The sequence below is a fragment of the Myotis daubentonii genome, chromosome 16 (genome assembly GCF_963259705.1).
Source record: "Myotis daubentonii chromosome 16, mMyoDau2.1, whole genome shotgun sequence".
Classification (NCBI taxonomy): Eukaryota; Metazoa; Chordata; class Mammalia; order Chiroptera; family Vespertilionidae; genus Myotis; species Myotis daubentonii.
Window position 1 is genome coordinate 56,728,899 of NC_081855.1, and position 131,048 is coordinate 56,859,946.

At 68.7% G+C, this 131,048-nt stretch overlaps 7 protein-coding genes across 28 annotated transcripts; 3 read left to right on the forward strand and 4 right to left on the reverse strand.

Annotated features, from left to right (window-relative positions):
* Window positions 1-538: 538 nt before the first annotated feature.
* BAIAP2 (BAR/IMD domain containing adaptor protein 2) lies at window positions 539-41,935 on the forward strand. 10 transcript variants are annotated; one of them, XR_009449407.1, is made up of 15 exons: window positions 539-702; window positions 9,102-9,177; window positions 10,120-10,206; window positions 21,462-21,523; window positions 21,799-21,870; window positions 22,190-22,327; window positions 31,319-31,471; window positions 32,910-33,134; window positions 33,256-33,457; window positions 33,888-34,089; window positions 34,305-34,373; window positions 35,036-35,198; window positions 35,751-35,785; window positions 36,245-36,356; window positions 37,821-37,839. XR_009449407.1 is itself a non-coding variant. In XM_059671483.1 (15 exons), the coding sequence occupies exons 1-14, from the start codon at window positions 649-651 to the stop codon at window positions 37,846-37,848; spliced, it is 1,566 nt and encodes a 521-aa protein (XP_059527466.1). In that variant the 5' UTR covers window positions 539-648; the 3' UTR covers window positions 37,849-37,865; window positions 41,555-41,696. The 10 variants fall into 10 exon arrangements, 8 of the variants coding, with proteins under 8 accessions (XP_059527466.1, XP_059527463.1, XP_059527465.1 ...); XR_009449406.1 differs by lacking the exon at window positions 37,821-37,839 and adding an exon at window positions 37,235-37,666; XM_059671483.1 differs by lacking the exon at window positions 36,245-36,356 and adding an exon at window positions 41,555-41,696 and having other exon boundaries at window positions 37,821-37,865.
* A 1,037-nt stretch (window positions 41,936-42,972) lies between these two features.
* AATK (apoptosis associated tyrosine kinase) lies at window positions 42,973-63,191 on the reverse strand. Of its 5 annotated transcripts, none has more exons than XM_059671488.1 (14): window positions 63,066-63,191; window positions 56,666-56,799; window positions 54,468-54,612; window positions 52,639-52,718; window positions 52,116-52,234; window positions 51,815-51,902; window positions 51,094-51,227; window positions 49,634-49,718; window positions 48,983-49,104; window positions 48,175-48,324; window positions 45,322-47,863; window positions 45,101-45,236; window positions 44,635-44,817; window positions 42,973-43,828 (listed from the first exon to the last, which is right to left on the reverse strand). In XM_059671488.1, the coding sequence occupies exons 1-14, from the start codon at window positions 63,115-63,117 to the stop codon at window positions 43,788-43,790; spliced, it is 4,011 nt and encodes a 1,336-aa protein (XP_059527471.1). In that variant the 5' UTR covers window positions 63,118-63,191; the 3' UTR covers window positions 42,973-43,787. The 5 variants fall into 5 exon arrangements, with proteins under 5 accessions (XP_059527471.1, XP_059527470.1, XP_059527472.1 ...); XM_059671487.1 differs by having other exon boundaries at window positions 52,044-52,234; XM_059671489.1 differs by lacking the exons at window positions 56,666-56,799; window positions 63,066-63,191 and adding an exon at window positions 55,467-55,898 and having other exon boundaries at window positions 52,044-52,234.
* Window positions 63,076-70,838, forward strand: PVALEF (parvalbumin like EF-hand containing). The gene is made up of 5 exons (XM_059671492.1): window positions 63,076-63,202; window positions 69,197-69,309; window positions 69,399-69,534; window positions 69,787-69,902; window positions 70,762-70,838. The coding sequence occupies exons 2-5, from the start codon at window positions 69,204-69,206 to the stop codon at window positions 70,806-70,808; spliced, it is 405 nt and encodes a 134-aa protein (XP_059527475.1). The 5' UTR covers window positions 63,076-63,202; window positions 69,197-69,203; the 3' UTR covers window positions 70,809-70,838.
* Window positions 70,839-72,124: 1,286 nt separating this feature from the next.
* Window positions 72,125-85,970, reverse strand: CEP131 (centrosomal protein 131). 3 transcript variants are annotated; one of them, XM_059671494.1, is made up of 28 exons: window positions 85,743-85,970; window positions 84,660-84,861; window positions 84,062-84,171; window positions 83,549-83,663; window positions 83,186-83,313; window positions 82,737-82,844; window positions 82,172-82,327; window positions 81,147-81,264; window positions 80,651-80,758; window positions 80,351-80,480; window positions 80,043-80,137; window positions 79,615-79,794; window positions 79,110-79,286; window positions 78,932-78,949; window positions 78,843-78,896; window positions 78,466-78,591; window positions 78,113-78,238; window positions 75,839-75,955; window positions 75,569-75,671; window positions 75,092-75,293; window positions 74,710-74,817; window positions 74,505-74,622; window positions 74,311-74,385; window positions 73,566-73,708; window positions 73,309-73,486; window positions 73,008-73,204; window positions 72,460-72,520; window positions 72,125-72,362 (listed from the first exon to the last, which is right to left on the reverse strand). In XM_059671494.1, exons 1-28 carry the CDS (start codon window positions 85,865-85,867, stop codon window positions 72,288-72,290), a joined length of 3,453 nt encoding a protein of 1,150 aa, XP_059527477.1. In that variant the 5' UTR covers window positions 85,868-85,970; the 3' UTR covers window positions 72,125-72,287. The 3 variants fall into 3 exon arrangements, with proteins under 3 accessions (XP_059527477.1, XP_059527476.1, XP_059527478.1); XM_059671493.1 differs by having other exon boundaries at window positions 80,651-80,767; window positions 85,743-85,966; XM_059671495.1 differs by lacking the exons at window positions 78,843-78,896; window positions 78,932-78,949 and having other exon boundaries at window positions 80,651-80,767; window positions 85,743-85,958.
* Window positions 85,971-88,236: 2,266 nt separating this feature from the next.
* TEPSIN (TEPSIN adaptor related protein complex 4 accessory protein) lies at window positions 88,237-95,519 on the reverse strand. Of its 4 annotated transcripts, none has more exons than XM_059671499.1 (13): window positions 95,316-95,519; window positions 94,473-94,545; window positions 94,181-94,272; window positions 93,962-94,055; window positions 93,471-93,538; window positions 93,286-93,348; window positions 93,104-93,197; window positions 92,645-92,848; window positions 91,797-91,971; window positions 91,577-91,690; window positions 91,384-91,462; window positions 91,095-91,229; window positions 88,237-90,220 (listed from the first exon to the last, which is right to left on the reverse strand). In XM_059671499.1, exons 1-13 carry the CDS (start codon window positions 95,361-95,363, stop codon window positions 89,672-89,674), a joined length of 1,788 nt encoding a protein of 595 aa, XP_059527482.1. In that variant the 5' UTR covers window positions 95,364-95,519; the 3' UTR covers window positions 88,237-89,671. The 4 variants fall into 4 exon arrangements, with proteins under 4 accessions (XP_059527482.1, XP_059527484.1, XP_059527485.1 ...); XM_059671501.1 differs by having other exon boundaries at window positions 93,104-93,175; window positions 93,270-93,348; XM_059671502.1 differs by lacking the exon at window positions 93,104-93,197 and having other exon boundaries at window positions 93,270-93,348.
* Window positions 95,520-95,555: 36 nt separating this feature from the next.
* On the forward strand, window positions 95,556-97,814 carry NDUFAF8 (NADH:ubiquinone oxidoreductase complex assembly factor 8). Of its 2 annotated transcripts, none has more exons than XM_059671504.1 (3): window positions 95,556-95,795; window positions 95,909-96,019; window positions 97,489-97,814. In XM_059671504.1, the coding sequence occupies exons 1-3, from the start codon at window positions 95,712-95,714 to the stop codon at window positions 97,561-97,563; spliced, it is 270 nt and encodes an 89-aa protein (XP_059527487.1). In that variant the 5' UTR covers window positions 95,556-95,711; the 3' UTR covers window positions 97,564-97,814. The 2 variants fall into 2 exon arrangements, with proteins under 2 accessions (XP_059527487.1, XP_059527488.1); XM_059671505.1 differs by lacking the exon at window positions 97,489-97,814 and adding an exon at window positions 96,666-96,908.
* Window positions 97,815-98,460: 646 nt separating this feature from the next.
* Window positions 98,461-119,767, reverse strand: SLC38A10 (solute carrier family 38 member 10). Of its 3 annotated transcripts, XM_059671496.1 has the most exons (17): window positions 119,359-119,766; window positions 116,397-116,514; window positions 114,547-114,592; window positions 113,797-113,890; window positions 113,516-113,659; window positions 112,791-112,915; window positions 110,931-111,033; window positions 110,049-110,231; window positions 109,161-109,272; window positions 108,552-108,658; window positions 106,514-106,676; window positions 103,676-103,843; window positions 102,880-103,299; window positions 102,301-102,423; window positions 101,760-101,783; window positions 100,169-100,330; window positions 98,461-99,997 (listed from the first exon to the last, which is right to left on the reverse strand). In XM_059671496.1, the coding sequence occupies exons 1-17, from the start codon at window positions 119,455-119,457 to the stop codon at window positions 98,982-98,984; spliced, it is 3,207 nt and encodes a 1,068-aa protein (XP_059527479.1). In that variant the 5' UTR covers window positions 119,458-119,766; the 3' UTR covers window positions 98,461-98,981. The 3 variants fall into 3 exon arrangements, with proteins under 3 accessions (XP_059527479.1, XP_059527480.1, XP_059527481.1); XM_059671497.1 differs by lacking the exon at window positions 101,760-101,783; XM_059671498.1 differs by lacking the exons at window positions 101,760-101,783; window positions 102,301-102,423 and having other exon boundaries at window positions 119,359-119,767.
* Between the last annotated feature and the right edge of the window lie 11,281 nt (window positions 119,768-131,048).

A 131,048-nucleotide genomic window follows, 5' to 3' on the forward strand; every position in this document is an offset into this window, starting at 1 on the left:
CGCGCCCGGCCCTCCCGTCCTTCACCTGCCGCACGGCGGCGTCCCAGCGGCCCGGGACCGTGCCTGCCGGCCGCCCGACTCGCCACTGCGCGAAGCACCGCCCCCCGCTGCTCGGCGCGGCGCCCCCGCACCCCCACCTTCTGCTCCCCTTCCTGCGCCGCCCCGCCCTCGCCTCCCCCGCCCCCAGCCCGGCTGTTGCCCGGCCCCCCCAAGGCTGTTCCCCGGGCCGCAGCCCGCGCCGCGCCTCCGCCTCCTCCCCCGCGATCGACAGCGCCTCCGGCCAATCGCTGCCCGGCACCGGCCCCTCATGCCCCGCCCCCTCCTCCCGCCCCCTTCCCCGGCTCCGGAGCCCACCAATGGGAAGGGTGCGCGGGGGCGGGGCCTGCCGGTTGCCTAGCAGCGGCGGGCTGGGCGGGGGCGGACGGCCGGGGGTGGTGTTCTGGGTGCGGCGGGGGCGGGCGCTAGGGGGCGGCCGGGGGGGCGGGGCCTGCGCGCCTATAAAAGCGGCGGTCGGCGGCTCGCCGCGCTCCCGCTCAGGATTCGCGCGCTGTCCGTCTCTCCTGGTCCCGCCCGGATCGCCGCCCCCGCCGCCCCCGCCGCCGTCCCCTGCGCCTCCGCTCCGGTCCGTGGTGCCGCCGGACCAGCACCATGTCGCTGTCGCGCTCGGAGGAGATGCACCGGCTGACGGAAAACGTCTACAAGGTGAGACCCCCGCCGCTCGCGCGCTTGGGCCCGACCCAGCGGCCCCGGGCCATCGGGGTCTTCCCGGCGCAGCCGCAGGGACCCGGCGCCGGCCGGTCACAGGTGTGCGCCCCCTCGCTAGCCGCGCTGCCCCGCGCGCCCGGGACGGAGTGGAGAGGGGCGCGGGCCGGGGCTGCGGCAGCCGGGGGCGGCCAGGTTCCGGGAGCTGCGGTGCCCGCGGCCGCGCTGCTCGGCGCCCTGCCCGGCCGGCGCGGTGGCTCTCCGGGCGCGGTGGTCCTCCGGGCGCGGTTCCGCAAGCCTTGGGCACTTTTCCTCAACAGGCTGTCCCCACAACTCCGTCCCGGCCCCGGCGGCCGTGTCCCGGGTGGGGGTCGCAGGGCAGGTTGGAGGGCGGACAGATCGCCCATCGTCTTATGTAACCGCGGAGAGGAGACTAGTCGTGTGGGAGGCTGGTGCGCCCGCCTCTGCTCGGTGTGTGTGGAGTCCATTCGGACCCGCTTCCTCCTCGGGAAGCCGCCGGAACCCGGGCCCCCTTCCCGCCCGTTGTGCCCCAGGGCTTCTGCCCCTCCGGCGCCCTCTTCCTCGGCTCAGACCCCCGCCCCCACCAGACAGACCTGCCGGGGGGCGCAGACCGGCGGGGCGGGGGCCAGGTGGCCGCAGTCCGGCCGCCTCCCGCAGGAGAGGGTGCCCTGGGCGGTGCGCGGCCCTGACAAAGCTGCGCTTTATTTCGAAACTGTGCGAAGGTGAGGTGTGGGTCGGAGTCGGCGGCTGGTATGTGCACGGCAGTTGCTGGCTCACGGTCACGGTCACGGCGCCGGCCGAGCAACAGTTTTTGATTGAATCCGACAGCCAGCGGGCCCAGCGCTCGGACAGCGCCCGGGAGGGTCCAGCCTGCAGGGAGGCCGCGGGACTGACCAGGAGCGGCCTGGGGCGCAGTGTCCGCTCTGCAGATCCGTGCGCGGAGGTGGATTCGGTTGTTGCTGTCAGTTCCCTGCCGGGGTGGAGGGAAGTGGGCAGTTCCCCACCCCCACAGGCTCCCGGCTTCTGCAGGGAAACCGGAAAGTGGGAACTTTCTGGTGCGGTGACGAGGGCAGTGGCGGGGCTTTGCCCTGGGCAGTCCCCGCGGCGGTCCTGGAGGACGGGTGCCTGGGCGGGTGGTGGGCAGGCAGGCAGCCGGGCTCAGCAGCTGCCCACGCGCTGAGATTTGTCTGGAGTCTGAAGTGAAATCGGCAGAAAACCATCAGGACAGAGCGTTAGGGACCGGGAGCCCCTCGGGGAGGGGACACGGGGGCTGCCCCGTTCGGTCGCTGGCCTCGGAGCCCCGTGGGCAGGCTGGGCCGTGTGGTGTCTCCGTGCCGGTGCCTCTGCTTCGTCGCTGGGGAATGCCAGGTCCCGGCAGAACCGGTACAGGTTGGGCAGCTTTGGTAGAAACCAGCCCACACGGAGGCACAGCCGGGACACAGCCAGAGCCACGTGCGTGCGGCCGGGGCGGGTGGGGCGGGTCCTCCGCGCTGCCCGCCGATGGCCTGCGGACGAGGGCGGGCTGTGGCCCCGCTCGGTTCACCTCGAGCTGCTGCCCCGCCGTCTGCTTTGGCCTCGGCTTCCCCTCGCCTGCAGCCCGAGTGGCATTTGCCTTGGCAAGGAGGGCAGGGCCTCACCCTTGGCCTCGCTGATTAAAACCCGAGAGTGAAGGGTCCGGTGTGTTCCTCCTCGGAGGAGTCTAATGCCGCCGAGGCTGCCTGGTTCCTGTGGCCCAGCTCCCGCGGGCCGTGTCCTGGGGGTTTCATGGAAGGCGAAGGCGAGGGAGCAGGCTGCCTTCCCAGTTTCCCTGAGAACTGGCCTCAGCCCCTCCAGGGGACGGGCACAGGCAGCCGCACACCTGGTCTCAGCTCGGGGGCATTGCCTGGGCCTGGGAGGGGGTGGGGGGGGTGGAGGGGGTGGGGGGGGGTGGGGGTGGGGGGGAGTTGGGGGGGAGTTGGGGGGTGTCTACTGCTCACAATGAGGCCCAGTCCCACACGAGGGAGGGGCCTGGGGCAGCTGATCTCGGCTCCTGGTGGCCTGGGGAGTGCCCGGCAGGGTGAGTGCCCTTCTCAGGGTCCCTGTCCCAGGAGAAGCCCTGGCTCCCAGCCCCCTGGTGACCCTGAGGGGGCCGCTCTGGCCTGTCCTCTATGCTGGGAGGGAGCTGGGGCAGCTGGAGGAGGAGGGGAGTCGCTAGGGAAGCCTCGGGGTGGCCGCCCAGGTGTCCTGCCCTGGGCTGGTCATCCCGGCGGGCTGCTCACCAGAGGCTGTCCTCCCACTGCGGCCCCTTGGGCAGGTGGCGGTGCCAGCGCGTTTCTGCGGCCGGAAGTCGGGCTTGCCCACCCCCCTCCCTGGGTGCAGCTGGGAAGGGCTGGTGCACGGTGGTGTGGGGCGCTGACAGGAGCGAGCCCACCGTTGGCTCCCTGATCAAGGCCCGCTGCCCAGCCCTGCCCGCTCCCCCGCCACGCCCCACCCACTCCTCCAGGTGGGTGCTTGGGGGAGTGACGGGGAACATGGGGCCTCCAGGTCCTCTGCGGCTGACCTCTAACTCCTCGCCCTCCCCACACTCAGGCAGTCACTTCAGACTCTTGGTGGCCGTCAGAAACCTGGCGTCGGGCGGACAGGGTTGGAGTGGTGAACTGACTCTGATAGGCACTTCCTTGGCAACGGAAATGCCTGCTGGGCGGAGCCGCCGGTGCCTGCTAAGCTGAGGAGGCGAGAAGTCGCAGCGCTGCGCCCCCTCTGAGTGCACATGAGTGCGTGCGTGTGCATGAGCGTGTGCACGAGTATGCGTCAGCTGCTCCTGTACATGTGTGTGCATGTGAGCATGCGTGCATTTGTGTGAGTGTGTGGGTGGTGCTTTGCTTTTTAAAAAATATATTCTTATTGATTTCAGGGAGAGGAAGGGAGAGAGAGAAACATCAGTGATGAGAGGGAATCCTGGATCAGCTGCCTCCTGCACGCCCCACACTGGGGATGGAGCCCGCAAGCCGGGCCTGTGCCCTGACCGGGAATCGAACCGGGACCTCCTGGCTCATAGTTCGATGCTCAGCCCCGAGCCGCGCCGGCCGGGCACTCTGTTTGCTTTGCTGCACAGGTATTTCCCGGGTGCCCCCCCACTGGGGACCGTCTTCCCGTGAGACGTGGGGCCTGCTGTCCCTGCGTCCCTCTTTCGAGCGGCTGCGTGGCGGCCCTCCCCACCGCAGAGTTCCGGCATCTGTGCCGCTCCCCTCCTCGCGGAGCAGCCGGGCCGTTTCCCGCCGCACTGAGGTCCGAGCTGCCGGTTTCAGCGGCTCCTGCCCAGCCGCTTCCCCGAGAGCGTGGGCTCCCCGTGGTGGCAGGTGCAGTGTCTGCTGCTGAAGGGAGGCGGCGTGGCTGTGCAGGGCGCTGGGTCTGGAGGCCTGGCCTCACCCGTCCCGGTGGGTCCCGCCTGGAGCGCGTGCCCAGAGCTGGGGCTTCCGTCGGCTCCTGTGACTGACCCCGTCACTGAGGCTTAAGGAGCGGTGCCCGCGCCGGCCCAGGGCGGGTGGGCGTGCCCGTGGGGAGGGCGGGCAGTCGCTGCCACCTTGTTCACACTGAAGCCCCTGAGGACCGCACGGTCCCCCCTTACGCCACCCGGCGTTGACTGTGCCGGGGGGCTGCCCAGGACGGGGGAGAACCGCTGCAGGCCGGGGGGCCCGCCCCGCCCCAACAGAGCAAGGCAGGACGGCAGGGAGCCCAAGGCCCGGCTGACACCCCCAGTTTGCGGGTCTGGGTCCTGCACTGGGAGCCCGGGAACGTCTCCGCGGGACCAGGCAGGGGGCAGGCGAGGCTGACCTTGCCACTCACCGTCCCCACCCTGTGAGGAGAGTGGCTGTGGTGGGGAGGCAGGGTCTGATGGGAGACTGAGTCCTGTTCCCGAAAGGTGACGGGCGCGAGGGGCAGCGGGCAGGGTGCCCAGTGGACAGCGTGCGGCCTTGGGCCTCAACTTGGCCCCTGCCATACCCCTGCCCTTGGTTCCTCCTCTTTGTACTCCGGAGCTGCCTGGTGCGGCCAGTCCCATGGCCTGGGCTGGGAGACAGCACCCGCGGCCCTGCCACCCCCTTGGGGGCTGCGAGTGTGAGCTGCTGGGATGGGTGCCGTGACCCCATGTCCCCTGAGACGCCAGGACACAGGGACCCCGGGAGGAGACGCGCTGCTCCGGGCTCAGTACCTGCCGCCGAGCAGCTCTGTGGTCTCCCTCAGCAGGGGTGTCATCACGTGTCAGATACGCGGGAACCAGTGGGCAAGGTTTCCCAAAACTTGTCTGCACTCCGAGCCTGGCTCTCTGAGCTCCGCCCGGCTCCCGGCTGCCAGTGCAGGTGGGCCGCCCGGCCAGGTGCCAGGGGGCAGCTCCCTGAGGTGGCCCGGGGGTCGCGTTCAAGCTCCTGGGCGCCTGTCCTGCCCTTTCTGTCGCTGGCGCCTCTTGTTTCTTGATGGGAGAAGGTTTTCCGACAACAGCCAGGACCCCGGTCCCCCGAGCTGCTGAGGGGTCTGTGGGCGTGACGTGCAGGCTTTCCCTGCCGCCGCGCGGGGGGCAGTCACCAGGGGGCTGCGCGGTGCGGTCACACGTCGTGGTCGCAGCCCCCCCGGGGGTTTCCTGGCGCCGACGCTGTGGCTGGAATCCGATCTTGGCGTTGGGACGGGGGTGCAGCCATGGAGCCACAGCTCCGTCCAGCGGGCTGTTTGCCTCCCCCGGAGCCAAGTGAGGCCTGGTCTGACCCGCTAGGCAGGGGCCTTGCTGCTCCCGCGGGGCCTGCTGGGTGGAGACGGACGTGCCTCTGCCCGGGTGACGTGCCCTGGGGCCCCTCCAGCCGGCTCCCCGCAGCCTCTGCGGCAGGAGGCCTTGTCTGCCCCTCGTCTGTGCCCCCCCCCCACCCCTCCCAGGAGGCAGGCCCTTGGCGGTCCAGGGACCCATGGCGCTCAGGCCGTGGCCTGTCCTGCCCCTGGGCGTCCGGGCCTTGCTGGCTGTAAGCTGAGGTGCCCGGGACAGGCCTTCCTATCGGGGCTGTGGTCAGCCAGCAGGAGGAGTCCTGGCCTGCAGACCTTCCGCGAGGCCCCACCTGAGGGGGGGGGGGGGTTGCCGGGAGGAGCCCGCAACCCAAGTACGTGCCCTTGACCCGAATCAAACCCGGGACCCTTTGGTCCGCCGGCCGATGCTCCACCTGCTGCTCTACCCACTGAGACACACCGGCCAGGCCCGGCAAGTGCCTTAGCTGCGGTGCGGCGGGTTTCTCTGAGGTTGAATGGGAGGATGGGAGGGGGAGTGCTCCTGGGGCGAGGGTGGCTGTGGGAGTGGAAAGCTCTTTGGGACGGAGGGCGGGGCTGACGGTGGGGAGGCCCAGGCTGAGGTCCGCGTAGACGGGTGCCCGTGGCCTGCGTTCCCGCCTATGGCCGCCTGCCCAGCAGGGAGGGTGTGGAGGAGGGAGGCCCAAGGCGGCGGGCCCAGCTTGCTCACCGGGCGTTGCTCGCCCAGCGGGAGCCCAGCCCATGAAACTCAGGCCGGAGCCGCCGGGGGACGGGTCAGTGGCCGTGGAATGTCCTGCCCCGTTGGTCAGGCGGGATCCGGGCTGGTTTGTTGTCGTGGTTTGTTGTCATGGTGAGGGCAGGGCCAGGGATCAGGCCTCCGCACTCCAGGAGGGACGGCCGGGGTCCGCTCGTGTCCCCGGCAGGCCTGGTGGGGATGCGTGGCCCAGGAAGGCGGCTGCGGTCCCTCAGGGGCTGCCCCAAAGCTCAGGATGCGCAGGCCCGGCCTCCGGACGGGAAGGAAGTGGCGGCTGGCGTGTTTGGGCCCTGCCGCTCCTGGCTTCTGGTCCGACGGGGTTTGTCCGGTTCCTGTGGGAGTGGCTCCCGGTGGGGCAGGCCCCACCCAGCGCTCTCTGGCCCCAGACCCCAGCGGGAGCCGGCTTGGGGCTTCCCTACCCCAAACCGCTTTCAGGGGGACCAGACGTGGGGGCCTGAGAGAAAGCCGGGGTGGGGGGCGACGGTCCAGGGCCCAAGGTTGGGGATGGTTCATGGGCCTCACCCCACTTTGTCTTTTGTTCTGATGTGCACCCCGCCCCCCTCAGGCCCTTCTCCCGGGCCCTGGCGCCGGCCAGCACGGTAACTGGAGGGGGTGCCCCCATCGCTCCTCCCTGTGGCACTCGGCACCGGACACCGTGGCAGAGCCATGAGCTTCCACAGCTGAGGCGGAGACCCCGTTCGGCTGGGGCTGGAAGGTGGCTCCTCAGGAGCCCAGGGCCGGTGAGCTGCCCGGCGGCCCCTGGCCCTGTGCTGCCAGCCCCGTGCCCGGTGGCGCTGGGGAGCCACGTGGTGAAGGATGGGCCGCCGTGCGCCAGCCCAGGGGAGGCAGGAACCAGCGGGCAGGCCCTGAGCCGCCCTCTGTCCATCGCCCTCTGTCCATCGCCCTCCGTCCTGGGCCGAGACGCAGGCTGAGAGCGTGGAGCCGGCGGGTGTGGAGGGCCCTCCCGCGGCCGGGGCTGAGGGAGGCAGAGGGCGGCCCTCCCTTCCTGCTGCGGCAGGCACCTTTGTTCTTTGTTTGCGGCCGGAAGTGGCTGGAGAGGGGCCCTCGCTGGAACCCAGCTGAGGAGTAAACAGGCGAGCAGCCAGGCCGGGGAGAGGCGAGGCCCGGAGCTGCCCTCTGCCCTTGCTGTCCAGGCGGACCGTGGCTCCCAGCGAGCAGCCGGAGCCGGCCAGGCCTGTGGCCCGGGAGAGCGCTGGCCCCGGGTGCGGCCTGGCCTTCCCGTTGGCACGGGGCCGGGCACGGCTGTGGCTCACGCAGGACCCGGTCCCGCCGTGGGCTAGTCCAGAGCGGGGTCCCCGGTGGTTCTCCATGGCCCCGAGTTTCATGACGGGCAAGAGGCCGGCACCTCGAGGCCCTGGGCGCCCACAGCCCGCGGACGGTGCCCGGCGTGTGGTCTGTGAGGTCCTGCCCGGCCGGCTGCACACGGGCTCCTCCTGGCCGTGTCCCCGGGCGCCCCTGGCCCTGCTTTTATTTGCGTCCGCCCTTCAGTGTCCGTAAGGAGAGGCACTCCTTTCCCTTCGCAGTGAACGGCGGCCGTGTGCGGGGGCGGGGGGGGGGGGGGTTGCACACCTGGATCTTGGCTCCCTCCAAGCAGGTCTCCGAAAAGATGCTTCGAGAATGCAGTGTGGTGACGGCTGGGGCCCCTCTGTGTGACGGCGGGGGAGCTGGCTCCTGCCCTCGCTGGGTGGCTGCGGGGCTCGGTGCCGGGAGGGGCGGTGGGTCAGGGGCGGCAGGCACCCCCTTGCAGCTTCTGAGGGGGTTTGGGCCCAGCTTGAGTGCAAATGCGTCTGTGTGAACCTCCAAATAGAGAGCACCCCCTCACTGGAGGGCTCAGCCTTCCTGGCCACCAGGTTCCCCCCAACCAAGTAGCCATGGTCCCAGGAAACCCACAGACGGAGTGGCCACCCACTGCCCCGCCCGCCCTCGGGCCTGGGCTGGAAGGTCGATGGCCATTGCCTGGGAGGAGGTTCTCCCTCAGGCATCAGCCTCAGGAGACGGAGGCACCTGTGTGAGGCCGCCCCCCCGCCCGGGGTCCGGGGCCCCCTTCTCAGCGGAGTGGGGCCCTGCCCTGCCCTGCCCAGGTGGCCTGGCTGGCACCCCAGTGCCCGTCCTGCCCACCCGCGCCCGCGTTCATTGTGCGTGAGCTCAGCGCTGAGCTGAGGAAGTGAAACCGGGCTCTGTCCCCAGGTGCCAGGGGAGCGAGGGGCGGGCCGCGGTCACCTCCTGGGCCGGTGCCTGCCTCCCCTCCCCTGTGGACACGCGCCGCCTGGCGGCTTCTGGGGAGGTTCCTCCCGCCGCCGGGGGGCTGTCGGCGGGACTCCCCGGAGAACCCGCTCGGCTGTGTGTGCTCGCCTGTTGTTATGCCTCGTAATTAAAACATGGATTGGCCTTCGAGGGGGAATCTCATTCCTTCAGTCTAAGAACCGCGGGTATTGGCACCGAGATGCCAGTGTGCGGGCGCAGACCGGAGCGGCTGCTCCTGGGGGCGCTGTGAGTCAGGCTGGGTAATTGAGGGGTGAGTGAAGCCCGCGGTGGGTGTGGGCCCAGGCGCTGAATCTGCGTGCAGCCCAGAGGCCTCGCTCGCTCGCTGACTCAGCCCTGCCAGACGGCCTCTCGCAGCGGCGTCTGAGCGTGTCCGCTTGCCACAGGGCCGTAGCGGCTGTCCCTGTCCTGTCCCCATTGTATGGATGCGGAAAGGCTGTTTGCCCAAGGGCGTTCAAGGGCACTGGGGGGGGGGCGCCTGGACACGGGAAGCCTGGCGGTGGCCCTGGGAGGTGAGGCAGCCCCGCATTTCGCCCCCATGGCGGTCCCGGCCCTGACGCGCTCTCTCTCCCCTCAGACCATCATGGAGCAGTTCAACCCCAGCCTGCGCAACTTCATCGCCATGGGCAAGAACTACGAGAAGGCGCTGGCAGGTAAGGCGGGCGGGCGGGCGGTGCCCGTGGCTGTGACGAGGACGCGTTTCCTGGTCCTGACTGGGTCCGTGGCGCTAGGACAGGCCCGTGAGGTCTGTCTGGGAGCCAGAGGATGGGGCTCAGATGAGGGGGTGCGCCCCCGCCCCCCCAGGCCTGCTTCCGGCCCTTTGATGTGAGACGGGTTCTCCCTCCGGGCCTTCCCCCGGCCTGTGCCCTGGGCTGTCCCCAGCAGAGCTCTGCCGGCCGGGCCCTAGCACCTCGGCCGCCCGCCGCCTGCCCATGCCAGCCTGTGCCCAGCTTGGCCTGTTTTCATCGGTGCTGAGGAGCCCCACCTCCCGCGGCGGCAGACCCGCGGCGGCTGGCACAGCGCCCGGCTGAAAGCACCTGAGTGGTTTGATGAGAGCCGGGTGGAAGCCCGAGTGGGTTCCGTAGGAAATGGGTTGGAAATGGGATTGTGCCGCTGGGGCCTGGGCCTGGGCCTGGGCCGGCGTCTCCGCTGGGGGCACCCCGGCCTCCAAGCGGCCGGACAGCAGGTGCTGGGCGTGGACTCGGCGCCCCAGCTTCTGGGCCTCGAAGTCAGGTCCACGGTGAACCCCTCCCGCGGGCAGGTGACCCCGTAGCTTTGAGAGCCTGAGGCACCTCAGCCACAAGTCTGGCCCCAGACGGGGGCTGGACGGGCAGGGCCTGGAGCTGCGGCTTCCTGGCTGTGCGCTCCCCGAGTCTGTCTCCCGAGGAGCCCCCGCCCCCAGGTTCCCGGTCTGGAGTGTTCCCAGCGCTAGGACTCCAGGCTCTGCACCTGGATGCACCTGTGTTCCAGGGGACCCCTCAAGTGGGTGGCGACCGTCACTCAGAAGGCGGGGTCCAGCCTGGACTAAAGCGTATCGGGAGGGCTGGCCGCGGGTCTGCTTGTCCCAGAGGGAACTTACCGCCCTCCCCCCGCAGGTGTGACCTACGCCGCCAAGGGCTATTTCGACGCCCTCGTGAAGATGGGCGAGCTCGCCAGCGAGAGCCAGGGCTCCAAGGAACTCGGTAAGTCCCACACTGCAGGCAGTGTGCCCCACAATGCAGGCGTGCGCCACACACTGCAGACGTGCGCCCCACAATGCAGGCGTGCGCCACACACTGCAGACGTGCGCCCCACAATACAGGCGTGCGCCCCACACCACAGCGCCGGCGCGCGGGCCGGGGCCTGGCTTTCTGTGAGGTGGGATCAGCTTCTTCCTGTTGAACGAAGGGAGATTTTCTGCAAGGAAAGGACCCTCGGAGCTGGTGGGCTGTGAGCTGCATGCCTGCTGGAGGGGGTCACCGGGGGCAGTGGGCACACACAGGGGCTCCGTCCCAACAAAGCTGGGCCCAGGGGGAGGGCTTGCTGGGGCAGGGCCCAGGGTGAGGACTGGGGTAGGGGTTGGACGGGGCGGGGGCCCATGGCGGGGGCTGGACGGAGCAGGGGCCAGGGCAGGGGCTGGACGGGTGGGGGCGGCGAATCCAGGAGCAGGTGCGCAGGCAGAAGGGAGGCGCCTCGTGGACTCAGTTGCGCCCTTCGTGTCTGGAGCCCTTTCTGGTATGAAAGTGAGTGACGGGTGCGCCCCATGGGCAGGCGGGCCGGTCTGAGTGGTTCGCTGTGGTGAGCGTGTCTGGAGATGCGTCCGGAGATGCTACGTGGCGGAGGCCGCGGACGGGAACGGGCTCCCGGACGGGCTCTCTCCGCTCCTGCGCCGTGTTTGGCAGGTTCTCTGCGAAGAGCCTCGCGCGCTTTATGGTCGGGTGCACAGGGTGAGACGGAGCCCTGGGCCTGCTGAGTCACGGGTGGGGGCACCTCGCTGTCCCTCCCAGTGGCTTCAGGCGGGGAGCCCTCAGGTGGGGACGAAGGGGAAGGTCATTCAGGGCTCAGCTCCCATCTGCGCCCACTTCCCACCCTGTCCTGCCCAGAGGTGGGTCTGCCTGGGGTTGGCAGGGGCCTCGGCCACCCCCTTGTTTGGGGGGCACGGAGGCCAGTGCCGCTCCGCAGGCTGCCAGGGGTGCCGTGTCCTGTGGTTGTCGCCTGGCCAAGCCGCGGGGGTGCCCAGATCCCATGACACCAGTGTGAGAGCACAGCTGCGTGTTGACAGACACGGTGGGACCTGCCCGAGGGCCCGGCAGCGTGATGCCAGGGCAGGCTCCTCACGCAGCCACCAGCCCTGCTCGCGGGGAGGGTGGGCCGTGCTCCGGGCTTGAGGGTGGGTGCTGGGGTCCCTGTTCGGGCGCCAGATGCTGGGGTCCATCCCCAGCAGGTCCAGGGGTCCCCAAAGGTGTGGACGGAGTTGGCGAAGAAGGAATGACACGGAGACAGCGTTCAGTTGATCAGCAGCCTAGCCGGGTTCTAGCCAGGATCTCCAGCCAAGTTCTGGTCTGGATCTCCAGCGAAGTTCTGGTTAGGATCTCCAGCCAGGTTCTGTGTCCATGTTCTCTTGCTAGGTTCTGTCTCTAGGTTCTGTCCAGGTTCTCCAACCAGGTTCAGTCACCAGGTTCTAGTCAGGTTCTCTTGCCATGTTCTATCCAGGTTCTGTAGCCAGGTTCTGTCTTTAGGTTCTTCAGCCAGGTTCTCTCGCTAGGTTCTGTCTCTAGGTTCTGAGGCCAGTTTCTGTCCAGGATCTTTTGCCATGTTCTCTCCAGCGAAGTTCTTCTGTCTCTAGGTTCTGTGTCTAGGTTCTGTCTCCTGTTGTCTTGTTACATCTGTATTTATACCAGTTGATTCCAATCCTATCACTCTCTATTCCAAAGGTTAGGGCGTTTCTTATCTCCATTCCAGGGAGTAAAGATTATGTAGCTTAAGCATGATTGTTCATAAAGTGATTAACTACCCGCCTGGCACTTAGTTAAGGGGTTTTATTCCCTCCCTAACTTCAGGGGAAAATCCCTCCCTGGGGAAACAACCTTTCTCAGAGGTGACCTTGGTTAAAACACATAGCGCCAAGAAGGTGAGCAAACATATTAAGAACCGTATGCCATATATGCCAGGTCCCTTGAAACAGCAAGGATGGACCGGCTCCCGGCAGGTGGGTGCGGCTCTGGCCTCCGTGGGCGCAGCCCTGCCCTGCCCTGAGCCCCGGGAGGACATGGAGGGGCCGAGGGTGGGTCAGGCCTGCGGGCCCAGCCGAGTGGGTGCGGGTCTGGGCTCCTCGGGCTGTGGAGCAGCTGCTCCAGATGCAGAAGCCACAGCGGTCCCGACCGGGGCTCCTGCCGCCAGGGCCTGGCCCCGCCCCCCGGGGAGTCAGTGTGGGGGAGTCCCTGTGTGTCGCACTCGGCCCCGTGTGTCTGCGAAGGGGGCACCTGTCGGGGTTCATCCCACGCTAGCCAAGGGACGTGGGCAGCCCCAGGCATGTCCTCCCGTGGCCACCGCACACGGAGGGGCCCCGTTCGCAGGCGCGTCTGGCAGGCAGTGAGGTCCCAGAACTTCCTGGCGGTCTCCTGGGGGCTGTCGCCACGACAGGCCTGGTGGCCAGGCTCTCAGCCTGAAATCCCTCCTGGCTCGTGGGGGGCCATCACCCACAGGAGCCCCGCTGCTGTGTGTCCGAGAGGTGGCCCGGCGAGGAGGCCCGTGGCCCCTCCTCAGCGCTGACACCAAGGGGGCTCCCCGGCTCGCTCAGGCCGGCCCAGGCCTGCACACCTGCCCCCTGCAGCAGCCGTGGCGAGTGTGGGCCCCACTCCTGGCTGTGCTGTGGGCTGTAGGCCGGGGCCCCACCTCTGCTTCCTCCAGGTGACAATTTGCCTGAACGGCTCAGAGCAGCGAGGGGCGCTGACCTGGGTTTTCCCGTCAGTTTTAAAGGCTGCAGTGACGGACACGAGCCGGGGGGGGCGGGGGTCCCAAGCACAGGACCTCTCCCCCCTTCCCCGCCCCGCCCCCCCCCCCCCCCCCCGTGAGCCCCTGGTGGGCAGGTCAGACCTGGACCCTTTGCTGTCGGCCAGAGTTCAGGTTGGAGCCTCAGGGGGCACTGTGGCCGCTGTCCCTGTGGAAGTGTCACTGGGTTTAGGCGTCGGGGGCAGCGCGTACGAAGCACTTTCTGGGTCCTTTCCTGGGCCCGTGGCCTCTGCTGCTGCCGCGGCTCTGCCTGAGCCCCGTCGCCACCCAGGGCCGTGCTGGGCTGGTGTCTGCAGGCGCCTGTCACCTCTGAGAAGGCGGGCTTCCTGCTGTGCTCACGTCTGCGCTGGCGTCTCCTCACTGGGAGTGGGGGGCTCCTCTTCCTCCCGTGGTCCTGCTTCCCAGGGCCTTTGCTCCCCATGTTTGCTGGCCGAGTGGTGGGGCACGTGAACTCCACGCCGTGCGCAGGTGGCGCTGGCCCCGTCGTGCGGTGACCTCCGCCCCTGTGGCATCCTCGTCCGATTTGTCCCGTCCCCTCCTGCCTGTGGCCCTGGGAGCGGCTCCTTCCTGCTCACTTTCTCCCCCGCAGACCTTCCCCGGGACCGGAGCGAGGGCACGTCCCTGCTGTCGGTGACCAGGGCCTCAGGAGTGGCCGGGCGGCAGCACCAGGGCCGTCCCCCTGACACTGACCGTTCCCAGGCCCTTCTGACCAGAGATGGTTTTCACACTCAGTCTGATGTCCGGCCAGCGACCCCTCGGCCCTCGCCCGCCTGGCCCTGGGCTGTGGCCTCTCGGGCTGTGGGTCAGGCTGCATTTTTCCTCGTTGCTGTGCTGATCCCTCCCCTTCCCGTTCCTTCCTCCTTCTGGCCTGTTCTTCCTGTTCAGGGTGGAAGCTCCCTTAGCGGCGGCTCCTGCCCACGCCCTGGTCTCAGCCCTCGTCCGGCCGCCAGGACACGCGCCTGCCCGCGGGTGCTCCGGGCCCACGCCGCAGAGTGAGAGTCCGTGTGCAGTTCCCCGTGGAGCGCAGAGCCGCCGCCCTCCCGTGGAGCAGCGAGTGGCCGCTGCCTTTGGTCTCACAGGGCCTCCTCCCGCCTCCTCCCGGCCTCTGTTCCCTGCGGTGCGTGGGCCACACTGGGTCGGCCTGCGCGGCTCAGCCTCACTTTGATGTGCAGGTGGCTTAGTTAGGAGCACAAACTGCCTGAGTTCCCAGCTCTGGAACCTTTCGCAGCCCTGCTGACCCCGCCAGCAGCTGCCGGCCCCTGAGTTGAGTCTCAGATGCGTCCTGCGATCTGTGATCTGCGTGGAGGCGCTTGTGGCCGCGCCCCTGCTGCCTCCACTGCCTGCGCGGCTCTGCCAGCCCCATCCTTGCCGTCCTCGCTCGGGCGGTCAGCGCGGTCCAGGCTCCAGGCCAGTCCCCCCCCCTGCCCCGGGCGCAGAGCAGGACGGACAAGCCCGCGGCGGGTCTGCGCAGGTCCAGGCGCCTGCGGGGCTGTGTCCCCTGAGGGACCCGGGGCGGCCTCTGGGCTGGGCAGGCGGCAAGGCCGGGCCTGGAGGCTGCAGGGCGGAGGGCAGAGGGCGGTGCCCTCACCCCAGTCCTCCTGACCCCAGGTTGTCAGAAACGCCATCGGCCTGGCGGGAGCATGGCATGGAGCGAGGGTGTTCTGGAATGTTCCAAGGTGGGGGGGGGGGGCGCTGTTGGGTGTGGGCCCCTCTCTCTGCCCTGAGGAGCAGAGTCCTGGCGGCAGAGGCTGCCCTGCACGGGGGAGGGGTTCGTGTCCGTCTCCCCCGGGGTGCTCTGCAGTGGCCATGCCCCCCAGGCTCTCCTGCTCCTGTTGCTTTCGTTTCATTTTGTGTAACATTTTTATTGATTTCAGAGAGGCAGGGACAGAGAGAGAAACATCCATGATGAGAGAGAATCATGGGTTGGCTGCCTCCTGCACGCCTCTCACTGGGGATGGAGCCCACAACCCGGGCCTGTGCCCTGGCCAGGACCAGACCTCCTGGTTCCTAGGTGGACACAACCGCGGAGCCACGCCGGCCGGGCTGAGCTTTAAGTTTTTGGGCGTTTGATTCAGGCAGAAACAGAGAACAGTGTGCCCGTCACCAAGGGGAACCAGAGCAGGCCCGTGTCCTCCCGCCTGCGCCCGTCACTGTCGCCCAGGCGTCCCGGCGTGCGGCTCCCGCCCTGTCCCACCTTGGTCAGCAGGCCCAGCGCACGGGGCGGGGGGGGGGCGGGGGGGGTGCGTGCTGTGGGCTGAAAGCACACATGTGCCCATCCCAGTCCACATCCGTGTGCCTCTGGGTTTCTCCCAACGTTAGCTCCTGGGGGGCCCCTCTGTGGGTACTCCCTCCAGGGTGCCATCCGTGGACACCATTGGCACAGGGGAGGACCCTGTCCCGGCATCTGTGATGCCCCCAGGCTGCACCTTGAGCCCGTCCCACCTGCAGCCAGGCCCGGGCTCCTCCCAGTGACGGCAGAGCCAGCGAGGCCGGGAGGGCGAGGGGGAGGGGCAGAGGCCCTTGCCTGCTGTGCACATGTGGGCAGGGGACTCGGCTCTGCAGGCGTCAACGCGTCACGTGCAGGAGGAGGGTCCGTGCCCGTGGCTGACCCTGGCTTTGCAGGGAGGCCACAGTTACACAGCTTTCTGGAATGTTGTGGACTTTGCAGGAAGGCGGCGCGGTCGTGGCAGTAGCGGGGCACAGCTTTCTCCGGACCGTCTGCCTCATCCACGCGTGGCCGATGGTCCCGTCGGGAGCCTCAGTGGGGTTTCGCCCGGGGGTCTGGCCCGTCGGGGCGGCTGCGGGGGCTGTGTGTCGCCCTCCCGGCTCCCACGCCCTGCTGCGCGCTCGGCCTTTGAAGAGGCCGCTGTTTGTGACCCGGGCGTGTGTGGGCTCGCAGGCCTGGCACCCGCATGGGTGAGAGCAGAGCGGGAGCTCCCTGCTGGGCCCGGCCTCCGGGCCCGGCCTGCGCTGGCGGGAGGGCTCCCGGAGCCTGAAACCGGGCTGGGCTTAGTCATGAGTCACTGGATGAAGGTGTGGTCCCAACACCCCTGGCGTTTGGCTGCCCTCCACCTGGTCCCCGAGCGAGGGACAGGCCAGCGTCCCTAGGAGACGCCCGTGGGGCCCGGTGCCTCCTCCCGTCCCAGCGGCCGCGATGGGCCCCCAGAGGCGCTACCCTGCCAGTCCCGGTGGTGTTGCTGGAATGCAGGCTGACGGACGGGGGCGCCCTTGCCGCCTGACCCTGGGCCTCTGAGATGACGCCACGGGCTGCTCACGGGCCGCCGTCAGCCAGAGCCCGGCCTCCCCTGGGCCCCCGGGGCAGCGAGCTGAGGTGTGCAGTCAGACCGCACAGGGGGAGCATGCCGAGGTCCCATAATGGGGGCCTGGGTGGCAGATGGCGCCTGTGTCCCGGGGACCAGTCGGCGCCCTAACTGGGTCCACGTGTTCTTGCGGCGGCTCCATGGCATCAGGAGCCGCGGCTCAGCGAGTCCGCAGGTCCCAGGCGTCTGGGGGCTGCTGGGGAGGGGTGTTGGTGGGGGACAGCGAGGTGTGGCTGGAGCCTGTCCCGGACACAGGCCGGTGCCCGCAGGCCGCTGCCCGGTGACGGGCTTCCTGCCTGTGGTGAGGCGAGGAGGAGCCGGCAGCCTGGGCTCCACGCTGAGCCCCTTCCTGCCGGTGACGCGGGGCCGGGGGCTCTCCCCTGTGCTGGGCGGAGCAGGTGAGGAGGCCACTCACGTATTTAACCTTCACCCGAGACCACTTTCCCGTGGGTGCTGAGAGAGGAGGGGAGGGGGAAGAGAAATGCCGATGTCAGAGAGCCATCGATCGGTTGCCTCCTGCGTGAGCCCTGACGGGGCCAGGGATCAAACCTGCAACCAGGGGCGCAGCCTCGATGGGAAATGGAACTGGACCCTTTGGTGCACAGGGCAGTGCGCTCACCACTGCTCAGCACTGGCCCTGGCACGGGGAGGCCTCTACCCCCCCTCTGGCAGGAGCCCCGACCAGCCCCGCAGGTTCACCGGGAAGAGGAGGGCGCACGTGGGGGCGGCCCCTTCGCGCTCGTCCACGCTGTTCGTCGCCCACGGGGTGTGCCGCTCGGCTCTGGGCCCCGTCCCGGGAGCGTCGCCGACCCCTCAGGCCCGGGCTCGCTGGCAGGAACCTGTTCTGTTTAAAGCCCAAACGGGTCTGAACTCAGCCCCAAGAGGTGCGGTCACTGCCCCCTGGGACTCAGGGTCCATCCAGCGTGAGGGCCCTGAGTGGCCTCTGGGGCACTGCTCCACCCCCCCCCGCCTCACAGTGCAGATGGGGCTGCCGGGCTGAGCGTCCTAACCCCAGGGCCGTCCGTCCCGCCCACGTCTCCTGGTCCGAGCGCCCTTCAGCCTGTCAGGCAGAGTGCAGACGGTTAGAGCGCCGGCTCGCGCACCAAAGGGTCACGGGTTCGATTCCCGGTCAAGGACACCTACCTGGGTGCGGGTTCGCTCCCCACCCCAGGTTAGGGCACAAGCAGGAGGCAACCAATCAATGTGTCTGTCTCACATATCTCCCTCTCTATTCCCTCCCTTCCTCACCCCCTCGGTCCCTCCCTTCTCCCCCCCGTCCCTCCCCCCCCTCCCTCCCCCACTCCCACTCTCTGAAAAGCATCCCCTGGTGAGGATTAACAAAACAAAACAAGAACATGTTGTCTTTTCTGGAAAAAAGTCAGCCTGGATCTCTAGACACATCAGTGCTGTGAGCGGCACAGCTCGCGGGGACTCTCCCAAGAGGAGAGGCAGGAGGGCCGGCCTGGCTCAGGGCTGAGCGTCGCCTAGGAACCAGGAGGTCACGGGTCGATTCCCGGTCAGGCCCAGGCCCGGGTTGCAGGCACGATCCCCAGCGTGGGGAGTGCAGGAGGCAGCTGATCCATGATTCTCTCATCATGGATGTCTCCCTCTCCCTTCCTCTCTGAAACCAATAAAAATACATTTTAAAAAATAAGTAGCCCTAACCGGTGTGGCTCAGTGGATAGAGCGTCAGTCTGCGGACTCAAGGGTCCCAGGTTCGATTCCGGTCAAGGGCGTGGACCTGGGTTGTGGGCACATCCCCAGTCGGGAGTGTGCAGGAGGCAGCTGATCGATGCGTCTCTCTCATCGATGTTTCTGGGTCTCTATCCCTCTCCCTTCCTCTCTGTAAAATCAATAAAATACATTTTTTAAAAATAAGTAAAAAGGCTGAAGAGCCTGCTCCCAAAGGTGGGTTCCCTGTCTCCGGTGCTGACGAAGCAGCGTTCAGCCAACAGCGTGCAGGGGCGTCAGGGCCGAGAGAGAGGCGGGCGGTGGGCGCGTGGGGCGGGCTGGGCCGGGCTGGGTGGCAGGAGGCACGCGGCCGGGACCTGGCGAGGCTGAGGGGTAAGGGCTCAGGCCGGGGGTGCTGTGCGGAGGAGGCACGGGGTCCCTGCACTCAGATGGGTTAACAGGAAAGTGTGCATGTGCGTCTCAGGCGGGCGCTGGGCCTGGGCTGGGGGGGGGGGGGGGGGCGGTCCGCAGGCTCGGGAGGCCGAGCTGGGAGGAGGCCGTTCTGTCCCTTTAAGCCCAGAGCAGGGCCTTGGTGACTCAGCCTCTGATCCCCCCGGCCTTTGAGGGAACCGGGTGTGGCTGGGACGGCCTCACCCCCACCCCGAGCCTCTGCCTGCACCGGGAAGGGGGCGGGCTCAGGTCGGGGGGCGGCTCCCTGGGGCCTGTTGAGCTCGGGTGGGAGGGGGGTCAGCACCCGGCTGGTCCGAGGCTCAGAGGAGCAACAGAAGGGCCCCTGCCTCCTCTCCCGCCGCGCCCGCCCCCATGCCCCGCTTCCTGGCCCCCGGGCCTCGGCCGGGCCCACGCCTGTTTTGTGTGTTCTCTGGCATGCCCACCCTAGGTCTGTTCCACACGATTCTTGACTCTACACAGCAAAGTACAAACACATTATCCAAAACGCTGCAAAGTTCCACGCAGCCTCCAAGCAGAAATGTCATAGTACCGGCTGCACCCAACGCCAAAACAGTGTGTGCGCGTTGCCAAGGGAACCGAGGGGGGGTCTGTGATGCCCTGCAGAGCCCGCTCTCCGCTTGCTCACCGCTTCCGAGAAAGATGTGGGCGGTGGGGGGGCGGGGGTGTGTGGAACAGAACCACCCACAGCCACTAACACGGGGGCTTGACCTGGAGGCCAGGATCCGGCAGGGAGTGGGCTGGGCAGAGGAAAGGTGCCCGGGGCGGGCGGCTGCCCGGCCCCCTCTGCCCGCTGGCGGCGCCGCTGTGGCTCTTGGGGACTGGAAACCTGGGTGCTTCCTGCCAGGAAACGGAGGCCCCTCAGAGGCTCAGCCCGGACCCCCGGCTCCCTCCGCTCTGCCTGGCTTCCCACCACCCGCCCCCCGCCCCCTGCCCCCCGTCTCCCTCCCAGGAGAGTGTAAGGTGCTGCACAGTCAGGGCCCAGGGAGCCGTGTCACCTGGCAGGGCCCGCACGGGGCATGGAGCCCGACTCGGGCGGCGGGAGGTGGCCGTGAGCCGAGGCCTGGCCACGAGCAGTCACCTCTGTCTGGACCAGCTCCCGTCGGAGCGCCAGCCTCTCGGCCTCGTCCCTGCGCCCGGCTCGCGCCTCCGGAGTCTTCCTTCTCCCAGAGCCGGGGTGGGGAGCCGGTGCATCGCTCCCCAGGCTGAGATGTCACTGCCGTGACCCTGTGTCCCCAGCAGGTGACCTCACCTGTGATGCCTGTGTTTCCAACACGGTTTGTCCCACGTGTGCTCTGGGGCCCGTGGGCACCGCCACCCCCCCCCCCCGCTGTAATGCCCTGGAGCTGCAGCCCCGAGAGCCGGGGGGCCGGGGGGTTGGAGCGGCACAGGGAGACCCGTGTCATAGGGACGGACCATCTCCAGCAGCTTCCCGATCCCGGGGCTGCGGCCATCACCCTTGGAGGTTTACTGACGCTGGGAAGCAGGCCCCGGGGCCGCCCCCTGGACTCAGGGAGCAGCAGAGCCGCCACACTGGGCTCGGGATCTGACCTGAGTGGCTGGGTGGTGTGCCGCCCACCCCACGAGCTCACAGCCACTCGGAGCAGCAGCACGTTAAGGCCGCGGGCAGTGCCCGGGGCCACGGTCCCCCAGGGGGTGCTGACGGGAGCGGTTCCCTCCCCAGCGTGCAGGGCGTGCACGGCTGGGCATGCGGGCGGCAGCCTGGCCTCCTCTCCTGGCCGTGCCCACTTCCTTTCAGCCAAGGGGGCAGCCGGCTCCTCACGCCCCCTCCCTGGCCGGTTTCCTGACACCACAACCCTCTGGGGGGGGCGGGAGGAGCGGGTGAGGTCAGCCTCCTCTCCTGCGGGCTGGTCAGCCTCAGCCCGGCCCCCTCGGTGTGGGGCTGATCACACGTGGTTACAGCCCCGTCCCGGCCCCTGGGGCCCGCCTGGACCCGTGCAGAGGCGGGCCCGGCCTGAGCTGCCTGGAGGGTCCGAGCGCCTCGCAGGCACCCTCGCCCCCTCCTCGCCTCCCTCAGCGGAAATCTGTGGGTCTGTCGGAGCCACGTTTGGGAGCGCCCAGCAGCGCCCTGGGAGGGAGAGGAACTCAGGCCCCAACAGCGGGCGGGGTCTGGATGGCTGGGGCCGATCTCGGGTGCCCAGGAGGCAGAGCTGGGGCCCCACAGGGCGGGCGCCGGTCCTGCTGCTGGGGTGTTGGCTGGGGCCAGGTGGCAGCTGGAGCTGGGTGGCAGGGGCCCGTCCACAGACACTGGTCGTGGTCGGTGCTCTGTGTGCCCGTGGCTGGCAGGGCGGCGCATCAGCAGCCAGTGGCAGGGCAGGTGACCCAGAGCAGCTGGCCTCCCCAGGAGGGCCGTGGCCGGGCGTGGGGCCATCGGGGTGGCGGTGGGTCTTGGAGGGCAGGGAGCTTCGCCTCGAGGGGCTGGAGATGGTCCCCGTGGCTGCCCCAAAGGACCCCAAGTCATGCGGCCCAGCTGCCCGGCCACGAGCAGGGAGGACATCCGGGCGCAGGCAGCACTCGGGGACGAGGTTTGCGGGGAGTGGCCTCCCTCGGGGTCGGGTGGCCGCCGGCTCCGTGTCCACAGCACGTGCAGCGCCTGCCACTGAAAAGGGTCCCGGCGAACACCTGCCAATCAAATGAACGCAGACTCGACGCGCCAGCGCCGCCCTCCGCAGCCACGGGGGGTCCTTCGTGCCCGAGCCCCCCGACATCGGGCTGGGAGGGCCTCCACGTGACCGCTGCCCCTTGTGCGGACACCCCGTGTCCACTCCTCCCTCAGCAGCGCTGAGGGGCCCAGGCCACAAAACTTCGCTGTCCTAGGGATGTTGGGGGGCCCTGGTGCACTCATCGCTGCTGCCGCCAGCCGGTGGCCCTTGGGTCTGGCGCCCCACTTGTCAGCCACGTGGGGGTGACGGGGACGTTGACTGAGAATCCTGATCCCCGTTCTCTCTCCTGCCTCCTGTGTGCAGGCGACGTCCTCTTCCAGATGGCGGAGGTCCACCGGCAGATCCAGAACCAGCTGGAAGAGACGGTGAGTCTCAGCCCCTGGCTGGCGTGGTGCCCGTGGCCTTAGACGGCCAGGGGGTCTGACACCCGGGCTGCTGTCCAGCTTCGCCCAGAGCCTCCTGGCTCCACGGGGCCTCCCTGTCCCTGCAGGGTCATCAGCTTTGGGATCCGATGGCTCCTCTTTCCCCTGGGGTTACCCTCCCGCCCGTCCCAGGAGCAGGACCCTGCCTCCTTCCCTGCCCTACTGTGTGCTCCCCGCCTGCACGTCTGAGTTGACTCTGGTGTGTGTGCTCTCTCCAGCTGAAGTCCTTTCACAACGAGCTGCTCACGCAGCTGGAGCAGAAGGTGGAGCTGGACTCCCGGTACCTGAGTGTAAGTAGCCCGCCCACACCTACCCGCTCCCTCCTGCCCTCGAGCGGTCCCTCAGAGCCCCATCCAGTAGTTCCCCCGACATTCCTGCCATGGAGACGTCATGGGACCCGAGGGTGAGCCCTGCTGCCTGGCCCCCTGTGCCCCCCTCGGGGCTGTGGGTAAAGATGCTGGTGGGAGACCGCCGCCTCCTGGAAGCCACACACGCCCCCTCGCACTCGCTGTGACCATCGAGCCCTCGAGCTCATCACCTTCCCCAGCCTGACCTTGGTCTCCGGGAGCCCCGGGCGGCGGCTCATGGCCGCCGTGTGGTCGCCCGCAGGCCGCGCTGAAGAAGTACCAGACGGAGCAGCGGAGCCGTGGCGACGCGCTGGACAAGTGCCAGGCCGAGCTGAAGAAGCTGCGCAAGAAGAGCCAGGGCAGCAAGAACCCCCAGAAGTACTCGGACAAGGAGCTGCAGGTGGGCCGGCCTGCGGGAGGGACAGCGGGCACAGGAGCGGGGGACTCGCCCTCCGCCTGGGACTGCGGGAGGGACAGCGGGCGCAGGAGCGGGGGACTCGCCCTCCGCCGCCAGGCCTGCGGGAGGGACAGCGGGCGCAGGAGCGGGGTGACTCGCCCTCCGCCCGGGACTGCGCGCCCTGCAGTGGGCAGTGAGGGTGGCTCCCCAACCGCCCGCAGCTCGCTCAGGTGCCGGGGCGGCGCATGTCCGTGTCCTGGAGCTGGTGGGTGGCCAGAGGCCCTCGTGGACTGTCGCCCTGCCCTCTGCTCGGCCCGGAGAGCGACCCCGACTGTCACTCCAATCAGTGTGCACTCGCCCGCCGGGCCGGGCCTGGGCACGCGCCGCCCTGCAGGGTGAGGCAGATGGCACTGGAGGGCGGGGCGGGGCCAGCGCGTCCTGCCACTCCGCCTCTCGCCAGGTCGCAGGCCTGTGTGCTGAGCGGGCGAGGATGTAGGGCAGCAGGACCCTGAGGGGCTTGGCCCCAGTACCCCGATTCAACCCCCCCGGCCCGGCCACTCCACACAGACAGGCCTGCCACCTGCTCTCCAAGGTCACACGTGACCCAGCTAAGGAGGGACCAGAAAACAGGACACACTTGTTTGTGAAGAAAGTGTCCAAACATGCTCCCCGCGGTCAGGAGTGGCAGCGTGGGGAGCACCTGGGCAGGCGGGGGGGTGGCACTGGGGTCCGCCCTCAGCTCAGAGCCCACCTCCTGCTATCGTCGGGCCGGCTGCACACACTCCCTACTGACTGGGCACGTGCACAGGCATGTACACGTGTGTGCCTGTGTGCGCGCACATCTGTGTGTGTGTGTGCGTATGTGCGTTGTGTAGTGCCGCTGTGCACCTGTGTGTGCCTGTGTGCGCGTGTCTGTGTGTGTGCGTGTATGTGCGTGTGTATAGTGCCGCTGTGCACCTGTGTGTGCGCGTGTCTGTGTGTGTGCGTGTGTATAGTGCCGCTGTGCACCTGTGTGTGCGCGTGTCTGTGTGTGTGCGTGTATGTGCGGTGTATAGTGCCGCTGTGCACCTGTGTGTGCGCGTGTCTGTGTGTGTGCGCGTGTATGTGCGTGTGTATAGTGCCGCTGTGCACCTGTGTGTGCGCGTGTCTGTGTGTGTGCGTGTATGTGCGGTGTATAGTGCCGCTGTGCACCTGTGTGTGCGCGTGTCTGTGTGTGTGCGTGTATGTGCGGTGTATAGTGCCGCTGTGCACCTGTGTGTGCGCATGTCTGTGTGTGTGCGTGTATGCGCGGTGTATAGTGCCGCTGTGCACCTGTGTGTGCGCGTGTCTGTGTGTGTGCGCGTGTATGTGCGTGTGTATAGTGCCGCTGTGCACCTGTGTGTGCGCGTGTCTGTGTGTGTGCGCGTGTATGTGCGTGTGTATAGTGCCGCTGTGCACCTGTGTGTGCGCATGTCTGTGTGTGTGGCAACAGCAGATGAGGATCAACCTGTGGGAAGCAGCCGAGCGCTGGTGGGGGCAGTGATTCCGTCACCAGCACCCGCCTGTTCCGCGCAGCCTGCAGCCTCTCGTGTGTCCTGTGTGTGTCTTAGAGTTGCACAGACACAGCCCTGCCCTCTGAGCACACCTTCCCGTGTTTCCCGTGTCCCTGGTCTGTGGACCATCGTGACTCGTCACACCTGAGGCGCAGCCCTGGAGTCATTCCGGCCTCGGCGCCGGCGAGCGGCCGTGAGGTGTCCCACCCGCCCTACCCGGGGTGGTTTGCCATGTTGCTTCCTGGAAGCCTTGGCCAGGGAACGGGGAAGCACTGTCCGGGCGGAAAACACGCCCTCAGCGCGGGCTGGCACTAGGGCGCCCCTGGGGCTGGCTTGGGAACAGGCCAGGGCAGGAGGCCGGCTGGTGCCCCGGTCTCCCCGCGGTGCTGCGTTTTGGGGCAGCATGGAGCCCACCCTTGTAAAGTGCGCACAGTCCGCTCAGCATGTCAGCCGGCCCCAGGCTCCTGTCTCTGTGGCTCCCCTTCTGGATGTCGCAGGTGAATGGGGCCGCACGCAGGTGGCCTCTGCTTCTACTTCTCGCAGCAGCACATGTGCTCAAGGCTCATCGGGCTGGAACACGTGGCCCCGAACCCGGAGGCTCCATCTGGAGCCCGGCCCCCTCCCTGGTCCAGCAGGCCCTGCGGTGACCGGCTGTCTGAGAGCCGTCAGGGAGGGTAGAGGCCACGGCCGGTGTCCCTGTGTGGCCACGCGCCCTGCAGGCTCCCCTTGGTGGAGGCGGTGGCGTTCCCCCATGGCGGACCACAGGCTGCTCTTCTCAGTGGCGCCACGGCAGGGCTGGGCATGGGGCTGTGGGCGTGGCTTGCTCAAGCTCAGCAGAGGTGGGTCTTCATGAGAGCCCAGTGTTGGGGTCACCTGATGTGTCTGGAGCCCTTGGCCCACCTGCCCCCCCCGACCCCCCTGAGCCTTGGCCCACCTGCACCTCCTGAGTTCTGAGGTGGCCTCACCACCCTCCCTGAGTTTCACACTCACAAAACTGGCCCACCCCACAGAGACCCCACAGTCAGGCAGCCCGGGCCCTGCCCACTCTGCCCTCCAGGCCCCTGGACTCCTGGGTACCACCCAGGCTTATCCACTGGGGCCAGAGGACAGGCCATACCCAGAGAGATGGCTGTCTGTGAGGTGGCAAAGGGGGTGGGGAAAGTGAAGTTGGTCAGACTCTGCCCCTGAGAGAGCAAGACCGAGGGTGTCCCTCTGTCCGTCTGTCCGTCAGTCCGTCAGCATGGGCTTCCTGTGAGTGGGGCTGGGTCAGAGCCAGCCACTAGCGAGAACCGCTGGTGATTGAGGCTGTGCTTTGGGACTTCCACGGGCAGAACTGGTTGCAGTTATAGGTCGGGGACAGGCACGCAGAGGCGCCTGGGCGCTAACTAGGACGCGGTTCTCTCGGGACGTGGGCGTGCTCCCCGCCGCCCGCCCAGGGCTCCCCACCCTCCGGTCATCGCGGAGGAGACCACGGGACAGTTTGTGGAGGACGTCCCATCAGTCACAAGCCCTGGCTGGCGACCCTGGTCCTGGGGTCTCAGCCGTGCGGGGGTCCCCTCTATGGCGGGGTGCTGGTGCTGCAGCCTGACTGGGGTCTCTGTGAGGGCTGCAGGCAGTCCCGCCCTTGGAGCTGCTGGTGGAGGCAGAGTCCTGCTGGGGAAAGTGGGGGGGCCACCCAGGGCTGGGGCCGGGGGGGACAGTGACATGCAGCCCGCTGGTCCTGGTTTGAGACCCTGGGGCGGGGTGCCTGCCACGTGCTGCCCAACAGGCCTGGGCAGCTTCAGCGGCCACGCGAGCCCTTGGCCTCCGCTCCCGGGCTCGTGGGCTCCGGGAGGCGCGTGCGCCCCAGCGGCCTGAGGGGAGCGGCGGCTTCTATTTCAGGGGTGTGTAATTAACAAGCAAAAACAAAATAACCGTAATTTAGATCGTCAAGGAGGATAATGGCAGAGGCTGGTCCCGTTCCCACGTGGCCTTGGACGAGGAGCTGGTGGCGGGGCCGTGCCCTGTGGTTCGCAGGCTTGGGAAGCGTCCGGTGCTGGCGGCCCTCTGCGCACGGCCGGGCAGGGCCTCGGTGGGAACGGAGCGTGAGAAGCCAGCGGCCTCGGACGGTGCAGGGCCTCTGTGTGCAGGGGGGCCTCTGCCTGTGGGGGCTCGGCTCCTTTGTGCCCCGGGACCGAGCTGCGGCCATCTCACCTCCCCCCCCCCCCCATGGGTGCAGGAGTGTGGCCGGTGCCTCCTTCCCTGGCGCTGGAGTAACGTGGAGCCTCTTCGGCCTTTAGAGCCGGGACAGGCCTCCCAGGGCGGCCGGGCGGTCACTGCCCCGACGGGGCCCCGGGAGCACGGGGAGGGCACAGGAAGCTGCTTCAGCGAAGTGGGTGGTTAGCTGCATGTTCCCGGAGTGGTTTCCAGCCCGTAACTGTGCAGCAACGTTAAGGAAACATTTTGCATCTTTTTCTACTGAGTCTTTGAGCCGGGTGTGGCTTTGGCACCTGCGGAGCCCCTTGGCCACGGGAGGCGGGGCTGCCCGGCAGGCGGGGGCCTCCTGGTCGTGTGTCCCAGCCCCTCCGCTTCCACGAGGAGCCGAGACCCTGCGGCTTCAGCACCCGCAGAGGCCGCCAGCAGAGCAGGTGTGAGCGTGACCTCCGACCTTCTCCAGGTCTCGGAGCAGACCCCAGGGCTGGACAGTGGGGATCCTCGAGGGGTGACCCGCCCCCTGGCAGCTCCCCAGGGCAGTGGCTCAGGTGCCTGTGGTCCCCAAGTCTCCTGGCTTGGGGGGGTTTGGTTAGTGGGCTCCCTCTGGGCCTCTGTATGGGCGTGGGACGCGGGCACACACCAGCCAGCATCCTGAGGGGTGTGGGCAGCTGGGTCTGATGGTCCCGGACCCCTTGCCAGCCTGTGACGGCTGAGGTCCTTTCCCAGGACACCAGAACCTGGGCTCGGGGGTCCCTGAAGCCACCAGGGAGGCCCCGCTTCTTCCAAGTGTGTCCGGCAACACGTCCTCCCTCAGCTGAGTGGCCGGCCCTGCTCAGCCCCTGCCGCCTCTGGCCCTGAGCTCTTGTGTTTAAATGAGATTTTTCAGGGGCCTCTGACCCACGGAACCATGGCCCTGGCCTGGCCGCACGCAGGGTCCTGCAGCCCGGAGCTTCACCCGCTGACCTAGGCCAGCTTCCCGGTTCGTGGTGGGAGTGCCAGAGCCGGGAGGGGCCCAGGCGTGGCCCCAGGGAAGCCACGGCTGCAGCCAGCAGGTTCCAGGGACCGGTGCGGCCTGGGGCTCCCTCGCTGTCCCTGGAGGGCCGTCCCTGCGGCAGCGGCTGGATGGCGGGCTCATGAGCTGCCGGGACTGAAGGGGCCGTGGTTTCTGAGAACCTGGGAGCGCGGCCGGCCGCCGCAGGGGCTGAGGCAGAGGGTGCATCAGGCACGTGGGCTCTGGGCGCACCTCCCCCTGAGTCACCCTGGCTTTGGAGGAAGAGCCGCGTTCTGATCACTTTTGTCTTCTCGGATTACAGGGCTGCTCAGCCCCCGGTGACTCAGTGGGAGCAGCCGTGGGTCTTAAACGCTTTCAGCTGGGTGTTTCTATAGCGCCGTCGCCATAGCACCCGCTAAGCCGGGAACAGGCACAGCCGGGAGGGGCCGGGCGTGGGGCCGGGCTGGGGACAGGCTGCGGCCAGGCCCTGTGCAGCGCCCGCTGCCAAGCCGCCAGAGGTGCAGGGCCAGGCCTCGCTCTGTCCTGTGCACTTTTCCAAAGCGCAGACGCTGCTTGCGGGGCGTCCTGCCCACAGGGGGCCACCATGGCCTGGAGCCCGTGGTGGGCACATGCCCCTCGGGTCCCTGGGGGGAGGCTCCAGGCGTGGCCTAGATCCCAGGAGCTGCCGGAAGCCGTGGTCTCCCTGCGAGCGTTGGCGTCAGGGAGGGAGGCCAGGCAGCCGCTGGTCCTCGACAGCGTGGTGGCCACGTGTCCTGTTGCTCGGTGCTCCGGCCGCCGGACACCCAGGGCCCCGGGGAAGGTGGCGGCTCCCCCGCCCTCACGCCCCAGCGGGGGGGGGGGGGCAGCATTTCTCCCGCCTGCGCCCCGGGAGGCGTGGTCCCTGGGGAGACAGACGCTCGGTGGCCCCCGGCCTCTGCCTGAGCTGCCCCCCCATCAAGCTCCTGGTTCCCACTGGAGACCAGCCTTTGAGTGACTGGGAACCTTAAAAATAAGACGCCCCCCCCCCCCGCCCGGGGGCTGCCAGCACCGCTAATGAGGCCAGCCCTGCGCCTGGTCCAGGCAGGTTCCTCTGCTCCAGGGACTGGGGAGCTGAGCGCAGCCTGGAAACCCAGAAACAGTCCCCAGCCCGCTGGCGCCCGAGGCCGGAAGGAGCTGTTCTCAGCAGCGCACTCCCAGCGATGCACCCAGGGGGCCCACGTCCCCGTTACGCTGCGTCCTGGGTGACCGCGTCCTGAGTGACCGGTCAGAGCTGCCTTTGCTGCTCCGAGCCCCATCCAGGTGGCACTGCCTTCACCCGGGCACCCTCCCTGGGCCTCTGCCCGAGCTGGGCGGTCCCCCTTCCTGCACATGCCCCTCTCTGAGCAAGCCCTTTCCCCCCAGACCCTCTGCCCAGAGTATGTCCCCAGCCCCGGGGCCCGCCCGCTGCTCTCCTGTCCTCACCAGCCCCTTGTGGGCCTTCTCGTCGGGGCTTCCGGGAGTGAACAGCCCCCTCGGCCGCGCCCTGTCCACCGCGGAGCCAGGTGCGACCTGAGGAGTCCCCCGCTGCCCCCCAGCACGCCTCGCCCATTGGGTCTGGCACAGGCCTCCAGGGCCCGAATCTGCAGGCTCCCTTCCTGCTCCCTGGAGGAGCCTGTGCAGGGGAGGTTCTGGGGGGCAGGACGGGGGGGGGGGGCACTGGGAGGAGGCCTGGGGGTGAGGGCGGGGGCACTGGGAGGAGGCCTGGGGGGCAGGGCCCGGAACACTGGGAGGCACGCATTTCCATTTCGTAACTAGAGGAAAAGTACTTTGAGCTGAGCTGTTGGGATGTGGAGGAGGAGGAGGTGGAGGAGAGGGGGGAGGGAGAAGAGGAGGAGGGGGAGGGGGGAAAGAAGAGGAGGGAGGGGGGAGGAGGGGTGCAGAGGCGGCCAGGGCGCCCCTGCTGGAGGCCTGGAGCCTGTGTGCAGATCTTTCTCCCCAGGTGCCATCCTGGGGCCCCTCGGGCACATTCGTGGGGGGGCCAGGCCTGACTCCCAGAGGCGGGGCCTTGGTCTGGGGGCGGGGTAGCTATTTTGAGGCCCATTTGAGCTGCCCTCCCCAGGGAGTTTCGTATGGAAAGCTGGGTGGTCGGCAGGGTGGGGCTCCCAAGTTCTGGTGGGGACTGGGCAGGGCCTGCCTTGGGGGGTGCGGCTCACTCGCGCTGGCGGAGGGTCGGCTGGGCCCACTCCCGGGGCTGGGCCTCGCCCCGCCCGCTGAGCGCGGCTCTGGCAGGAACAGCCCGCTCCCTGCTCCCTCTCGGTCGCCCACCTGGGCTCGGCACCGCCTACCCGCGCTGAGTCAGAGCTGGCGGGAAGGTGCTGCATCGGGCGGGGGAGGCTGCCCCCTCGCGGCCGGCTCGCACCTGCCGGAGGACGGCTGCTGGGGAGGGGCCGTTCCGCTGAAGCCGGGGCAGCTCCGTGCCCAGCCCTGCAGGTCGGCCCGCACGTGCCCCCGGGAGGGCGCGGCCTGCAGACCCCACAGGTGTGCGTGGCTGCTCTGCCTCCCAGGACCCCGCCCACGGTCGTGCCGCTCATTCCAGTTTCCAGCCTGCAAACCAGAGCGGCGGGCCGGCACCACGCGCCTCCTGTGCCGCCCCCTCGCTGGGTGCGGGTTAGTCACGCTCCCTGCAGTGCGCTGAGCTTCTGGGCGGCGGTTTCAGATGCTCGGAGTCAGGACCCGCAGGAGGTGCCAGCCCCACGCTGCCGCCCGGCTGCCAGGCTGGGGGGGGTACCCCCAGGCCACAGGGGCACGTGGCTTGGGCTGCCAGACTATAACTTCTACTCAAATCCCATTGGCCAAAGCAAGTCACATGGCCAAGGCCTGCACCAATGTGCTGGCCAGGAACCGTCTCACCTCCAGTGGGCGGGGCCAGCAGTCACGGGGGGGGGGGGGGGGGGCAGGTCTGACCTCTGCCTGCACTTTCCACCCAAAGCCCCTCCCCTTCCTCCCTGTCACTCACCGGGAAGTGCTGGTCCTCTGTCCAGGGGCCTCCGCGGCCAGGGCCTGCTTGTGCCATTTTGTGGTGACTTTACGTTTTGTGAAAAGACTCAACATGTGATTTACCATTTTCCAAACTGACGCCCTGTCCCCTCTGGACGGCAGCTCGCTGCCCCCCTCCGGTCCCTTGAGCCCCCCACTCACTGTAGCCTTGGGCCTCCGACCTGTCTGGGGCTGGTGTTTCTGGACGTTCGTAGTTGGGTCTGAGGACTCGGTCAGGGTGAGGTGTGGGGTGTGGGTCGTGCCCGTGGTGGTGAGTGGGCGTCCATCAGGCAGCCCAGAGAGCCGCCCTGACTGCATCCAGGCGGGAGTCAGAGCCGGGGGTCAGGCTGCAGAGTGGACCCGCCCCAAGATCTGGGGTGGCTTCGGGGGCCGCCGTGTTTGTCCCGGCAGCTTCGCAGCCTCGCAGGCGGCACTGGGGTTGGCACGCAGGCAGCTCCAAAGGGCCAGGCCTGTGGCGGTCACTTCCCAGCCCTCACCGTGCGGGCTCCTCAGCCCCTCCCGCCCTCCCCAGGGCTCCCTCTTCCCAGGAGTGGGAGGGGCGTGGCCCTGCTCCCACGGGAGGCCTCGTTTCACCCCCCACACCCTGACACCCCAGGCCCTCGCCTCAGCCCTCGGTCATCTGAGGCAGAGCTGCCAGCCCGGCCAGTGTGGCTCAGGGGTGGAACAGCGACCTATGAACCAGGCGGTCAAGGTTCGATTCCTGGTCAGGGCCGGGTTGTGAGTTTGATCCCCAGTAGGGGGCGTGCAGGAGACAGCCGATCAGTGTTCTCTCTCATCGTGGATGTTTCCCTCTCCCTCTCCCTTTCTCTCTATGAAATCAGTGAAAATATATTTTAAAAGAGAAGAGCTGCCAAGGGGCTTTGCCTGCCCTGAGTGCCTCCCGTTCGAGCTGAGACGGGTTCCTCAAACATCCACACGCACGGGCCCCGGGATGCCCAGCGAGCCAGGACGGAGCAGTGGCATGGACATTTGGGCCATGGCCTCAGGGAGGGGCTGGCCAGACACCAGATCTGGGCAAACGGTGCCCCCCCTCTTGGGAAGAGGCCCCAGAGATGAGCCTGACCCCTGGGGACACCTGCTCTGGGCCCCCTGCTGGAGGCGGGACCCCCGGCCACAGGGGTCAGCGTGGGCAAAGGCGCACAGGCCAGGCGGCTGCGTGGTGCCACAGGCCTGTGGGCTGCCCACAGGGGAGCAAGGGGCGTCGTCCCGCCCCGGCTCACGGGCCCGCCCTCTCCCTCCCAGTACATCGACGCCATCAGCAGCAAGCAGGGCGACCTGGAGAACTACGTGTCCGACGGCTACAAGACGGCGCTGACGGAGGAGAGGCGCCGGTTCTGCTTCCTGGTGGAGAAGCAGTGCGCCGTGGCCAAGAACTCCGCCGCCTACCACTCCAAGGTGAGCTGCGCCTTCAGGGCCACTTCCGGGGCCAGAGGGCAGGGCTGGAAGGACAGCGGCCAGGCCAGAGGCTGCTGTGCCTCTGAGGCCAGTGTCGCTGACAGGCTCGGAGGGGTCAGCTCCTGGGAGGGGCCACACTGCCAGGAGCCCCTGTGGAGGCCGCTCAGCCCCCAGGGACACAGGCTCCCCTGCAAGGGCAGCCTCAGTGGGGCCCTGTTCCCCATAGAGCACAGGCAGGAGCTGGAGCCTTCTGGAACCTTCTGGGAGCTTAGAGCTGGCCGCAGCCTGCGGGTCAGTGGGGCCCGCGCACACTCTTCACGCGTGTGCTTGATCTGAGACTCGGCTTTGGCCCCCATGGCCTGGCTCCGAGGAGACGTGCCCTCCCCAACCGAGAGGCTCCGGCTGCCGGGCCTGCCCAGGGCACCGTCCTGGGTGCGAAGCAGGGACAGTGCGGACCTGCGTCCTCTGGGAGCGGCGCGGCCTCCACCCACACACAGTGCGCTCTGCCAGCGCCTGCAGCCGGCAGCTGTGCCCTCTGGTGGCGGCCGGGCCCTGTGGTGGGTCAGGGAGAGCCGTGGTCCATGTGGGGCACCACTCTTTCCAAGAGGGGACACCTGAGGTCCCAGGCCCTGACCCGGTCCCCACTCTGGGCGGGTACGAGAGCACAGGCACTGCCCCCGGCCTGGCTCTGACCCCATAGCAACGGCTCCATCGCCCGGGGCGGCGCTGGCCACTCTGGCTGTCTCCGACTGAAGTTGATCAGGGGGTGCCCTGACCTGGGGTGTCCGTGGTGCCAGGTCCCCGCTGGCCTGTCTCCCCAGCACCCCAGACGGTCAGCCGTGTGTCTCCACCAGAGCCAGATAGAGCCAGATAGTAGTAACACTTTCCGTTCGGCCATTGCTGGTGGGAGCGGCCCCAGGTGGTGTGTAAACACACGAGCCTCTTTGCCAGCTGGGCAGCCTGGCCTGCCACCCTGGCCCCGGGTGTAATGGCCGGCTGGGGGGCCACACGGCTCCCCACCCTCCCGGCTCCCCCCCGACGGCCCCTCCCACAGCCCTGCCCCGCCCTGTGAGGCCTCCAGGCTCAGGTCATTCCACGGCCAACCCTGTGGGCCGTTGGTCACGCCGCTGGTCACACCGCCTTCCTCGGGCCCAGGCGGGCCCTGCCCGGCCAGGCCTTGCCTTGCCCTCATCCCTGGAGGTCCCTCTGACGGCTCCTGCAGCCGACCAGCCCTCCCTCAATCGGGGCAGGGACTCGGGGGGCCCTGTGGTAGAGGGGCAGGCGCAGCCCAGCCAGGTGCGCCCCCTGGGGTGGGGTGTTGGTGAGGGGCCTCCCGGGGCCCAGCGGGCGGGGCTGCATGCGAGGTGAGCGCAGGCCCTGGCAGTCTCCTGGGACGCGGGAGCCTGTGTCGCCCTGACCCGCCCAATTCCCGCTTCAGGGCAAAGAGCTGCTGGCGCAGAAGCTGCCGCTGTGGCAACAGGCCTGCGCCGACCCCAACAAGATCCCGGACCGCGCGGTGCAGCTGCTGCAGCAGCTGGCCAGCAGCAACGGCGCCATCCTGCCGGGCGCCCTGTCGGCCTCCAAGTCCAGCCTGGTCATCTCGGACCCCATCCCGGGGGCCAAGCCCCTGCCGGTGCCCCCCGAGCTGGCCCCGTTTGTGGGGGTGAGTGCCTGGTGCCCGGAAGGCTGTGGGTGTGGGGGGCGCCCCCCGCAGCGGTCAGCACCCATGCTGCCCCGCTCGGCCTGGCCCTCCTGCAACCCGCCCCTGCCGCCTCTTCCCACAGCGGCTGTCCGCCCAGGAGAACGCACCCATCATGAACGGCGTCTCGGGCCCCGACAGCGAGGACTACAGCCCCTGGGCTGACCGCAAGGGGGCCCAGGCCAAGTCCTCGTCTCCTCAGCAGCCTCAGACCAAGATGAGCGACTCCTACTCCAACACCCTGCCCGTGCGCAAGAGCGTGGCCCCCAAGAACAGCTACGCCGCCAGTAAGGGCTCCCGGCCGGCCCCGCAGCTGGGGGGGCAAGGCTCACACACGTGTGTGCATGTGTGTGCCGCACCTGGGACCCGGGGAGACTCCCTCCTGAGGGGCTTCTCAGGGCTCCCGGTTCCGTCCGGCGAGTGGTGGGCGGTGCCCGGAGCAGGGGTGCTGAGGAGGCCCCGGGGACAATGGGACAGCTCCCGCCCTGGGCGGGGCGCGGGGAGGGGGGACCCGCCTCCCGATCGGCCAGTGGGCCCAGCCCCGCGAAGGGTGGCAGCTCTGAGCCCCATCCCAGCGCCCAGGCCCTTCCAGATCCCGCGTCCGCCCAGCTCTGGAAGCCCGTCCACCGCCGGGCCCCTGGGACCGAGCCGATGGGAGGGGAGTGAGCCCCCTGCCCTCCTCCGGCTGAACGTCCCTCACGCCCCCTGTCGCCGCAGCTGAGAACAAGACGCTGCCCCGCTCCAGCTCCATGGCAGCCGGCCTGGAGCGCAACGGCCGCATGCGGGTGAAGGCCATTTTCTCACACGCGGCGGGCGACAACAGCACCCTGCTGAGCTTCAAGGAGGGCGACCTCATCACCCTGCTGGTGCCCGAGGCCCGGGACGGCTGGCACTACGGCGAGAGCGAGAAGACCAAGATGTGAGGGCGGGGCGGCGGGCGGACCCTGCCCTGGGTGGGGGGGGTGAGTCGTCCCTGACCCTGGGCCCCACCTGCCTCCCCCCAGCCCGCCTCGCCCCGGGCCCCGCCTCGCCCCCGGCCCCCCCACTCCCCCCACCCCGCCTCGCCCCCGGCCCCGCCTCTCCCCCGACCCCCCCTCCCCTGGGCCCCTCTCTGACCTGGGCCTTCGGTTGCAGGCGGGGCTGGTTTCCCTTCTCCTACACGCGGGTGCTGGACAGCGACGGGGGCGACAGGCTGCACATGAGGTGAGCTGGCCAGGCCGCGGGGACTGGGTGCTGGTGGCAGCAGCTGTCAGCGCGGCCCAGGCCCTCCCGGCACAGAGCTGGGCTGGGCTTCCCTGGGCCCAGCGTGTGCATGTCCGAGGCTCTGGGCACCTGGCGGGAGGCGCTTCGTGAGGAGGGCGGCCGCTGTGTGTGGGCGGCCTTGTGTGCTTCTTGCCCCTGTAGGACCCAGGGCACCCCTGCTGCCGTTTCCCACAGGGTCAGCCCTCTCGCCTTCTCCCTGATGACTTACCTTTCAACACGTCTCTATTGGTTTTAGAGAAAGAGGGAGGGGGAGGGATAGAAAGAAACATCAGTGATGAGAGAGCACCCCTGATCGGCTGCCTCCTGCACGCCCCCCACTGGGGATCAGCCCTCATCCCCAGCCTGTGCCCTGACCGGGATGGAATCTTCTGGTTCCTGGGTGGACACCCACCAGCCGGCCCAGCTCACCTTCTGAGCTTCTCCCTGGCACATCTTTGTGCCCAGTTCCGAGGGAGGGGTCCATGGGATCCGGGCGGCTGCCACCCAGGCCGCCGAGAGCAGCCCCTGGTCACCGCCTCTTCAAGGGCAGAGCCCGGCATGGGGAGGTGGGGCCAGGCCAGACCGAGGGCTGGCATGTCCCTGAGCACCGTCCGTGCCCACAGCCTGCAGCCGGGCAAGAGCAGCAGCACCGGCAACCTCCTGGACAAGGAGGACCTGGCCCTCCCGCCGCCCGACTACGGCCCCTCCTCCCGTGGCTTCCCCACCCAGACGGCCAGCACCTTCAAGCAGAGGCCCTACAGCATGGCCGTGCCCGCCTTCTCTCAGGTGAGTGTGAGGGCTGGGCCCGGGCTGCGGGGGACCCCTGTGGGCTGACCACAGGCCCGGGCTTGGGACTGGCAGTTGTGCTCCACGTGCAGGCGTGGCTCCTGGCTCCTGCGGCTCCTGGGCCCGGATGGGTGGGGCCTTCGGGAGAGGCTGCTGGGCTGGTGGCCTGGTGGCCTAGGAGGCTGGGCTCAGGCCTGGGACCAGGCTTGCGGGAGGCGGCCCGATCCGCTCAGCCCCTCCCTCCCCGCCTGTCGGCCTGTGTCCCCACCCACACCTCACTGGTCGGGGCGGGATCCTGGGTGGCTGCCGGTCACCCAGCCCACCTGCTCAGCTGCTCCTGCCATGGATTCGGGTGGGCGGTCAGCGGGTGGCCTGTGTGCCGTGAGTCGGCCGCCGGGGAGAGGAGGGCTGCTGGTAGGGGGGCCTTCTGTGCCCTATGCATCCTCAGCCGTAGGCAGCACCCCTCCCCCCGGGTCAGGAGGGCACTGGCCCAGCCAGGCCTGCTCGCAGCCATGCCCGGGACCCAGCCTGACTGTCTGCCTTCCTCCCCAGGGTCTGGACGACTACGGGGCGCGGGCCGTAAGCAGGTGAGGGGCTCGAGTTGTGCTGGGGAACTGGGGGCAGGGGGACCGGCCCCTCCCTGGGGCCATGGGGCCTCTTGGGTCAGGGAAGCAGGGCCCGGGGGCCCATGTTCTGTCCCCCATCAGACCCTTTGGGCAGGACGCCCTGCCCCGAGGCTTCGGCCCGCGTCCCGGCCATGGCCGCGTGGGAGGGCCTCCCAGAGCCGCCCCTGTCTCTGTGGGGCGCGGGAGCCGGCGTCTGGGCCCAGCCTGGCCCTGACCACGCAGACCGGCCCTCAGCCACACGGGCTCCTGGTCTCTCCTGCGGGCCCCGCCTTTCCTCCCTGGCCTGCCTGGTCCTCTCGGCACCGACGCTGGGGGCTGCCTCACGCCTTCTGCCCGCGTCCCAGCTCCGGGCATCCCCGGCGCCCCCTGGCAAGGCAGCGTGGGGAGGCGCGGCGGCAGCTGAGCTTGCTTTGTCCACAGCGGCAGCGGCACGCTGGTGTCCACAGTGTGAGGACCTGACCACGGGCACTGCTGCTCGGAGGACCCCCGCCCCCTCTGTCTGGTCTCCATCGTTTCCTCTCAGCTCTCGTCGGTTTGTTTTTGGGTCGTTTTTCTTCCCCACCTGCCCCTCTTGCCTTTTTGGTTGGTGACCCCAGACTCTGAGATCCCCAAAGTCCATGGTGCTGCCCCACCTCTGCTCCCCGTGGACACGCCCATGCGTGGCCCGCCCGCTGGCAGCGTGAGCGTGTCCTGGCCGCTGCCTCATCTGCCGAGGTCACAACTCACTGCTCTTTCAAAGGCTCGCTGTGAGCCAGCTCTGACGTTTGAAGAAAAAGAAAAACCTTTTAAAAAAAAAAGCAAAAAAAAAAAAAAAAAAAAAAGCCCAACAGAAAACAGGAAAAGGACTTTTTTCCCTTGAAAACAAAAACAGAAAAACAGATATGCATGGACTCCGGTGTACGTACTGTTACTTCTGCATCTGACCCCGCGCACGGGGCACCTGTCAGGACAGGGAAGGGGCGGGTTCCCGCGGCTCCGGCCCCTGGGCACCGTCCCGGGCCGCCCGCGGAGGGCCACCCGGCCTCCGGACGCCGGCGCCTGTGAGGGAGGCCGAGCCGCTCAGGCCGGGCTCCTGAGGGCTCCCTTCTTGTGGACTCTGTTGGACGGTGTGCTGAACCCAGAGCGCGGGCGTCGCTCTCAGGCGTGGCGCCCTCACCCAGCGCCCTGGCGGGAGGGGGTCGGGGGCAGGCGCCGCCTGGCCGCGCACGGACATTCCAAAGACCTCCAGGGACCACCCCACCCCCGTCCCGGAGACCGGTTCTCGGACCGCCCGGCGAGGGCGTCTGGCCACCCGGCCGCGCAGGGCAGAGGCACCTGAGGGCGCTCGCCCGCCCCCCCCCAGGGAAGCAGGCGCCCGCGCCCCGTCCTCCCTAAACGCTCTCATCTTTTTGTGTGTCTTGCTGGCTTCAGAAAGAGACACGCTGGACTCGGTGGCTACTGGTATTGCCTCCTCACACGCTGAAGCCGGGAGCACGCGAGGGGCGGCCCCGGCCCTTCCCCCCGCGGAGCCCGGGAGCCGCGGGCGCTCCCTGACGGCGTCTTGGCAAGAGCCTCCGCGGACTAGGACGCGGCCGTGGCGTTGGCGACAGAAGCCGCCCAAGGCACAGACCGTTTTATTTTTAAGGAAAATGCAAAAAAGCCAGGACGGGGCCTGTAGAGGAGCCTCCGCCGGCCGCCGCTAACGGCTCTCAGACCCAGGGCTCACGCCTGGATGAATGTAGACACAAAACCGCCAACTTGTATGAAGATGTAAAGTGCTGAAGATATTTTCCCCGTCTTTTTTTTAAAATCTGAATTGTGCCCTGTACTGCAGTGGTTTGAATAAAAGTTTTATTTATTGCATCGAGTTGGGTGTGGCACCTCCTTCCAGCCCCACAGGGATCCCAGCCGCCACCTGGGAGCCCGCGCTCCTGGCTGGCCTGTGCTGCAGCCCGGGGTGCCCCTCAGAGCCGCGGCCCCACCCCCACCCGCAACAACAGCTTGTGTTCCCTTGCAGCCCCGATGTGGAAGTGGCCAGATTTTGAGCCGCCGTCTCGAGTTAGTAAGTGTCCGCTTTCCTTGCGCTGGTCAGTCTGCGTCCGCAGTGGCCTGGCAGACCCTCCGGCCTCTGCCTGGCGGTCAGGGCGGGGCCGCGGGGTGGCCAGCCTGCTCGCTCAGGGCTCCAGGCCTTCGCTTTCCTGCGGCCGCTCCTGGGCTCGAGGATGGCCTCTGTCGGGGCTCCTCTGCCTTGGGCGCCCCCACTGCTGGGCGCGGGTGGCCTGCCCTCTCCCTGTCTGGGTTTCTCTGCCTCTGCTGGTGCTTGGGCCACAATCAGGGTTTCCCTGGTGACCAGATTGGGCATCTCTGGCTGAGGGTTCCCTCGGGGCCCTGTGGGCGGGGTCTGGGCCTTCGGGGACTCGGGTTGGTGAGTATTGCAGCTCCAAGGGGGTTGGGAGGCCAGGGTGGGACACGGGGCGGAGCTCCGGGGCATGTGCCAGGCGACTGCCCCAAGCAGGGGGAGGCAGGAGCCCCAGTCTCCCCCCTGGGGACTCTGGGTGCGGAGGTGTGGCTGCCAGCTAGCCCGCCCCATGGCCCCACCCCACCCACCTGGCCCTGCTCTGACCTGCTGTGTTGCCCCCACACCAGGCCCTAGCTGCCATGCCTGGGGCCCTGTAGGCTTCTCCAACACCTGCTGACAGTCCCTTCCCGTCCTCAGGAAGCTACCACGGCCACCACTCTGCGCCCTGGGCCTCCCCCAGGGTGGCCGCCGCCGCCCTCCTGTCCCCGCTCCCACCCCCGACACTGAGGGGGACCCTGGGCCGCACATCCTGGTCCTCCTCCAAAGATGGGGGCACCTGGCCCCATGGGCATCGCGGGGATGCCATCCCCTGTGGGCAGCCAGACCCCAAGTGGTCTGGGCTCCCTCTCTGCCGCTGCCTTTGCGTTGCTGAGCTGCAGCCCGATTTCAGGAAAGTTCTGGAGACAGATGCCCCTGGAGTTTGGGAAAAGGGTAGAAATGCCTGTGAGGCTCCGCGGCGGGCGCCCTGGGCCTGCACCTCCTCTCCTGCCTCTGCTGGGCCGTGGCCAGCCGCGGGGTGGCCTGCCTGTCGCCCGGAGCCGTGCTGCCTGGGGTCCCTCCACCCTGGCGGGGCCGAGCACCCTTGCCTCTGGGGGCCCCGGGAGGCCAGGGCTGGGGGACCCCGCCCCTTGGCGCAGGGCAGACCCCGGACCAGTGGGCACAGGGTGAAGGGGGTGCACCTGGCACGGGCCACCAGCACAGTCACCCGGCTCCTGAGTCACTGGGGTGGGTGCCTAGCGCCACTTCTGGTCGGTTGAGGAACCTCCCAGCTCTGCCGAGGTTGGGGCGGGAGGGGCCGGAAGATTCCAGAAGGCCCAGGTCCTCAGCTCTGGAGAGCACCTGGGTTTGAAGAGGAGACGGCAGGGCGGGAGGAAGTGGAGGCCTGTGCGTCGTCCCTGCGTGGCCCCGCTCCCCGCACCAGAGCACGAAGCCCCTTGGTCAGGACTGGGCTGTCCTCAGAACGGCCACTGCCGGTCCACCGTGCGTTCAGAGCACGGTTAATTCCAGGGCATCCCCAACAGCCCGCTGCGTCCAGTTCCTGAGACTGGAATTGGAGTTCGAGGCAGCAGGCGCCATGGTATGGGGGCCCCTAAGGTCCGCCCCTGGGCACTGGGGCCCTTGCGCTCTGAGCCTGCCCTGCCCTCCCCTCGCCCTCGGACCCGAGGCCTGCTCTGCGCCCGGAGCGGGAACCCTTTCTCCGTGGAAAAGCCGCACCGGCCGTGCCGTGTCCAGTTCAGGATGCCCGCTGGCGGCTCGGCGAGGGCCCTGGAGCCCCGGGTCGGCCTGGACAGTTCTCTGTGCTGGGCTGTGCCTCTGGGCCGCGTTCGGGCCAGTCCTGTGTGCAGGTCGCCGTCTGCCGGCGGTGCTGGCGCCTGCCCGGCCCGTGACCAGCCCTGCAGGACCAGAGTCCCCAGTGGCCTCGGGTCCCGATCTTGCCGTCCTGTCTTCTCAGTGCCGACCTCGGCTGCTGCCGGGTCACGGGCTCCCTCCCAGGGCAGCTCATGAGCAGGTTCTTTCACTGAAGAAAGAACGTTCCAGAAAGTGACGGGCCTGGGGGCTGTGCCCTCCGTCTGTGCTGAGAGGCGGGGTGTCGTCCACCTGGGTCTTTGGCCCGGGGCGGCGGGGCGGGGGGCGCTGTGAGGAGCTGTGGGAGGAGCTGCTCAGGGGCTGGAAGTGTTTACAGCAGCGCCCGCAGTGTGGACGGGATGTGGACAGGCATGTGGGCCACGACCACACTGTCTGGGGAGCAGGTCAGGGACGCTGGGTCAGAGGCCAGATGCCCCCTCGGTGGGGCCTTTCTGGCCCTACAGTCCCCCCCGCCCCCCCCCCGGCCACGGCCCCTGCTGACGACGCTGTTGTCACTGACCCTCGGAGAGAAGGGGTCAGGGGAGTGTGCTGTGTGCGCCCACACCCTCCTGGCCGCTGCCCACAGCTGTGGTCACACGGGACCGCCCTCCCTCCTCTGCTCGGCCGAGACTGTCGGTGGACAGACCTGCCCCGATTCCAGGGCCCCAGGACCCCACCCTGACCTTGGGGACAGCCGAAGGTGGGGAGCCCTCCTGGAGAACCCGTCTAGTGGAGGTGGCGGCCGGGCACGGCCACCTGGGCCCTGCGTCCAGAGGCAGACTGGCCTCGGGAGCCAGCACGCAGCCCCTGCCCGTGGCCAATGCCACCGGAGCTCGTGGGCACAGAGCAGAGCCGACGAGGCCCGAGTGCGGAGCGCGAGGCCCCTCGTGGGGCGCCACCCCTGCCCCGGAAATCTCCCAGCGCTAAGAGCCGTGGGCAGCTCATCCTTTAGAGCCAGTCCGAGTCTCTGGTTGTGTAGAAGACAAGTCCCCAGGGAAACAGGGCGGTGCCCTCGTGCCGGTGCCCAGGCATCCTGGATGGCGCCCGCCACGCCCACCGCCCCAGCTCCCTGGACGCCGGCCCCGCGAGCCAGAGGCCCCTCCGCCCAGGTAACGGCTGCAGGGCCGAGTGCTTCGCCGGAGTGTGGTCCCGTCCATCCAGCCTGTGTCCCACGTGCCATCGTCTGTCACCGGGCTGCCTGCCGTCCCAGCCTCCATGGACGCCACGGACAGGCGTCCTGAGGACCAGGCGGGCGCTGGCCCCTCGTGCTCATCTGTTCCATCTCAGCCTCTTGTCTGGCCCGTCCATCTGTCCGTCAGCTGTGGCCTCGGCATGCGGGGGGGGGGGGGGGGGGCGTGCCCCGGGTGACAGGTGGCTGCGCCTCTCTGGGGAGCCGTGGGCTTCCCCCTCAGGCCTGTGGCTGCTGGTGTGCCTGCGTCTTGTGTCCGTCCGCTCAGCGTGGGGTCATCCAGGCCGCCCTGGGACCCGGGGTGCATGGCCGGGCCGTGTGGGCGCCTCCCCAGACTCCGGGGTGGGCTCCCTGGGGACTGAGAGGGAACTGGGTCCCGGCCCCAGGGCAGGTGTGGAGGGCAAAGTGGCTCCCCCAACCCGCCCCGCCCTGGGGGGCTGACAGCTCCCGCGGGGGAGCCGAAAGCGGTGCCCTGGGTCAGCTGGCCTGCGGGTGGCACCCTCCCTGGCTCTGAGCACCCCTTCCCCAGTCCTCCTTTTCAGGTGGGGAAACTGAGGCCCGGGGTCCAGTCGGTGCCACTGTCCCAGGCGGCCCCGGCGAAGGGCACGCCACACTGACGCCGTCCTCTCCTCCCCAGGAACCCCTTCGCCAGTGTCCAGCTAAAGCCGACAGTGACCAGCGACAGGTCTGCCCCCCTCCTCAGCTGACACCCCTCGGCACGGCCCCGGGCCCTGCCCGCCCGCCTGTGAGCCCTTCGGACGACTTCCCCGGCCGCCTCCAGAGAGACTGCACCAAACCCTCACCTGGACCCGCTGCTCCTGTGGACGGGGCGCCGGTGACCCGGTGCTGACCGGGGGCTGAGGTGCCGACCGAGCTGAGGGGCTGGCTGAGCCGGGCCTGCTGGCGGGGCCGCGGGCCCAGAGCCCAGGGCGAGGGAAGGACTGTCACCAGCAGTGGCTGCAGGAGCCCAGCCCCACCTGCTCCTACGTGTCCCGTCAATAAACGACTGCCCAGCCTGTAGCGCTGTGATCTGTCGCCTCCTGGGGGCGGGAGGCCTGGGGGGGCGGGAGGCCTGGGGGGGCGGGGGAGGTCTGGGGAGGCGGGAGGCCTGCATCCTCTGATGGGGGACTCTCATGGGCACCAACCTTCCTGGCAGGCCCTTGGCCCCCACCCCGTCCCTCCCTGCCCAGCCCCCTTCCCACCTCGCTCCTCCCTGTCCCCGAGGGTGGGGGGGTAGGCGCTGTGGCCTGGGTCCCTGAGCTGAGTGCCATTGGGGGGTCCTGCCCCCTCCCTGCCCCCGCTACTTCCGTATTTCAGCTGAAGGACCAGGTTTTAGAAACTTTATTAGACGTTGGTGGCTGAAGCACAGCATGGTGGCCGGGGCTGTGACAGCCGTCCTGTCCTTGTCCTCCTCAGCTCTCCCAACTCTCCCGGCAGAGCCGCTCTGCCCAGCCCTGGAGGCGGGAGCCCAGCACCTGCAGCCTCCCTCGCCCAGGCCAGGGGCAGAGGGCAGGGCCCAGGCCCAGAGGCAGGGGCAGGGGCAGGGCTGGAGAGAGGTGGGGCTGCCTCCCAGCTCGCCACTGCCTTTGTGCTGAGGGACGGGCTCCCCGGGGGGTCTGTGGCTCTTCCTCATCCTCACTAGGCAGAGGCGGGGGGCGGGGGCAGGATGAGAGGGCAAAGGGGTCCGCCCCCCACCCTGCTCTGGGCAGACCCCACCAGGGCACACGGGGTCCCAGGGCACTGTCCCCCCCCCCAAAGTGTGCCCAGGGCCCTGGGGCAAGGGGCAGCCCCCGCAGCCCCCACTGGTCAGGGGGGACTGTCCTGACCGACGCCGGGGGCCCAGCCCAGCACAGCCGGGCCCCTCCCGCGAGGCTCGGTCTGCAAACCCCCAAAGAACACACGCGGCCTGCAGGCTTTTCCTGGCTCCGTTTCTCTTAGAAACAAACAGGGAACAGGACCATGGCACCAGCGCCCTCAGCCTCAAACTGATAAACACCCAAACGCGCCCCGCGGCTCCCACAGCAACAGTAAACTCGTCTCTTTGGCAACAACACCTTCAAATCCTCCATCGGTTCATTTGCTGAACAATAGCAGGTACAAAAATACCCCTGTGCTGCCCGCCCTCCCAGCTCCACCCGTCCCCTTCCCTGCCGGCAGCCCCCCCCCCACTGACCGCGGGGGAGCCTCCCATCTTTGGCAGCCAGGTGGGGCTGGGCTGTGCCCTCGGAGGGTACTGCCGACCGCAGCCAGTGGAGGGCACTCTAGCCTGGGGCCGAGGGCAGGGGTGGGGCCAAAAGTCCCCCTTCTTTCGAGCTGCCCCCTTGGCTCCAGCAGGGGGACCCCGAGGCGGGAGTCAGCCCAGACCCTGTGGGGAGGGACAGCCATGGGTCTAGCGAGTCGGTGAAAGGGAAATACAGCCACAGACTTTGAGGTAAGGATGGTGGGCCCGCGAGCCCGGGGCCTCTGCACTGAGCAAGCCCACAAGCGGGCAGAGGGGCCAAGGGGACGGAGAGGCCGTCCCGGTGCCCGTGCCGCTCCCTGGCCTGGCCTGGGGCCCAGCATCCTGCAATGCCCCGCTGGGGTGGGCGGGCAGGGCGTGGGCAGGTCCCCGGGGCGCTGAGGCCCAGCAGCCCGACAGCGGCAGCCAGGACGGGGGGCAGGGGCTGTGGGGCTTCCCCAGCGGGCAGCTGCAGACCCAGCGTCCAGAAGGAACCCTGCCCGGGCAGCACCAGCGGGCGTGCACGGCCGCCCCACCGTCCAGGTGCTGGGGGCACCGAGGTGCTGGAAGCTGCTGCCGACCATCGCTTCGGTCCATCCTCGCTGCTGCCCAGAGCGGGACCGGCAGGGGCTCCAAGGGGGCTGCCCGGGCCTCAGGCTTCCTCACAGCTGACCTCAGCACCTCCTGCAGGGCCTGGCGAACAGGGGCCCGAGGTCGGAGGGGTGCTGAGGACCCCCACTCCCCGCCTGGCCTGGGGCCACTGCCCAGCCCCCTCACTGTCTGTCCCTCAAGGTGGAGACCACACCCACTTCTCCTCCCACTGAATCACCAGCACCCAGCCCAGGCCAGGGCCTACACCCCACCCCCGGCCCCCCACCCCCCGAGTCCGCCTTTACAGGTGGGGAAGCAGGCCGGGCTGGCCAGCGTTCTGCACGGGGCTCCAGGTGACCCGCTTGTTTGTCCAGAGGCCCCCCCAGGACAGCGTGTCCAGGGACAGCGACGCACCGAGGCCCCAGGGAGCGGGCTGGGTCTCCCCCAGGGTGTGCGTGGAGGTGGTGGGCCTTCAGGGGAACGGGCAGCACGTGGCGGGGAGGCACCGGGCAGGGATGAGCCGCCAGGGCTGAGGCTGGGGCGAGCCGCACAAGGGAGGGGTGAGCTCGGCCCTGTGTGGGCCCCACCAGGCACCGAGCCGCCACCCCGGGTGCTGGGCAGCGGGTGCGGCCGGCCCGCAGGTTCTGCTGGGCGAGGCTGCCGCAGGCTGGGGGCTAAGGGCAGGCAGAGGGCAGGGCAGGGCGCTGAGTGTCCAGCCTGCGCCTTCGGAAAAGCGAGAAGACAGCGAGGCCCGAGGGCCAGGCAGACACCTGCGCGCCGACGCCTCGAGCCTCTGTCCCGCCTGAACACTGAGCTTGCGCACGAGGAGTGAGCGCAGAGCCCGGCACCCAGTAGGTGCCCTTCCTGATCGCCCACTCACGGTCCCGCCAGCCCCGCCGCAGCCTCACCTCCCGCGGAGCCGGTGTCCGAGTCGGAGACGTGCGTGATGGAGAAGCGGGAGGCGGGCGCGGGCGAGACAGTGAAGCGCGAGAAGGGGCCGGGCGCCGGCTTGGGGGGCGCGGCGGGGGCGGCCCGGACGGGCTCCCCGACTGGCGTCAGCGGGAAGCCGCTGTCCCACCCGAGCGCCCCGCCTGCAAAACGCCCGTGGTCACTGACGTCACGGGCGGGACAACCCCTACTGCCAGTGACGTCACGGGCCCCGCCCCGCCACGACGCCCCACCCACCCGTGAAGTTGCAGGACTTTGGCCCCGCCCCTGCGGCCCCCCCCCCGCACCACACACACACACACACACACACACACACACACACACGCACACACACACACACGCGCGCGCGCGCGCGCGCGCGCGCGCCACCCCTGTAGCCCCGCCCCTCAGACCACGCCCATGGCACAAGGCCCCGCCCCAGCTCACCCTCTGGGCCTGCCAAGCGGATGGGGGAGCCTTCGGGCCGCGGGGCGCTGGGGGCGCTGGGACTACCCGGCAGGAAGGCGGCGGGCGACTCCTTGGCTCCGGGGAAGGGTTCCCCGAGCTCCCGGGTGGGGCTTTCCTGCGGGGTCAGGGCAGCAGGTGACGTGCCTTCCTCCCGCCCCGGACCGCACCCCCACCCTCGTGCGGAGCCCAGCGCTGCCCACCTGGTCGAAGAGGTAGACGGTGACGTCGTCGAAGAAGGACACGGCCTTCTTCTTGCGCTCCAGGTCCTCGCGGAGGGCGGCGGGCAGCAGGCCGGGCATCTTGAGCAGGCTGCGCAGGCGGCGCGCGCTCTGGCTCTCGGCCACCACCACGGGCACGGGCGGCGCCTCCTCCTCGCTCTCCTCGCTCGGCTCCTGGACCATGTAGGAGCGGAGCTCCTCGTCCGACTCGTCGCTGTCCTCACTGTCCTCTTCCTCTTCCTCCAGCCGGCCCTCCGGGGCGGCGGGGAGTCCCGCCAGGGCCAGGCAGAGCGGGGCTCTGGGGGCGTCCCGGACCCCTGTCCTTTCGTGCAGGGCGGGCAGCAGGCCGCGGGCCTCCAGGAGCTCGGGGCGGTGGCCCTCTGAGCTCTGCGGCACCGGGGTCAGCAGGAAGACCTTGGACCGCCCAGGGCCGGGCACTGCCGGCACCTGGGCTGGGCCTTGGGGCCAGGGAGCCTCCTGCCAGGGGCCCGTGGGGCAGGCGCTGGGCCCCGGGGAAGAGTCCTCGCAAAGTGGCAGTGGCAGCGGCGACAGCTCTCTGGGGCCGGGGCTCTGCGCCTCCCCGGGCACCCAGGGCTCAGACGGCTGTGCAGGGTGCAGCCCAGGGCTCTGGGGACTCCCCAGGTCCGGCTCCGGCCCAGGGGCCGGGACACCGCCTGCCCCCTTCTCAGACCCCGAGGGGGGCTCGGGCTCCGTGTCCAGGTCCGAGAAGTAGGCCGAGTCGCGGTAGGGGTTCTTCTCGCTGAGGCCGCTCAGGGAGGCCGGGAGCTGCGTCTCCGGCCCGGGGCTCTCACCCTCGGGGGCCAGCCGCCCGCAAGCCTCGGGCTCACACGGCTCGGGGGCCTCCTTGAGCACAAACTCAGGGGACTCGTAGTTCTCTGTGTCGTAGCCGCTGTCCAGGGCCCGGGGCTGCCCTCCAGGGGTGCCCACGGCCGGCGGGCTGCAGACCTCACAGCCGCCGTCGCTGGCTGAGGACGGGATGTCCAGCGAGTCCAGGGAGTCGGGCGTGCCCACCTGCTTCTGCAGGGAGCGGATGGCCGGCGTCGAGTCCAGCTTCTGGGCCTGAAGGCCGTCGCTGGACGAGTCGGTGAAAACGCCGGATGTGGCCTCGGTCGTGTCCTCGTCCTCACTACCGGGGGCCTCCAGCCCCAGGCAGCTGCTGCCTCCGTCCCACGTGGGTGCTGGCTCCGTGGCAGCTGCCTGGCTGCTGGCAGGCGTGGGGGAAGCAGGCAGGGCCGTGTGGGCGCTGGCCTCCTCCGTGGGAAGCTGGGCTCCCTCTAGGGGTGGGGTCGGGATGGACGGAAGGGACACTTGGGGTCCAGCAGGGCCCTCGGCCTCCTCTGCACACCTGGGCTCTGTCTGGGGGCCGTGGCCCCCACTCACAGCTGCCTCTGTCCAGGGGTGTGTGACCAGGCCCCTGGCAGGTGCCAGGCCCTCAACAGGACACAGACAGGGGAGGTCCAGGCAGCGGCCTGGCTCCCGGCCAAAGCAGACCCCCTCTGGCCCATGGAGAGGCTCTCTGGGGTCTGCTGGGGCCAGGGGATGGCCCAGCTCAGGGACAGCCTGGAGGCCATCCTTCCTGCCAAGGCAGCCATCTGTGTGGCCCCCGGTGCAGCCTGGGACCCAGGACTCGGGGCCTTGCCTGCTGTTGGGCAGCCAGGGTCCTGACGTTCCAGAGGTGGATGCTCCCAGGGGGTCCCCAAAGACGGGCTGGCAGAGAGCAGCCACACCCGAGTCAGCATCCTCCACTCTGGCCTCCACCAGCATCAGGTCCCCGGGCGAGGGTGAGGGTGAGCAGGAGGGGCAGGGCGGGTCCTGAGTGGGGCTCCTGTGTGGGTGGTGGTCAGAATGGCCCCAGGGGCCATCGGTGGAAAGCGTCTGGCCCCGGGGCGGCTCCATAGCCAGCAAGGCGGCCGCGCCGTCTGAATCCTTGTGATCAGGGCCCTTGGAGCTCGGGGCGCAGCCAGCGCAGTCGGGGTCGTGGCCGGCGGTGGGCGTGGGCTCCTCCAGGCGAATGAAGTACTCGCTGCCCACGGAGGGGCTGTGTGCGCTGAGAACGGGCACCACGCCCGGGGGCGCGCCCTCGGGGGCACAGGGCTCCTGCAGGCGTGGGGGGCAGCCCAGGCTCAGCGCGCCCCCTGGCGGCGAGAAGGCGGCGGCGCCGTGGCCCGCCTCCCACTTGTACTCGAAGTTGAGGCCGCAGCTGGACTCGGTCACGGTCAGCACGTCGTCGCCGTCCGCGTGGAAGCTGTCGCCCGAGAAGTGCTCCAGCAGCGGGAAGGACGAGGCCGTGGCCAGCTCGCCCGCGCCCCCCGGCGCCAGGCCCGCAGCGCCCGGCCCGCCCGCGCCGCCCCCGCGGGGCCGCAGGGAGCGCCAGCGCTGCTCGAACTCTTCCTCCTCGGCCTCCGTGGCGCCCTTGGCGCTCAGGTAGGACAGCAGCAGGTGCACCTCCTCGGCCGTGGGCCGCTGCTCCGGCTGCAGCCAGCAGAACTGCATCACCTCGTACCTGTGGGCGGTGGCCCGGCTCAGCCCAGCCCTGCTCTCCCCCGCCCCGGCAGTGAGCCCACCTGCCCTCGGGGTCTGGGGTCCTCTCCTCACACTTGTGGGCAGTTAAAGGATCCCCCCGCACCCTCCTGCGGGCACGTAGTGCTTCGGGTAGACGGCCGCTGCCCTGCGGGTCCAGGGTGGGACGCAGAGGTCACTGCCGGCCAGAGGGGAGCCGGGAGGAGCCGGAAACCCAGTGCTCAGGAGCCACACCCCCTCTGTCTCCGACCTCCAGCCGGGGATGCCTCGTCCCAGCCGGCGTCCCGTGCTCACCAGCGGTCGGACAGCGGCAGCGGCAGCTGGGGCTTGGGCAGCTTGAGCTGCTGCTCCCGGACGGCGTAGGCCAGCACCTGCCGGTCTGAGTGCTGGGGGTAGGGCTGCGCGCCCAGCTCCAAGAGCTCCCAGATGGTCACGCCCAGGGACCTGCGGAGGGACCGCCGTCAGCGGGGGCTGCACGGGGCAGGACCTCGGAGCCTGAACCAAGGGGCGGTCCATCGCCAGGCTCTCGGGGACGCCCCTCCAGAGGGCTCTCCCTCAGCAAACGCAGGACCTGCGGGCCAGGCGCACATCGGGGCCCAGGTGCCGGCAAATGAAAGCCAGCCGCGCCTTCGCCGAGCCCAGTCCACCGTGTGTTCCTTCATCCACCCGTCCAGTCCCTTTCCGTGACCGAGACCAGACACTGTCCCCGCAGGGAGCGGTCCTGGCAGAGGCCGGAGGGAGGGACAGACTGCGCCAAGGCCGAGGGGGCGTCTCGGGACGGCTTGGCCAGCATGGGGCGTGGGGGGGGGGGGGGCTGGGGAACACGCAGGCCTGGGAGAAGCATTGCTTCCAGGGGCAAAGGCTTCACCAGCTCCTGGGACAGTCGGTGGGCTCTCCGGGGCTCCAGCCGCCCTCTGACCTCACTGGGGCCGGGCGTGCCCTTCCTCACCCACCAGCCTCTGAGCAGCCAGCCCGCGTCCCCAGCACGGGGGGGGGGGGGGGGGGGGGGGGGGGGCAGGTGGGACTCGTCCTGCATCCTCCCCAGACACCCAGGCCCCGGGCAGAGAGCCGTGAGTCTGATGGTGGGGTGGGGGACACTCACCACACGTTGCTGGCCTTGGTCTGGTCCACCACCAGCAGGTTGCCATGCACCTCGTCCACCAGCTCAGGGGCGATCCAGCGCAGTGGCACCCACAGCTGGTCCGCGGTCACAAAGTAGTCCTCCTGCAGGCGGCGGACAGTCACAGCTCGGCTGCGCTGGCCCCGCCCCTCGGCCCCTGGGCCCCGCCCCTCGGCCCCTCCAGCCCTGGGCCCCGCCCCTCGGCCCCTCCAGCCCTGGGCCCCGCCCCTCCAGCCCTGGGCCCCGCCCCTCAGCCCCTCCAGCCCTGGGCCCCGCCCCTCAGCCCCTCCAGCCCTGGGCCCCGCCCCTCCAGCCCCTGGGCCCCGCCCCTCAGCCCCTCCAGCCCTGGGCCCCGCCCCTCAGCCCCTCCAGCCCTGGGCCCCGCCCCTCGGCCCCTCCAGCCCTGGGCCCCGCCCCTCGGCCCCTCCAGCCCTGGGCCCCGCCCCTCGGCCCCTCCAGCCCTGGGCCCCGCCCCTCGGCCCCTCCAGCCCTGGGCCCCGCCCCTCGGCCCCTCCAGCCCTGGGCCCCGCCCCTCGGCCCCTCCAGCCCTGGGCCCCGCCCCTCAGCCCCTCCAGCCCTGGGCCCCGCCCCTCGGCCCCTCCAGCCCTGGGCCCCGCCTGGCCGGCCGCTCACTCTGTATTTGCCCTGGGACAGGCCGTAGTCTCCGATCTTCACTGTCAGGTCGGCCGTGAGCAGGCAGTTCCTCAGAGCCAGGTCACTGGGGGTGGAAGGCGGGGTCAGCCTGCTGTGCCCAGCGGGGGCTTCAGGCCACCGACGGGGCTGCGTCCTGGCTCTGCCCCGTGACGGGCAGGGAGGGTGTCCAAGAGGCGGCCACCTTCCCCTGCCCAGAGCCCCGCTCCTGCCCCTGCCCAGCACCGGGCACTTCGGGTCCACGGGGACCCGGCCACAAACGTTACCATGTGGACGAGGACCATGAGGCCCAGGGGGATGGAGAACAGGCCGGGCCCTCAGAGCAGCATGGCCAGCGGTCACTCCCCTTACCTCATCCTGCACCCCCACTTCTTCTGGGTCACCAGCCTGCTGACCCTTCCATCCCTCGTCTCTCGGGGCAGCCAGCTGGGACTCTGGTCTCTCCTCCCGCCCACCACGCCGTCGCCCTCAGCTCATCTCTGGGGAAGCTGCAGTCCTGAGTGTCCCGGGGCCCTGCCTGCCGCACGGGGGTGTCTGGGTGCAGGGCCATGGGGAGTTCGTGGGCGGGGCCACGGATGGGCCTGTGCTGTGGGCATGAGGGCGAGTGGGCACCCGGGCAGGTCGGAGGCTGGCAGCTGCCCTCTTCAACAAAATCACTGATGCTGGAGTTGCGAGTCATCACTCAGCACCAGGATATTGTTGGGGAGGACGGCCCGTCTCGTCCAGGCCACGTCATCGCCACTTCTTCAGGCGCGTCCCCTGCGCTGGGCACCCCCTCAGGGGCCAGGAAGCAGGACTGAGCCTCCCTCCCCAGGCCTGAGGGAGACGGGAGAGCAGGGGCCAGCGGGGGCCAGGGGGCCAGGGGACAAGCTCAGGCTGACAGCGCTTCGGCCGGCCAGGTGGGCAGGGATACGTCACCTCGCCATCCTGCAGAGCAGGGGTCTGGCCCACCTGCCCTGTGCTTTCTGTTTAATAAAACTCCTGCCCAGTGGTGCCTGAGGCCGCACGGACACAGCCCTCCCACCGGCCCCCAAGAGCTCTGGGTACTGGCCCCCCCATCTGGGCACCAGTCCCCCCAACCTGTGCACCGGCCCCCCAACCTGTGCACCGGCCCCCCCACCTGTGCACCGGCCCCCCCCACCTGTGCACCGGCCCCCCCACCTGTGCACCGGCCCCCCCACCTGTGCACCGGCCCCCCCCACCTGTGCACCGGCCCCTCACCTGTACACCGGCCCCGCACCTGTGCACCGGCCCCCGCACCTGTGCACCGGCCCCCCCACCTGTGCACCGGCCCCTCACCTGTACACCAGTCCCCTCACCTGTGTACCGGCCCCCCCACCTGTACACCGGCTCCCCCACCTGTGCACCGGCCCCCGCACCTGTACACCGGCCCCCCCCACCTGTACACCAGCCCCCCCCCATCTGGGTAGCAGCCCCCTCACCTGTGCACGTAGTTGCTGCGATGCAGGTGCAGGAGGCCGCAGGCTACCTCGCAGGCCAGGCGCTGCAGTGTCAGAGGGTCCGGTGCCAGGGGCTCCGCCACCCGGCAGCTCCGCAGGTAGCCCTTAAGGTCCCCCTGCCAAGAGGAGCCGCACCATCACCGCCGGTGGGAGTGGGTGCCTGTGCCGGCCCCGCTGCCCCCCCCTCGCAGAGCCTGCGGGTTTGCCCAGCACTTTCTCCAGACCAGGCCCCACAGCCCGTGGGCCCCCAAGGCCACTTTCTGAGTTCGGACCAGTGGACCCCTCGGGTGGGCGGCGGACGGGCCACGTGAGCAGGAGGCTGAGCCCGGACAGAACCGGGCGGGTGGCCCACGTGTCAGGGCAGCTCCGACCTGCTGACCACCAGCTCAGGAGGCCACGCTCCCCTGGGGCAGGGCTGTGGCCAGAGCCCAGAAAGCAGACGGGGGCTGCGTGCCTCGGGCCTGTGTCTGCCCAGGGCACCTCAGGGTGGCACAGAGCAGTGCCTGGGGAGGGGCCCGCGGAGGGGCCTGGGCACAGTCTGGGTCGCCTCTGGGAGGTGGGGGCAGGCCCCTGGCTGTAGGGGAGATGGGAGGCCCATGGAGTGGGGAGAGGGTGGGGAGAGGGGTCCCGGCTCAGCAGTCCTCTCTGCGGGGATACGGGCCCACCCTCCCTCCTGGAGAGAAGCTGGGGGGCGGGCACTCACCATGGGGCAGAACTCCATCACCAGCAGGTAGGGGGTCACCTCCGCGCACTGGGCCAGGCACTGGAGCAGGTTGCTGTGCTTCAGGGCCCTGTGGAGCCGACAGGCTGACGGGACTCCCACGCAGGGCAGGACAGGGCAGGGTGGGCGGGCGGGGAGGGGCTGGGAGGAAGGGCGGGGAGGGGACGGGAGGGGCGGGGAGGGGCGGGGAGGGGCACGGCACAGTGCTTGCCTTGGATGACAGGGTCCCGGTGCCCAGTGCAGCCCCCGCCTCCAGCCCCCGGCCCGGCCCGGCGCCACCCACCGGTAGGGCTGCGCCTCCTCCAGGAAGTGCATCTGCTCGCGCACGCTCGCGCTGGCCTTCAGCTCCTTCACCACCACCTGGGCGCTGCTGAGCCCCGAGTGCACCTCCCCCAGGAACACCTGTGGGCGCGCGCGTCACCACCGCCCTGGGCCGCTCCCCGCCTCGCTCACCCGTTGGAACCCGGGTCTGGCCCCCCCTCCTGGCGGCCATGCGGGGAGGAGGGGACCTGCTTGCCCCACCCAGGCTGGGGCTCAGGGAGAGGCTGGCCTCTGGGGGGGGGGGGCACCTCCCAGGGCAGCACACACCTCCCAGGCTGCAGACCCCAGCTCCCCAGGAAGGGGCCCAGCAGGGGGGACCTAGAGAGAAGGGACCCCAGGGCTGGGGCAGCTCCCAGGAAAAGCAGTCTCCACCTGCCTCCGCCCCCGCCCCCTCCCCACTCCCCCCCTCCCCCCCCCCCCCCCCCGCCTGCCCACCCCGCCCCGCCCTCGATGCCGACCCCTCCCCAGCCCAGCCAGCAGCTCACCTTCCCGAACCAGCCCTGGCCAATCTCCTCCAGGTAGAGCAGGCTGTGCCGGCCCAGGGCCCTGGACTGGAGCAGCTGCACTGTAACAGGCGGGCGAGGGCTCAGGGACCCCAGCTCCGCCTGCGCCACCGCCCGTCTCCCTCACCTGGCCTCTCGGGGGGCTGCCCTGGGGGCTGCCGTCAGGAGCCGGGCGCCAGCTGCCCAGGGGAGTCGTAGGCCTGCAGGAGGCGTCCGGGCATCTGTCCCGGTGGGTCTGGGAAGGCTGTGCCCGGGCCACAGGGACGGTTCAGGGGGCCAGCAGTGCCTGGAGCCGGCCGGGGCGTGGGCACCGCGGCCTGCAGTGCAGCTGGGGCCGAGGCCACGGGAAGGAGGACATGGACCGACCCGTCCCCTCGCCCCTGCCACAGGCTGGCATTCCAGCGCCAGGCTCGCCAAAGGCTCCTTTGTTGGGGCTGCTTGGCACGGCCAGCAGGGGACACAGGGGCTCATTCTCCTGCAGGCCAGCTGGCGAGGTCAGCGGGGGAGGGCGGGAGGGGACGGGCGGTGGGGGCCCAGGGGATTCCCCGAATTCTGCTCCCACGCCAGCTGCCCCGAGGGCCAGGGAATGCTGACCTGAGGCTGAGGGGCTCTGAGTCCCAGGGCCCCACCCCTGCACCCCAGCCCGCTGGCTCCCGCCGGCTGGTTCTCCCCCAGCAGGAGAGCGAGCCCGGCCCACAGGCCCCGGTTCAGGAGGAGCCTTGGCTGTGGGGTGACTGGCCATGTGGGCCGTGGGGTCCCCTTCACTGCCCTTTACACCCCAAGAGAAAGGGCGCCCCCCCTCCGCACGGCACGCGGCCGGGCTGGGCGGCCCCTGCCAGGCCCTCTGAGCAATAAACCTGCGTCTGTTCTCATTCCCAAAGGGCGAAGGGCGTCCTGCAACCTTGTGGCACCACAGGGCCCGGCGTCCCGGAGGGCACAGAGGGAGGTGGTCTGGGGAGCTCCCGGGCAGGTGGGGCCCCAGCCAGAGCATCACTATGACGCCGGCAGAAAACGCTGGGCCTCACAGATTCTCAGAGTCCCAGGCACACAGTCCCGGGGGTGCCAGGCCGAGGCCTGGGGGCGTGGCCCCTGGGTGGCCCCTGGCTCCCCCCAGCTCCCCGCGGCCAGCACCCTGGTGCAGGCTGGCCACCCCAGGGTCATCGGGAAGGCTGGTGCCGACCGCGGATGTGTGAGGCGGTCCTTTGCATGGACGCCCTCGTCCCTGCCTGGGGCTGTGGAGACGCTGGCCGGGAGGTTGGGGTGCAGGGGACACCTCTGGGCCCGGGCCCTGGGGCTGGCAGCTACCTCTGCTCCAGGATCAGACCAGGGCCTCAGGGCACCCAGCCCACGGTGAAGGCGGGCTCCAGGGGGCAGCGTCTGGTCAGGACCCCGCAGGGCCGGGAACAGAAGCAGGGGGGCAAGCCTGCCCCCCACCCGCGCCTGAGTGACAGGCCCATTCACGGGCCGCCCACAGAGGGAGCCCGGGAGAGCTCCTCCGCCCGGAGTGGGTGTGCCCTGTCCCCGGGCACCTCGGAGCCCATGTCCCGGTGGCCACTGGCGTGGGGGACGGGGGGGGGGTCTGGGTCAGGCACCTGGGACCCTAACCCTAAGCCCTCCTCCCGGCCCTGCCCCAGCACAGCAGCCCCAGGTGGGGATGTGATGGGCCAGGGCTGTTCCCCAGCCGGCTCTCAGCGCCCCAGGTCCCCCCAGAAGGGGGCACACACCACCCTGCCCCCCTCCCCAGGAGCACGGCTCCTGAGCCCCAAGCCTCATCCTGCGGCGCCATCTGCCCGCCCCTGGCGCTCACTCACCTGATCGCCCCGGCTGCTTGGCCATGGGCAGCGAGACCTCGGTGAGCGGCAGGACATACACGTCGGGCCCGTTCTGAGCGGCGGCCGGGGAGCCCTGTGCCGAGAAGTCGGCGGCGTACTCTTCCCCCTCGGCATTCTCAAACTCCTGGCCGACGGGGTGGGCGGGGGACATGGGGGCCACGGTGAGCTCCAGGGCAGGGGCAGGGCAGGGGCAGGGGCAGGTCCGAAAAGCCTCTCTTCCTGGCCGAGCTCCCACCTCCCCTGAGCTGGGGGTGAAGCCCCGACCCCCTCGGCTGGCACCCCTCCCCCATCTCCGGGCTCCTGGGCAGACAGACCCACAGACCCCGGGGCACCAGGAGGCTGGCATTTGTTCTGTGTTGGTCAAGGGTGGTCCTTGAGCCCCGTCGCCCACTCTGCCCCTGTGGACGAGCCACTAAGGCCCCCCCGCCCCGCCTCCCGGACAAGGAGCCTTCCTGACTGTCGGGCAGGGAGCCCACCCAGCTCCCCCAGGCCCGCGCCTGCCTCCTACCCAGCCCTCGGCCAGCGGCCGGACCTTGGCCCGCTCCCGCCTCCCTCGGAGCTGGCGCGGCGGCCCCACCCGCGTGGCTGGGGTTTGAAAGGCGCGGCCACACCTGTCTGTCTGGGAACACGCCCTCCCCGGGGCCACGGCGCGGCCTGAAGGCAAAGTCTGCAGAGGCCTGGGCCTGAAGCCGCAGCAAGGGACCTGCTGCCCCCGCCCCGCCCGCTGGGGAAACCGAGGCTGCTGGGGCCTCCGCGGGGAGGGGCACGGGAGGGGCGGCCAGGAGGCCGGGGTGGCCCTCCTCTCGGGGCCTCGACTTCCTCAGCGGCAAGAGGGAGGCAGGAGCCGGGGAGCCCCCGCAGGCCGCCCGTCTGTTCCCAGAGGACAGGCTCCGGGGCCTGTGAGCCCCGCTGCCCGCGCCTCTGAGAGGGCACAGCTGCCCACCCACGGTCGGCCCGGCCCTGGGCCCAGCCCTTTACCTGCCGGTGCCCCCGGGAGGCCCGCAGGATGGCGCCAGCACCGCGGGCGAGCAGGTAGGGCAGCGTGAGCATTGCGCCCAGCCCTTCCCAGCACAGCTCCCGGCCGGACCCGCTGTGCAGCCCGCCCCCTGGGCGCGGGCGTTGGAATGTCCTGGCGCCATGGTCCCAGGACGTGAGGGGGCGCCTGTAGGAGGGGCCGCCGCTGGCCCTTGTTTGGGGCCCGGTTCTCCCAGCGAACAAGGAGGGGTGACTTATACGATGGCCCCCGAGTCCCACCCCTGGGCCCCGCCCCACCCCTGGCCCCCAGCATCTCCTGACTCTGGCCCCAGGGTTGCCCGGCGGACGGGGCCCGGGGCTCCGAGGGGTCGGGGAGGAGGGCAGACTGCCCGCTGTCCACTGTGGGCTTTGTGACAGGCGTCCTTGTTCACTGTCCTCACCGGGTGGGCACCCCCTCCCCTGTGAGGTGACAACGGGGCGGGGGGGGCGAGAAACACAATGTTCCTCTAAAATGGCCGGGTGTGGCCACTCGGCATGGAGACCCACAGGGTGCTGTGCTGGGCACAGGACGCCCCCTCGGGACCTCGCCAGCCCAGGAATCTGACCCTCGGCCGGGGCGGGGCGGCCGTGGGCGGGCGGCTCTTTGCTGGGTCAGCAGAACCGGCCCACAGGCGGCTGGTTGGGGCTCTAGGCTCCCAGGTCAGAGCTGCTGCCGCCTGGGGCCGCGGTGGGCAGCCATGGGCTCGCCCTCGGCCACTGTTCTCAGGAGGCGCGGCCCTAGGATGCAGCCAGGGGCCGGCTGGGGACTCGCCCTGCGGGGCCCTGGCAGGGTGGGCCGTCCACGCTGGCCATGCTGCCCCCCTCGGCCCCCCACCTGGGCCCTGGTGTCAGCCGCACAGCCCTTTCCTCTCAGCCCAATGCCAGGCGCTGCAGCCGTGACGGGCCTCCTGCTCCCGCTGCCCCTCCCAGCCAGCCCAGGAGCCCCCGTGCGCCCCGGCCCGCTCCCCGTGCAGAGGGCCGCCCTATGCACAGCCCCTGAGGCGGGACCCGAGAGGGACCCAGATGAGGGAGGCGGGGTCCTGAGAGCCAGGCCTCTGGCAGCAGCCCCGGGGAGCACTGTGGTCTCCGCCCGGCTCAGAGGGTCCCCAGGCGGCCAGGAGACCCGGGATCCGGGCCACAGCCCCGGGGACCCCCGGCCTCACCTTGAACCCGATGCCGCCCTTCTTACAGCACAGGCAGGCCAGCATGAGGGCGACGACCGTGAGGAGACCCGACAGGGACACGGCCACCACGGCCAGGGAGGACGGCCAGGAGAGCTCGCCAAGCGGGGCGCCGTCTGCAAGGGAGGGAGCGTCAGGCGGCCTCTGCGGCCCGCCCCCCGGCCCCCACGCCCCCGGCCCCCACTCCCCCCAGCCCTCACTCCCTCGGCCCCCACGCCTCCCAGGTCCCCACGCCTCCCAGGTCCCCACGCCCCCCCGGCCCCCACTCCCACGGCCCCCACTCCCGCAGCCCCCACTATCCCACCCCCCAGCCCCCAATCCCCCTAGATGTGCTCAGGGGCCAGCCACGCCCCTGCCCAAGGCTCCCCAGCCCCCAACTCATGGTACAGCCTCAGCACCCCACCCCTGCTCCAGGACCCCCCACGCGGACACACCAGGCAAGCGCAGGGGCCTGAGCCTGCAGTCCCTCCGCCAGCCACTGGGGGCCACTGTGGCCTCACCCGGGCACACTTCCCCATTGAGGGGTTCGCAGACACCCCTCCATGAGGTCAGGGTCTGGGTGCTGTGGGGGACCCCTTCACGTCTCTGACTCTGGTCACCCCACCTCCCATTACCAAAGCTCTAGGGGTGTCACTGGGAAAGGCTGAGTCCCAAGGGGCGGGGGACCTGGCCCCCCTAAGTGGGGGCCACTGTAGCGCTGGCCGCTGGCCACTGGCCAGGCTCTGGGCAGCTGGGGCCAGGGCTGTGGGACACGAGGCCTGTCCGGCTCTGAGACGGGGGCCCTGCTGTCCCCGGAAGGGGGCACTGTGTGGGCCGGGCACCTCCCGTCGCCCCCTTGCTGAACCAACCACCAAGGCCCCTGCAGACGGTGGGGGCCCCTCCCGCAGCCCCTGGTCCATGGGAGCCCCCTCAGGGCTCACCCTCACTGGGTGGGGAAACCGAGGTGCCCAGGACAGCACGACAGGCCCCCCAACACAAGCTTGGCCCCCAAATTAGGGCTCCACGCTGAGCCTGGGCTTGGGGGAAGCTCGGCCCTCTGGTGCCTCCAGGACGGCCTGGTGGGGCCGGCGAGGCGTCCCCTAGACAGAGGAGGGCCAGCACCCCTAGTGCCGCCCCCCGGCCCCCAGCTCTGCCCACGAGACCCCCAACCTCTCAGCTCCCAACGCCGATCCCCCCAGGCCCTGTCTCCAGACCCAGCAACGAGGAGGGTGAATAATAGCAACGGCAAAAAATAAAATCACGGTGACGTTAAGGTGTTTCACGCTCCTGCTCGCTGGGGCCTGCGGCCTGGGCGGCGTCAGGGGAGCCGTGTGGAGGCTCCAAAGAAAACGAAAACAGCGGCGCCCTGCCCCCCAGCAAGCCCACCCCCGGGGTTCTCAGGAGGAGCCCAGCTCTGATCTGAAAGGACCTGTGCACCCCACGTCCACGGCGCGCCCTTTGCAACAGCCAAGACCTGGACGCAGCCCACACCCGCCGTGGACGAGCGGGTGAGGCAGGCCTGGCGGGCACCAGCAACACTGCGCGGCCACGAGAAAGCGGGGTGACCGCCTGCCGCGGCAGAGCGGGGCCCAGAGGGGTCGTCCTGATGGGATACGTCAGAGAAAGACAATCCCCCTCGGTCCATCACATGTGGGATCTAAAGAACCAAACCCCCCAAGACTCAGCTGAGAACAGGCCGGGCTGCCAGGGGGGAGGGGTGCGGGGCGGGTGAGAGGGGGAGGGCAGTCAGAGGCCATTGGGAGGGAGGAGGGCGGGGCACTCAGCCCCCTCCAGCCTCAACCCCCGCCATCGCCCGAGTTGGGGAGGGCGCAGAGACACAGGCTGAGAGCAGCCGGCGGGAAAGCGAGGCGCGCCCAGAACCGCAGGCGCACGGAGGCCGCAGGAGGCGCAGGGTGAGCACGAGGGCCCCCGGCTTTCTGGGGGCTGAGCATGTCCGGAGCTGGAGCGAGCCGGTGGCGGCAGGAGATGCCACCGCGCAGATCACGCTCACACCACAGACTCCGCCTGGATTTAAAAATGCTTTCAGCCGGCCGCGTGCTCAGTGGCTGAGCGTCGGCCTATGAACCAGGTCACGGTTGGATTCCGGTCGGGGCACAGGCCCGGGTTGCGGGTCCATCCCCAGTGCAGGGCGTGCAGGAGGCGGCTGGTCCATGATTCTCTCTCATCTCATCAGTGATGTTTCTCTCTCTCTCTCTTCCTCTCCCTTCCTCTCTGAAATCAATAAAGATATCTGTCTATAATAATAAAAGCGTAATATGCTAATTAGACCAGACAGCCAACAACCTTCCGGACGACCTTCCAGGAAGCCAGGGCTGTGAGGGAATTTCGTGCACCGGCCTCTAGTGTCATAAATAAGTAAATAAAACGCTGCCAGTCAGACACTCGTCAAGGCCCTTGAATTTCATGGATGCTCTTTCCTGCAGGTCAGGGCAGCCATGGGCCAGGGCCCCGTCCGCACGCAGGTCCCCCGCATCCTCCCCGCCCCCTGCCACACACACAGCCTGTGCCCACAGCCCCCAGGGCTCAGGACCCGCCCCCACACAGGGCTCAGATGCCCCCAGGGCTGGACTGCTTGGAATGCCCTCACGGGGTCCACACTGGCCCACCCAGTCTGCACACAGCTGAACCCCCAGCACCCACCCCGTGCCCCCACCTTCTGATGCACCTGGTCCCAGGCTGGTCACAGGCTCTGCGGCCCTGAAGGCTGTCACCTCCCTCCCAGCCCTGGGCGCCCCGGGGAGGTACTCACCCCAAAGCCACGGCACCGTGCCACCTTCCGGAAAGACACGGCGCCCGGCCCAGCCCCACGGCCTGCGGATCCGGCGAGAGCAGCCAGGGCAGTGTAGGGGCCCCCACCCCGGCCCAGTCAGGGAGCCCCGGCCGCCCTGCACTGGGGGCCGGCACAGCCCGCGGGGCTCAGGCTCGGGGTCACCACAAGCCTGGCTGGGCCTCGCAGGCCTCTGAGGACAGCCTGGCCCCGCCCCGGCCCCGTGCCCGGTGGCGCAAACAGGATCTGGTGCAGGAAGGAACTGTGCAACCCGCGGCGTGAGTGCCCGGGCGCCGGGAGAGCAGAGCCCAGCGTCTGTCCCTGACACCCCGTGAAGCGAGTGGCAGGATTCTGGGGGCCTGGGGAGGCAGGAGGGGTGCCCACGCCCCCACAAGCCACCCACCGGGCAGACCCAGCACGGGGGTGGGGGGGTGGGGGGGGGCCTGTGGGGCAAAGTTTCTTGGCAAAGGGTTGCCTGAGGGAGGAACAGAGTCCCCAGCAGGGCCAGGGCGCCCCCTGCCGGCGGAGACGGGGGGGGGGCGGTGGTAGTCACTGGGCGCCTCCTCAGCAGCACCAGGCTCAGCCCTTGTCCTCCCCTCTCCCTGGATGGCCCCTGGCTGTCTGTGAGCAGGCACCTGGCGGGGGCGGGAGCGTGGTCGAGGGCACGTGCCCACATGCGTGTGTTCAGACAACCCGGCCTCCCCCAGGGGCCCCCAGGACGAGGCCACATCTGTAGGACGCCCCCCACCCAGGCGCTGGACTGCGGCAGCCCCACGGCCCGCGGACCCCAGGCCTCTGGCCCTGACCTCAGCCAGAGGGGAAGCCAAGGCTCACCTCCTGCTCAGAACCCGGCTCTGGGGAGAGGTCCGGCCAGACCCCCCCCCCCCGCCCCCGCCGCGCCCAGGCGCCACCCCAGCAGGTGGGAGGGGCCTGGGGGGCACCTGTGTGGGAGACTGCGCCCCACGGCTGCCACCACAGACCCTCCAAACCTCTTCACCCCCTGCTGGGCGCTGGGGGGACGGAGGGCGCTGGGGGGACGCGGAGGCGGGGGGACGAGGGGGCGGGGGGACGAGGGGGGGAGCAGGTCTCTGCTGGAGCCCAGGTGGGGCTGGGCAGAGAGTGGGCGGCAAGGCCAGCAGGAAGGGCCGCAGGCTCAGTCCCAGGCCAGGGTTGGCTCAGCCGTGGCAGCCACGTGCCCGTCCGTGAGCCTGGTAGGCGAGGACCTGGCCCTGCCCACGGAGCCCGAGCGCCAGTCCCGGGCTGGGAGGACCGTCCATCCCGGGGCCAGGGACTGCCTGCCTCCTGCCAAAGGGTCAGGCAGCTCCCGGGAAGCAAGACGGACGCCCTCCCGGGCCACGGGGGCTCCAACCCCAGCAGCAAACGCAGGCGGGAACCTCCTTACAAAGCCCCCGCGTCCCTGCACAGGGCCCTGCCCGGTGCCCGGCGGGACAGCGGCCCCAGCAGGACCGTGGGGCCCTCGTTCATTAAGAATCCGAGTGGGTGGGAGCAGAGTGTGGGCCCTATGGGACCCTCCCAGGGGCTCCCCCACCCCGAGTGGCCTCCCCCAGGCAGGGTGTGACTGGCAGAGCCCAGGTCTGGCCCCAGGCCGCGCACGTGCACGGGCGGCCCCCTCCGGCCCGCCTGAGGCCAGCCGGTCAGGGCTGCCGGATGCCAAGTGCCCGGAGGTGGTGGGTGGGAGCTGCCCTGTCCCGGGGGCAGACAGGGCCACACCCTCACCTGGAGGAGCCAGGCCAGGCCGCCACAGCCACAGTGAGGGTCACCTGTGACAGATGACCCCGGGGCTGCCCAGAACGCCCGCTGCCCGGGCCCTGCCACAGCCCCGAGGCCGGGGGCTGGGACTGCGAGGACCCCCCCCTCTGCCGGGCCAGCCGCTCTGTGTACCCCCGACTGTGGAGCAACCACAGAAACTCAGCCACACGCCCGCCCTCTGAGGGGGGACCCCCAGCACGGTCCCCACAGACGCGGGCAGACCTCCCAAGAGCCAGCGCTTCCCGCCGTGGGGATGGGGAAGCCAGGGAGCCGCTGTGGCTTGGCCCCAAGCACCGGCCCCCTCGGTCTCTGCTCACTGAGCGTCAAGTTTTCACCAGGCGCTTCCCCGCCTGCCCAGGACCTGGGAGTCGGCACTGCCGTCCCATTTCACAGATGAGAAAACGGAGGCTCAGGAGGTAAGACTGGGCTGCGGGACTCCAGGGGGTGGTGGGCTGGGGACCCCACCCCTCCTCCTCCCCAAGGCCCTCGTGGGAGCCCCCAGGAGCCCTGTCTCCCCAACCGGTCACACAGCTCCCCACCCAGAGCGGCTCCTCCCGAAGTCACTGACCTGCAGGGGGGCGGGCCCTGGCCTCCCAGCTGTTCCCTGAAAACCATCTACATTACCCGCCATCGGCCACAGCTGTGCACCCACACGTGCAGCAGGGCTGTGGTCTCCGATGGGGGAAGGGGCTCAAGCCCCACACACCCAGTGTGGGGAGGGGAGACCACCCCCACATCCTGCGGTCAGTGCTGCCACCCCCACCGGAGGCAGGACCCTCCTGCCTGGAGCAGCCTCGCCCGTCCCTGAGGGCTCTGGGCCTGGGCGGCTCGGCGGGCCCCTCCACCCCCTGCCCTGCGGCCGGGCCAGGGCTAACGCCTGGGTCATGGGCGGGCGACACTGTGTTCTCCAAGCCTGAGTCCCCGGGGAAAGCTGAGAGCGTGACACCCACCCCAGCCCCGCAGACACCCTGCCGCCAGCTCCCTCCCCCGCTGCTGGGGCGGACGCCTCCCAGGGCCATGCCCAGGGGACCCGGGCATCACCACAGGCATGGCCCGCTCCAGGAGAGCCCGTCACATGCTGCCCAGCTTTGTTTTGGCTGAATCAGCTGGTGCCACGGCCCCAGGGCCATGTGGGTGCCTGGGCCCCAGCCTGGGGCAGGGTTTCTCTCCACCCAGGGCAGGGCTGGAGCTGGCGGGCACAGGCACAGGCCCACTCTGCCAGGAGGCCAGGCATCCCTGGGTAAACACACAGCCAGGGCCACCCGCCTGGCAGGGGAGAGGCCTGGCCCAAGGTCCCGGCAGCTAGCCGACAGCGCCCCCCCGGCCCCCCTCACTGCCCCAGAACCCGGGCACCCGCTGAGGCCCATCTCTCCTGAGCCTCGGCCGGAGGCTCTGTCCCACGGATGTGCCCACGGCTCCCACCTCCACACGCAGCTGCCGGGTGGCGGGCAGAGCTCCAGGCCGGCTCCTACCCGGCCGGGAGCCTCCAGCCAGGACCTTGGGCCAGGAGGGGGCCTGGTGGCCTCGGCCCCAGGGGCGCTCCCACACCTCCCGGGAGGCCTCAGCTGGTCCTGGCCTCCTCTCCTCGGACACCTGGGGCCAATGCAGGCCTCCTGCCCCCCTGACCTGAGCCAGAGCCGCCCACAGGGCCAGGGAGGGGGCACCTCCGCCGCCCACCCACCCCATCGCAGGCCTGCAGGGGGTCCTGCCCCAGCCAGTCCTCCCCGGCGGCGCTGGGTGGGGAAAGGGTTAATTTCCATGCAAAACAGGAACCGGCCGGGCAGCATCATGTCCGCAGCGGCCGGGCGGGCAGCTGGCCTGGCCGAGGGGGCGCCGCGCACTCACCGGGGTCGAAGTGCGAGCTGAAGGCGAAGCTGGGGTTAAAGAAGGAGGACATGGCCCGGCCCGCGGCTCCCGGCGCTGCGTTCAGAGCGCCCGCGGCCCCGGCCCGCTCCGCGCCATCGCCGGCGCCCACAGCGCAGGTGCCGCCGCCCACAGCGCAGCCGGCTCCGGGGTGCGGGGCGCCGGTGCGGGGGGGAGCCGGGTGGCCGCAGGCGCCTCCGTCCGGGCCGCCGCGCCGGGCTCGGGGCTGGTGCTGCCCGAAAACACCGGCGGGAGCGCGCGCGCTGGGGGGGGCTCCTCTCCGGCCGGGGGGGGGGGGCCACGAGCCGCGAGGAGGGGGGACCCGCAGGCGGAGGGGGCCCGGAGGTGTGGGGGAGGCAGTGCGGGGGTTCGGGTCACCGAGATGCGCGTGGGGGGACCCGCATGCTGGGGTCACTGAGGAGGGGGGTGCGGGGGGCAGAGCTGAGGATGGGAGAGCGGAGAAGGGGTGGGGCCGAGAAGGCGGGGGTCACGGAGACCTGGCTGAGCTTTGGGGACGGGGGTGGGGGGGGGAGGGCCCCTGCGCGGACACGGGGAGGGACCCCCAGGACGTGCGGCACTCGCGGGTGGGCCCGTGGCGGGAGCAAGGAGGCGGGGACGCGCCGGGCCCACGCGCGGGGTCAGCCGGCGCGGGGCCATGCTCAGCAGGTGCGGAGGCCGCGTGGGTCGGGCCGGGCCGCTTTGCACACTCCGCCCGCGCCCGTGCCCGTGCCTGCGCCGCCGCGACCCCCGGGCAGCCGCCCGCCCGCCCCGCGCGCACTGGCCCCGGCCCCGGCCCCGCCGCGCCATCTTGCCCGCCCGGAGCGGGTGGCGAGCGCACAGCGGGGCGGGCGGGCGGGCGGCCTGGGGCCGGATCCGAGGCCCCTCCCACCGCTGGAGCTGGGGGGCCGGTGCAGCGGGTGGCTGTTACGTGGGTCCCCCCTCACCCATCCCTCCATTCATTCCCGGCCAAGGAGCCAGGCGCTTGGGCAGGCCCGGGGGTGGGGGTGGGGGGCAAGGGGAGGGCTGGCCGGGCTTTGCCCAGGACAGGGATCAAGGTCATGGGCAGGGGCTGGGCAGGGGCTGGACAGGGACTGGGAAGGGATGGGGAGGCCCCTCAGGCCCTGGGAGAGGGCACCCTTCTTCCTTCAGACATTAGGGGTCCCCTGCTGTGGGTGCCCCCCAGGCCTGGGGAGGAGGGGGACCTGGGGTCCTTGCTGGTGCTGCCTGGCTGCTGCCACAGAGGGAGAGGTCGCGGGGAGGGGGGGCAGGTGCTCACACCCCAGGCTGTGGCCGGGAGCACCCCAGTGGGGCAGGCGGCACCCCCAGTGGGACGGGCTGAAAGCCGCCTCCCGCCCAGGTGAAGCCCAGCCCACACGGAGACGGAGACGCAGCCTCTGGGAAAGGGCAGAGGACTGGCCCCAGCTGTGCCGGACCCCAGGCCTCACCTGTCAGGGTGGGCAGGGAGAGCGAGGGCCTGTGAGCAGGGCGCGCAGGGGTGAGGAGGGCAGGGGGAGCGAGGGCCTGTGAGCAGGGCGCGCAGGGGTGAGGTGGGCAGGGGGAGCGAGGGCCTGTGAGCAGGGCGCGCAGGGGTGAGGTGGGCAGGGGGAGCGAGGGCCTGTGAGCAGGGCGCGCAGGGGTGAGGTGGGCAGGGGGAGCGAGGGCCTGTGAGCAGGGCGCGCAGGGGTGAGGTGGGCAGGGGGAGCGAGGGCCTGTGAGCAGGGCGTGCAGGGGTGAGGTGGGCAGGGGGAGCGAGGGCCTGTGAGCAGGGCGTGCAGGGGTGAGGTGGGCAGGGGGAGCGAGGGCCTGTGAGCAGGGCGCGCAGGGGTGAGGAGGGCAGGGGGAGCGAGGGCCTGTGAGCAGGGCATGCAGGGGTGAGGAGGGCAGGAGGGACCTGCCAGTCTGGGGGTGACCACGGGCCAGCCCACCCTGGGATCCCACTGTGCTGGCCTCTGCTGACTCCGGGATAGTGAGAGTCCCTGGTGAGGTGCCCTCCCCCTGAACAGGGGGGCAGGCGGGACACCCCAGCACCCTCCACAGGCCCCGCAGGGGCCCAGCCCAACAGTGGGGGGTCAGGGCGCCACACACCTGTCACCACGACCCTAGGGGTGCTCTCTGGAGCGGCATCTACAGGGGGGTCACCGGGCCGAGACCCAGGACAGCCGAGGCATGAGCCAGGCGAGGGGGAGGCCTCCCACGGCAGGGCGTGGGGGGGCACCCCGGACTTAGGTGACGTGAGGCACCAAACCTCAGGTGAGTGGACCCACACATGGAACATTCCCGTCCATAGAAGGACACGCTCCAGACACAAGGGTACCCACACAGGGTTCCACAGACGTGAGGGTCTGGGGCCATTTGAACCCCCACACGGAAGGGGCGTGGGGCCTCTGTGGGGTGAGGAGTCAGAGGCTGTGGTTGTAAACAAATTCTGAAAGCAGCCACTTGCCCGGCTGGAGGGCTCAGTGGTTAGAGCACGGACAGGTTGCCGATTGGTTCCTGGTCAGGGCCTGAATGGGAGGCAACGATGGGTGTTTCTCTCTCACGTCGACGTTTCTCTCTCTTCCCGCCCCCCCCCCCCCCCCCGAAGCGTGGCCTTGGGTGAAGGTTAATAAATAAAAAAGCAATTCTAACCACCACCACCGAGGGCCCCCCTAGAACGTGAGCTGCACCCCGGGAAGCTGCCACAGGCCATCTGGGGGCCAAGGCCCTTTCCATACCACGAGTTCCACTTCAGTGCAGCACCTTCGGCCCGAGTTCCTGGGGAGCAGCCTGTGTGGGAGTGGCACCCGGCTCCTGGGGGCCTCTCCGTGGGGGACCAGCCATCGGCTTTAGGGCCACTGTCACGCAATCCGGTTTGGCCTCATCTTAACTTGGTCCCGTCAGCAAAGCAAGGCCCATCCCAGGACGGCGGGAGCAGGGACACAGACATACATGACTTTTGGGGTCACCAGTCACCCCACTCCAACGGTGACGGACACAGGGGCAGGCCGTGGGGAGGGGAGCAGCACCATGTGAAACCTCCTATAACCCCAGGTCTAGCCCACACACCCACGTACCGGGCACCCCAGTGGGCGTCACGGGGCCCAGGGACACCCCTGCTGGCCAGGACTCAGCCCCCAGGTGCCCTGTGAGGCACATTGCCCCCCCATGTGTGTGGGGTGTGGGGTGCTGGAAGGGGAAGTCTGTCCCGGACCCCAACTGGCCTGAGGCAGCCCTCCCGGACAAAGCCGGCCACTGCAGCTGTGCCCCGCAGGGTGGGGGTCAGGGGGCCACCCACACTTGCCAAGGAGACCTCAGAAGGCTGGGTAGAGCCACCCCAGGAGAGGGAAGGTGTCGGGGTGCCAAGCTGACCTGACCAGGGCCCCCTATTCCCCAGGGGACACTCATGAACTGGGGGGGAGGGTGGCCTGGAAGAGCTTCGTCCTTGAGTGGAAATGGCTGTGGGAAGAGAAAAGCAAGTTTTGTCCGTGTCTGTCTCCGGCCGGGCACGACTGGGCTGCCCCTATAGGGGTGCCGGCTGAACCGGGGTGGGGGGAGGGGGCCAGGAGAGCCACCCCCTGCCGTCCGCCCAGTGCCCTACCCCGAGGGCCACACCTGAGCCTCCTGGACACAGGACAGCAGGTCCCCAGGCTCTGGGTGGTCCATGGCCCCCCCAGGCCAGCTCAGCCCAGCGCAGGGGCCAGTGGCCGGGGCCAGGGCTGCGGGCGAGGAGGGGCTGCCTGACTGTGGACAGAGATGAAACGCACGGGGCAGCCCAGGGACCGGCCATCTGTCATCTCGGGGCAGGTGCTGCTCTAGGCGCCTGCGCGCTCGCCCCTCCCCCCCGCCCTGGGCTGGAGGCCAGGACAGCCTCCCTCCCTCCCTCCCGGGCCGGGCGGGCGGGCACAGCGTCCCCCTGCAGACCCTCCGTGCCGCTGGCCTCATTATGATCGTGTTTAACTCACACTTTATTAAAAGCACCATTTCTCACTCTGCCCATTTATATTTTTGTAACGTCACGTGAGAAACCACGGTTCGCGGAGAGCCCGGTGGCATTTCACGCGTTCGGTGCAGCCGCGCGGCCGTCTCCTCCGGTGTCTCTGTCGCCCCAGATCAAGCCTGCTCCGCGCCCTCAAACCCCAGCGCCCCGTGGCCCGTTCCCGCCCGGCGGCACCAGCCGTCGCCTCTCCCGGACGCTGACGGAGGAGCGGGGCACACGGTGCGGAGGGGCCTTTGTAACTGGCGTCCTCCACGCGGCACGGGGGCGGCACGAGGGCGGCACGCACACGCCGAGAACAGCCCCCCATGGGGCACACACGTGGGCGTCCGTGCTGCCAGGACGAGGCCGCAGTGTGAGGGCTGGGGCACGGCTGGGCTGGGAGCTTTGGAGTGATCCTCCGGGAGAAGAAGGTGCAGGCACGTGGACTCTTCTGATGCTCAGCCTGGTCACCCCACTCTTGGGAGACACGGTGCCCTGGACAGAGACACCAGAACGCCCTCTGCAGTGACAGAAACACAGGACCTGCTGGGGGAGAGGCCGGCCCTGTGGGTCACACAGCCCTGCTCCCCATGCCCGCGGAGCCCTCCTGGCCTGGCCCCCCGGCCCCCCGCCCCCCCTGTGACCCTGGTGGGCCCAGCCACCACCTCGGGGACCACGAGCCCCTCACCCTGTGGGGCCACAGGCAGGTGGACCTCTTGTGACAGCAGAAACCCTGTCTGCTCTCTCCACCCCCACCCCGGGCTCCGGGAGGCCAGGCACTGCCAATGCCCAGCCTGCCCAGCCAGTTGGGTGTGCAAGTGCCAGCGAGCCCCTGGGGGCACCCAGTGCCAGGCTGGAGTGCCAGGGAGGGCTGGGGGACAGCTGCAGCCCCAAGCTGTCAACAGGCCGGGCGGCCACAGGTATAAAGGCCCCAAGCCTGACACGCCTCCCAGAGCCTCGAGGGAAGCAGGCGGAGGTGAGCCCTGCGGGAAGGGGTGGCTGGGCCCCACGCGGCTCACCCTGATCTTGGGGTGCCGTCCTCACCCACAGGACAAGGGGAGGCCCTGGGGTCTGCGGGGGCCCCAGGGAGTCCAGAGAAGGCAGGAAAAGGAGGAGGGGCAGCCCCGCGGGAACCAGCCTGGAGGCAGCTGCGGGGCCGGCCTGCGAGGCGTGGGCACGAGGCCCGTGCGGGAGGGAGCGTGGCTGAGTCGGGGTCAGAGGGGGACCCCAGGTGCTGAGTGCGGGGCGAGGACCAGCCCGGCCCAGGCCCCTCCGACCCGCAGGCCACAGGGCTGCCGTGGGGCGGGCGCCTGTTCCAGAAGGCTCCACGCCCGTGAACTTTCCAGAGGGCCAAGGAGCCTCTGAAATAGCTGCTTTCCACGAGCCCAGAACCCAACCCGCCCCCGGGGACAGCAACCCGAGAGCCCAGCAGCTCGAGGCTCCGCCATGAGGGGCACAGGACAGCCTGGTCCCGGCTGCTGGCCCTGCCTGTGCCCAGACCCCCGCCCGCCCGGCTGGGATTCCTGCCAGCCTCGGGGCCTGTCTGCCTGGGGGGGGCCTGCCTCGGTGACCCCGCATGAAGTGGGACAGGGACACGCACACCTCGCCAGAGGCTGTGGGCAGATGCACCTCAGCCGGCCCTTCTGAGGCCGGGACAGGGGGCGGGTCACCCTGCTAGATGGGGTCTCTGGGCCTCCCTCAGTCCAGCTCCAGATGGGCCCGGGCCCAGCACACCCCAGAGTCAGCATCCAGCCAGGACGACCGGGACCCCCTGGCCTGGGGTCCGGGAGCGTGAGGCCAAGCCTGGGCCTGAGGTTGGCCGGAGGAAGTGGGGCTTCAGGTCACCAGGGAGGCTTCCCGGAGGAGGCAGCTTGCTGGGCCTTGAAGGACAGCCCGGGAGCACGGAGGGAGCAGACGCTGCCACGGCCACCCCTGCTGTGCGTCACCTGCCACTGGGACCCTCGTCTCTTCTGTGACATGGGGGAGCCCCTCACCGTGGCCAGCAGGAGGCGGGACTCAGACTCGTCCTCCTCGGGGCCTGGCACAGGGGCCTCTGCAAGGCCAGGGCCCCGAGGGCAGCTGGGGGTCTGGTCAGGGGGCAGGGGCCCCGCGGAGCACCCTCCGGCTGTGCCCGCGCTGAGCTGGCTCCTCCCCGCAGGGCCAGCATGGACGACGATTTCTCCTCCCAGATGAAGAAGGTGGCCTTGGCCATGGGCACGTCCCTGTCGGACAAGGACATAGGCCTGCTCCCCACGGACGTGAGGCACCACGGTACAGCCCGCCCCCCGCCCCCCGCCCCCCGCCAGGTCTCCCTCGGGCCCGGCCAGGGTGGGGACCGCTGACCTCGCCTGCTCCCCCAGGCGCCTTCAACTACCTCAAGTTCTTCGAGCACATGCGGAAGTTCCAGGCCTCGGGGCAGCTGGAGGGCGCCATCCGCAAGGCCTTCCAGACGCTGGACAAGGACAAGAGCGGCTTCATCGAGTGGAACGAGATCAAGTAACAGCCGCGCGCGCGCGCGCGCGCGCGCGCGTGTGTGTGTGTGTGTGTGTGTGTGGGGGTGCCGTGCGCCTCCACACCCGCCCAGCAGACCCCGCACCCTCCGTGGGCCCCACTGACCTCTTGGGAGGCGGGGCCACAGGGACAGCACCAGACCCGGCCGGCTGGGCCGTTTCCCCTGTAAGACGGGCCCTTTGTACACGGTCGGGCAGGGCGGACGCCCCGGCTCTGACCGGAGCCCGCCCGGCCCAGGTACGTCCTGTCCACCGTCCCCAGCAGTGGGCCCGCCGCCCCACTGACGGACGAGGAGGCCGAGGCCATGATCCAGGCGGCCGACACCGACGGCGACGGGAGGATTGACTTCGAAGGTGGGCGGCGCGGGCGGGTCTCTCAGGTCCCTCTCGGTCCACCGTCCCCGAGGCGAGCGCAGTGGCTCCCCGCTGCCAGGCGCGGACCCGTCCCCCCAAGCGCACAGCCATCTGTGATGGGCACCCCCCCACCTGTCAGCCCGGCTGCCTCTTGCTGGTCTAAGCCCCTGAGGCCGCAGCCCCCAAGTCACAGACAGGGAAACTGAGTCTCAGATGCTGGATGTGAGGGGCCCACAGGGCTGGCTTTGGGGCAGGTCACCTGGGCAGCCTCAGGCCGAGGGCCAGGGGAGATTATGGGGGTGGGGGTGGGGGGGGACACCAGAGGTGGACGCAGGAGGGAGGTGGGCTGGGGAGGGCTGCGGCCTAGGCAGTGGGTGTGGGTGGGGGCGGCCGTGGGAGAAGTGGCATTCGTGGGGCGGCAGGCCTTCCCGGAGGCTCGGGTCACCCAGCTGCAGGCCGCGGGCCTGGAGGGCAGGCAGCCAAGTGGCCCTGGGAAGGGGGAACACAGCCCAGAGCCCAGGCACCCTGCCAGCTGTGGGCCCCCCTCACCCCCAGGCCTCCACGTCCCCAAACCCTAACCTGTGGGGTGACGGCAAGGCTCCACAGGCTGAGAGGTTTGCTCAGGACTTAGCCCCCAGCCCCTCCCTGCCTCAGTTTCCCCACTGAAGCGGAGGGAGGCTCTCAGGGAATGTGCAGGGTCCCCACAGAGACCCTCCATCGTGAGCCCCGGGCGGGCGGGCGCAGGCCCCCAGGACTGTGGGGTCCCTGCTCAGAAAGGGGGCACGCCTCCCGTTGGGCCTGCAGGGCTCTGGGGGGCACAAGGCAGGGGTCACCTATGGAAGCCTGTCTCCTGCTCCAGAATTCTCCGAGCTGGTCAAGAAGGAGAAAATCCCGAAGAAGAAGTAGCCCCATGCCCACCCAGCCAGCGAGCGCCCGCCGAGGCCGAGGGGGAATAAACCAGCATGAGATGAACGCCCGGGCGTGGCCTGTGTGTGGGGAGCTGCGTGCTGGGGGTGCTGGGGGCAGGCGGTGAGCGGGCCCAGCCCTTCGTCTGCCTCCTGGTCCCCACGTCCCTGCAGCTGCCACAGAGGGTGCCCGCCCCCCTCCCTGCCCCCGGCTCCACCCCAGCTGGGCTCTGCTCAGGATTCGTGCCAGGCCGGTCCCTGGGCCACGCTCTCCAGGCTGGACACCTGCACCTCCGCCTGCTCCCCCTTCTCCCCAAGCTCTTCCTCAGGAAGAGCCCCCGCCCCCGCCTGCCTTGGCCTCTGCCCGCCCCCACCCCTGCCTGTCAGCCGCCTCTCCTGGCCTAAGCCCCTGAGGCCGCAGCCCTCCCGGCCCCTCCTGTGCTGGGGCCCCTTCGCCCGTCTGTCTCCCTGACCCCTGAGCCCAAGGCCCAGCCCGGCCTCCCCGAGCCCCACAGCCCCGCCTGCCCATCACTGGGCCGGTCCGGCCAGGAGGACAAGCCCTCTGCGCAGAGGAAATGGAGGCCCTGAGACCCCGGGGCGGCCCCCAAGTAGCCCGCCTCTGCCCCATGTCCCGGTGTGGCAGCAGGCCTGAGGGCGACGTCTTACAACAGACGTTCTTACTGGTTTCAGAGATGAAGGGAGAGAGACAGAAACATCACGGCCCCACAGGGGACGCCCGCAATCAGGCGTGTGCCCTGACCGGGGCTGAACCGTGACCTACAGGTTCACAGTTCAATACTCAGCCACTGAGCCCGCCGGCCGGCCTGAGGGTGACTGTTACTGGGACTCACACCAGCAAGAGCGAGTCCCCAAGGCCCTGGACAGTGAGGGAGTGGCTCCCCCTCCATGGCAGCCGCAGCAACCCCACAGCAGTGGGTCCCCCACCGTGCGAACAGGAGCGAGCTCCTGGCAAGCGGCCGAGGCCCCACACCTGCGGCCAGGGCAGCGCGTCCAGACGGCCAGCAGGAGGGAAGCGGGAGCCTCCGGGAGCCCCGTCCGCTGTTCCCCCCGCCCCAGGCTCCCCCTCCTCGTGTCTGGGCACCTGGCGGGTGGGGAGGAGGCTCGGGGCTCCTTCCAGGGGGTGGGGGTGGGTGCCGGTGCCGAGCCAGGGCCAGGCTGGGACGGCGGATCTGAGCCAGGGTGGCAGGGCAGGCAGGGAACTTGGGGTACCCCTCCTCGCCAGACCGCTCTGCGGAGGGGCCTTGGGGGGCCTGCAGCCCCAGGACCCAGGAGAGAGGAGGCAGGGGACACGGAGAATTAAGAAACAGCTCTTTACTGTCACACGCGGCCACAGCGCTCTCGCCGCAGGGCCCCGGGGCAGAGGGAAGGAGGGCGGGTCCACCTCCCCGGACCCCGCCAGCTGCTGCCCGTCCTGTCCCGCCAGCTGCTGCCCGTCCTGTCCCGGCCTCGGGAGGTGGTGTCACTTGGCGCTGGGCAGTGGCCGCCTGCGCTGCTCCAGCAGCTCCTCCAGGTGGTCGGCCCGCTTCACCGCGGCCTGCGACACGCACGGGGTCAGGCCGGGCTGACCCCCGTTTCCCAGCCCCCGACCCCCGCCCGCCCCCCCCCCCCCCCCCCGCCTGCGGCGGACCCACCTGGTGCTGCTTCCGGAGGCTGCTCACGGCCTCCTCCTTCTTGGCCAGGGCCGCCTTCACCCTGTGGACGCACAGCAGGTTCTGGGGGCTGCAGCTGAGTGCAGCTGGGGGGCTGGTGGGGGCCTCCCCCCCCCCCCGACAGCAGGAGGGCAGCTGTCCTGCCCAACGCCCGCCCCCCGGGCCTGCTGACTGCGGGCACTGGCTGTCCGTAGGGGTTGGGACAGGAGTTGTGACCCCCGAGAACCAGCCCCTGCGGGTCAGAACCCACAGCAGGGGCCTGGCTGTGCCATGTCGCCTCTCAGGGCCCGTGGTGGGCAGACAGGTGGGCAGGTGAGCCAGGGGGACGCTGGGCCCGGGCGGTGGGGGCCTCCAGACCTCCCGCACAGCCCCCGCTTCACCCAGGCGGGGCCGGAGTTCCCCCTGGAGACACACGGGGGCACCTGCCCGGCCCGGCCCCCACGGGCACCTGGCTTCTTCCCGGTCTGAAGCTGCGCCCCCCCTGCCGCCCCCGCTCCCCCCCCCCCACCGCCCCTCAGGCCAGCACCCACCTGGCGTGCACGTCCTCCAGCTCCGCCTGCTTCTCCCGCCGGAGCTGCTCCAGCTCCAGCCGCTGCTGTGCCCGCAGCTCGGCCAGCTCGGCCCTGACCTGCCGGTTTTCCTCCTCGGAGGCGGCCAGCCGGTCGGCGAACTCCTGGCGGAGCACCTGGGCCAGGCCGCTCCGCTCGCCCGCCAGCTGCTCGCTCACCTGGTGGCGGGGACGGCGGGCGCGTGTGAGCCCGTGGCCGTGCCCGTGGCCGGAGCCCGAGGTGGACGGGAGTCCGCCGCCCGCCCACCCGCCCGGCCGCTCACCGCCTTCGCTTCGGCCAGGGCCCTGTCCTTCTGGCGCACCAGGCCCTGCAGGCGCACGCCCTCGCCCTCGGCCTCCGCCAGCCGCCCCCTCAGCTCGGCGCACTGGTCCTGCAGCCTCCGTCCCGCCTGCTGCAGCTCCGCCAGCTCGGCTTCGTGCTGGTCTCGGAGGCGCTTGACGCTGCAGGAGGCGTGGGTCAGTCAGGCCCCCACAGCCCCGGTGGCCGGCACGGTGCCCGTCTCCGCCGGGCCAGGCTCACCGGCTCTCGGCGGCCCGCTCGCTCTCCTCCCTGGCTTGTGTCATGTCGGCCTCCAGCCGGCGGATGACCAGCTCGATGTCCTTGTCGCGGCCTCTCCGGATCTCCTCCTTCAGCTCCCGCTCCCGGCTCAGCAGCCACGCTTCCTGGGGGCGGGGGGAGGCCCAGGGCCGGATTCGTGGGGGCAGAGGGGGCCTCACCCCAGCCCAGGCCCCGTCCGTGCACAGGGGAGGGGCCAGGTCCTGTCACTGGGATCCAATGGGGACCTAGGGGTGCGGTGGGCGCCGGCAGAGGGCCGGACACATGACAGGGCCTCATCTGGGGCGAAGGGTGGCCGCGCGCCCGACGACTGGGGTGAGGGCATCAGGGGGGCGGCCTCTCAGACGAGGGCGGGCACTGGACATCTGGGCACTCCGGCAAGTTTCACACGTGCCCTTTGACCCTGCTAGCTCACAGGCTCGAGCCCGCGGTGCGGCTGTGGGAGCAGGACCGGGCCTGGCCACACTGAGGGCGTCACCAGGGCGGTGAGCAGTTGCACCCGCAGGTGTCTGAGTGGCAGTCAACCTGGAGAGGAGGGCGAGGGGCGCTCCCCTCAGGGTCACCTGGACCTGCCCCAGCCCCGCTGGTGCCCCGGGCACTTGGCGAGAACCCAGGAGCGGGCCCAGGGGAGGCCCCAGAGGCAGACCCACCCTGACGCCGGGTGCTGGGGGGAAGGGGCCGGCCAGCCACCGCCGCCTGCAGTGCCCACCTCCTTCTTGGCACAGTTGGCCTCCCACAGCTGCCGCTCCACCTCCAGCTGGTCCTTCAGGGCCTGCAGCTCCATCTGCGGGCAGGCGACCATGAGAGCAGCCCCCGGCTGCTGCGCCCCCATGCCCTGCAGGGTCTCCCCTTCACCCCGGAGCAGGGCTCCCCCACAGGGCTGGCATGGCCGGGGCGACAGACCTGGTGCCGTTGCTCCAGCTCCTCCCGCCCCTTGTCCAGCTCAGCCCGCAGGGCCCGGGCCCTGGCCGCGCTGCTCTCCTCCAGCTGCTGCCGCAGGTCCTCCAGCTCCGCCCGCTGCCTGCAGGCCCGCGGAGGTCAGTGTGCGGGCGGGGTAGGGGGTGGCCGGGGGGCAAGGGGCAGGTGGACGGCGGGCACCCCCCAGCACCTGGCAGCCTGCTGGCCCAGCCGCTCCTTCTCCTCGGCCACCTCGCTGTAGAGCCGCCGACGCAGCTGCTGCAGGTCCCGCTGCTCCTGCTCCAGTTGCTGCTCGAAGCTGTGGAGGAGGGAACTGCTGGGCACGCGGCCGGGACAGGGGAACCCTGCCCGGCACCCACTGGTCCCGGCCACCCAGCCGCCGCCCAGGGCACGGTCCCTCGGCACCGGCGGTGTGGCTGCCGCCCTCCTGGCACGCGTGCGGGGCTGCAGCTCGGCTCTGGGTCCCCGTTTTCACTCTGGGGGTCCCAAACTCCCTCTGGGCTCCAGGCACACCCCAGCTCCGCTCGGACCGTGGCCCGTGTCCTGTGGGGCGCCGGGAGGGGGACACGCACCGCTGCTGGGTGCGCGCGCGCTCCTGCTGGGCCAGCGCCTCCTTCTCCTGCTCCAGCTGCTCCCGCAGCGCCTCCGCCTGGCGCCCGAAGCGCTGGGCCGCCCGCTCGTCTGCCTGCAGCAGCTCGGCCGCGTGCAGACTGCGCAGCTTCCTCACCTCCTGCTTGTGCTTGGCGATCAGCTTCTGGATCTCGGGCTCCAGGCCTGGGGGCAGGAGCACAGCGCTGCAGGGACCCCGTCCTCACCCTGCCAGCGGGGGGCCCTGGCAGTACCCGGCTCCTGGGAGGAGGGAGCCCAGGGGAGAGGGTGCACCGGTGCAGGAGGGCCAGGCCCCATCCGTCTGGGACCCGCTCTCTGAGGGGAGGAGCCACGGGACAGGTGGCAGGAGCCCTGACCTCACCTGAGCGCCCACAGTGCCTCCTGGGCCGGCACCGCCCGAGCCCGCGGCCCCCAGCCGTGAGCTGACCCCACGCCCTCACCTCTGACCGTGATCTCCTTGATCTTCCGGGTCTTCTCGTTCATCCACTTCTCCCTGCGCACCTTCTCCGTCGCGCTCATCAGCTCTTTGAGCTTCTTGATCTCCTACCGGCAAGAAGACGGACGTCGGCAGGAGCTGCGGGAGCGGGACAGCCGGCACCCGCCCCGCCCAGGCTGTGGCGCCGGCACTGCACCCAGCACAGCCCCGACGGGCTCTGAGGCCGGCAGAGGCTGGGCGGCCTGGTCTGCAGGCGGGCGCCGCGGCCGCTCACCAGCGCGTGCTGCTCCCGCATCTGGGCCTCCCTCTCCTGGCGCCTCTGCTCCCCCTGCTTCAGCTCGGCCACCACGGCCGCGCACTTCTCCCCCAGGCTCTTCTTGTCTTCGATCAGCTGCATCGGGCGGGAGGGGCGCCCAGGTGAGGCCCCGCCCGTGTGACCGCCGACACCTGCATGGTGCCTCCCCCCCCCCCCCGCCTGGGGGGCAGCACGTCAGCTGGGGCTGGGCCACCCCCCACCCCCCGAGCCCACGTGGACAAGGGGCCACGGCTGTCACCCCCTCCACGCCCCAGCACCACGGCCCCTGGCAGAGCTGAGTGGAGTGTCCCTCACGACCACTGAGGCCTCCCGGTCCCTCTGGGCTCCCTCCTCTCCGCACAGACCTCACATTTTGCCCAGAACAGGACCCGGCAGAGGCGGGGCTGAGCACAGGGTGAGCTGGAGCTCGCAGCCCTCACCGAGGCCTCCAGCTACCACCGGGTGCAGCCACCCAGGACTCAACGGCCAGAACGCACAGGAACAGCTCAGGGGGTGGGTCCCGGACACCTCCCACTCCTGGGTCCTGAGCCGCCAGCCAGGTGTGCCCTGCCCGCCTGACCCTGCTGCCCGCCGCCCATGCTGGGCCCGGAGGCAGGGCTATGAGCCTTGGACTAGCCCAGTGGTCGGCAAACTCATCAGTCAACAGAGCCAAATATCAACAGTACTTCAAAATAGACTCGCCCAGGCCGAAAACCGACTTCTGCACAGGGGCCACGAAGTTTCAATCGCACCGTATGCGCGCCTGCACGTGGAATTTTGTGGAAGAGTCACACTCAAGGGGCCAAAGAGCCACATGTGGCTCGCGAGCCACAGTTTGCCACCACGGGACTAGCCCATCGAGCAGGGGACACCTTCCCCCTCCGCAGGGGACACACTGCCCGCTTCCAGAGGGGGCGACACACCCACCGGAAGGCCGTGGGCCTAGAAGCTCCCCGAGGCCCTGTCTTTGACCCGGACCCTGTCCCTGACCCTGACCCTGTCCTTGTCCCTGACCCTGTCCCTGACCCTGTCCCTGTCCCTGTCCCTGACCCTGTCCCTAACCCTGTCCCTGTCCCTGACCCTGTCCCTGTCCCTGACCCTGTCCTTGACCCTGACCCTGTCCCTGACCCTGTCCCTGATCCTGACCCTGTCCCTGACCCTGACCCTGTCCTGTCCCTGTCCTTGACCCTGACCCTGACCCTGTCCCTGACCCTGACCCTGACCCTGTCCCTGTCCTTGACCCTGACCCTGTCCCTGACCCTGTCCTTGACCCTGACCCTGTCCTTGACCCTGACCCTGTCCCTGACCCTGTCCTTGACCCTGACCCTGTCCCTCACCCTGTCCCTGATCCTGACCCTGTCCCTGACCCTGTCCCTGACCCTGACCCTGTCCTTGACCCTGACCCTGTCCTTGACCCTGACCCTGTCCCTGACCCTGACCCTGTCCTTGACCCTGACCCTGTCCTTGACCCTGACCCTGTCCCTGATCCTGACCCTGTCCCTGACCCTGTCCCTGACCCTGACCCTGTCCTTGACCCTGACCCTGTCCCTGACCCTGTCCCTGACCCTGACCCTGTCCTTGACCCTGACCCTGTCCCTGATCCTGACCCTGTCCCTGACCCTGTCCTTGACCCTGACCCTGTCCCTGACCCTGTCCCTGTCCCTGACCCTGTCCCTGTCCCTGTCCCTGTCCCTGACCCTGTCCCTGTCCCTGACCCTGTCCTTGACCCTGACCCTGTCCCTCACCCTGTCCCTGATCCTGACCCTGTCCCTGACCCTGTCCTTGACCCTGACCCTGTCCCTGACCCTGTCCCTGTCCCTGACCCTGTCCCTGTCCCTGACCCTGTCCTTGACCCTGACCCTGTCCCTCACCCTGTCCCTGATCCTGACCCTGTCCCTGACCCTGTCCTTGACCCTGACCCTGTCCCTGACCCTGTCCCTGTCCCTGACCCTGTCCCTGTCCCTGACCCTGTCCTTGACCCTGACCCTGTCCCTCACCCTGTCCCTGATCCTGACCCTGTCCCTGACCCTGTCCCTGACCCTGACCCTGTCCTTGACCCTGACCCTGTCCCTCACCCTGTCCCTGATCCTGACCCTGTCCCTGACCCTGTCCTTGACCCTGACCCTGTCCCTGACCCTGACCCTGTCCTTGACCCTGACACTGTCCCTGACCCTGACCCTAACTCTGAACCTGACCCTGTCCCTGACCCCAGGGGCGCTGACCCCCCTGTGCCCGGCTCCTGGGCGGCCTCACCTGGTCGATGAAGGACAGGTGCCGCTGGATGGTGGCCTCGTAGTGCTCCCTCTGCTGCCGCAGCTGCCGGCCCAGCTCCTTCTCCGTCTCCTTGACCCGCCGGATGGTGAGGTCCCGCTGCTGCGCCTGGGGGTGTGGGGAGGGGGACGCAGAGATAAGGACCACTCAGGGCGGCACTCAGACCACACGCAGAGGGCAGCCTGGGACAGAGGCGGTGACGGCCCGTGGCAGGACGCGCCAGCGGGGACTGGGGGTGACAAGTAAGGGGCGGTGGGGGAGTGATGGCGCTGGGGGCGTGAGGGCGGTGGGGGCGTGAGGGCGCTGGGGGCGTGTGGGGGTGACGAGGTGCTCACCAGCGCCCGCTGTAGCAGTGCCATCGCCTGCTTCTTCTCCTCCACCTCCAGCTTCAGCCGCATCACAGACGCGCTCGCCTCGGATGCAGACTCCAGGCACCGCGGCCCCTCCTCCATTGCGAGCCCCTGAGGACGGCTGTGTCAGGAGGTGCGGTCCCGGGGGGAGACCTGCCGCCCCTCCTGCCTGGGGACCCAGGCGCCTGGGGGGACCTGGACACCTGGGGGGACCCGCGCACCTGGGGGGACCCGGACACCTGGGGGACCCGCGCACCTGGGGGGACCCGGACACCTGGGGGGACCCGCGCACCTGGGGGACCCGCGCACCTGGGGGGACCCGGACACCTGGGGGGACCCGCGCACCTGGGGGACCCACGCACCTGGGGGGACCCGGACGCTTGGGGGGACCCAGACGCCTGGGGGGACCCGCGCACCTGGGGGACCCATGCGCCTGGGGGGACCCGCGCACCTGGGGGGACCCGCGCACCTGGGGGACCCGCGCACCTGGGGGGACCCGGACACCTGGGGGAACCCGGACACCTGGGGGGACCCGGACTCCTGGGGGGACCCGTGCACCTGGGGGACCCGCACACCTGGGGGGACCAGCGCGCCTGGGGGGACCCGGGCGCCTGGGGGGACCTGCGCACCTCGGGGGCCGCGGCCGGCCGCTCCCGCCCCGACTGCTCCATCTCGTCCAGGAAGCACATGATGCTCTGCAGCTTGGCCTCCGACAGCAGCGTCCCGTCCTCGGGGGGCCCGGCGGGCACACTCAGCTTCCCGAACTTCTCCAGGTTGTCGGCCGTCAGGGAGCTGGCGTCGTCCTCCTGCGGAGGGACTCGGGCTGCCTTCCAGGAGCTCCTGGGGCCCAGGCAGGAGGGGGAGGCAGTGCAGGGGAGGCGGGGAGGGGGTGGGGTAAAGGAAGGGGAGAGCAGGGGGGAGGGGGCAGCTGGGCCTGGGTGGGAAGGAAGGGCCCTCGGGCGGCTCGGACCCTCGCGGGGCACGGCTGGCGGAGACAGTGCCCCCCTCCCCGGGGCCCTACGCCTCAGCTGCCCTGGGTGCCGGGGGTCACCGAGGCCCCGCCTGGTCCTCATTAGGGACCAGGGAGAGCAGGAGGGCCCAGGGGGGCGGGCGCCAGGGGAAGGGCCCGGTCACCTCGTCGCTCCAGGCGTATCTGTCCTTGTGGTAGGCCCTGGGGCGGGGCAGCGGCTCGGGCGCCTCCTCCAGCAGCCTCAGCGTGTCCAGCAGCTCGTCCAGGGTCGCCCTGCACTGGGCCCTGCTCCCAGGGCCGCCCGTCTCCAGGGCCTCACCAGCCGCGTCCTGGGCACTGGTGTCCTGAGGCAGACGGGTGGGAGGGAGAAGCTGGCACGGCCCTAAGAGGCCGACACCACCCGAGAACCGTGGGTGTGAGGCCGGGCACCCACTCAACACGAGGACCCGGCGTGCCCAGACCCACCGACAGGGAGACAGACGGGCGGCCGAGTGAGGTGTGTGGGGGCCTGGCCACCACCTGACCTCTGAGCTTCATCGGAGAGGGGCAGGAGCGGGGCAGGGCCAGCTGGTGGGAAGGGCTGTGACCACACCTGTGGCTTGTCGTCCGGGAGCTGCTGGGCCTCTGGGGAGGCGTTGGGGATAGGCTGGCAGGGGTCCTCGGGGCCCGGGGTCCGGGAGCTGGCTCCTGTGAAGCAGAACAGGGCGTCGTCACCCCGCCCGGGGGAGCCCTGGGGGGAGGCCTCGCGGAGCAGAGGGGAGGCGCAGGCCGGGTGCCGTCCAGCGAGGCCTCCTCCACGGGGGGTGGGCGCCCACAGCTCACTCCAGCGACCAGAGCCCCAGAGACAGAGCGGGAGGCGGGGGCAGGGGCAGGGGCAGGGCTGCGGGCTCTCCCGCTCACCCGCGTTGTTGGCCTTGGGGGGCTGCTGAGCGCTGTCTCCTGGCCGCAGGGGCGGCTCCTGGGCCGGCTGGGGCTTCCCCGGCTCCTGGGTCCCGTGGCCAGACTTCTGGGCTCGCTTCTGCTGCAGCTCCTGCGGGGCGGCCGTGAGCAGCCTCGCCCACAGGACAGCGGCCCTCGCCCTCCGCGGCCGGCTGCCCGAGGCGTGTCCCGGCCCCCCGCCCCCCCGGGGTGCGGCCGCTCTCTGGCCCTCGGTCCGGCCCTCGCACCGGGCTCGTGAGGCCCAGCCCCTCACCCCCGCACCTGGATGGCCGCCCGTCTGGCCTGGCGCGCCTTCTCTTCGCGGGCTTTCCTCCGGGCCGCCTCCCTCTGCCGGTGCAGGTCCAGCAGGTCGCCCTCTGCCTGCCGCTTCTGCTGGCCCTGGGAAAGGGGTGGCTGGCCTGGGTGTGGGCTCCCACGGCACCCCAGACCCCCGCAGACCCCCACCTGGACCTCTACACCCACAGAAGACAAGCTACCCTCTCGGTGGCTCTTCCGGGCGAGGGGACGGCTCTGCATCACAGAGCAGGGGCCCCAAAACCAGAAACGGATTTGGACCCCTCAGCCGGGATGGACCCGACCGGCATTTCCCGACACCCAGGCCCCGCCGACGGAGGGAGCGAGGCAGCGGCTCAGGGCAGGGAGGAGGCTGGGCCCCGGACAGGTGTGGGCCGACAGGTGGGGGCCACGGCCCGTCTAGTTCCAATCCCGCGGCCCCAGGTTCCCGCCCGCCCCCGGCGCGGCTCACACCCACACCGACCTCAAGCTTGGATGCTAGCAGGTGCCCCAGGCTGGCGGCTTGGGCTCGGCGCCGCTGGGCCTGGTACCGGTACCAGCGCTGGATGGTGATGGCGGCCTGGTTCACCTGGTGGATAAACCTGGCAGAGAGCGGACTCAGGAGTGGGGCCTGTGCACAGTGGCCGAGGGCCCCGCCCGCACAGACTCCACCAGTCGCCAGGTCTACACGGTGTAGGAATCACACTCAACGGCGCTGCTTAAACAAGAAGCCTCGGCCTCGGCCTCGGCCAGGGCGCAAACGAAGCGCCAGGATGGGATGGCCACCTGCTGGGGACATGCACACAGGGGCCCCCGCTAAGGGGCCTCACCGAGGGGCAGGCAGGTGGGGGTGCAGAGCTCCGACCTCCCCCAGAGCCTCTCCTGCCCCTGCTTCCAGGGCCCGGTCCCCAGGCTCTAAGGTGGGGGGCGGGGGGACCCTCTTTCTGCCCAGGGCCGTTTGGATGTTTCTAACACATGTCACTCGGGTAGGTTTATGCTGTGAGAACAGCTCCAGGACTGAGTTTCGACTCCCGCCTGGGGTTGCCTTGGCAGGGCCAGGCCGAGGGGACAGCAGGCGGTGACCGCCCGGCCAGGGAGGTCCTCACTGTCACTGAGCGGTTCCTCACCCAGAGGGACACACGGCCGGGCCCCAGCCCAGCACTCGCCACACGGCCCTGGGCCGCCCAAGGCTCTCTCTGGGTTTAGTTCTACGCTTTATTTCCACTCGACGTTTAAAAGTTTCCTTCACAAGCTACAAAGGCGGTGCATTCTGAGTACGTGACTCGATGGTTTTCATTAAAGTCGCAGAGCGGGCGGCGGGCGGGGGTTGCTGCTAGAATGTCTCCGCCCGCAGAGCCCCTCCGCTGCGGCCGCGGTGCCCGGGCCGTGTCCCTGCAGATCTGCCTTTTCCAGATGTTCCCGAGAACGGGACCGGACAGGGTGTGTATTGTAAACAACCGTGACATGGGAACTCCCATCACTGGAGCCTGAGGCCCCCGCCCCGGTCACCTCTCGGCCTCCTCCTCCGTCACCTCCCGCCGCCTGAGCAGGCCCCCGGCGGCCCCCGCGTTGTTCCGGGCCCCGTGGTTGCTGCTGGCCGAGTTCTTCTGTGGCTTCCCGCCGCCGCTGCCCTCGCCCTCGCGGGTGGCTGCCTTGACCAGGTTGCTGACAGGAGGCAGAGAGAGAGGCTCATGGCGCTGACCCGGCCCTCCCACCGCCGGGGCCTCTGTCCACCTCGGCCTGGGGCCTGCCAGGAGGCGCCACCGCCCAAGGGGAGCCGGCTGCTTCGTCCCACAGCCACCTGCCCTCCCGAGTGCCCGCCTGGCGGCACACAGATCAACGTGGCCGTCCCTGACGGAGCTCACGGGGCCACGCACTCCGGCCGCTCCGCCGAGACCCGCCTGGGCTCTGCTCTCGGCCAGGGTCCCGGGACACGGGGTGGCTGTGGCTTCCTCAGAGAGACCCCACCCAGAGCCGTGAGCCCACCAGTCCCAGCCCGTGTCTCCCCCCCCCCCCCCAGCGCTCTGGGGTGATGGTGGCAGCAGGGCCCACGCAGCCCGGGGCCAGGCCTCACTTGAGGGAGGGCGCCGTGCGGTTGGAGCTCTTGGGCGCCGCGTCCGCGGGGCCGTGGTTGTTGTGCACCATGGTGGTGACGAAGTTGCCCACGGCCGCCTTGTTGCTCCTGCAGGAGACAGAGGCGGGTCAGGTCCCCAAGTCCCTACGCCCGCGTGTGCCCCCTCCTTCCCTGGGCCTGGCCTCCTCAGGAGGGAAGCCCCCCAGCCGCGTGCCCGTCTGGGCTCAGGGCCAGCGCAGAGCCTGCCTGTGCGAGACTCGCCCTTGCAGCCCCTCCTGGGGGCCCTCCGGGAGAGAGCCAATCACTCCCTCACTGACTCATTCATTCATTCCCTCCCTCCCTCCCTCATTCCCTCCCTCCCTCACTCCTTCACGCGCTCCAGAGCGCTCTGGTCTGGCCGTGAACAAGACGAAGCACCTGCCCCATGCGGGCACCTGCGGAGGGCGCACCTGTTGTTGGCAGTGAAGTTGGGCGCCAGGGAGACGGTGCCCTCTCTCCTCCGTGGGCCCGCCGGCGTGTCCAGGGCACAGGGACTCCGGGCGGCGGGCGGCGAGGGGAGGGCCCTGGGCTGGTCGTCCTGGCGGTGAACGCAGACGCGCTTCAGCGGAGACGCAGCCACACACGCCGCTGACACCCAGCCCTTCCCTGCCCCCGCGGCCTCACTCACACCCGGCCAGGGTGGCCGGGAGGGAGCTCCTGCCCCTCTCCAGATGGGAAGCCGCGGTCAGGGCTGCACACCCCGCCCCCCGCAGGGGCAGCAGAACAGGCGGGAGCCGGGCGCGCTCCCGGCCCCTCAGCCGCCCCGCTCTCACCAGGACGTTCCACGTGGCCCCATTCTCGCTGGAGGCCCTGCCCACACCGGCCGGCCTCTGGTTCCCACCGGAGCTGCTCTCCAAGAGCGTCAGGAAGTCAGGGGGCTCCGCCGGCCTGGGTCAGAGGGCAGCAAGCAGGGCAGTCAGGAACTCAGGGGGACAGCCGGTCACCAGCAGGGACTTCTGTCCCCGAGCCTGGGGCTCAGGCGACATGTCTGGGTCCTGATCTGACGGCCGAGCCTGGAAGTGGCGAGGCTCTGCCCGTGGCCACGACCCCCCGGGAAAAGCGCCACCAAGAAGCGGGGCGTGGAAGACAGGGCACGGCGGCCCCGAGTCCACACTCCACACGCAGGGACGACAGGTCCGGACGCGACCTGCCTGCCCCCAGGACTGGCCCCGAGTGAAGGGCACCTCAGGCCCCACTGTCCGGCCAGTGCCCACACTGGTGAGGCCGGACAGGAGCAAGTGGGGTTACCAGAGGGGGTCAGAGGTTGCCTGAGGGTCAGAGGTTACCTGAGGGGGCCGGCCCACGCCTGCTTGGCCTGAGGCTGGTGGGCCTGCGTGGTGCTGCTGGACCTGCGAAGGTTGTTGATGGTCCTGGAGCTTCCGGGCCCCGTGGCCTCCTGCAACAAGGGGAAACCGCCCACCTCGTGGCCACGGTGTCGCCCGTTCACGCCGTGCGGGCCGTGCAGACCAGGTTTAGAGGGAGAGGTGAGGGGGGCGAGGGGGCGGCAGGAGCCGAGGGGCCTCCATCAGGCTTCCTTCTGGAAAGAAGGGGGGCCCCCCGCCACCCCCCCACCTGGCAGAGGCCCCGGAGCAGGTGCGTGAGGCCTGGAGCCTGCCCACCGGCTCCCCCGAGGCCTCCAGGAGCCTGTCCCCTGCCCCGCAGGCCAGCCCGCTGCTTGCGGATTTAAACAAACCCGTGTCGATGCAGGGAGAGAACTTGTGGCCCCGGCAGGCCTAGGGCCTGGCCTCGCCCCCTGGTCCTCCCTGCTCCCCAGGAGGCCACACGGCTGGATGGGCAACGGGCTGGGGTGTGGGGCTCACTCGGAGTCAGATGCCACCCCGACGGCCACTCCCCGGGACCCGACGCCCCAGCTCCAACACTCACCAGCGCCTTCCTCTTCGGCTCGCCGCCTGTGGCCACGGAGATGGAGCGGGCGACAGGCTTGGCGGCAGAGGCGCTGTTGGGGCGTCGGGACATGGGGGGAGGGAGCCCCGTCAGACTCAGGTCCAAGCCTTCCAGGCTGCCCTCGGGGGGTCCGGGGGGGCTGCTGGTGGCCTGGGAGCCTTTCATGGTGGACGAGAGGGCCCTGGGCGGGTGAGAAGTGCAATGAGGCCCCCCAGAACTGGTCTGTGCACGCGGCCGCTGGCCAGGCCTCGGGGGGCCCGGGGCACCAAGCTCCCTGGGAAGGCGGGGTCCCCTCCTCCCCAAAACCAGGCACAGAGCAGGACTGCGAGCGATGAGCAGCACAGACAAGGCCTCCGGGACACGGCAGCCGCTGGGTGCGGCCGGCTCTCCGAGCCCAGCCCTCCCAGGCTCACCCGGTCTGAGCCTCACTGCCTTCGTCTGTGAAATGGACATTAAGAGCCTCTTCACGGGGTCAGACAAGACAGCTGGAGACTGGCGCACGGTGTGACCCACCGGGATCGGGACCGATTCCCAGACTCATGTGGCCGCGGGACCCCTCCGTCTCCTCGGAGCTCCCAGGTCCGGCGTCCGCTCTCCCCTCCCCACGAGGCCACCCTGCGGGGTTTCCCTTCTGGCCCCCCCTTCTCTGGACCCTGAAGTCTGGGTTCCCCCCACCCCGACTCTGCCCTGGCCTCTCCTCCACCCACCCTCTCGCCTGGGAGACAGCCTCTGCCTCAAGGGCTGGCGGGTCCCACACGCCCCTCTGTCCCCAACTCCCCACGCAGACGGCCGCCCCTGCCCTGGCCCCTCAGACCCGAGGCCAAGACAGACCCTGGGTTTCCCCCTCCTGCTGCCCCTGCCCCCCCCCCGCGGGCATTTCCTGTAACTGGCTCAGGCCGTTTCCCCCCTTACCTCCCACCTGCTCCCTCTGCCACCTGGGGGCTCCCTCTCCCTGCCACCCTCCTGCCACAGTCTGAGTCCTGTGTCCTCCAACCGGACGACCGCCCCGTCCCTCCCACACAGCGGCCAGAGCTGGCCTTTCTGAACGGCGTCTCGGGTCACCCTCTGTCCCAGCTTAAACCCGCTGGGCCCGGCCGGTGTGGCTCCGTGGTTGAGCGTCGGCCTAGGAACCAGGAGGTCGCGGTTCGATTCCCGGTCGGGGCACAGGCCTGGGTTGCGGGCTCCATCCCCTGTGCGGGGCAGGCAGGAGGCAGCCGGTCCACGATTCTCTCTCATCTTTAATGTTTCTCTCTCTCGCTCCCTCTCCCTTCCTCTCTGAAATCAATAAAAAAACATTTTTTAAAAAAGCCTCTGCTGGCCCCAGGCACAGAGAACAGAGTCCAGACGCCTCCCCCCTCAGATCTGACGCCGACGCTCTGGCCCCTCATGGCCCCTCGGCCCCTTCCTCTGCTTCAGCCACCAGCCTCCCTGCCGCCGACAGGGACCCAGGGACCTCGGCCAGCAGCCCCCTGCCCGGCCCCTCCCTGGGGTGTCACAGGCCCCACTCTCCGCTCCCTCTCCTGCTCTAGCTTGCTCCGCCTGGCCACACACCTGGCCACGGCCGCCTGGTCACAGCCACAGCCACAGCCGCCTGGCCGCAGTCGCCTGGCCACCGTGGCTGGTCTGTGCGCTGTCTGAGCCCTCGGAAGAGCAGAAGCCCCGTGAGGACGGGCCTGTGGCCCCGGCTCCTGGCACGGACGGGCCCTGGGTAAGGAGCGGTGAGCTGAGCCGGGAGCGGGCAGCGCGGAGGCCGCAGGGGAGTGAGCCCAGCCGCCGGGGCCACCGAGGGCTCTGGCGGGCACACAGCCACGGTCCCCGCGGCCTCCACGGTCAGTGCGGCGCCCCGGCCGAGCTGAGCGCAGAGGCCGGCCCCGCCATCACCAGGCCCGCGGCCCCAGGCCCGCGTGTCCGGCTGTGCGGGTGAAGCACCCCCTCTCCCCGGGGCCGGACCCGCCTCGCCCGCTGGACGCGGGCTGCCCCTGCCCGGCCACGGCGGCGGCGGGCGGGCTCCGGACGGAACCGCAGCCTCCCCGCGGGGACCCCGGGCCGGACCTCACCTGCTCCCGAGGCGGCCCTCGCCTGGGCCGGGGGCCGGGGGCCGGGGTCGGGGACCCGGGCCTCCGCCTGCCGCCGGCCGAGCTGCCCGAGGGCCCCGCCAGCCTCTCACCCCGCAGCTCCCGGCTCCCGGGGTCGGGCTCCCGGGGCGGGAGCCGAGCCTGCGGACCGCGAAGCCGAGAGCGGCCCCGGGTGAGCCCCTCGCTGTGCAGGGGCCTCTCACCTGCACATTCCTCACCTGCGCGAGCCGGCCGGGCGCGGGGCCTGCGGGGCCCGAGGCGAGGGGTGCGCGGGTCCGCCTGGCTGGGACCCGGGACCCGCGCTTTGGACCGACGACCTCGACCCCCGGCCCGGCGCCGGCACCGAGGCCCGAGGTGACAATGAAGCAGCCGAGCGGCGGCAGCTAGCAACCAGCAAACAGCCCGGCTCCTCCTCCTGGGCCTCACCAAGTCCCGCCTTTCCTGCCCGCGCCGCTTCCGGATTGGCTCCCCAGTCGGCCGCTCCGGCCGTCGTGAGAGTTCATTGGGCCGCTCGGCTGTCTTTCGGGAAGTTCAAGCCTGGGAGGAGCCGCAGAGACCTGGGGGGGGGGGGGAACTCCACCGTGGCAGCGGGCTGCCGATTGGACGCGGCTGGAGTGGGTGGGCGGGGCCTCGAGGGGCGTGGGCGGGGCCTGGGCAGGAACGAGGGGCGGGCGTGGGGTCAGGTCCCGCCAGCCCGCGGGACCCACGCTGTCTCCGGGCTCCCCCGGCTCCCCCGGCATCTCTGTATTTCTAGTTTCGCGGAGTTTCTGCTCATGAATGGATGTGGATTTTGTCTCTTGCTCTCTGCGTATTTTTCATTCGTGTGTGAATATGGCGAATGACACTGATTTTCAGGTGTTAAGCCAGCCTTCCACACCCCCGATAAATCCCACTTTCCGTGATGGATTACCCACTTACACTCTTTTTACATATTGCTGCGTTCTTTTTGCTAATTTTTTTTTGCTTTTTGGTAGTATCTTGTTAAGGGTTTTTTCATCTATGTTCTAGACCAGGGGTCCTCAAACTGTTTAAACAGGGGCCAGTTCACTGTCCCTCTCAGACCGTCGGAGGGCCGGACTATAGTTTAAAAAAAAACTATGAACAAATTCCTATGCACACTGCACATATCTTATTTTGAAGTAAAAAAACAAAATGGGAACAAATACAATATTTGTATTTGCATGTGGCCGCGGGCCGTAGTTCGAGGACCCCTGTTCTAGATCAAGTGCACGTGGACCATTCCCCAACACAGACCATAGCCTGGGCCATAAAACACACTTCAGCAAAAATCTTAAATTTTTGACAATAAAATTTAAGTCATACAAAATGCTAAATTACTGTATCGATTAATAGCAGGAAAGCATACCTTTAAATAACCCTTTGGACAAAAAGGAGATCTCCAGGTGAGCTAGAAATTATTCTGAACTGAATAAAAATAAGTCAGAGCTCCTGGGATGCAGGCAAGGCAGCAGAGAAGAAAGTTACACATTAAAGTGCTCTTTATTAGGACACAAAATCATCTAAACTTCCACCTGGAGCTGGAAAAACATAAACACCACTGAGGTAGTACGAGCAGAAATCAATGAAGCAGAAACACAAAAGCTGCAGAAGAATAAAAGCCGAAGTTAGTCCCTTGAAAAGTTCAATAATAAACTTCTAATCAGACTAAGAGAGGAAAACATTGTCAATATCAGAAATGAAGGATGGAACATAAATTAAAAGGACAATTTGACAACTTTCATGAAACTGATTCCTTAAAAGACACAACTGGAATTCACAAAGAAATATATGCCCCCAATAGTCCTATACCTACTTAAGAAACTGAATTTCGAAGTTAAAAACCTTGCAATTACAAAAATTACAGGATCAGACAGTTCTGGGGAGTTCTTCAGAACATTTAAGGAAGAAATAACACCAGTCCCTAACTTGAGAAGTCCTCCGAGTGCACCCCTTAGTAAGGCTATTCCATTAGAACACACGTGTGCACAAACACGCATACACACGCATGCATGAGCGCACACATGCACACACACACACGCACACGCGTGAGCACACACGCGCAAGAAGGAAAAGCACTTGGTGAGGTGACCGGTTTATTTAGGAAGGTCCTGGAGTTGCCCCAAGAGGCCGCCCTGCAGCCTGCAGGAAGCAGCCCCTGCAGAGGGTGCCCACAGGGGTCACACAGGGAGCTGGCCCGGGCAGGGCCGGTGTGTGGCTGCCCGTGGCCTCCTGCAGAGGGAGGGCTCTGAGCCCAAATACAGAGATCCAAGCAGGTTCCAAATCCACACAACCCGTTTCCGAGAGCGAGGCAGGTGGGGTTCCCTGCGGCCACAGGAGTTCAAGGCCAGACAGCCAGCCTCTGGGAGGAGGGGGAGAACCGAGGCAGCCCAGGTCCCCCTCTCCTAGCCGGGCTGTCTGCACCTGGCCCCCTCCTGACACCTGCCCCCATGAGACAGCTCGAGGGGGTCTGGCCTCTGAGCTCAATCACCAGCGCCCCCTCCTTCCCGCCCTCCAGGGAGACTGCGGGACCCTCTGTCCCGAGGGGCCCCACGGCATCTGCAGATGGGACCGCGCGGCCGGACAGTGTGCTCAGGGCGCCAGACCAGGGGGCGCCGAGGCAGGAGGCCCAGCAGCCCAGGGCCCGCCGGCTGCCAACCTTCACCAGAGCTCAGCCCCTGGGCCTGCAGACATCGAGGGGCTCTGCGCCCGCCACCCTGCGAGTCCTGCCAGCTGCTTCCCCCGCCTCCACGCGGTTCTGGCTAGCTCGTGGCTCCTGCTCTCATTCCTGGAGGCTCGTCCAGGCTGCGCTCACCTGGCTGGGCCGCTCCCCGCACCAAGGCCTCAGGGTGAGAGGGAGAGGCCGACACAGACACCGGGGCTGAGGGCGGAGGGGACCGTGTGCAGTCACTGTCCAGGTCATGAGTTCAAGAAGGCGAAAGCTGATGGCTCTGAGCCAGGAGGCTCTGGGGCTGCCACGCTGTGTGACAACGTCCAAGGGGGCTGCGGGGGCTCCTGGGTACCAGTCCCAGCCTCCACCAGGCGGGGGCAGGCCACCAGCTGCATGCCAGCAAACAAGGACTTGTGGCCGCTGCTGGCCCCCGGGCCCCTCAGGCAGCCGCTGGGGTATGGGCCCGATTCCGGTCCTCCATTGGGAGCGTCCGAGCCCAACCGGCCCTGCTCGGGTCTGGGCTCCTGATCTCTGGAACCTGCCAGTCTGGGCTCGGCCTTCCTGGCGTCCCCGAGGCCTGGGAGGGGGCACCCACCCAGGGCGGGAGGGGCTGCAGGGCCCCTGGGGGAGAGCAGGGTGGAACTCAGAGGCTGGAGAGACGCAGGGCCCCCGGCGAAAGGCACAGCGTCTGTCAGCAGGTCAGACGCGCCCACACGCGTGGCTGCGGGGTTGGGCTCGGCCTGCGGCCTCCGGGCAGCGGCGTGCTGTCGGCAGGAGGCTTCTAAATGCCTCAGGATCTGGACGGCGGGAGAAAGGGAACTGGTGAGGGCCCAGTCGTCCTGGGGTCCCTGGAGGGCACATGGCCCTCCCCGGGGCTTTCCCCAGGCCGCTCCAGGGCAGGGCCCGCTGGGGCAGAGTGGGCTACGAGCTGTCTCCGTGCTGCCCTCCACCCCCGGAGGGCTCCGGGCCTCGAGCTGCTTACACACCGGGCACACCAGGTGCCCCCAGACGCCTGCGACCTCCCCTCTGCTGCCTCGTGAACGGCTTCCCTGCCGTCGGACCCGCCGCGTGACCCGTGGCCCAGGCAGAGGGGGCGCCGGGGGAAAAGTGTGCCTTCAGCCCCCACAGCCTCGCCGATGCTTTGATGAAGGACAATTCGGGGACTGGAGACTAAGGATCTGAACTTCCAATGGCCACAGAGGAAGCGAGAGGAGGCGAGGGGGATGCCAACAGGCAGGGGAGGTGCGGGCCGGCTGCGGGGTGGGGGGGCCAGCGAGAGCCCAGGCGGCCTCCCACAATCCCGGCGCTAGCAGGGAGGGGCTCGATGGACGAACAGTTTCTGCCCTCCTGGAGCTGCCCATTTGGGAGCTAAGCACAGACCTGAGAGCTGTGACACGAGGTGGAGAAAGTGGAATAGATCCACCCGAGCAATCAAGGAGGGCTCCCTACAGGAGGCAGCACATGAGCTGAACCACGGGGGAGAGGAAGCCACCCACCAGGCAGAGCTGCTGGGCAGTAAGGCGGCTGAGCACGGGCAGGGGAGGCCCTGAGCTGTTCTCGGGCACGGCCTGTCCAGGGCAGTAAGCGGCAGGGGAGCGAGGGGCCTGTCTGGAAAAGCCCGGAGAGATGGGGGGTCCCTGCACCCACTCCGCAGGGCCCGGAGCTGCCCACCTTGGTGGCCTTGCTGGTCACGGGCCCGGGGCTGCCGGCGCTGAGCTCCCGCAGGCAGGGCCGGGCGAGGAGCAGCATGTGCTCCTGGGCGAGCAGGTCCGTGCACCCCAGGGCGGCGATGGCGCCCAGGGCTCTCTGCGGGGACGGCAGGGGGGTTAGCAGGCTCCACCCGGAAGGCCGAGTCCCCAGGGCCTCCTGGCAGCCCCTCTGGCCCCCTGTGCTCACCCCCGACCCCTCCCTGGGCAGACCCCAGGGAGGGGGTCACCGGGCCCGCCCACCACCTCCTCACCATCTGCGCGCACTCGCCGGGCCTGCCCAGGCGGCGGGTCAGCAGCTCCAGCACCGCCTCGCAGTTGAGCAGTCCACACCTGTGGGAAGGGCACCGGGCAGGACAGGTGGGCAGGGCAGGCGGCCAGGCCCTTCCCTCAGGGGGTGAGAGCGGGGAGGGAGAGGTGGGGGTGGGGGCTTGGTCAGGGGCTCACTCTTTGACGAAGCGCTGAGCCTCCTCTTGGCTCAGGAAGGGGCGTGGCCCCTGTGTCACCATCTGGACCAGGCTCAGCTCCTGCTGGCAGTCGCTCAGGGTCACGGCCTCCACCCTGCAGGGGGCACAGCGGGTGGGCGAAGGGCCAGGCTCTTCCAGATCACACCCCGCTGGGCGGGACCCCGATAGTGAACAGGTGGAGGGGCCGAGGGCTGGCTCACCTCTCAGCCAGGTCGCCGGGCACCCCGCTGGCCCCCGAGGGGCTGTCACTGCCCGACCAAGTGCCGGAGCCTGAGGCCCTGCTCTGGCCGTTGTCCTGGCAAGAACCCTGGGAGCTGGGGCTGCTGTCCTGCTCGTCCCAGCCCCCGCCCGCCTGCCCCGGCTGGTGTCTTGCGGCTGGAAGAAAGGTGATCACGGTGAGGCCCAGGGGCCTCAGATGGCCTCACACCCACTCCCGGGGACCCCAAGACTGGGGGACCTAGAGGACCAGGGAGGGCGCCCCAAGATGTGGACAGGGTGCACCCTCACAGAGGTCGGGTGGACACACTGGCGTGGGGCTCATGTCGGGGAGACGCAGCAGCACTGAGCACCGCTGCTCTTGTCACTCGGGGACATCTGCCCCCCCCCCTGTCTCCCAGCACCTTGCTCTTCAGTCAAACTGTGCCACTGCCCCAGGCCCCCAGGACGCATGAGTTAGAGGCCAGCCCTTGCTGAGGGCCGTCGGGCAGAGCCATGCAGACGGGCACAGGGCAACCCACCGCCCAGGTGCGGGGTGAAAGGGCTCCTGGCCCAGCCCACCTCTGGCCCTGCACTAGGAGCTGGGACCTGGGCCTCAGCGAGCCCCGCCCACCCAGGGCCGATCCACACGGCGCTAACGCCGGGCAGCACCGCCTGCGTGAAGCCGCCAGAGGCCGCAGGGCACACGGTGGCGCCGGTGGCCGGCCGAGCCCCTGGCAGTGTCAGGTGGGGCGGGCTGCCCTCCTCTCGCCTGCCCTCAGCTGGAACCCGGCTCCGCTCAGCCCAGCAGGGGCAGGAAGGAGCCAGGGACGGGAAAGTCAGACCCTGATACCTCGGGCCCCCGGCAGGGCTCCAGGGGGTGGGTTCGCAGGGGCGAGGTGGCCGTGGCTGGCGGAAGGCGTCACAGCAGGCTGGTAGGCGTCCCCCTGCAGCAGGGGCCCCTGGGAGCCGGGGCCCTCGGGCCCAGGGCACACGGCGCTGGCCACGACCTCTGCGGCCTTCTGGAGGGTGGCGAGGAAGGCTTCCCCCGTGGAGCCTGCACAGAGCGACAGGGAGATGGCGCGGCCCCAGCGGCCCTCCCACTCCAGGAGCCGAGCCTCATGGGGCCGAGCTGCGACCAGCGGTCAGCACAGCGGCTGGGCTCAGTCCGAGCCCACGCGCCCCTGTGGCCCGGCTGCAGGCCTCCCGCCCACTCCCGCGTCTACACTGGGCTGGCCGGGGCCCTTTGTCAGCAACGGCCCTTCCTGCCCTAAGTCCCCGTCCCCGCGCCCAGCGCCCAGGCAGCACTCACCCGTGGGACTGTGCTCCTTGCTGTAGCCGAAGCCCTGGAGGGCGCCCTGGGGCCGGGACTGGGAGCCCATGCCTGCGGGGGGACCCGAGTCACCCTGATCCTTGGGGAGGAGCCCTGGGCCCCACCCCAGGGGAACCCCGTGACGGGGCTGGACAAGGCTGCGTACCTGTGGGAGGCAGGACCCTGGGAGGCTGGGACGGGGGAGGAGGGGACAAGGTGTCCGAGAACAAGGTGCTCCCCAAGTCCTAGACAGGAGGTGAGGGCGCTCAGTGTGGCCACACATCCGACTGTGCCCCCACCCCCACCTTGAGGGCCACACACAGCAGGAAGCCGCTGGGGTCCCCGGGGGAGCTGGTCCTGGGCTCACCTGGGCGGCAGCCCGCACTTGCTGGTACAAGCTGTTCCCGTGGAGAGGGTCCGGGGGCCCCGTGAACCCTGTAGGGTGGGGGGCGGGCTGAGCGGGCGCTGCCCCCGATGCCGGGCTGGGTACCCCCCTCCCCTTCCCCATGAGCTCCCCGTCCTGCCCCGCCCCCACCAGGGGAGCTTCTGAAACAACAGGTCTGACCTCCAGTCCCGTGTGACTTCACCTCCAGGTCAAAGTCCCTCCTGCACCCTCGAGCCTGGCGAAGGCCCACTGCCCACAGGTTCACAGCCGCCACCGCAGCCCCTCGGCCCCTCACCACCCACAGCAGCGAGGCCTCGGTCACCCCGGCGACTCCCTGCCACCTAACCGCCTCCCTCAACCCGCTCTCCATCCTGAGGGGACAGGAACGGGCTCTTGTCCAATTCAAAACCCCTCGGCGGTTCCCAGGGGCTTCGGGGAAGGCTCCCCGGGCTAAGGCACTGGCCGGCCGGTACCTGCCGCTTCCTGGATGAAGGCTGGGTTGCGCTTGAGGATGAGCAGGAAGGAGGAGGAGCCGTGGGCACACAGGTGCAGCATGATCTTCAGCACCTGGGGGGACGGGCACGTGGGGCGGGGCCAGGCCCAGAGGGCACCGGGCTGCCTCCCGCCTCCCCACCCACGGTGTGAGCTCAGGCCTGACCTGACCCCAGGGTCTGCGGCCGCTGGGGCCTCACCTTGAGCTTCACGCGGCCGGAGCCGCTGTGCAGACGGTTCAGGAGGTACTCCAGGAGGCACTGGCTGCTGCCCAGCGACTCGTGCGAGATTTCTGGAAGGCGCTCGGTTAGGGAAGGAGCGAGCTGGCCGGGGCCTCACTGTCACCGAGCCGCTTGGGGTCCCTCCCTGCAGGCACCCACCCAGGCCCGCGTTTCGGGAGCATCGGGCACCGGGGCCTCCTGGGCTCCTGAGCGGGCCCCGGCTGCCGAGGACAGAAGCCCAGGGCCCTGCGTGGGGACACGGGGAGGATACTGGCGATCTCCTCGAACAGGTAGCCCGGGCACGGCGCGTCGTCGTCCGACGTTCCCTTCAGGAGAACCGGGAGCTGAAAGACAGCGAGAGCCCCGCCATGAGTGGGTGGTGCACAGGGGTGAGCCCACGGCCACCACAGGGGCCAGCCATCCCGGGGAGGTTCCTGGGGGCGCCGGTGTCCACGCATGTCGGGGTTGGCACGCTGCCGGGTGAGGGAGCGAGGGGACAGCAATGGTCGCACCGGCTGCAGGCAGCTGGCGGGAGTCACGGAGAGGAGCCGTTCTGCTCGGTCCCCCAGGCGCCTCGCTACCAGCCGGGCAGGACGACTTAAGGCAAAGCCCAAAGCCGAGATGAGCCTTTCCCACGCGGGGCAGGTGGGCAGAGTGAAGTGGCCCCTAAGCCTGACCCACCCACGGCGGCTCTTCAGGGAACAGACCTTAGAAATAAGCCGCCAGGAGACAGCCGAGCACGTGCGTATGTTTACTTGTCAGCAGCCAAACAGGTGCCCGTGACGCGCTGACTCACCGGCGCGGGCGGGAGCCGGAAACCCGCTCCCCACGCGCCCCGCCGGCGGACGGCACGGCCTCAGGGACATCGGGACAGTGCGGGCCGCACACCACAGCGTGAAGGCAGCTGCCCGGTGTCACACGTGCCCAACTGTCACGCCAGGCTGCGCGCACCCACCACCGACACCAGGGGGCGAGGGAGGAGGGGCCGGCGGGGGGGGCGGGAGCCCGGGAGGGGCCGGGCGCGGGGACCCCGGCCGGGAGGCGGATGGCTCTGGCCCGGGGCGAGGCGGGGGGGGGGGGCGGCGCGCAGCGGGGTCGGGTCACCCGCACTCACCCGGTGCAGGAAGCTCAGCCGGTCCCGCAGCAGCGGCGTGGCGGCCATGATGCAGGTCACCTTCCGGCCCTGCCCCGGTCCCAGCCCCTCCAATCACCGCGCGGGTCTGGCCCGCTGGCCAATCGCGCGCGTGGGGCGGGCCTTAGGGCGGAGTTAGGTCAACAAGTTGAGCCTTAACCAATCCGAAGTCCTAGGTCAATGACAGACGGCCGACCAGCCAATTAGCGGGCTCCTGGGGAACGCGGTTCCGGAGAGACAGAGGCGAGGGCTGAAACCTGGCCTATTAGAAAGCGAAAGAGAGGTGATGGACGGAAGCGTCAGCCTATCAAAGGGTGCTTCGCAGGAAAGGGACGGACCCAAGATGGCGGCGCCCACGGGTACCAGGAAGAGGTGCTCATGTCAGGGAATGGAGCGGTGTGGGGGCGCGTGCGAAGCCGCCTCCGCGCCTTCCCCGAGCGCCTGGCGGCCTGTGGGGCTGAGGTGAGGAGCCTTGGGTCGAAGCAGCACCTGCGGGACGGGGTGGGGGGCGGGGGCTGCGCCGGGCCCCGCGGACCCCGAGGCCGCCACGACCGTCCTGCGCCTCCCGTCCCCAGGCCGCCGCCTACGGCCGCTGCGTGCAGGCGTCCACGGCCCCGGGCGGCCGCCTGAGGAAGGATCTCTGCGCGCAGGAGTTCGAGGCCCTGCGGCGCTGCTTCGCCGCCGCGGTAGGTGGACGCGCCCCTACCGGCTCCACTCCCAGCCCCGCCTCGGGGGCGGGTCCCGTTGGCCCCCTCCCTTCTCCCGCTGGCGGTGTCTGGCGACCCCGCCGCCACGAGCCCGTGTGCCCGGCAGGTGGGGAGCGTGGGGATGCCAGGGTGTGGAAAGCGCCTGGTGAACCCCCTGGTGCCGTCGTCAGGGTGACGGGTGGGGGTGGGGGCTGCCCACCCAGAACCCCACACCCCGGGTCCCAGCCCCGCTGCGCCCTAGCGGGGCCCCTCCTCTGAGGCGCTCGCAGGGAGATGGGGGGCCCTCCTCTGAGGCGCTCGCAGGGAGATGGGGGGTCCTCCTCTAAGGCGCTCGCAGGAAGATGGGGGGCCTCTCCTCTGAGGCGCTCGCAGGGAGATGGGGGCCCCTCCTCTGAGGCGCTCGCAGGGAGATGGGGGCCCCTCCTCTGAGGCGCTCGCAGGGAGATGGGGGGCCTCTCCTCTGAGGCGCTCGCGGGGAGATGGGGGCCCCTCCTCTGAGGCGCTCGCAGGGAGATGGGGGCCCCTCCTCTGAGGCGCTCGCAGGGAGATGCGTTTCCCGGCGGTTTTTCCTCTGGAGCCACGTCTGCCTTGGAAACAGCGCGTTCAGACAGCCTTCATCTTCCAGGCCACGGAGACCCTGAAGGGAGGCCCCTAGGCCGGACGGCGCCTGGCCCTGAAGAGGAGGAGCCGTGGGCGGAGGGCCTGGCCGGCTGGCGCACACGGGGGGAGGGTAGGACGCGCCGGGGAACCCGCAGGAGGCCCACCGGTCTCGCCAGGTGTTGGTGCTGCGCGCAGGGTGCGGAACGCGCTGCCTCCGGGGCCTCGTTTTTTCGAGAATTCTCACCAATAAAATGTCACCCGAACCTCAGACGCCTCTGGACGCTGCCTGTGGGTTTGCCGGAGGCACCAAACCTGCGAGACTGAGCGGGGGCGGGGGGAGACTGAGCGGGAGGGCGAGCCCCGCAGGCCGGACACCGGCGCTTGGCCTGGCCTTGGAGCAGGAACCGCGCTGGGGGCCTCCAGGGAGCGCCGGTGAAGGCCGAGCCCCAGGGTGGGTCGAGCCTGCAGGCCCCTCCCGTGGGGTCACCCCGCACCCTTTGCAGTCTCCCCAGGACCGAGCCGAGCCCTGTCCTGAGAAACACACACACACACACCCCACGGTCCCTGAGTTCTGTCTTAAAACTCCGGAATTAGCCCGGCTCCCCCCAAGTGGTGAACCCCGGGTCTCAGATGTGGGTGTCATCTCAGCGAGAGTCCCTGCTGGGCAGCCACGTTTCGCTGCCACAAAAACCAGTGACCCCTCTGCCCCCGCTGGGTGAGGGAGGCAGATTCCTGCTGGGAGGGTGGGCCTGTCTGATCCTGCCCCGACCTCAGCTCATGCCCGGGGGGGGGGAGGGGGGCGTCCAGCTGGGGCATGGACTTCTCCCTGACCCTCCTCCCTCTGACAGCGTCTGGCATCTCCACTGGGCACACCTGTCCCACCTGGTGCTCCCTCCTGCCAGCTCCCCTCCAGGTGGCGATGAGCTGCCGACACCGTGCCTCCTCCCCAGGCCACTGCGGGCTGGCTCTGCTGACCAGCCAGGTGCACCCAGGCACCAACCTCAGCTCTCCCGGCCTCACAAGATGTCCAGAGCCGCTTCCCTGGGCACGAGCACCAGGGCTCTCCCGTACCCAGGGTTCAGGAGTCAGCTCGGCCGTGGGAAATTCCATTCCTCTTATTCATTTGTAGTCAAGCTGCCCAGTGCATAGAAATAACAATAAAAATTTAAAAATGGCCCTGGCGGTGTCGCTCTATGGTTAGAGCGTCTGCCCATGCACCGAAGGGTCAAGGGTTCGATTCCTGGTCGAGGGCATGTATCTGGGTGGCAGTTCACGGGGGCACCAACCACTGTGTCTTCGATGTCCCTCCTCCCAGCCCCCCTTTCCACGTTCCCTGAAAAGCAATGGAAACAATGTCCTCACGTGAGGACAGAACAAAGTGAAAGCATTCCCGAGGCCCCGGCAGCCGGGTCCCTCTCAGGCTCGAGCTGGAGCGCCCCCACCCCAGAGGGGGAGCCGGATGCCCACACCCCACAAAGCAGTGAGGGGCCTGGGCTCATGGGACAGCCAGTCCACCTGCCGGCGGCTCCAGGGGCTTTTCTGCTCCTTGAAAAGCAAACACCGTGAAAACCCGACAGGTGAGCAGGCTCCGCCGGGACGGCCGGCCTGGCAGCCCCAGGAGAAGCGGCGCCCGCAAGTCGCTCCTGTTTGCACCGAGGCCCCGTCCTGGTCAGTACGTTCGGCCGCACGCCTGGCACTGGACCCACGGGCTCCGGCAGCAGCCACAGGGTCCCAGGTGCAGGTCAGGTCAGTCTCCCTTCACGACCCCGTGAGGGCTGTGTACAGTCCTGCACACCTTCCTCCAGGTAACTCAACCCCACTTCGCCAACCAGACTGGAATGTTTTATTTTTACAGCCCACGGCTACTTGGGGAACAAGGAGCGCGGGAGCAGAGCCATGTGGTGGGCGAGGTACACTCAGCTGCTCTCCGGCCCGAGGACGGAGCCGCCGTCCCACCCGGGGCCCTCAGCCGGGCAGCAGCGCTCGTGGTCAAGGCAGAACGTCCATTAAGATTTTCTACGACTCAGGACGTGAGACCAAATTCTGAGTCACGATCTGCGGCCAGGGCTGGTCCAGCAGCCGTGCCTGGGATGGGTCAGCACCGGACGGCACCAGCCCTCACTCAGACCCACAGCTGCACGGACCCCGTCTCAGAACACGGAGGGGTGGCCACAGGGAGCTGGGTCACCTGACAAGCTCACACCGCGTTGTGATGGCAGAGGCCACTCCGGGAGAGGACGCAGGTCGGGTGGAGCCTTCAGACCGCCCTCAAGCATGGCCTCCTGAACTGGCCCCGGCTGGAGAGGCCAACAGACCGGGAGCAGGGCAGCCACTGCGAGCCTCAGGCCTCCTCCGGGGCCCCGGGCAGCTCTCTGAGCTGGCGGCTGTGGCCCACCCGCAGGGCGCCCCCCGCGGCCTGGCGGAGCCGGGCGTCCAGGGCGCTGCGGAGGTCGCCGACCCGCACAGCGTGCAGGGCGTCGAAGCTGATGATGACCCCCTCGTTGGGGACCGGTCCCTCGTCTACAGGAGCCACGTCCCGCCGTCTCCTCCTGAGGTCGGCGCCCACCTGAACTTTCAGGTCCCGGTTCGGTTTGACATTGTCCAGCTTCTGAGCCCCGGGCACGGCCTGTTGGGGCCCGAGCTCAGGGTCTGGCTTCTGCTCGGGCTCCTGGGCAGCGGCGTCCTGCCTGGGGGCGGGCACATGGTCCCCGCCCAGGGCCTCCTTTTTTGCCTCCGGGTGCCCCCCCGGGGCCCTGGCGGAGACAGCTCGGTGTTCCGGCTGCCGTAACGCGGCCTGGGCCCCGGGGGCTGCTCCCTCCGACCGGCTGGGCAGGCCTGCGGGTCTCCGGTCTTGGCTCACGTGCTGGGGCTGCACTGGAGGGCCCCCAGCCCCTGCCCCGGCTCCCCGGGCACCTGCTGCTTCCGGGACACGGGCACCAGCGGCTGCTGCCTCCTTATGGGATTTGTTCCTCTCCTGAGAGCCTCCACCAAGAAGGTCCGGACCCTGTCCAGGGGCGTCCCCGGCGTCAGGCTTCTCTGGGCTCCTGGGGGCCCCAGCGAGATCGGGCTCTGGGGCCCCGTCCTGCACACCTGCCGCATGGGGCTCAGCGTCCGGCTGGTCTTCCCTCGGCTTTGTGTCCACACCGCCCGGAGGGCTGGCGGGGGCTCTGCCTGCAGCCCCCTTGGGCTCCTGCAGGGAACGCTGGCTGTGTCCCTGGGGCGGAGCGGGGGGCTGCCCGGGAGCCCTGAGCTCAGGTTCCAAAGGCTGCAGGGGGGCGTGCACCACCGTCTCCCCGTCATGGGCCTCCTGCTCCTTACTCCTGGGTGCGGCCACCCCAGGCTCGGCCGGCGCGTCCACTGTAAGCGAAGGGATCGGTTTAGCCAAGAAATGAGCAGAAGCCACTGATGCCGGGACTGAAAGGAACAGAACTCGCCACAGACACGTGCCCCACGAAGCAGAAGACGCAGCCCCTCCCCAGCAGCCTTCCTTCAGCCCCCCTGCCCCCCTCCCCTCCCCCCCGCACTTGCCATCCTCGCCGTCCGGCCGCTGCTGGTGCATCTCCTTGTGCTGCTCCTCGATCACTGCCAGCAGCTTCTCCTGCTGGTCCAGGAGGCGCTTCTGCTGCTCCTGCTGCTCCCTGATCACCTGCAGCAGGACCTCGTGGTCCAGCCTCTCCACGCGGCCGGCATCTGGGGAACACCGTCAGAGCCTGTGCCGCCGAGGCCGGATGCCAGGCGCGGCAGGACCCTCCCAGGATGCCCTCGGGTGTGCCGTCCCCTGCTGGTCTAGGAGGCAGAGGGGCTGCCAGGGCTGTTCCCGGGCACGGCCTGGGGCTCGGACACCCCGGCAGAGACCAGGCACCCCAACTCGCCCACGGGGCCCCGGCCAGGCAGCATCGTGTCCCCTGGGCTGTGGTTAAGCTGGAAACTTTGGGAAAGAATGCTGGCGCCTGCAGGACAGTTCCTCCAGGTGAGGATTTTGAAAATAAACAGAACTGCCTGCTTTCGGGGGACAGGCCGCCACACAGAGTCCCCAGCACAGGCTGCAGGCGCCGCCAGGAGCTCGGCCAGCGGAGGGGGCGACACGGCAGGTGTGTCCAGGGGAGGCCCGAGGCTGGGCACCTGCAACTGGAGCCTCCACGGGGAAGGGAGCCCCTCCCTCCGTGCTCCAGCACGGCGAGCTGCTTCCTGAGCGGCATGCAGACGTGTGACTGGGCAGAGCTGCCGGTGGGCACGCTCACACGAAGGAAGGAGCATGTTTGCAGGGGGAGGGCCAACAGCCCAGCCATGCCCGCCTGGCAGTGGGGGGTCGGCCTTCCCCCAGGGACTGCAGGGGTCTCCCGCTGGGGGGGGGCGCAGGATGTGCAGGCAGTGTCCTGAGGGAACAGGCTAAGGCTGCCCACAGGAGGAAGGGAGGTTGGGAGGACGGACCCTCAGCAGGGGCCCACCCAGACACCCCGGGCACCGGGACACCTGCCTAGGCCAAGCCACGGCCGTGGACTGGACGGGGTCAGGACCCGCACTCCCCTTGGGTGAGGGAAGCACACGGACCAACCAGCCACCGTGGCCACGGGCCACCTGTCACTCGGCACCTGTGGCTCATGACCGTGTGCTGCTTGGTGGTACAAGGCTGGCCCCACGGGGTCCCAGGCGGGTTCTGGAGGTGCCAGCCCCACTGCCCCACTGGCTCCCAGAGGACCAGCCCTGCACCCACGCCGGGAGGGGCCCCACGGGACAGACAGGAAGCAGAGAGAGGTGGCATGCTGTGCCCCAGCCCGAGCCCACGGAGACCACCTGCAGACGGGTGGGAGCTGCAGAGGCTCACACACATGCAGAACGTATGAACACAGGCCATGCACATAGCACACGTGACACCACCCCCTCCCCCTGAGGCAGGGCCTCTAAGGACTGCGGAGCCACCTCAGGGCATCTGTACGAGAAGGGGGTAAGTTGGGGCGTCGGGGACCCCAACTGGGGCTGGAGGCTGGTTGTGTGTGCAGCTTCCGGGCTCTGCCCACATGCTCCGTGCTGAGCCGTCACAGGACCGCGTGCCCGCGCAGCCCTGTGCTCGCACCCCTGACCCTCGCGCCTTCACTGGGACACGCCCCTGTGTCCGTACCTGCTACTAGCTTTTTGATCTCAGCTGCTCATCCCGTTGGAGGCATAGAGAGAGGCAGAGAGGAGCGTGAGAAGTCTCTCCTCGGAGGGAAAGTCAGAGAACCACAGCGAGGTGGGTGCTCAGGCACCAGGAAGCAGGGAGACTGAACCCAGAGGCCAAGCAACGCGGGGCCAGGAAGGTCACCCCAGGGAGCCAGGCCCTGGGCCCGATGCCACACCTGCTGGCTGCCAGGCCACGCGTGTAGACCCATGAGCACACCTGCTCTGAGGGTCACGGCAGGGGTCCCGGAGAGCCACACGACAGGCGGCGGCTTTGTAAGGGGAGGAAGGGGACAGGGGTCCCAGGGCGGGGGCGGTGGCAGAGAGAGAGCAGGGCGGGCGGCTGGCTCAGCCTTCGGTCGGCAGGACACTGAGAAGCACTGAGGCCCGGCACCTGCAAAGCCCCCAGATAGCCCTGGCCTCTCCCCCGGCTCAGGGTCTGCGAGGAAGAGGCAGGTGTCCCCTGGGCCCGCGAGGGTGCGGTGAGCAAGTCAGGCCCTTACCCTCCAGCTTGCTGCCGGCGGGGTCCCCGGCCGGGCCCTCCGCGTGCTCCCCAGGCTGGCCCTCCGAGCTCCTCTGCCCTCGAGGCTCCGCCGGCTGCCCGGCCCTGGGGGCTGGCTTCCCACCTGCACACACAATGACACACGCTCGCCGGCCACTCGAAGGAGGGGGGACACGGAAGGTGGAGGAGGGGCCGGTGGCAGATGGTCCCTAAAAGGACCTGCACTGCGCCCCTCCCTCCCGTCAGCAGTTTACGGGAAGTCCTCACACACATTTACCCACTTCCCGGCCCTGGCTGCGAGCCGGCGCTAACCTGGCCGACTAACACGCGAGCCGTCAGGCTGCTCTGAGCTGGTGCGGGACAACCTGGCAGCTGGCACCCGCCAAGCGCTCGCGCACCGTGCACAGGACACAGGAGCAGCCGGGCCTGACGCTGGTGGCCTGGCGAACACGTGTGACTGTTCCAGCGGCTGCCAGGCCACAGGCTCCCCGCACACCTGCCTCACGAGGAGGGCAGCCCGACAGGCCAGGCTGGGCCCTTCCAGGCAGGCCCGCTCCCCCGGGCTGGCTCTCCGGCTTACCTGCGGCGTGGTCCGGCTCAGGGACGCCGTCTGCTCTGTCCGCGGCCCCTGCCCCCAGGGCGTCCTGCCCCTCGGGGGGCACTGCCTGGGGCCCTGGGTGCAGATCCCCGACCACCGGCTCCTGGTCCTCCTTCACGGGCTCCACAGCCTGCGGACCATTTCCTTCTGGAACCTTCTGGGGACCTTTCGGAAGATCCCCCTCGGGCTCCACGACCGGGGCCTGTGCCCCTCGCTCTCTTCCTGAATCCGGCAGAGGTGGTGCCACCTGGCCCTTGCCCCCAGGAGCCTCGTCGTCCACGTGCTGGGACACATGTTTCTTCTCCGCCGCTCCTTCTGGGTCCTGACCTTCGTCCACCACCACCTTGTCATGCGGGACAGGGGGCTCGTGGCGATGGGCCTCCCCCATGGGCACCGCCACGCCTGGGAAGACACGGAGGGCATGTTGGAGGAGGAGGGGGAGGGCATGGAGGGGGAGGGGAGAGGAGGGGAAGGGGGAGGGCGTGGAGGGGGAGGGGAGGGTGTGGAGAGGGGGAGGACCCTGGAGGAGGGCTGGTGCCCACGGCAGGCCAGGCCAGCGAGGCCGCCTCAGCTCTGGCTGCTGTGGGGACTGAGGCTGTTTCCAGAAAATGACAGACGGGCAGTGGCCAACCAGCTGCTCTGGGCGGGCAGAGCAGGCATCTGACCCAGAGGAGGAAGGGGGCAGGAAGGACGAGGCGTGGGCAGGGCTGAGGGGAAGACCCGAGGCCCTAGGAGTCCCTCCCCCGGCAGCCTGCGCCCGCCTGCCTGCCAGGCCCACCTTGCCCGGGCCGGTCCAGCTGTGCCTCCTCCTGCTTCTCCTTGGCGCCCGCCCTCGGGGGCATGTCCACGGGGCCCTTGATCTGGGCCTGCTCCAGCTCGTCCTTCTCCCGCGGCGGCTTCGGCTTGTCCCGGGTGTCCGCGGCCACGGCCACAGCCGGGTCCTGGCCTGCGGGCACAGAGTGGCTGGCTGAGCGGCCGGAGCCAGCGGGCTCCCCTGGGTGGAGCCACAGGTCCCAGCCCAGTGGCGGCCCGAGCAGCCGTGTGCTCCTGCCCCGTCATTAGCCCGGAAGCAGCACGGAGAACTGTCACTTTCCACGTGTCTCCAGAACAAAAACAGTCAGAGTGAAGTTCACACCTGACTCCATGGAGCACTGGCCGTGACCACCAGGTGGCAGCACGGACCCGCCGTCTGCAGGGCTGGGGGCTGGGCTGCCACAGAACAAGGGGCGCTCCTGCCCTGGGGAGGTGACTTGTAGCCCTGCCGGCTCTGACGACTGACGGTGCAAGGCAGAGAGGAAGACAAGCAAGGCCCACAGCGTGTCCTGCAGCTGCCCCAACTCTCCACACCCCACCCGCGCTCCCCGTTACCCAGGGTCCCCGTCACCCAGGGTCCCCGTCACCCACGCTCCCCGCCACCCACGCTCCCCGTCACCCAGGGTCCCCGTCACCCACGCTCCCCGTCACCCAGGGTCCCCGTCACCCAGGGTCCCCGTCACCCACGCTCCCCGCCACCCACGCTCCCCGTCACCCAGGGTCCCCGTCACCCAGGGTCCCCGTCACCCACGCTCCCCGTCACCCAGGGTCCCCGTCACCCAGGGTCCCCGTCACCCAGGGTCCCCGTCACCCGCGCTCCGCCGGGCCTGGCTCCAAGAGACAGGAAGTGCCCCTGTGGGGCTGGCGGCTGCTCCAGGGAACAGGGACAACGGTCTGGACAGGGCTGCAGGGAGGGGCTCTGCGCCCCACTTGCTCCTGCAAGGCTGGCAGCCCGCGGGGCTCAAGAGCAGCCAGCAGGGGGTGCCCTGCGCTGGCACAAAACCCGGCCTCGCAAACATCAGCGCCTCAAGGTCACTGCCCAGGTCACTATCCTCAAGGTCGTGACTTCCAAGTACCAAAGCAAGGCTCGCCAGCAACCACTGGCCAGGGCAGCCGGTCCTCGGGAATTCCGAGCTGACGCCTCGCTGGGCCAGGCCGTGGGGTCAACCTGCCTGGGGCACCCGGGGGGGGGGGCCGGCGGCCTCCGGCACACTGAGGAGTGGCGACAGGGACGCACTCACCCCCTGAGGGGCTCCAGGCCGGAGCTCCCGAGACAGCAGGCCCGTGGCTGGTGCCACAGACACTTCCCGGTGAGCAGTGTAGCTCTGGAGGGGAGCAGGCCTGTCTCCCACCCCCCCACCCCCCGCTGCAGGAGCGGGGACGAGGTGTACAGGGCTGTGGGCCAAGGCTGCTCCCAACACTGCGTTCGGGTGCAGGCGCTGGGCAAAGGGGCACGCCGTGTTGCAAAGCCTGCGCCTGCCTGCAGCCCCCAGATGCTCCCATCATCAAGTGAAGGGCCCAGTGAGCCCTTCCCAAATGGGTGGGGCTTCAGGAGCCTCCCAGGCTGGGCCCCTCCCCCCCACCCCACCCCTTCCCACCCACGGGCGGCCGTGCTCCCCCAGCGCTGGGCCCGGTGCAGGTCACTGTCGCCGAGGGCAGGCCCCTCTCGCCACCTCAGGGCCAGCGAGGGCTCTCAAGGAAGTGGGGACCGTCTTGCCTCCGAGACGTCAGGACCAGTGAGCGGCGCACAGCCCACGGCGCAGGGCTGGCTCGGGCGAGGCAGCCCATCAATTACGGGGAGGACGGGCGAAAACGGAGAACGCGCTCAACACCGGCATGTGGTTCGAGGGCCGTGTGTTTCGCTGCGGCCTCGAGGAGTAAATGGGAACCAGATGTGGCGCTGGCTCCAGGTGAGGCAGCGCCCGCCCCGACCGGACGCAGCTGCTCGCGGCCGCCCTGCTGACTCGCGCACAGCTCAGGAACCAGTGCCCACGGCCAGGTCTACCGGGCGGCCCCAGCAGTCGGGGAGACACGCCCCGGGGCAAGGGACTCCGAGGGCGCCACAGGGTGGGCCTGACACCCCCCCTCCTCAAACCACTGACTCCGTGCAGCGGCCACGGGCGCCTCGCAGCTCCTGCCCGCGGCTGTTTCTGCCGTGAGCCTCATCCCCAGGTCGTCTCTGCAGGAAACCCACCGAGGGGATCCTCTGGCGGAAGGGCGCTCGCCACCCGTCGGGGCCCCAGAGCCCACCCGCAGGGGCCTTTCCAAGCCCAGGCAGGTCCCCAACAGAGGCAGCAACAAGTCCGAGCCACCTTCTCATCTGTCAATCAGGGCGGGCGGGAGGCCTTGAAGGTCAGAACCGCCCTCCTGCACCCCCACGGTGCCGGGCCTGCAAGGTGGCCTTTGCGGAGGGAGGCGTGAGGCCATCGCCCCACCAGCAGGCAGGCTGACCAGGACAGCTGGGGAACAGGACACGAGCACGGGGGCTCCCGCCACTGGCTGACCCGGTGAAACCTGGCTGAAACTTACAGCCTCAGAACCAACCAACGTGACACCCAGGAACCATCACCCGTGAGCACCCTGAGAGGAGCCTGGAGGTCGCGGCCCTGCTGTCCCACCTGCCACCTGCCCCTGCACACAGGGCTGCTGCCCACTCCAGTACCCAACAGGGTGAAGCAGCTGGCAGACCAGCCAGCCCGGGACGGGCACCCACATTCTCACGGCCCCACGGTGTCCGCAGGGGCACCTCCCCGGGGCTGGAGGGCTGGGGGCTGGGCCCGTGGTGGACCCGAGGGACGCCTACCTGGGAGCTGGGCCGCCTCCGCCTTCACCGCACCCTCAGCCTCCGCAAGCTGACCGCCCGGGGCCTCCTTCGCCAGGTCCACGTCCACAGGGGCCTCCTCGCTCACGGACAAGGTGGTGAGAGTGCTGACCACCAGGATGCCCAGGCCGACCCAGAGCACCACCTGGAGGAGAAGAGGCCTGGAGCGAGAGCGGTTGGAACAGGGGCGCCCGGGGGAGCGGAGGAGAGAGGGGCCTGCACGCAGACGCCCGCTGGCCGCCGGTACCTTGGTCTGCGCGCGAAGCTGCGGCCACATTTCCCAGTGCGTCTCAAACGGGTGTTCCTCACCCGCTAAGGCTGGGGACCAGGCAGGACCCCAGGCAGCCCCTCAGGCAGCCCCGCCCGCTCCAGCAGGGGCCTCCGGCTCTGCTGACTGGCATAGGGAGGTCAGAGCCGGAAGCTGGCGTCAGGCTCAACCGGCAAACCCTAGACACTGTCCCTCCGCGTCAGGAGGAAGAGGCTCGCCCCACGGAGCCAGGGCCAGGGTTGGACCCGAGAGGAGTTAACACTGGAAAGGCCGAGCCTCCCGGCCTACAGACCACCGCCAGGCCAGGCCCGAGTCACAGCCGCCGCGGGCACACTCGGACAGGAGCCTGCGAGGCGGAGGCACCCGTCCCTGCCGGGGCGTCCCGAGGCCACGCCGGTCGGGGAGGGTTTACATTGACTCCAACTCCATCCCCAACGGCACCAAAGCACCAGCAGCGCCTCCTGTCCGCGTGGGAGAGGCCCCCCAACCCCGCGGTTCTTAGGGCCCCGTCCACACACCGCCAGGCCCGGGAGGCAGGCCCGAGGAGGGGAAACCACGAAACCGCAAGGATCGCGAGTAAATACTGACGACCTGGAACCGTAACGTCTGGAGGAGCCTACAGTCTATGTAAAACTAAAACACACAACAGCAGCACCCAAGGCCAGAGGCAGGAACATGGAGGCAAGACGGCCTCGTCTGGGAAGAGTAAACAACTCACCTGCCATCAGCTCTAATGGGCCAAGGCTTCCCATCAAACAGCCGCGTAGACGGAGAGCGGTGGACACGCCAGCCAGCAGGCGAGTAAGGGAGACACTGGGGCCCTGGCCAGTGTGGTTCAGGGGGTAGAGCATCAGCCCGGGGACTGAAGGGTCCTGGGTTCAACTCCGGTCAAGGGCACGTACCTTGGTTGCAGGCTCATCCCCGGCCCCAGGTTGGGGTACATGTGGGAGGCAACCAATCGATGTGTCTCTCTCACATCAATGTTTCTCTCTGTCTCTCCCCCTCCCTTCCACTCGCTCTAAAAAATCAATGGAAAAATATCCTCAGGTGAGGATTAAAAAAACACAAATACTTAAAATGCTTGATTTATCCAGAAGACAGCAAAGTTAAAAAAACAAGTAAGAACAGATGGGACAAATGAAAAGCAAAGAGTAAGACGGAAGCTTTGATGCCCCCAAATCCGTAGTGACGTCCACTATAAGCAGTCGAAACCCGCCACTAACAGACCGGACAAAACACAGCAAGACAAAGCCAGCCGTCCGCTGTCCTAAGAGGCGCACCTGATAGGGAGCGACAGACCGAGAGGAACAGGCGGAGAAAGGCACGCTGTGCCAGGAGGACCGCCCCGCCGAGCGGGCGCTACACGGTCCGGGCAAGGCCCCGCCCCCAAGAGAAGCGTCCACAGAAAGGCACCCCGAGCAAAAGGGTCCCTTTAACAAGATATGGCCACCTTCCTGTACGGCCCGCAATACACAGCTGCAGAGAAGAGGCAGGACTGGGGGAAGCCGTTCCCCCCCCAGGAGGACGAACAGGGAAGCCCTGAACGTCCCAGCGCAGCCCGACCCAACCGCGTGCAGCGGTGCAGACACTCGGCCAGGAGCACCCCGGGACCTCGCTGGCCAGAGTCGCTGCCGACGACCAAGGGCTGAGCCTCAGTGTGCCCCCCACACCTGCCGTGCTCGGGGTGGCCCCCACCCTGGCACCCAGGCCACAGAGCCCTCCTCCCCGCCCGCGGCGGCTCAGGGCGCTGACCTGGGAGAAGAGCGAGTTCCTGTGCACCTTCCTGAAGATGAGCGCCGGGCAGATGAAGCAGATGAGGCTCCCCATGGTGGCGCCCGTGAGGCCCAGGATCGTCTCCACTGGGGACAGAGGGACAGGGCGGGACGGGGTGACGACGGGCTCCTGGAGGGACGGAACGGGAGCGTCCAGCCCGCACGGCGCCCCCGACAGCCTGGCACGGGGGCCGAGCCAGGCCTCGCCCTTGGTGCCCACAGGCCACTCGGGCATGCGGGCAGTGTGGCCGCTCTGCCCACGGTCACGTCTCAGGCGGGCTCCCTGCTCTGCGCCCCGTTTCCTCCCTAACACACTCCGTCCCCGGGTTCAGGTGACACTCGCTTGCCCGTCCTCAGGGGGCGGGCGCCTGACGCAGAGGCCCCGCTCAGGGCCTCCCTCCCCCAGGGGAGGCACCGCCTGAATCGGGGCGACAGGGAGGAGCTGCTTTGGAGACACAAGTGGGGGACCCCGACATGGGGCAGAAGACCCTGAGACGCGGTGGCCACTGAGTGCCCGTGGGTAACGGCAGGGTGAGGACAGGACAGGATCGTGTGGGTGGAGGGGGGGCCAGAGCGGCCCTCCACTTACCGTTGGGGATCATGATCCCACCAACCATGGTCCCAAACACGACAGAGAGGGTGAGCGCCTTGAACCGTAGGGGCGGCATGTAGCCTCCGGCGGCGAAGGTCCCGTCTTTTTGCTGCGAGGGAGGAAACACAGGAAAAGGTTTGGGGGTGCGGTTTTCCCACCGCCACCCTGGGGGGGGCCTGCCGGCACTGGGCCCCACCGCTGCGGCCGAGCAGCTGTGACGTGAACCGCGACCCGGCCCGGAGGCACGGGCAGCCGCAGCCAGGCGTGGACGCCAGAGCTACAGCTGCGGGTTGAGAGGCCAGTGGCAAGGCCTGGCTTCCCTTTAGAGCAGCCGCGGCGGCTGGACAGGCCCGCTGCACAGGAAGAAGACACAGGGGCGGCTCCGTGACACCCTGCGGGCTCAGCTCAGGACCGCCCATCGCGCCCGGCAGCAGCGCCACTCGCAGGAAGGAAGGAGGCGTCACCCACCCGGCGCCCCTGCACCCCGTGCCGCGGTCTCCTCGTGTGTGAGCACAGGGTCCGACGGTGACGGCTCAGGCGTCTTTTGTCCAACTGTTACCGTGCTCAGTCCCCAAGCTTGCGGAGGCCGTGACGGACCCAGTGCCCGCCCAGCCCTCCCCCGGGTGCGCGGGCCAAGCCCGCTCCCCACTGCTGCTCGGGGCGCAGCGGAGCTGGAGTGGGGGGACGGCCCGACGCCACGTGCGTCCGTCCCTGTTGGTTGTGGCGCTGTCTCTTTCCCCAGAGTTGGTCTTAAGTCCCCACTGAAACGTCTCACTTTAACGGAGGCTCTTCGGGTTGAGCCAGGAGAGTAACCAGCGAGCGCCGCCGCCAGGACAGACGCAGGTGGGCAGGGCCCCGGTGCCAGCGCGGCCGGAGGCGGCTCACCTGCTGCTCGAACAGCAGCGTGTTCAGGGCCTGTCTGCAGGGCAGGATCATCATGGGGAAGCCCACAGCCACCGACATCATGAAGCCGGCGCGGACCATCTGGGTCACCAGGTTGGAGGGGAAGTGCATCAGCACGTTGCCCGCGATGGCCTCGGCGAAGCTCACGTAGCCGAAGAAGCCCACCTGCGGGGACAGAGAGGAGCTGGCCGCCTCCCCGAGGGCCGTGGGCGCCTCGCAGCGAGTCCCACCCGCCAGCTGCGTGGGCGGAAGGCCCCCTGAACAGGGGCAACCCCCAGCGTGTGTGCCCCTCGCGCCTCGGCCTGAGGACAGCGGGCGCCAAGGAAAGGGAGCTCTTGGTGGAAGGCAGGAGCCGGGGCCCACGCCCCCTGCGCGCCGAGGCAGATCTTCATGGGGCTGGAAACCCAGCCAGGCACCGTGGGGTAAGGCATGGCCCCAAGCGGAGACGCTCGGTGGGCGGCGCCTGCAAGGACCATTTGTAAACACGACAAGAATGCCGAAACCACGAAGTTCAGGGCAACAAGCCAGAGCTCAGCGCGTTTACAACCCTCTGCGATGTGACGGAACCACAGGGCATCGCGGGGGCTGGTCGCTGACTGTGGTGCCGCTCCTACTGGCCACACCCCCCTTCTGTGGGGACAGCGAGCCCGGCAGCGCCATCCATGCCCCTGGGACGGGAGCGCCAGGGCTGCCGGGAGGCGGCTCTCAGGGTGGCCGGGTGGAGCTGAGGAGCAGGTCTGCCCGCGGCCACTGGGCTCTGGGACCTACACGGGGTCCAGGGCCCTCCCTGCCAGGGGCCTGGAGGAGCTGGAGGGAGGGGCGTCCCGCCTGGGACACGGGCAAGGGTGGGCGTGCAGCCCCTACCATGACGTAGAAGGCGGTGACCACGTTGAGGGAGGAGGCGAAGATGGAGCTCATGGTCTTCACCGAGGGCTCGTCCAGGCTGTCGTAGGTGGGCAGGACCTGGCTGCGGGGAGACAGGCAGCTCCACACGCGGGTCCCGGGTCCCAGCCGTCTCCAGCTCTGCCCCTCCCACCCCGAGAGGCTGCAGCCCAGGGAGGGGCCTGGGCACGTGCTCAGGGCGCCGCACTCACTGGGGGACAGGCTAAGTGCCCGAGTGAAAGGCCGCGTGTGCCTGTGCGGGAGCGGGAGGCCTGGGAGCGGCTGGGCAGGACCATGTGTTTACAGGGGAGGCAGGAAGCGGGTCAGAGCGCTGCTGTCAAAAGACTGGGAAGTTAAACAAACACAAGCCGCCTGGACGCCGCCATCTCCGCGCCTCGGCCGCACTCGGAGCCGCGGGCGGGAGGCGGGAGCGGTGTCTGTCCCAGGCCGGCCTGCAGTGCCGCTGGGTGGGGAGGGCGCGTCCACCTGGCTCTCCTGCGAGAGTCGGAGGGGGGCGAGGAGAAGGTCTGGGGGCTGCCCCGGAGGAGGAGCTGCACTGGGGGCGTCCGGACTAGAAAGCAAGAGGGAGGCGGTGCTGAGGGCCGGCGGCTCCAGGCCTGGCTGCTGCGGTCCCCGTGGGGCTCACACCCATGTCAGGACAGAATGTCACTGGCAATAAGTGGACAAGCACAGCAGTCAGTGGAGCCAAACCCCAGCTCCTTTAAAAGTGAGAGAACGCAGGGCTCAGGGGTTGAGCATCGACCTCTGACCAGGAGGTCACGGTTCAATGCCTGCTCAGGGCACACGCCGGGGTGCAGGCTCCATCCCCAGCTCCGTCAGGGCACGTGCAGGAGGCAGCCGATCCATGTCTCTCTCACATCGATGCTTTTCTCTCTCTGTCCCACTCCCTTTTCACTCTTTCTAAAAAAAAAATCAACGGAAAAAACATCCCGGGTGAGGATTAACAAAACTAAAAAGAAAGCGAACAGAGACGAGAGGGAGAACAGGTAGCCAGGCACCAGCGCGAGCCTCACGTCGCTGTGAGGGCTGAGCAGCAGGAGGGGGGTGGGAGCTGTGGGAACAGCTGCCGGGAGAGGCGGGAGGCGGGGCGGCTCTCACGTGGGTGTGAGCACACAGGAGCGTGTCACACAGGTTTGCGATGGGCACAGCTGCGCCCACGAGAGCGATGGGGGGCGCTCTGCCAGCGCGGCGCGCCGACGGCCTTTTCCCGTCCGCGCCGCATTCACGCCTCTGAGTGGGTGACTGGCTCTCACCATCGCTGGCGAAGGCAGTGCTGCTGGGGTTCGGGAACAGCCTGGTCTGCACTCAGAGCTCCGCGCCAGGGAGGGCACGCGCTGGCGCCAACACACGCACACATGCCCACACGTGCACGCACATGCACGCGCACGCACATGCATACACACATACACGTGCTCACACACACACACACACACACACATGCGCGTGCACACAAGCCCACAGGCCTCTGACAGCAGAGCGCCCCAGAGCAGCCTGCAGGCAATGTTTGTGCAACTTCCTTTTAAATATTCTCACGCAAACAGCTAACTTCTGGCAAATGCTGGGAACTGCGGATCAGATGGGCTGGCGGCTCCGCGTCCCACAGCCAGCTCTCCTCGGGGACTTGGCAAACCGGTGCTCTCAGCAGCCGCGCTGGCAGCATGAGGACAAGCCAGCTTACTCACGTACGAGACGCAGAACAATGCGGCCACTCCCTCAGGCGGAGGGCAAAGGTCACCACGGACCAGGACTGGACGCGGAGCCCGGCACCGACCCCCCACCGGACACACAGGACGCAGCCAGGCCTGGGCAGGCGGCACTTACGACTGGCAGGCAAAGGACATGCCAAAGATGGGGATGCAGCGGAAGACACCCTCCCAGCGCACGTAGCTGACCCGCCGCAGCCACTGCCCGCCGAAGAGGCCGTGCTTGAGCGAGGACAGCAGGATCTGCGGGAGCAGGAGCAAGAGGCGCGGGGACCAGTCAGTCCCGCTCCGATCTCTGCCCGCGGGCGCCTGTGCCAGCCTGGGGCCCCGAGGCCGGGAGCACCCGCTGCAGGGCCTGAGCCCGGCAGTGAGCAGTGAGGCGTGAGGCTCCCGCGTGCCCCCTCCACGGCCTCAGAGGCAGGAGGCCCCAGACGGGGCAGGCCCTCCCCAGCCCCGGGGGGAGCAGTGGGTGCCATCACGAGCGGGCGCGCATGGCTAAGGCCCACGGAGAACGTGCACCGGGCTCAGCCCTCTAAGGACACTGGCCACAGAGACCTCCGGGTCCTGCTCCCCAGAAAGCCACCCTGACCCTGACTCTGACCTTGCCAGTGGATGCCCTGTGTTCCCAATGCACAGGGGTTCTGCCATCCAATCACCAGAAATGCCCACTCGGAACCCATCCCTGTGGCCGGTACTGGGCGCCTGGCCACACCCACCTGAACCTCGGATATGAGGCATAGCCTCACCCTCCCCTCCCAGGACCCACTGGGCCACGGGGTTAACCCTCTCCTCCCCTCCCAGCTCCCTCCGATCACGCAGAGGCAGCGGGCGCCTGGCACTCACCACGAACATGAAGGCGGCGTAGAAGAGGAGCGCCATGGCGCTGAAGGACTGGATGGAGGCCAGCATGTTGCGCTGCAGGCTCAGCGGCAGCACGATGCACAGCGACACCGCGAAGAGCAGCAGCGCGCGGAAGGAGCCGGTCACCTGCAGGCGAGCACGATGCTGGGCAGGCACCACCTGGGAAGCCCCGTGCTGCCCGCCCGCCCGGGCGCCAGGACCTGCGCCCTCCCGTTCCCGCAGGTCAGGGACCGGGGACGGGACTCCTGGGGGAGAGGCCCTACCTGGAACCCGAACAGCCGGGCAAAGAAGGTGGAGCCCAGGTCGCCGATGACGACGTAGAAAGCGATGCAGGTCCCCAGCATCAGCCCGATCATGCTGCAAGAGGGGGGCTGGTTCTCAGGCAGTCTCGGGGTCTGCTCCCCGCGAGGCCGCCCCAGCCACGGGCCGACCCGCCACCCGAAGGCCGGGCTGCGTGGAGGATGCGGTTTCGCAGGTGCGGGCCCTGGCCCGTCTGTGCAGCCCGCTGTTCCCTAGACACACAGGCGCCAGCGCCGGCTCCTCTCTGCGGGCATCGGCTCTCGTGGGCGCTGAGGCTCAGGGCCACAGAAACGCCCGCAGCCGGGCGAGCAGGGACCCAGCAGCATTCGGCACGGCTGTCCCGGCTGCGAGCCTGAAAGTGCGACCCCCCAGCAGCATTTCCGTCTCAGACGGCTGTGCTCCAAAGAGAGAAAACAGGACATTTCCAACTACTGCCACTCGATGCAGCCGCGCCCAGGCCCAGACCACAGCGCCGGGAACAGCGGAGGCATGACCCAGCCCGGGAGCAGCCCTGCACTCTGTCCCGTTTTCCATTTTTAAATTTCCCTTCGTAAATAAGGCCTTCAACCTGACGCGGCCCACTCTCAGGTCCGACTGGCTGAACCTCCAACTCCTCAGCCAGTCGCAGCTCAGAAACACAGTCTGAGCCCCGGCCCCCGGCCTGAGCGTCAGCCGCGGGGAGGGGGACGGAGTAGCCCGGAAGGGGCGCCTACCTGGTCTCCACCAGCATCTTCCCGGCCTTCCCGTAGGCGTGAAACGCTGCAGGAGAGAGAAGCGCGCTCAGCCCCGCAGCCTGAGGGGCAGGTTGGAACCGACACTCCAGGTAGCAGGCGGGAAGGGCAATGGGACCACGCCCGCTGGCCAGGCCTTTCCCAGGCGTGTGTACGGGGACGCGTTTCTATGTTGGTCCCACACTTTTGGCAGCTCTGTGATCGACACACGGAAACCACGTAAAACAAGAACACAGCCAGGGAAGCGAAGCAGGTTGGCTTTTCATTCAAAAAAGAGTGAGCAGCCCTGCACCGTGACCGCCCTGGCCGGCAGGAGGGAGGCCTGCCTGGAGTGGACGCTGCGGGCAGAGTGGGAGGTGCCGTGGGCCGGTCCCCCCAGACCGGCACACCCAGTTTTCACAGCTCAGACCACAGGGCCGGCTCCGGGCTTTGGGTTCCCTGTCTGGCTTCTCCATTTCTGAGCTGGGACCACGCCTGAGCCAGCACCACGGGCAGGGACGCTGCAGGAGCCCTCCTGCTCGGCACCCAAGACATGACAGGAGGCCGCTGGCAGGTTCCCACCTTCTCGCTCCTGCGGGCACTGGGCTGTGGCTCCCAGGCAGAAGCCCACAGGCAACCGTGCCCTCCTCGGGCTTCACGTCTCGCCACACCGGCCGGCCTGCTGGGGCTTTCTAAGAACCACCAGGCAGCCGTCAAAGCGCACGGCCTGCCCCATCCAGGGTCACCTGCCTCTTTCAGGCACAGCCAGGCGCTTCCTGGGCACTGGCCACGGGAACCCGCCGCCCAGAGGCCCTCACGGGGAGAAGAGGGTCACCCACAGGGCCAGGGTGGGCCGCCCGGAACAAGTTCATCCCAGGCTAAACTAGGTCTCCCCGCAGGAAACTGCAGTTCACTAACTCAGTGACCCCAACAGCGAGGCTGACAGCTCCAGCCTCATCAGAAAGGAAGAGGAAGGGCCTTCAGGCCTGAGGCCCAAACAAACCAGCATCCGGTGCCCGTGCTCAGCGCCCAGACGGGAAGGAAAGCAGAGGCTGGCCCGGGTCCTGCCATCACTGTCTGTCCCCTGGAACTCTGCGCACCGTTTCGTCTCCATGGAGACAGCTGGGAGCCGAGGGCCAGGGTGGCCTGGGAGGCCCCAGCATCCCGGTCACACTGGGCCGAGAGGAGGGGTGGGGTGGGGGGACCTAGGGCTTTCATCCGGAGGCCAGGAGGTTCCCAGGCACACACAGGGCCAGCTCCCTCCTGGGTTTCCCAGGCACAGGACGCAGAGCCTGAACTCGGTCCCCGAGCCGAACTACCAGCCAACATTCCAAACGGAAAGGAAGCAGAAAGGAAGGAAGCAGGAGTGCAGCTGGACCCAGGGAGGGAGGGAAGAACAAGGAAACTGCAGCGACAGCATCCGGGAGCAGAGAGGCTGGCCCGGGACAGGCCCGCGGGGAGCATGTCCCGGGCACTGGTGGAGGGGCAGGAGCGGGCGCTGTCGGGAGCCCCGAGGACCCTCTGGACCAGGGGCCGGCAGTGAGCAAGTCCGCAGGGGGGGGGGGCTGCGCTCTGCCTGAACTTGGTGCTTAGAGGGGAGACAGGAAAACCAGACCCTTTCCTGGCACCTCAACTCCTAAACATGTGACTATAACAACAGTTTTTTTTTAAAACTGCAATCAATTAAAAAATAATTGCCGTTGAAGGCATGCTTTAACAATTAAGTGGAAAGGCTCTGGCCAGTTTGGCCCCGTGGCTAGAGCGCTGGCCTGCAGACTGAGGGGTCCCGGGTTTGATTCTGGTCAAGGGCACATGCCCGGGTTGCGGGCTGGATCCCCAGTGCTGCGCCTCACCCAGGCCCGCGTAGGTCCTCCGCTTGCTCAGGCTGGCGGCTTTCACCAGGAACATGCAGGACTGGTGCGTCATCCAGGCACAGAACGCCAGGAGCAGGGCCCCCAGGACGATGCCGCACTAGAGGGGAGAGAGACGCTGACGAAAGGGAGCTGCCGCAGGCCTCGCCGCACAGGCTGCACACCGGTCTCGGCGCCCGGGGGGCGGGCGGCCCAGTCGCGCCTGTGGGCGCAGGGCCTGCTCCGTTCCCTGCCCGGCCAGCACTGAGAGGGCCAGTCCCTGGTGTGGGCGCCACACCCTGTGTCCAGGGACATCACTTCTGTTTGTGATCCTGAAAGAGCAGCAGGGGCCACCCCCTCCCAGCCCCCCGAGTCTGAATGCACGCCCCACGCGCCTCTCAGTCCTCCACACACCCCACTGTGGCCCCTTCCAGCCGCCTGGACCAGCCGCTGCGCGCACACACCCCAGAAGGAAGAGACCAGAGGTGACATTTACGCCTTCCCTGTGAGTTAGACACCGACCATCTGACCCAGCATCTGCGCCCCTAGGCCTGACCCGGGAGGAATGGAAACACGTGTTCCCGCAGACACCCGCGTGCCCACGTGTACAGCAGCGTCATGTGAGACCCAAAGACCGAGGAAGCCAGCCGCGTGTCCTCCGGGTGTCTCCCGAGCTGAGCGCACCCGTAACGACGCTTCGGCCCTTTACTCGGAGATAAATGCCCGTGAACGCAGACAGAGTCCGGGCTCTGTGTGTGAGCACGGAGCTCCCGACGGGAAACGCCAGGGGTGCCCAGCAGAGGCCAAGGGATAAACAGACGCTGGCACATCCATACAGTGGGATGCTAGCCAGACGGCAAAACCAACACAGGACACGCTCTACTTCCATGGACTCTGAAACAGGCGACCCTGACCTCTGGGGCCAGCAGGGGGCGGGGGTGGGGGGAGGACCCTTCACAGGGAGGCAGTGGCTGGAGGGAGGGGTGCTGGCAAGGCTGTGCTCCCTAACTTGGGAGCCAGGGACATGTGCTTGTTCAATTTATTAAAATTCATCAAGACTGTGCATCTAAGCCCTGGCCGTTTTGGCTCAGTGGATAGAGCGTTGGCCTGCAGACTGAGGCGTCCCGGGTTCAATTCCAATCAAGGGCACATGCCCGGGTTGTGGGCTCGACTCCTAGTAGGGGGCGTGCAGGAGGCAGCTGATCAATGACTCTCATCATTGATGTTTCTCTTTTTCCTTTTCCCTTCCTCTCTGAAATCAATAAAAATGTATTTTTAAAAGAAAAGACTGCATCTAAAATTGTGCACTTTTTGTTTGCATAGTATCTATATATATAAAAGCCTAAGCAATCGTTCAACCGTTCAACCGGTAGCTATGATGCACACTGACCACCAGGGGGCAGATGCTCAATGCACAGGCATGGAAATGGAACAGAATGATGAATCTCAGAGGAAAGTGGGGAGGGAGGAGGGTGGGAAGAGATTAACCAAAGATCGTATACGGATACTAGAGGCTCATTCATGCACCGGTGGGGTCCCTCAGCCTGGCCTGCACCCTCTCGCAATCCAGGACCCCTTGGGGGATGTCGGAGAGTCAGTTTCAGCTCAATCCCCACAGACCAGGCTGAGGGACCCCACCGGTGCACAAATCCTCTAGTATCTCAATAAAATGTTAATTTTTTTTTAAAGTACCAAAATTCCTAAAATCAACCAAACCAAGAAATAAACTTTTTAAAAATGACATGGCTGTCACACACTAAAATTACACCCCCCCAAACAGCCCACTTGCCTCTCACTATGCTCCAGCCAGGGGCTCCCCTGGGAGGAGACGCTGTTAACTCGGCCAGGCCCTCGGGACAGGTAACCTCCACCACTGAACTTTGGGCTCTTGCTGAGCAAGCCAGCCTCACTGTGTGGAAATGCTCTGCCAGGGGCCCTGTGCCCCCCCACGGCCCACACACAAGTCCGTGGGCAGCCACGGTGGCATAAAGGCTGGCAGCACGAGACCTGCACATCCCCGCCAGCCAACTACACCACCCAGGATGCAGTTCTGTGCCAGGCAAATCGCAATGCACCCTGGGACACGTAGTCCTCCCAGAAACACCCAGGGCTGGCCAGCCACCAGGGATGCAATACCCAGATACAGATGTTGCCCGGGGGGGGGGGGTGCGAGGAGCCGCCAGCCGGGCCTCCCACGACTGCCTGGCCTGCACACCACCAGCTCCTGCCAACATGCCCGCCAGCCTCATCAGCCGGGCTCTCGCCCAGACAGGCTGGAGGGCTGGAGGCGGGGGATCCAAAATCGCCAGATTAAAACTTCTCTTTTCATCTACAGGGACACTAAGTATGAAAAATGCAACATGTCTGTTACTCTAAAATTAATCAGCTGGGGCCGTTTCACCTCCCAGAGGCCCATCTTATTTAAGTTTTCTACCTATGTGTCGGTATCAGGTAGGACGCCCCACCCCACCCCAGGCTGCCTCCAGTGGGCAGGGGGCAGCGACCCCCCTCGGCCCGTTTATTTGGGGACGATTTCGGCAATAGCTAAATGGACCCACAGATCAGGAGTGGTGGCTTGCCCTCATGGGGTGTTTCCTATTGGCATGATCCTGATGTTTTAATATTTCAGAGTTTTTATCTGCCGCTGGTGAGCTGACGTGTTCAACCTGGCGAACTCTGTAACCACCTGCAGCCGGCGCCCCGCCTCGTTCCACGGTCTCGGGGCTGGACGTGCCCGCTTCTGGATGCAAGTGCAGAAGGCTCGGAGTTTTGAAAAATAGCAACAAAAGCAGCGCGGGTGACCCCTCGGTCACGGTCCGTTCTGGACGATCACTTTGCTCGGCTACACCTTGCGCTCGGGCCGGAGCTACTGAGTGCGCGGACCTCGCTGCCGGCGCCTAGACCGCGAGCTCCCCGCGGGGGGAATCCCGGGGTCCCGCCCGCAGGCCCCCGCCCGCCGACTCACCTGCTTGAAGCAGAAGGGCATGGTGAGGACGCTGACCCCCACGATGCTGTTCACTATGTTCATGATCAGCCCCCAGTTGGAGGCGGCGGCCGCGGTCATAGCGCGGGCTCTGGGGCCCGGGAGCCCGGGTGTGCGGCGCCGGGACCACCGCGGGGCGCGAGGCCCTGACAGGCGCGGGCGGCTGCCTGGAGGAGGCGGCCTCGAGGGAGGGCGGCGGGGCCGTCAGCCTGCAGACGCCGCCAGGCCCCGCGGCCGCCCCATGGCAGCGTCTCTGGCTCACTCACTGCCGCCGGCCGCCTCCGCGCCCCCGCGCCAAACCCGGAAGAGACGCCAGCTGCCAACTCGGCACAGCTCAGCCCGGCTTCGGGGCTGCCCGCGGGCTCACACTTCCGCCTTCCGCCTCCCGGAAGTGACGACACGGAGCGAGCCCAAGAAGAGCAGGAATGGGCGGGGCCTGCAAGGGATAGCGGGCTCAGCGGGGCGGGGCCTTTAAGGGCGGGGCTAGGGAATTAGGAGCCAATGAGGGTCAGGCACTGTCACGGGGGCGGGTCTGGAGGCGGGGCCAGGCGGCCACCGAGCTGAGCACCTTTGCAGGAGCCACGCTGGCCTCCCGCGGAGCCCGGCTGCTGAACCCCGCCCCGCAGCGGCTGGGGCACTGGGGGCTCGCCCGCAGAGCCCCGGTCGGGAAGGAAAGCGGAGGGCAAGAGGAAAATGGCCGCGCCGCGCTGCGCCTCCCGGGGAAAAGCCGGGTTCCAAGCGTTCAACTGAGCGATTACAGCCAGGGCAGCAGTCGCGGGTGTGCTTGGTGTCCTCTGGGCGCGCGGGCGGGGCCTTCACTCTTGGTCCGTCGTGCACGCGCTGCTTTCTGGACGGATTAGCTGCTGATTTTTGTTGGTTGAAATGTTTTTAATTGATTTCAGAGAGGAAGGGAGAGGGAGGGAGACAGAAGCATCCATGATGAGAGAGTCATGGATCCACCGCCTCCTGCACGCCCCGCACTGGGGACGGAGCCTGCAACCTAGGCCTGTGCCCTGACCGGGAATCCAACCGCGGCCCCCTGGTTCATAGGTGGACGCTCAACCACTGAGCCAGGTGGCGGGGCAGTCCTATTTGGTGACATGCGTGTTCACACTTGCCCATGTTCCTAATTAGCAGTTTGTCTCTGCTCTTATGCATTCCATGTGCGTGATAACCAACGCGGTGTCCCTCGGTCTGGGTTTGCCAGATGTCTCCCTCTGTCCTAACAAATCACTGCAAAGTTAGCAGCTTCGCCAACACCCATCCATCGTCACGCTGGCAGACCGCGGTCCCTTCGGGCAGCGTTTTCTTGCCAGTTGTAAACTGCGGTCCCTTCAGGGCTTCTAGGGGCTGCCTTGTTCCCTGGCTCATGGCCCCCTTCTTGCAACTTCAAAGCCAGCAGCAGGGATGGAGGACGGGGCTGGGGGGGAGGGGCGCAAGGAGGGGGACCCGAGTGAACTCCTCTGGGACCCAGCCAGGGAAACGTTTCCAATTTCCAGGATTCATGTGCTCAGCCTGAGCCCATCGGATCATCCGGGATAATCCCCATCAAGGTCTGTGCCGTGATCACATCTGCAGAGTCCCTTTTGCCGTGTAAGGTAACATGCTCACAGGTTCTGTGAGTTGAGGGGACACCCCTTTGGGGCGGTGGCATTATTCTGCCAACCACACTCGTGCTGAGATTCAAATTATGTTCCTTTAGCAGAAACACCACGGAGGTGTGTGTGTGACCCGTGTGCCCACGAAAGCTGGCACATGCTTCTCGGCCTCAGCTCGTCCCGCAACCCACGCCGTGCTCCCGGCCACTCGGCGCGACGGGCTTCCCCGCCGGAAAGTTACATCTTTGTGGCGAATGACTGGCTCGCGGGGAGGTACTTTGAAATGAAACAGCCTGGGCCTGCACGGGCCGGGTGCTCAGTGCTTGAGCGTTGACCTAGGAACCAGGAGGTCACGGTTCGACTCCCGGTCAGGGCACAGGCCCGGGTTGCAGGCTTGGTCCCCAGGGTGGGGCGTGCAGGAGGCAGCCGATCAATGATTCTCTCTCCTCATGGATGTTTCCCCCTCTCTCCTTCTCCCTCCCTCTCTGACATCAATAAAAAGGTATTTAAAAATAAACAAAGACAGCAAGTTTTCATTAGGTCTGGAGGCCACAGCCGTGGCACCGTCGGGGAGAGAACGGCCTGGACCCAAGGATCACTCTTACGCCACTCGGACCCAACCCCCAGCGGCCTGTGTGCGATCGCGGGGGGCCTGGTGTGGCCTCTGCAGACCTGGTCCCCCCCCCCCCGGGGCGTCCCCTCTCCCTGGGCTGAGTGGGAGCCAGCAGCCAGGCCCTGCCCAGCAGCCACATGGGAAGAGTGTCCCCAGACCCATCCGAGAGGAACCTGGACAAGCTGCAGGGACGGTGTGACCTTCCGACGTCCCTGAGCTCAGACAAGAGTTGCCGGGGACCATCGTGGCCACGGAGGGAACGGCCCTGAGCCTCATTATCCTCCCGCGAGGAGGAGGGGGCTGAGCACTCACGCAGATGAAAACCAGCTCTCACCTACGTTGTCCCCTTTTCTACAAATCCCAGCAGGAGGGAGAGCTGCACAGCCACAGAGCCGCCGGCGCAGACATGGGGCCACGAGCACAGGCCCGGCTCCTTCCTGCGGCCTCAGCGCCGGCTCCCGGGGCCTCGGAGGGCGTGGGTCCCCACGGCGGGACCCGGACATTCCCAGGTGGGATGGGGCGCAGGAGCAGTGCAGCCATTGCTGAGCACCGCTCCTTCTGGCTTCATCCCCCTGAGGCACCGAGCAGGCCAAGCACGGGCCCTGGACCCCCGGCACCCGACCCCCAGCCATCCGGCCACACGGCTCCTGGCCTCCTCAGCCAGGACACTAGGCCCGGGGCAGCCAGGCAGTCCCAGGGCTGCCTCTGTCCAACTCAGCCTGGCGGTTTGGGGTGAAGCTGGGCTGAGACCCTGGCCCGCACAGCCTGCCCCACTCCCCGCCCCAACAGCCGAGAGACCCCCCAGGACACAGAGGTGGCACTTGTCTCCCCTAAGAGCTGTGCCCCAAACGGGGCTGGACCCGACACCACGATCCCCATGGGCCCTACCCAGGCTCCCCTGAGAGCTGTGACCCGCAGGGGACAGGGCGACTCTGGAAGTCAGAGGGTCCCACCTCCGGAGGCCGTGCCCCTCCCTCACTGTCAGAGCACCAGAGCCCCTGCAGGCGGCCCCAGCAGACCCCGAGGGAGCCTGTCACTGACTCCTGTTTGCCAGGTTTGAGGCCAGGGCTATGCAGGGGGTAGAGGGGGGCAGACACAGCTGGGAGTCCTGGGGCACAGCTGGGCGGGATCCAGGCTCCCCATCCAGCAGCTGCAGCCCTCGGGCCCCTGCGCCCTGGCCGCCCCGCCCCATGGGGGGCAGCAGCCGGCCTGGGGGAGGAATGCAGGAATGCGGCGGGGCAGGGTGGCAGGGCGGGCATGCCTGGGCCCGGCCCCCGCAGGCCGGGAGCATCCCCAGCTGTGCAGAGGCCAGAGGCCCGGCAGGGGGAGCCCAGCAATTAGGGCCCCACAGCCACGTGGGGATGGAGCCGGGAGCACAGGTGGGAGGGGGGGCGGGGAGACGGCTCTCCCTGGGGCCTGTGTCCTGGGAGGGGCTGGGGCTGGACCTGGAGGAGGGCAGCCCCCATGGACACAAGGGCCTGCCCAGCAGGAAGGCTGCAAGGGGCCAGGGGCAGGGGTGGCAGCCTCAGCCTCCATCTCCTGATCCGAGGAGGAGCCTGTGAGAGACACCCCCCTCCCCCAACCCGAGGACCGCACAGGCCCCCTCCCCCAACCCGAGGACCGCACAGGCCCCCTCCCCCAACCCGAGGACCGCACAGGCGTCTGCATCTGAGCTCGGCTGCCTCACCCCGTCGCAGCCCCAGAAGGGCCTGGCCCCCGGGACCCCCTTCCCGACCAGCACCGCCCACCTCTCCTCCGCAGGCCGGGCGCTGGGCCCTGGGCTGGAGGAGCGGTCACAGTCCCTGCGGAGAGGCGGGCGGAGGGGAAGAGGCCGCGTGGGGAGCGGCAGGTGTGCGGGCGTGGGCTGGTGTTATTGTTGCTGTGGTTTGGGGGCTGAGACACAGGCGAAGTTTTCAGACAGCGCGGGAGGGGGCGTGGAATGCCGGGCCACAGGAATGCTGAGCCCCAGGCCTGGCCCCCATCGGGGTTACCCACACTTGGACTCCCAGCCCAGGCTCCCCCAGCTGTAGCCACCCTCCTGGGGTAGCGAGAGGGGCCCCCCCCACTGCCTGCACCTGACCCGGCTGTCGGCTGTCGGCAGGGGCCGCCTCGGAGAGGACAGGCTGAGGCTCCAGGGTCAGCCGTGCTGGAGAGCAGGGTCACCAGGCAGGGCGGCCAGGCCAATCCAACTCCTGGCTCAGGGCTCCGTCCAGACTGCCACACAGCCCCGTGGTCCTGCCCATGCCCAATGCCGCCAGCTGGGGGACGTGGCCAGGAGAAAAGGCCCCTCCACCTCCCTCCACGCCGGCAGGAGTGGGGCGGCCACTGGCCTGGTACAGCGGGCAGAGGGTTCAGGGTGCACGGCAGCCCAGCGGCGTGGCTCAAGGGTTGAGCGCCCACCTATAAGCCAGGAGGTCACGGTTCGATTCCCGGTCATGGCACAGGCCTGGGTTGTGGGCTCCATCCCCAGCGTGGGGCGTACAGGAGGCAGCCGATCCATGATGCTTTCATCATTGGTGTTTCTCTCCCTCCCTCTCCTTCCTCTCTGAAATCAATAAAAATATATTTTAAAAACAAACAAAAAAAGTGCACAGCCGCTGCTCCACACCCTCCTCAGGCCTCAGTCTCGGCCCAACCCCCAAACACAGGCTTTCGCGGCTCTCCCTCCGGCTGCAGCCCCGGCCTCAGAGCCCCGCCTTGAAGAAGCCAAGCCTTTCCCCGCCTCAGCCCAACAGACCCCCCACCCCCTCGCACTCCGCTCCCACAGAACCTGGGGGCACAGAGGAAGGCACCCTGGTCCCAGGCTCCCAGAACGCTCCTTGGGAGGGTGGGGGACAGCGCCTGGCAGAGGTGGGGACCAGGTGACCTTGAGCTGAACTCCCGTGCCACTAAGTTTTCTAAACACACTCTAGACCACGGCAGAACAGCGAGAGCTGGCCGGCTGCACGCAAGCGTTTTCGTTATTTCAGGAGGCGCCGCTAAGGCCCCACCTGCCCCTCCTCCAGAGATGGCGAGAAAGGCCCCCACCTGTCCCCAGGTGTGCTAGGAGGGCTCCGCTGGAACCTCAGGGGAGAATTCAAAACAAAAGCAGAGGGAACGCACAAAGAAACACTTATTGCAGCAGCCCCTCCTCGGGCCACACCCTCCCCAGGTGCCGCTCAGCCACCTTCTCCCCCCCCCCCCATGGGCCGCTCCTCACCTGTGCAGGTGCCAGGGGGGCTGTGGCCAGGGGGGCCCTCTGCGGGAAGTTGAAATTACCCCTAGACTAGCCTTCCCCATGTCAGAGGCAGAGGCAAGCCTGGTCCCTGCCTGGAGGGGGCAGAGTGGGGGCCTGGACACTGGGGCTCCTGCCTGGAGGGGACAGAGGGGGGACAGAGCGAGGACCCTGGAATGTCCTCCGAGAGGCCTGGACCCTGGAGCAGGAGGCGCAGCCCTGCAGAGGCGGGCGGAGGGGAGGCTCGGGAACAAAGGCCAGGTGAAGACATCAATCAGCCAGCAGATCGCATTTCCTGCTCTGAAAGGTCCTGTAAAACCAGGAGAAAATGGGCCTGTCAGGGGGATGGATGGGCAGTGATAGTGGCCGCCCGCAGGGCCAGGCTCCCCGCCCCCTCGGGGTCCTAGCTGCGAAGGGTGCCCCCCCCACCCCCCCGCCGCCACTCCCCCCCCCACCCCCGCCAGGGGCTGGGCTGGGCGCTCACAACCTGTACAGTCCTGAGTGAGCAGAAGCCAGGCAGGGGGAGGGCTGGGGGTCCAGGAGGCTGCCCTGGGGACTGGCTCTCACGCCCCCAGACCCCCGCGCCCCGCAGGATGAGGCCCAGCTGCCAGCCCTCCTCAGGCTGTAAAACGGACGGAGACCAGAGATGGTGTCAGCAGGCAGCTCGAGTACCTTTTAAAATTGTAATCTCTTTTTATTTCCCTTCTCCCTCCACATGTAACCTCCTGCTCACCCCTCTCCCTTCCTGCAGCGAGGGCTGGCGGTGCCTTGGGCTTGGACCTCAGTGTCTGGCGGCCGGAGCCCTCAAGGAGGCCCTCCTGGCCGCGGGGAGCTGGTGCAGGGGTGAGTCAGCCGCGGGCCGAGGTGCGGGGGGCAGCAAGGCCCACACCCGCCACAGTGACCCCACCGCCCGCAGATCCTGCAGCCCTGGGCTGGGACAGGGTGGCCTGGACACCCCTCTTGTGGCTGCGGCCCGAGGAGAAGGGCAGGGCCCTGTGGCCGCTCCTCAGGAAGACAGGGGCACCGGCTGCCTGGCCATCTCCCCGCCTCTGGAAACCCTCTCCTGGCTCCTGGGGACTCCCAGCCTTGGGCCGTCCATCTGGCCCCCCCTCTGGCCTCTGGCCATGACAGCAGAGCCCCCGCCGCCTGAGGGAACCCAGCTCCCACCTTTGGGGGCCAGGCCTCTGTTCTCCAGGGGGAGCCCCGAGAAACGGAGGAGGGGCTGGTCCTGAGGCCCTGAGCGCCTCTCGGGACAGGATGGGGAGGAGACACCGGAGAACCGCACGTGTCCGTGTGGGCCCGACTGGCACAGGTGCAAGCAGCCCGGGCCCCTCGGAGCCAGGTGCCCACAGAGCCGTGGGAGGGACAGGTGCCTGGAGCCGGGGGCCTGGGCATCGAGGAGCCTGAGAAGGCCAGCAGGCCGGGCACTACTCGGGGCCCCAGGATCCAGGCTGCCACACGGGTGGCCCCGGGGGCACAATCAACAGGGCCTGGGCCTCCGGGCAGTCTCCCCCTCCAGCAGACGGACCACCGTGGACAGGCTGGGGGGGCAGGTGAGAAGGGGTGCAGAGATGGGAGATACCCACAGGCAGAGAGAGACACGAGGGAGAGACCGAGAGAGCAAGGCCAGGCAGAGGCCGGACGCTGTGCGCAGAGCAGGGCTGGAGGGCTGGGTCCCGGAGGGACAGCTCCCGGTGCCTGTCGCCTGCACCCCAGCCAGTCCCCGCCACCCTCCCAGGTGCAGAGGCTGTGCTGCCCAGGCCCCTGGCCAGGTGCTCACCGCCCTGCAGGTGACAGAGAGCGGCTGCAAGCAGGGCCCCAGGGACACCGGGCCCCAGGCTCCTCCCCAGGGGCCGCAGGAGGCAAGAGGCCGCCCTGGACCGGCGCCTGAGGGGCAATGCCCCGCAGCCAATTCTGGGGACAAAGGCAGCTGCACTTCTTCCTGCATCCCTCAGGCCTAGCGGGGCTGAGGGCTGAGAAAGGGGAGGTGGCCCTGAATTCAGGCCTCCCGCCAGGCCCTGCCCGGGCCCGCTGGCTGCCCGCACCGCTGGCCCTGGGGAGCCGCCCTTGGGCCTGACCCTGACCCACCGGCTGGCCTGGTGATGGGTGTCCGTCCCTCCTGCTCCGTGGAACAAAGCCTCTTTCAGCCACGGGCGAGAGGCCACTTGTGGCAGGGCCGGCCGGCCGGTGAGCCGCCAGCGGGCAGGCAGGTGACCGATACGCTGCTGTCCCGGGGAGGCGGTCCCTCCTTGCCCAGATCCCCGGGACCGTGGGCACCTAGGGGTGCAGGGCAGGAAGGGAGGGCGGGGCTCAGCCTCATCCACAGGGTTTGGAGGCAGGAGGGACCCCGGAGGGTGGGGAGGGGTGGGAGCCCAAGGGTCTGGTGTGGATGGCAGGTGAGGCAGGGCTGGGCCAGCCTGGGCAGGGCAGGGCGGGGCAGGCTGGTGCTCTCACAGCACCACGGGGCTCTCTTTGCAATCAGGCAGTCCGTCACCCCCTTGCTCCCCCCAGCTGAGGCCTCTGGACCCCGCAGTGCCCAGCTGCCCTGGGCCTGCTGCCCTCAGCCCCCAGCTGCCTTTCCAAACCCCCTCCCCCAAGCTGTCTCCTTCTCCCAGGATCCCAGGCCTTGCTGGGCCCAAGCACTTGCACCCACTCCCCTGCCCTGGGATTGCCCCCCCCCCCCCCCCCCCGTTGCCAAAGCCCCACGACCTCACCCTGAAGTGGGGAAGCGATGGGTTTGCAAGCAGCCCCCCCACCACCTGTGCACTCACACTTCCGGGTCAGGCAGAGGGAGTTGGGGTACCCTGTCTCTCACGTGCACACACATGGTCCCCCCACCCTCCCCTCAGGGCCACCGCACTGCTCAGCCTGAGCCTCTCCCGCCCGTCTGTCCACCACCGGCTGGGTTTCGAGTCTCCTGCCGGCGACCTGGCCACCTGCCCAGTGACGCCCTGTCTGACTGCCCCCGATGCCCAGCCTTCCTCCTCCTCCTCCTCCTCTCCACCTCAAATCCTCGACATTCACCGCCTCCCGGGAGGCCGGGGCGGACTGGTTATGTAGGGCAGCCAGGCTCCCTGGGCGCCCGCGGAGGAGGAAAAGCAGGTTACAGCCCCGGGGTCTACGCACCAGCAGGAAGCGCAGGCACCGGCAGGCGCGTGTGTGCAAACCCCACTCGGCCCAGGCTGAAGGCCCGGCCTGCGCACCCCACTTAGTCCCCAGGCTGAACGCCTGGCCTGCGCACCCCACTTAGTCCCCAGGCTGAAGGCCCGGCCTGCGCACCCCACTTAGTCCCCAGGCTGAACGCCCGGCCTGCGCACCCCACTTAGTCCCCAGGCTGAACGCCTGGCCTGCGCACCCCACTTAGTCCCCAGGCTGAACGCCCGGCCTGCGCACCCCACTTAGTCCCCAGGCTGAACGCCTGGCCTGCGCACCCCACTTAGTCCCCAGGCTGAAGGCCCGGCCTGCGCACCCCACTTAGTCCCCAGGCTGAAGGCCCGGCCTGCGCACCCACTTAGTCCCCAATGTTGCTGGTGGTATTTTTTTTAAAACATGTTTTTATTGATTTCAGAGAGGAAGGGAAAGAGATTGAAACATCAATGATGAGAGAGAATCATGGATCAGCTGCCTCCTGCCTGCCCCCCACTGGGGGATGGAGCCCACCACCCGGGCCTGTGCCCTGACCGGGAATCGAACCGTGACCTCCTGGTTCATAGTTCGACGCTCAACCACTGAGCCACGCTGGCCGGGAGGTGGTGGTATTTTCAATACAACTTAATTTTCCCACTTCTCCAGAAGATTAACTGTTTAACTCTAACAAGACAAAGAGAAAACTCAGGAAGCCAGCAAGGTTGGGTGCCCACCTGGGGACTGGCAGGGGCAAGGCCGCCCACTGGGCGTGCAGAGCAGGGAGCCGTCTGGGAATAGAAGTGCAGGGCACAGGGGACCTGGCACCTGGGACAACCGGGCCAAGGGCTTGCGGACCTGGGGGCTTTTGGGGGCAGTCACATGGGGAGGGGTCCCCCTCCCGGGCCTCCCCTTAGCCCGGGCTCCCCAGTGGGCCCGGACAGGACCGAGGCCCCCTCTTCCCAAACACACCTCTCTCTCCCACAAAATAATTTAATGCAACTAAATGGCTTGAAGTTGATGTAAAAATTACAGGCATGTTGGGGGGGGGGGCATGGAAGAAATCCTTTTGAAAATATAATTGAGTTAATGGAGCCATAACTGTGTCTCATTTTGGGGGTAATTGGCCTGCTTTTTGTCACTCTGTCCATTTACATACTCCTGTTTTCTTTTCGCTATTGATTTTTTCTTTATAAAGTGGGCCACTTTACTGCAATTTTAAAAGCCCCAGTGATGAATAAAAACCTCATCTTCCCACTCATTAAGACTCAGGAATTAGCCTTCGAGGGCCCCACTCATCAATTTGCGTAACAATCCCGGGCTGTTCGGTTTTTAGGTTGCGGCAGGAAAGGGGGGCTGCCTGCTCATGGCGAGGGGCTCAGGGGCAGCCAGAGGGGCCGGGGCAGGTTCCGGGAGGCGGGTCCTGGGCGAGAGGCGTCTTCGGAAAGGTCCATCTCCGGGGAAGGAGGAGGACTGACGGCCACTCAGGGGTCCACAGACGCCCCTGCCCGGATCCACCCGGGTCCCCTGGACCTGGGTCCCCTGGACCTGAGACGCCCTCCAGGTCCAGTCCTCCCGCCCTGCCCTGGGCCCCTCTACCAGCACCCGCCTCCTTGTGACCATAACGCAGGGCCCCACCCACCTGCCTCTGGCTGCAGACCTAGGTCACATTTCCTTTATAAAACATATATATATTTAAATTTTTTTTTTATTGATTTCAGAGAGGAAGGAAGAAAGAGAGATAGAAACATTAGTGATGATGGGCCCTAGCTGGTTTGGCTCAGTGGATAGAGCGTCGGCCTGCGGACCAAAGGGTCCCAGGTTCGATTCCGATCAAGGGCATAGGGCATGTACCACGGTTGCAGGCTCCTCCCTGGCCTGGGCCGTGGTTGGGGCTCGTGCAGGAGGCAACCCATCGATGTGTTTCTCTCACATCCATGTTTCTATATGTTTTCTCCTCTCTCTTCCACTCTCTCCAAAGAGATCAATGGAGTGAGGATTAACAACAACAAAAAGAAACATCAGTGATGAGAATCATCGATCAGCCGCCTCCTGCACGCCCCCTACTGGGGATGGAGCCCGCAACCCGGGCCTGTGCCCTGACGAGGAATTGAACCTTGACCTCCTGGTTCAGAGGTCGACACTCAACCACTGAGCCACGCCAGCCAGGCTAGAAAACATTTCTTTAATTCTAAAATCCATGCGCACACACAGTAAAAGAATCCAACACACAGAGGGACAGTGACAGTCGTGCCCCCTCCCCTGCCCCCGCCTCTACAGGCAACAGCTGCGAATGGCTCCCTGCCACCTGCCCCTGGTTGTGTGGCCTCCCTCCCTCCCTGGGGGACGCCCTCCGTGTCTGCCACTTCTCAGGTCTCCCTCCCCGCCTGGCATGTCTGTGCCGTGTGCCTGGGCTGCCCAAGACCCACCCGATCTCCAGTGCTGATCCCGGGACCGTCCCGATGGGGGCGGTTGGCCGGTTTCCACGCCTCTAGCCAGGGTCTGGCCGCGGGACAGTGAGGCTCGTCCGGCTTCTCGCTCTCGGTGCCCTCGCCAGCGTGTCTGGAAGAGAAAGTTCCTTCAAGAGGAGCTGCCAGGTGGAAAGGCCCCTACAGGTCGGATGGTGATGGCTACTGCCAACCCACCCGGCTAAAGGTGCCAACCCCCCCCCCACCCCCCCCCCCCACAGCAGCGTCCGCGTCCCTGTGCACCTGGCCAGGCTGGAGGCCGCCGCTCATTCTGGCCTCTGTCACCTGGTAAGTGCCAGTGTCGCGGGGGGTTTTGTTCCATCGGCTTTCAGACCGAGAGCCTTGGCCGGGCGGCTCTGCCGGTTAGAGTGTCGCCCTGAGGGGACGACGGTGGGTTCAGGCCCCGTCAGGACACGTCCAAGAAGCACCCAGTGAGGCAGGAGCGCCTGGAACCCCAAATCCATGTCTGTCTCTGAAATCAAGAAACATAAGGTGATAAAAGATGTCTCAAAGCTATGATTCAGCTGCAATAAAGCACCATTCTGAGCGCGCAGTCCGATGAGTTTCGGCATCGCCCCGGCAACTGAGACACGGAACTCCCGGCACCGGGAGGCTCCCGCGCACCCTCTCCTCCGCCTCCCGCCCGACCGCAGCCC

Excerpts from the sequence above, each read along its gene's own strand:
- TEPSIN (XM_059671499.1), bottom strand. The coding sequence starts at position 95,363 with ATGGCCGCCACGCCGCTGCTGCGGGACCGGCTGAGCTTCCTGCACCGG. Across the intron at positions 94,546-95,315 it reads GGCTGAGCTTCCTGCACCGG|CTCCCGGTTCTCCTGAAGGG; the intron begins GTGAGTGCGGGT and ends GCTGTCTTTCAG. Across the intron at positions 91,691-91,796 it reads CCCGGCGACCTGGCTGAGAG|GGTGGAGGCCGTGACCCTGA; the intron begins GTGAGCCAGCCC and ends TGCCCCCTGCAG.
- AATK (XM_059671487.1), bottom strand. The coding sequence starts at position 63,117 with ATGTCCTCCTTCTTTAACCCCAGCTTCGCCTTCAGCTCGCACTTCGAC. Across the intron at positions 49,719-51,093 it reads CGCAGCAACTACGTGCACAG|TGACCTGGCTCTGAGGAACT; the intron begins GTGAGGGGGCTG and ends TTCCACCCCCAG. Across the intron at positions 43,829-44,634 it reads GGACACCGGCTCCGCGGGAG|GCCCTGCAGGAGGTGCTGAG; the intron begins GTGAGGCTGCGG and ends CCTGTTCGCCAG.
- NDUFAF8 (XM_059671504.1), top strand. The coding sequence starts at position 95,712 with ATGTCAGGGAATGGAGCGGTGTGGGGGCGCGTGCGAAGCCGCCTCCGC. Across the intron at positions 95,796-95,908 it reads TGGCGGCCTGTGGGGCTGAG|GCCGCCGCCTACGGCCGCTG; the intron begins GTGAGGAGCCTT and ends TCCCGTCCCCAG. Across the intron at positions 96,020-97,488 it reads GGCGCTGCTTCGCCGCCGCG|CGTCTGGCATCTCCACTGGG; the intron begins GTAGGTGGACGC and ends TCCCTCTGACAG.
- PVALEF (XM_059671492.1), top strand. The coding sequence starts at position 69,204 with ATGGACGACGATTTCTCCTCCCAGATGAAGAAGGTGGCCTTGGCCATG. Across the intron at positions 69,535-69,786 it reads ATCGAGTGGAACGAGATCAA|GTACGTCCTGTCCACCGTCC; the intron begins GTAACAGCCGCG and ends CGCCCGGCCCAG. Across the intron at positions 69,903-70,761 it reads CGGGAGGATTGACTTCGAAG|AATTCTCCGAGCTGGTCAAG; the intron begins GTGGGCGGCGCG and ends CTCCTGCTCCAG.
- CEP131 (XM_059671493.1), bottom strand. The coding sequence starts at position 85,867 with ATGGAGCCCGCAACCCAGGCCTGTGCCCCGACCGGGAATCGAACCGCG. Across the intron at positions 84,862-85,742 it reads GGTTTAAGCTGGGACAGAGG|GGCCCTCTCGTCCACCATGA; the intron begins GTGACCCGAGAC and ends TCACCCGCCCAG. Across the intron at positions 80,138-80,350 it reads CCCCAAGGCCAACAACGCGG|GAGCCAGCTCCCGGACCCCG; the intron begins GTGAGCGGGAGA and ends TCTGCTTCACAG.
- BAIAP2 (XM_059671478.1), top strand. The coding sequence starts at position 649 with ATGTCGCTGTCGCGCTCGGAGGAGATGCACCGGCTGACGGAAAACGTC. Across the intron at positions 703-9,101 it reads TGACGGAAAACGTCTACAAG|ACCATCATGGAGCAGTTCAA; the intron begins GTGAGACCCCCG and ends CTCTCCCCTCAG. Across the intron at positions 33,458-33,887 it reads CAAGAACAGCTACGCCGCCA|CTGAGAACAAGACGCTGCCC; the intron begins GTAAGGGCTCCC and ends CTGTCGCCGCAG.
- SLC38A10 (XM_059671496.1), bottom strand. The coding sequence starts at position 119,457 with ATGACCGCGGCCGCCGCCTCCAACTGGGGGCTGATCATGAACATAGTG. Across the intron at positions 113,660-113,796 it reads CCCGGCTGTTCGGGTTCCAG|GTGACCGGCTCCTTCCGCGC; the intron begins GTAGGGCCTCTC and ends GCTCGCCTGCAG. Across the intron at positions 111,034-112,790 it reads ATGTCCTTTGCCTGCCAGTC|CCAGGTCCTGCCCACCTACG; the intron begins GTAAGTGCCGCC and ends GTCTCCCCGCAG.